Source organism: Erinaceus europaeus, chromosome 6, assembly GCF_950295315.1.
Source record: "Erinaceus europaeus chromosome 6, mEriEur2.1, whole genome shotgun sequence".
In the NCBI taxonomy this organism is placed as follows: Eukaryota; Metazoa; Chordata; class Mammalia; order Eulipotyphla; family Erinaceidae; genus Erinaceus; species Erinaceus europaeus.
In genome coordinates this window covers 17735838-17845433 of record NC_080167.1, presented here as the reverse complement: position 1 = coordinate 17845433, position 109596 = coordinate 17735838, and the positions used below count along the sequence as shown (strand labels likewise).

At 50.6% G+C, this 109596-nt stretch overlaps 1 protein-coding gene, 2 long non-coding RNA genes and 1 other non-coding gene across 6 annotated transcripts; 3 read left to right on the top strand and 1 right to left on the bottom strand.

Moving 5' to 3' along the window:
- Window positions 1–5044: 5044 nt before the first annotated feature.
- Window positions 5045–24062, bottom strand: LOC132539098 (uncharacterized). The gene is made up of 3 exons (XR_009550413.1): window positions 23985–24062; window positions 14275–14387; window positions 5045–5271 (listed from the first exon to the last, which is right to left on the bottom strand). It is a non-coding gene; the product is annotated as an uncharacterized LOC132539098 (long non-coding RNA).
- SCARB1 (scavenger receptor class B member 1) lies at window positions 23241–98155 on the top strand. 3 transcript variants are annotated; one of them, XM_007539770.3, is made up of 13 exons: window positions 23241–23543; window positions 66303–66460; window positions 67470–67611; window positions 71323–71526; window positions 72034–72129; window positions 74469–74584; window positions 76180–76346; window positions 82304–82422; window positions 84786–84859; window positions 88325–88376; window positions 90436–90582; window positions 93267–93395; window positions 97351–98155. In XM_007539770.3, exons 1-12 carry the CDS (start codon window positions 23418–23420, stop codon window positions 93393–93395), a joined length of 1530 nt encoding a protein of 509 aa, XP_007539832.1. In that variant the 5' UTR covers window positions 23241–23417; the 3' UTR covers window positions 97351–98155. The 3 variants fall into 3 exon arrangements, with proteins under 3 accessions (XP_007539832.1, XP_016040424.1, XP_060049275.1); XM_060193292.1 differs by lacking the exon at window positions 23241–23543 and adding an exon at window positions 61905–61994; XM_016184938.2 differs by lacking the exon at window positions 93267–93395.
- Window positions 52202–52309, top strand: LOC132539125 (U6 spliceosomal RNA). The gene has a single exon (XR_009550431.1). It is a non-coding gene; the product is annotated as a U6 spliceosomal RNA (small nuclear RNA).
- On the top strand, window positions 90589–92173 carry LOC132539097 (uncharacterized). Its single transcript, XR_009550411.1, has 2 exons — window positions 90589–91445; window positions 91509–92173. It is a non-coding gene; the product is annotated as an uncharacterized LOC132539097 (long non-coding RNA).
- Window positions 98156–109596: the final 11441 nt, after the last annotated feature.

Sequence of the window (109596 nt, the reverse complement as noted above, 5' to 3'; positions counted from 1 at the left end):
GGTGGGGAGCCGGGGACTCGAACCGGGAGCCTTACGCCCGTCTTTGTGCTTTGCGTCACCTGCCTTTAACCCGCTGTGCTACCACCTAACTCCCTTATTCTTTATTTTAAAATATATTTATTTATTCCTTTTTGTTGCCCTTGTTGTTTCTATTGTTGTAGCTTTTATTGTTGTTGTTATTGATATTGTTATTGGATAGGACAGAGAGAAATGGAGAGAGGAGGGGAAGATGGGGGGAGAGAAAGATAGACACCTGCAGACCTGCTTCACTACCTGTGAAATGAACCTCCTACAGGTGGGGAGCCAGGGGCTTGAACCGGGATTTTTGTGTGGGTCCTTGCGCTTTGTGCACCTGTGCTTAATCCACTGTGCCACCGCCTGACTCCCTATTTTTAAAGTTTTTTTTTTCATTATTGAAAGAGAGGACGGCGTAAGGATCCTGGTTTGAGCCCCTGGCTCCCCACCTGCAGGGGGGTCGCTTCACAATCGGTGAAGCAGGTCTGGTCTGAAGATGTCTATCTTTCTCTCCCCCTCTCTGTCTTCCCCTCCTCTCTCCACTTCTCTCTGTCCTACCCAACAAAGATGACATCAATAACAACTACAACAACAATGAAAAACAAGGACAACAAGAAGGGAAAATAAATAAATATAAAAACTTTTAAAAGTTTTAAAAAAAGAAAAAGAGAGAGAGGGAGAGAGAGAGATAAATTAGAGCAGCACTCTGGCACATACAGTTCTTGGGCTTGAATTCAGGACCTTATGCTCACTTCGATTTTTTTTTTTTTTGGCCTCTAAGGTTATTGCTGGTGCTTGGTGCCTGCAACACAAATCCACTGCTCCTGGAGGCAATTTTTTCCCTTTTGTTGCCCTTGTTGTTTTATCGTTGTGGTTATTATTGTTGTTGTTATTGATGTCATTGTTGTTGGATAGGAGAGAGAGAAATGGAGAGAGGAGGGGAAAACAGAGAGGAGGAGAGAAAGATAGACACCTGCAGACCTGCTTCACCGTTTGCTCAAACAGGGTTCCTTACGCCATCCTTGCACTTTGCGCCATGTGCGTTTAACCCGCTGCATTACTGCCCGACCCCCAAGTTGAAATCTTTGACATTGTGCCACCTCCCAGGCCAAGAGTCTCATTTTTAAAGACTGCTTTCTTCCTGCTGTTAACTTGTGCCAGACCCCGCCCCTATTGCCCCTTTCTCACAGCTTAATTCCTTCTCCATCAGAGAATCAGTTCCTGTATCGAGGGCTCCCAGAGGGAAGTGGTCAGTACACTCAGCACAGAAAGTTTTGAAGAAGGCCTAGTAGAGAGGAACACCAGGGAGAGTGGCCCATGAAGGCTGAACCAGAAGAGGAGGGTTGTCTTGCCCAGAAAGTGTTTCTGTTATTTTTTGTCACATATAAAGGATCCTAAAATGTAGTGACCTAAAGCAACACCACCATAGTGTGTTGTCCAGACAATTCTGTTTCATGAGGGGATGTTGGGCCACCGCCCAGATGGCCTTCCTCACAGTGCTGGGCTGCCAGAACAGGGCTGGCTTTCTTCAGGCTTCTCACAACTTCCTGGGCTTCCTTCCAATGTGGTGTCTGAACTTACAGAGTTGTGTTTTGGGAGGTGTTGGTGGAAGTCTCTTAAGGCTCACTGGGAGGCCACATAGGGTCATCTGATGCCACTTTGTGTCGGTTGAAACAGTCACAGATTCCTTATTCCACAGATTCCAGATTCCTAGAGAGAAAAAATAAAGTCTCAGTAAGAGGTGTGACAAAGGAGGCCTGGAAGCCATCTCCACTCTACTATACTAAGAACACCCCAGAGGAGAATACTGTGGAGCAGTACCTTGTCCCTCTCTCCCTCTTCACCTCTCGTACCTCCCATTGGCCAGACTTGGCTGGAAACCACAGGGTAAAGGAGACTGCTCACCTTGTTCGTAGTGACATTGTTGGGGAACACTGGGAGTAGACAAAGTGGTTCTTGAGGGAGAGGAAGATAATCCTGGCACACAATTCTAGAATGTTTGCTTAATCTTTCACAGCCCATTTTTTTTTTATAATTAAAAAAAAATTATATTTATTTATTTATTTATCTTCCATTTTGTTGCTCTTGGTTTTTTTAAATTGTTGTTGTAGTTATTGTTGTTGTTGTTGATGTCGTCATTGTTAGACAGGACAAAGAGAAATGGAGAGAGGAGGGGATGACAGAGAGGGGGAGAGAAAGATAGACACCTGCAGATCTGCTTCACTGCTTGTGAAGCGACTCCCCTGCAGGTGGGGAGCTGGGGGCTCAAACCCAGGATCCTTTTGCAGGTCCTTGCACTTTGCCCCACATGCACTTAACCGGCTGTGCTACCGGAAACTCCCCTTTTTTTAAAAAAAAATTATTATCTTTATTTATTGGATAGAGACAGAAATCAAGAAGGAAGGGGGTGGGAGAGAGGGAGAGAGACAGAGAGACATCTGCAGCCCTGCTTTACCACTTGCAAAGCTTTTCACCTGCAGGTAGGGACTGGGGGCTCGAACCTGTGTCCTTGCATATTGTAACGTGTGCACTTAACCAGGTGCGCCACCACCCAGCCCCCACAGACCATTTTGTAACTCTAGACTTTTGTGATTTTTTAAAAAAAGATTTTATTTGTTTATTAATAAGAAAGATAGGGGGAGAAAAAGAACCAGATACCACTCTGGTACATGTGCCACTGGGGATTGAACTCAGGACCTCATGCTTGAGAATCCAATGCTTTATCCACTGCGCCACCTCCTGGATCATGACTTTTGTGATTCTTTATGATCTGTTTCCCTTTCAACATCATGAACTCCAAGAGTTTGGGGGGGCCACAGATGCTTTGCCCACTATGAACCCCCCAGTGCCTAGCCGCAGGTTTGGCAAGATGCTCTTGAGTGAGTGAGCTGTTACTGCTGGGGCGCCACTTAGTTTCCTGAACCCAGGGGACGCAACCATGTCTTATATCTAGGTCTCACTTTTTAAAAATACGTATTTGTGGGGGTCGGGCGGTAGCGCAACGGGTTAAGTGCATGTGGCACAAAGCGCAAGGACTGGAGTAAGGATCCTGGTTTGAGCCCCAGGCTCCCTACCTGCAGGGGAGTCACTTCACAGGCGGTGAAGCAGGTCTGCAGATGTCTATCTTTCTCTCCCCCTCTCTGTTTTCCCCATCTCTCTCCATTTCTCTCTGTCCTATCCAACAACAAATGTCATCAACAACAACAATAATGACCACAACAAGGCTACAACAACAATGGCAACAGAAGGGGGAAAAAATGGCTTCCAGGAGCAGTGGATTCTTGGGGCAGGCACTGAGTCCCAGCAATAACCCTGGAGGCAAAAAAATATATATATATGTATATATATATGTATATGTTATTATTATTCTTATTATTTTACTACTACTGCTGTTATTATACCAGAGCACTGCTCAGCTCTGGCTTATGGTAGTGCTGGAGACCGAATCTGGGACCTTGGAGTCTCAGACAAAACTCCTATGTTGTCTCCAGAGCCCTTGGGTATCAGTCTCTCTCTTTCTCTCCTCCAGGATTATCACTGGGGCTCAATGCCAGCACTCAAACACCTCATCACAGACCCCTGCAAGCGTCAACCCAGCTTTGACCTAGCACGTTATGATTGGGCCCTCCTCAATCGCTATCGAACAGGCCATGGCCGGTGCGCCGCTATGTTCCATCACTGGGGAGCCAGAGACGACCCGAACTGCCCCTGCGGCTACAGACAGACTATGACCCACATAGTCAACGACTGCCACCTCTCCAGATTCAAAGGAGGTCTCGAAACTTTACATCAGGCTCAACCTGACGCTGTTGACTGGCTACGGAAGAAGGGCAAACACTAGGAGAAGAAGAATGCCATCACTACAAATTCACTGTTCCCAGCAGCACCCCCCATAATTTGATAGGACACAGGGAGAGAAAAATGGGGGGGGGGGAGAAAAGTAAAGAGGAAGAGAAACAGAGAGACACCTGCAGACCTGCTTCACCACTTGTGAAACTTCCCCCCTGCAGGTGGGGAGCAGGGGCTCAAACCTTACCCTTGCACATGGTAAGGGTCTTTTTTTTTTTTTTTAATCTCCAAGCATGGCATGAAAAATGTTATTTTATCCTAGGATGGAAGGAAGGGAGAGAGGGAATCACCTCGGTCTGTTTAGGCCACTGTGATTGAATACCACAGACTGGATAGGTCTATAAACAGCAAATAGCGTCTTGCCATAGGCCCTTTGCACTGACTGGGACTATGCTAGAAACTCCTCCCTCACCTCTCACCCTCCCTTTCATTTCTGTTTCCTCACTTGCTTCTCTCATTAGTATTTTACTTCAGCTGCAATCCTAGTCTGCTTGTGTGGTGACTTGCTTTTGGTTTGTTTTGAAATCTGCTCCCTTTACTGCAGAAATACCTGAATGAATGAGTGGAGTGAGTGAACGAGTGAATGGAGATGTGCATCCCTTCTCTTCTTCTAGCATTTGCCCTTCTTCCGTAGCCAGTCAACAGCATCAGGTTGAGCCTGAACCAGTAGAGCAGGCACAAATGGCCACAGGGGAGCCTCTGGGACTGTGCCCAGCTGCTGTGGGAGTCTGGTTCTGTTTGTAACCTGGCAGAGCCTGAATCACCAGCAGCAGCAGGTGCCAGCCTTATTCCTCCTCCAACCCTCATACCTTTGTTCTGGAATCTTCTCTGTGCTGGAGGTGCAGCCAGAGCCTAGATGTCTCAAGTCCCTGGAGCAAAGGTGATACCCTACTGCCAGCACTCAGAGCCAACAGTTGGCTCTCAGCGGGGTGTGGAAGGGCTGGAGGCAGAGTGAATGGTCCGGGTTCTGGAGAGTCCCATAGTATTTATGACATGGGGTGGAGGTGTTTTCACCAAGAAGAGAGACAGCTTATTTAATTTATTTATTTTTTTATTTATAAAAAGGAAACATTGACTAAACCATAGGATAAGAGGGGTACAACTTCACACAGTTCCCACCATCAGAACTCTATATCCCATCCCATCCCTTGATAGCTTTCCTATTCTTTATCACTCTGGGAGTATGGACCCAGGGTCATTGTGGGATGCAGAAGGTGGAAGGTCTGGCTTCTGTAATTGCTTCCCCGCTGAACATGGGCATTAACAGGTCAATCCATACTCCCAGCCTGCCTCTCTCTTTCCCTAGTGAGGTGGGGTTCTGGGGAACTGGAGCTCTAGGACACATTGGTGGGGTTGTCTGTCCAGGGAAGTCTGGTTGGCATCATGGTAGTATCTGGAACCTGGTGCCTGAAAAGAGAGTTAACATATAAAGCCAAACAAGTTGTTGACTAATCATGAATCTAAAGGCTGGAGTAGTGCAGATGAAGAGTTGGGGGGAGGATCTCTGTTTAGTAGATAGCTAGTAGGCATGTTTTAGTTATATTCCAAAGGGCCTGTGGCTATACTAGCTCTTTTTTTTTTTTTTTTTTTTCCCTGAGCCTGAAATCTGATATGCAGGTAGATCCTAGTTATTGTCTGGAGAGATGATGTCATGGTTGGGAAAAGGACCAGAAAGCTGGATCAGGGAAGAGAGTAGCTCCCAAATATGGGAAAGGTGTATAAGTATTGTTGATTATAAACCCCATCGATTTGATCTGATCTGGGGCCCATATTCAGCTTAGGAGCCTAAGTGACCTCTGCATTTCTGTAGGTCTGAGCTCACATTCTGTGGTCATCAGTAGGAACATTCCAAGCTGCTCCAATATCAGGACCCATCTTCCTCAGGTGTAGTATATATTGTCCAGCCTCCATTCGGAGGATGGAACATTCTCTACCGTTGTTGATCCAAGTTGAGGGCAAGGTCCTATGGGGCCCACAGAAGGGTCTATTGTGTTATTCCTGGTAGAGATGACTGGTAACAATGGAGAGAGGGATTGATTCGAGGTCTAGGCCCATCATATCTGTTTAGGAATCTCAGGACTCCCTGACTAGGGCCCCAGCTGATTGGGTGGCCTGATAGTGACTAAAGAGTCGTTGTTAAAGTATGCCAGTCTCTTGCCCTTATTCAGCTTTAAAAAATTTTTTTTAATTAAAATTCTTTCTTTCTTTCTTTCTTTCTTTCTTTCTTTCTTTCTTTCTTTCTTTCTTTCTTTCTTTCTTTCTTTTCCCATTTGTTGCCCTTATTGTTTTTCATTGGTGTTGTAGTTATTGTTGTTGTTATTGATATCGTCATTGTTAGATAGGACAGTGAGAAATGGAGAGAGAAGGGGACAGAGATGGGGAGAGAAAGACAGACACCTGCAAACCTGCTTCACCTCTTGTGAAGCGACTCCCCTGCAGGTGGGGAGCCGGGGCTCGAACTAGGATCCTTCCGCCGGTCCTTGCGCCGGTCCTTGTGCTTTGTGCCACATGCGCTTAACCTGCTGCATTACCTCCTGACTCCCTTTTTAAAATTATATTTATTGGATAGAGAAAGGCAGAAACCAAGAGGGAAGGGGGTGATAGAGAGGAAGAGAGATGGAGAGACACATACAGTCCTGCTTCACCACTCATGAAGCTTTCCCCCTGCAGGTAGGGGCTGGGGGCTCGAACCTGGGTCCTTGTGCATTGTAATACGTGCACTCAACCAGATGTGCCACCACTCGGCCCCCAACCTTATTCAGCTTTTACAGTCCTTGCTTTGATGAGGTTAGCTTTGGAGTGAGTGAGAGAAGAGAAACAGCTTCTAAGAAATCATTTGTATTAGCCTAGAAATTAGCATCTAGGAAAATTTCTCCCCAGGAAACTCATTTATTTAATTTTACTTTATGCCCACCAGTGTTACAGCTGGGGTTTGGTGCCTATACAATGAATCTACCACTCCAGGTGGCCATTTTTTTTTCCTCCAGGGTTATTGCTGGGGCTCAGTGCCTGCACCATGAATCCACTGGTCCTGGAGGCCATTTCCCCCCCCCCCTTTGTTGCCCTTGTTGTTGTAGCCTTGTTGTGGTTACTGTTGTTGTTGATGTCGTTTGTTGTTGGATAGGACAGAGAGAAATGTTGAGAGGAGGTGAAGACAGAGAGGGGGAGTGAAAGATAAGACACCTGCAGACCTGCTTCACCACCTGTGCAGCGACTTCCCTGCAGGTGGGGAGCCCGGGGCTCCAACTGAGATCCTTGCGCTGGTCCTTGTGCTTTGTGCTACTTGCGCTTGAACCTGCTGTGCTACCACCAGACCCCCTCCAAGTGATCATTTTTTAAAATTTTTTTTCTTTTTTTTTTTAAGTATTTTATTTACTTTTTTTGAGAGAGCTGCAGAGAGAGAGAAACACAGAGAAACACCAAAGCACTACTCAGGTCTGGCTTATGGTGGTGCGGGGACTTCGGAGCCTGAAGCATGACAGTCTCTTTGCATAGCCACTGTGCTATCTACCCCCGCCCAAAATTTATTTTCTTTGATAGGACAAAGAGAAATTGAGAGAGAAGGGGGAAATAGAGAGGGAGAGATAAACACCTGCAGTCCTGCTTCACCATTTATGATGCTTCCTCCCAGCAAATGGGGGTTGGGGGCTCAAACCTGGATCCTTGTGCAAGGTAGGGACTATGTACGCTCAACCTGGTGTGCTATCACCTGGCCCCCTCCCCAAGTAACTGAACCCAAACAGAGCCTTGCACGAGTCCTTCCTTCACTGTCTTCACACCAAAGTCTCTTCTCAGAGGGGCCACCCCAGTGGTCCCATTCAGCTTGCACCCCACCGCATGGCACTTGCCGCAGTACTGTCCTATAGCAATGCCACACGGTCCCCTGGAGCACTGAAAAATGTCACAGGAAGTGGGGCTCTTAAGTGTGATGTCCTGAGTTTGAGCCCTGGTGTTGCATGTGCCAGAGTGATGCTCTGGTTTTCTCTCTCCCTCTTTTAAAAATATTTTTTATTTGGGAGTCGGGCTGTAGTGCAGCGGGCTAAGCGCAGGTGGCGCAAAGCACAAGGACCAGCATAAGGATACCGGTTCGAACCCTGGCTCCCCACCTGCAGGGGAGTCGCTTCACAGGCGGTGAAGCAGGTCTGCAGGTGTCTATCTTTCTCTCCTCCTCTCTGTCTTCCCCTCCTCTCTCCATTTCTCTCTGTCCTATCCAACAACGACAACAACAATAATAATTACAACAATAAAACAACAAGGGCAACAAAAGGGAATAAATAAATAAAATAAATATTAAAAAATATTAAAAGAATTTTATTTATTATTAGATAAAGAGAGAAAGAGAGAAATTAAGAAGGGAGGGGAGGTAGAGAGGGAAAGAGACAGAGAGACACCTGCAGCTCTGCTTCACTACTCATGAAGCTTTCCCTTTTGTAGGTGGGGACCAGGGGCTAGAACTCAGGTCCTTGGAAACTGTAATGTGTGCACTTAACCAGGTGTGCCACCTGGTCCCCTGGTTCTCTCTCTCTCTCATAAATATTGACAAATAAATCTTTTTTTTTTTTTTTTTGCCTCCAGGGTTATCACTGGGGCTCGGTATCTGTGCTATGAATCCACTGCTCCTGGCAGCCATTCCCCCCTTTCCCATTATATGTATGTATATATATTAATTTTTTAAATATTTGTTTATTTCACCTCGTTTTATTTTTGTTATTGATGTCGTCATTGTTGTACAGGACAGAGAGAAATGGAGAGAGGAGGGGAAGACAGAGAGGGGAAGAGAAAGACAGATACCTGCAGACCTGCTTCACTGCCTGTGAAGTGACTCCCCTGCAGGTGGGGAGCCGGGGGTTCGAATCAGAATCCTTGTGCTTCATGCTGTGTGCACTTAACCCAGTGCACCACCACCCAGCCCCTTTCATAAAAAAAATATATCTAGGGAGTCGGGCTGTAGCGCAGCGGTTTAAGCGCAGGTGGCGCAAAGCACAAGGACCGGCATAAGGATCCCGGTTCGAACCCCGGCTCCCCACCTGCAGGGGAGTCGCTTCACAGGCGGTGAAGCAGGTCTGCGGGTGTCTATCTTTCTCTCCTCCTCTCTGTCTTCCCTCCTCTCTCCATTTCTCTCTGTCCTATCCAACAATGACAACAACAATAATAACTACAACAATAAAACAACAAGGGCAACAAAAGGGAATAAATAAATAAAATAAATATTAAAAAAATTCTATAAAAAATATATATCTCTATTTGTTGCCTCCAGGGTTATTGCTGGGGCTCAGTGCCTGCACCATGAATCCACTGCTCCTGGAGGCCATTTTCCCCCCTTGTTGCCCCTGTTGTTTCTCTTTGTTTTCATTGCCATTGTTGCCATTGCCGTCGTCATTGTTGGATAGGACAGAGAGAAATCAAGAGAGGATCGGAAGACAGAGAAGGCGCGAGAAAGATAGATACCTGCAGACCTGCTCCACTGCCCGTGAAGCAACCCCCCTGCAAGTGAGGAGCTGGGGGCTCGAACTGGAATCTCTACACTGGTTCTTGGTCCTGCGTCATATGCACTCAACTTGCTGTGCCACCACCCAGCCCCCACAAATAAATCTTTAATTTTTTTGTGTATTTTTTAAAAAAAATTAAAAAAATATTTATTTTCCCTTTTGTTGTCCTTTTTATTGTTGTTGTAGTTATTGATGTTATCATTGTTGGATAGGACAGAGAGAAATGGAGAGAGGAGGGGAAGACAGAGAGGGGGACAGAAAGTTAGACACCTGCAGACCTGCTTCACTGCCTGTGAAGCGACTCCCCTGCAGGTGGGGAGATGGGGGCTCGAACCGGGATCCTTACTCCGGTCCTTGAGCTTTGCGCCACCTGCGCTTAACCTGCTGCACTACTGCCCGACTCCCATATATATTTTGTGTATTTATTTACTGAGTAGAGGCAGAAAGAGAAAAACTGAGAGGGGAAGGAGAGACAGAGGGGTAAAGAGAAAGAGAAACACCTGCAGACCTGCTTCACCCATCATGAAGCAGCTGCTAATCCACTGCAAGTGGAGACTGAGGGGCTCGAACCCAGGTCCTTGTGCATTGTCACATGTGCGCTCAACCAGGTGTGCTACCACCTGCACCTTCACATAAATCTTTAAGACAAAAGTAAAGCAAGGAGCCTGGAGTCTGGCACAGTCGATAAAGCATCGAACTCTCTAGCCTGGGGTTCTGAGTTTGATCCCTGGCATCACATATATCAGAGTGCGGCTCTGGTTCTCTTTTTCTTTTCTCTCTTTTATCATTAATAAGTAAATCTTTTAAAAAATTGTAAATAGAGTAGCCTGGGAGTGATGGTGTAGTGGATAAAGTCTTAGACTCTCAAAGAGAAAGTTCCGAGTTCAAGCCCTGACATTGTATATGCCCAAGTGAGATTCTCTGTTTCTCTCTCATTAATAAATAAATATTTTAAAAATGTAAATACAATCAGGTGAAATTATTTTAGGAAAACTTTATCTGTTTATTAGTGAAACAGTGAATTGGAATGCCACCTGGCACACAACACAGTTAGCCAAGGCTTGAACTCAGCACCTCATGCCCACGGGTCCTGTGCTCTAATACTGGGCTATGTCCCTGGGTGGCCAGGTGAAATCACTGTATTTACTTATCTTTTGTAGAACCAACTCCTCACATTTGCAATTCTACCACTCCAGGCCAGACTGAGGAAGACAGGACAGATTGAGATCAGAGGGCAGAGGACTCATGCAAGGGTCCCTGTTCAAGCTCCCGGCTCCCCACGTGCAGGGGGGTTGCTTCACAAGTGGTGAAGCAGGTCTGCAGGAGTCTACCTTTTATTTTTAACTTAAAATTTTTTTTTATTTATTCCCTTTTGTTGACCTTGTTGTCTTATTGTTGTAGTAGTTATTGTTGTTGTCGTTGTTGGATAGGACAGAGAAATGGAGAGAGGAGGGGAAAACAGAGAGGGGAGAGAAAGATAGACACCTGCAGACCTGCTTCACTGCCTGTGAAGCGACTCCCCTGCAGGTGGGGAGCAGGGGGCTCAAACTGGGATCCTTACGCCGGTCCTTGTGCTTGGCGTCACGTGAGCTTAACCCACTGTGCTACTGCCCAACTCCCAGGTGTCTACCTTTCTATCTCCCTCTCTATCTACCCTTTCTCTCTCAATTTCTCTCTGTCCTATCTAGTAAAATGGAAAAAAAAAGCCACCAGGAGCAGTGGATTCATAGCACAGGCACCAAGCCCAAGTGTGACATTGGAGGCAATGAATAAATAAATATATTAGTTAATTAAAAAAATAAAGAGCTCAGAGGGCAGATATATATACAGAGAATGGAAAATATTGATATAGAAAGGGAGAGAGAGGGGGTCAGGTGGTAACACAGTGGGTTAAGTGCACATGGCTCAAAGCTCAAAGACCGGTGTAAGGATCCTGGTTTGAGCCCCCAGCTCCCCACCTGCAGGGGGTCACTTGATGAACAGTGAAGAAGGTCTGCAGGTGACTTTCTCTCCCGATCTGTCTTCCCCTCTTCTCTTCATTTCTCTCTATCCTATCCAATAGCAATGACATCAGTAAAAGCAATAATAATAACCACAACAACGATAAAAACAAAACAAAACAGGGGCAACAAAGGGAAAAGAAAGCCTCCAGGAGCAATGGACTCATGGTTCAGGCACAGAGCCTCAGAAATAACCCTGCAAAAAAAGAGAGGGACAGAGAGGAGAGACACCTTAGCACCAAAACTTTCCCTTGGTGCTTAATTAATTTTACTAGAGTATACCTCAGCTCTGGCTTCTGGTGGTGCTGGGGACTGAAACTTCGACCTGGGAGCCTCAGGCATGAGAGTCTATTTGTATCACTATCATGCTATCTCCCCCACTCAAATTACTTTTATTATTATTATTTATTTATTCCCTTTTTTGTTGCCCTTTTTATTGTTGTATTATTGATGCCATTGTTATTGATGTTGTCGTTCTTGGATAGGACAGAGAGAAATGGAGAGAGGAGGGGAAGACAGAGAGGGGGAGAGAAAGATAGGCACCTGCAGACCTGCTTCACCACTTGTGAAGCGACTCCCCTGCAGGTGGGGAGCCAGGGGCTCCAACCAGGATCTTTCCGCAGGTCCTTGCGCTTCGTGCCGCATGCGCTTAACCTGCTGCACTACCGAATTACTTTTAATAGTATCCTTTCTTCAACTCCAGTCTCCCTGAATCTTGCCATCTCGGCATGCAGTCCCTATAAAAAGATGGTGACATAATAAACAAAGAGAGAGAAAGAAAGAAAAGCAAAGAAAAAAATAAAAAACAAAGATGGTGACACCCTCTGGCCTTCCCTACATGTTTCCTGACACCCCCTGTCACCTGCAGCGGGCACCCTTTCAAGTGTCCATGTGGCTGGCAGTGAAACCACCTAGTGCAGAGCAGTCAAGTTGCTCAATGGCCCAGAGTGGGCTGTGTAGCGTCGGCTCATCTTGTCCATCTGCTGTGACATTAGATAGGTCACTACCGGTCCCCGGGGCCAATGCTCCCCTTCCCTCTTTGATCTTGGCTCTGTTCTTTCTCTCTCCCTCTGCTCCCCTTTCTTTTCCTGTGCCTTCTCATCAGTAGAGAACAACTGGGCTTTGAAACCAGGTGATGAGTTTGAGTCCTTGTTCTGCTCACAGTCATTCTGCCCTGGGAAGCCTTGAGGATAGGAATCACTCTTTCCATCTGGGGCTGGGGATGGATAGGCTCCAAGCTGGCACTTGGCTGTGCGACCGTTTCTTTCATCCTCAAGGTTGTCCCCAGGGACTGGCACGGCTCATACCATCTGTTTGGTTTCGCACAGAATAAGGGCATAGGGCACAGAGAGGTTGTGCAATTTGCCCGAAGCCACCCAGCTGCAGAGGCTGGCCCTTCCCCTCAGGCCTTTCTTGACAGGCCAGATGCTGTCTCAGGAGCTGAGAACAGAGCACTGAGCAAAACAGACAGGCTTCTGCTGGTGGGTGGCTTTGGCAATTCTAGATTGGGAAGGAAGTCAGCAAAATAAATACTTTTTTTTTTTTTTTTAAACCAGAGCACTGCTCAGCTCTGGCTTCTGGTGGTTCAGGGGATTGAACCTGGGACTTCAGAGCCTCAGACATGGAAGTCTCTCTTTCTCTCTCTCTCTCTTTTTAAAGATTTTATTTATTTATCAATGAGAAAGATAGGGGAAAGAGAGAGAGAGAGAACCAGCCATCACTCTAGTACATGTGCTGCCAGGGATTGAACTCGGGACCTCATGCATGAGAGTCCAATGCTTTATCCACTGCACCATGGTAGTATTTTCTTTTTTTTAAATATTTATTTTATTTATTTATTCCCTTTTGTTGCCCTTGTTGTCTTATTGTTGTAGTTATTATTGTTGTTGTCGTTGTTAAATAGGACAGAGAGAAATGGAGAGAGGAGGGGAAGACAGAGAGGAGGAGAGAAAGATAGACACCTGCAGACCTGCTTCACCGCCTGTGAAGCGACTCCCCTGCAGGTGGGGAGCCGGGGTTCGAACCGGGATCCTTATGCCGATCCTTGTGCTTTGCGCCACCTGCGTTTAGCCCGCTGCACTACAGCCCGACTCCCTTTATATATATATATATATATAATTTATTTATTCCCTTTTGTTGCCCTTGTTGTTTTATTGTTGTAGTTATTATTGTTGTTGTCGTTGTTGGATAGGACAGAGAGAAATGGAGAGAGGGAGGGGAAGACAGAGAGGAGGAGAGAAAGATAGACACCTGCAGACCTGCTTCACCGCCTGTGAAGCGACTCCCCTGCAGGTGGGGAGCCGGGGTTCAAACCGGGATCCTTATGCCGGTCCTTGTGCTTTGCGCCACCTGCGCTTAGCCCGCTGCACTACAGCCCGACTCCCGGTAGTATTTTCATGTCACTATTATGCTATCTCTCAGCCCCTGCATTCCTATATTATTATTTTTTTAAATTGATAGAGACAGCCAGCAATCAAGAGAAAGGGGGCTAGAGAGAGGTAGAGACAGAGAGACACCTGTAGCTTTCTACTTGTGAAGATTTACCCCTGCAGTTGGGGGGACTGGGGGCTTGAGCCCAGGTCCTTGTACCTGGTAACATGTGCACTCAACCAAGTGTGCTACTACCCAGCCCCCATTCCTGTATTCTCTATGGTGCTAATGATGAAAAGAGTTATGAAGATAATAATAATAGTAATACAGGGGTGGGAGAGAGAGAGAGAGAGCATTGTGGTGTGGCTGGGACTGAATTAGTATGGTGAGAAGGAAGTCCTGGTGGAGAGAGGGCATTTGAGCCAGGACGGATGTGAGGGCGAGAGCCCAGCAAGTGCAAAGGCCCTAAGGCAGGCATCAAGGGTGGCTCCCAGCACACCGGGTTCAGAGTGCAGATGGGATGCAGTTCACAGAGCACGCCAGATACTCACCCGCGATGCATAACTCAGGGGCCTGGGAGATGGCTCAGCTACAGCGCTCTCCATGTGTGAGGCCCTGGGTTTGATCCTGTGGATGGAACGGAAGACCCCAAGAAAGGGTGGAGCTGCAAAGATGGAAGAGTAGTGTTTTAGTACTGCTCCCCTCTTTCTGAGATTTAAATTATTTTATTATCTTTATTTATTCATTGCACAGAGACAGCCAGAAATCAAGAGGGAAAGAGGAGGCAGAGAGGGAAAGAGCCGGCCAGGTGGTGGTGTACCAGGTTAAGCGCACATTGTACAAAGCCCAAGGACTTGCACAAGGATCCCCATTCAAGCCCCCAGTTCCCCACCTGCAGGGGAGTCGCTTCACGAGTGGTAAAGCAGGTCTGCAGGTGTCTGTCTTTTCTTTCTCTCCCCCTCTCTGTCTCCCTTCCCCTCTCAATTTCTCTCTGTTCGATCCTATTTAAAATAAATAGCTGCCAGGAGCAATGGATTCATAGTACAGGCACCAAACCCCAGAGATAACCCTGAAGGAAAGAGAGAGAGACAGAGACAGAGAGATACCTGCAGCCCTGCTTTAACACTTGCAAAGCTTTCCCCCTACAGATAGGGACTGGGGGTTTGAACTGGGGTCCTTATGCATTGTAACATGTGCGCTCAACCAGGTGTGCCACCACCCAGCCACCCTCCCTCTCTTTCTGTATCAAAGTAAAAAACAAAACAAAACAACAGGCCAGTGTGTAGCACAGTGGATAAAGTGTGGGCTATCAAGCATGAGATCCTGACTTTGATCCCTGGCATCACAGAACAATGCTTTGGATCTCTCTCTCTTGTTAATGAACACCTCTTTAAAATAAGTGTGTGGGGGGTTGGGCGGTAGTGCAGCAGGTTAAACACACATGGCACAAAGCGCAAGGACTGGCGCAAGGATCCTGGTTGGAGCCACGGGCTCCCCACCTGTAGGGGTGTCACTTCGCAAGTGGTGAAGCAGGTCTGCAGGTATCTATCTTTCTCTTCCCCTCTGTCTTCCCCTCCTCTCTCCATTTCTCTCTGTCCTATCCAACAACAACGACATCATCAATAACAACAATAATAGTAACCACAACAATGATAAAACAACAAGGGCAAAAAAAGAGAAGAAAAAAATTACAGGTCCAAGAAGGATGGCAGAGGACCTAGTGGGGGTTATATTGTTATATGGAAAACTGGGAATGTTATGCATGTACAAACTATTGCATTTACTGTTGAATATAAAACATTAATTCCCCAATAAAGAAATTTAAAAAAGAAAATAAATAAGTAGAGAAATAAAATCAGTAAAAAAAAAAAAAAAAAGGAAAAAAATAGCCTCCAGGAGCAGTGGATTCATATTGCAGGCACCAAGCCCCAGCAATAATCCTGGAGACAAAAAAAAAAAAGATGTGTGGTTGGGGTTGGGTGATGGTAGTGGTGAATCTGGTTAATTGCACATGTTACAGTACTCAAGGGCCTGGGTTCAATCCCCTGGTCCCCACCTGCAGGGGGAAATTTCATGATTGGTGAAGCAGGGCTGCAGGTGTCTCTCTGGCGCTCCCTCTTTCCTTTCAACCACTCTATCTAAAATAAGTAAGTAAGTAAGTAAATAAATAAATAAATAAAGGGAGGAAGAAAGAAAGAAAGAAAGAAAGAAAGAAAGGAAGAGAGAAAGAAAGAAAGATTCAGGGTTGGTGAGATAGGTCACTTGGGTAGTGTGCTGCTTTGTCACATGCGTGGCCCAGGTATCAGCCCGGTCCCCACCTCACTGGAGGAAGCTTTGGTGCTGTGGTTTCTTTTATGCTGTCTCTGCTTCTCTCTCTCAAAACAGTATGATTCAATAACTGTAGTATATTCATGGAACTGTGCAACCACCACCCCCACATCTGGAATATTCTTTCATCGCCACCACCCCTGCCCCCGCCCCCAAGAGGCCTTGTAACCTCTTGCATGCGAGTAGTCAGCAGCCCCCCTCCCCTGGCAGGCAAACACTAGTCTGCTTCCTGCCTCTATGGATTTGGCTATTCTGGATATTTCTTATAAATGGGATCGTGTGTGTGTGTGTGTGTGTGTGTGTGTGTGTGTGTGTGTGTGTGTGTGTGTTAGCTCATGGGGTAGGATGCCAGCCTTGTTATGCACAGTACACAACCCAGATTCGAGCCCTGACACCATATGGCAGGAAGCTCTGGTGCTGGGATCCTCTCCCCCCCACCTCTTTTTACCAGACCACTGCTCATCTCTGTCTTATAGTGCTGTGGGGGATTGAACCTGGGACTTTGGAGTCTCAGGCACAAGAGTCTCTTTGCATAACCATTATTCTATGTACCCCTGCCCCATAATCATTATTCTATCTACCCCTGCCATCTATCTCTATCTCAGAATGAAATGGAAAAGTGTTGGTAGCACCGAGTAAACAAAGTAAAATGCACATAGGTGTCACCATTTGGTGACCTTTCACTGAGCACTGTGCTTTCAGAGCCAAGCTCACAGGGGCCAGTGCTTTGGGTCTTCTGTCCTTCTCCTCCTCCTCCTCCTCCTCCTCCTCCTCCTCCTTCTCCTTTTTTTTTGTTTCCAGAGTTGTTGCTGGGGCTCGGTGCCTGCACTACGAAGCCACTGCTCCTGGAGGCCATTCCCCCCATTTTGTTGCCCTTGTTGTTGTTGTTGTTATTGTTGTCATAGCTGCTGCTACTGTTGTTGTTGGATAGGACAGAGAGAAATGGAGAGAGGAGGGGAAGACAGAGAGGGGAGAGACAGACACTTGAAGACCTGCTTCACCGCCTGTGAAGCGACTCCCCTGCAGGTGGGGAGCCGGGGGCTCGAACCGGGATCCTTCCTTGCGTTTTGTGCCATGTGCACTTAACCTGCTGTGCTACCACCCAGCCCCCTCTTCTTCTTTCATTCATTTTTTCTTTCTTCCTCCCTTCTTCCCTCCCTCTCTTTCTTTCTTCCTTCCCCTTTCTCTCTCTCTTTCCTTTTCCTTCCTTCCTCCCTCCCTTTCTTCCTTTTCTCCCTTCGTTTCTCTTTCTTCTCTCTCTCTTTCCTTTTCCTTCCTTCTTCCCTTCCTTCCTCCCTCCCTCCTCTTCTTCCTTCCTTCCTCTCTCCCTCTTTCTTTCCTTTTCCTCCCTCCCTTTCTTTTTGCCTTCTTTCTTTATCTCTTTCCCCAACAGAGGTTGCCTGTGGTGTGACATGTCCTGTTTGACTAACCTACTTGTCAACTTGGGCCTACGGGCTGCTCCCAGCTCTGGGTGTGCAGACCTGGCTGTGAGAAGTTTGTGCAGTAAGTCTAAGGAGAGTTGGGCGTGCCAGCTCTGGCGAAGATTTGTGCCAGCTCTGGCCTGCTTTGCAGATGAGAGAGGTCCCCTCCCTCTCCTCTGTCCTGACTTCAGTGGGCTTTTGAGCTGAGGAGAGTGTGTCCCAACATCTAGCTGTTAATCTTTCTCTCTTTCTTCCTCACCCCACCATGGCCTCACTTGACAACCCCATGACGTCTCTGCTGTCCCTGTTTTGGTCTCCAATGCCTTCCCACATGGGAAGTGACTCCCCCTGCAAAGCCACTGCCCGTCACCCATGGCCAATGTCCTTCCATCTCGGCTTCTGCTCTCGGCCACACTGTGGGTGACATGAGGCCGCTCCCACCTCGGCCTTGGGCCCTCTTGGGCCAGTGCCACTTGCGTCTGCTGGGACCTTGATGACTTGGTCACGAAGGAAAGTGAGGGGTGCTGAGATGGGGTGGGGGCTCTTCTGTGTGGAACAGGCGTCAGGGGCAGGGAGGGAGAGGAGTGTCAGGTCACTCTGTTTTTCACTGAGCTGTGTTCATTTCCACGAACTTCCAGTGTTAATCAATCCTCACAGCTGTGGCTCTGGCAGACTTTAACAGATCAATGACATTGATTAGTGCGAGAATCAGTGGACTGCTGGACTGACCAATTATTGAGCGAATTAGCTCAAGCCAATTCCTGGCTTTAAGACTTTTCGGAGCAGGTGTTGGGGAGACAGCCATTACAGTAAAACAGAGTCTATCTCCCTCTTTCTTTTTTAAAAAAATATATTTATTTATTCCCTTTTTGTTGCCCTTGTTTTTTTTTATTTTTTATTATTGTAGTTATTATTGATGTTGTTGTTGTTGGATAGGACAGAGAGAAATAGAGAGAGGAGGGGAAGACAGAGAGGGGGAGAGAAAAAAGACAGACACCTGCAGACCTGCTTTACCACTTGTGACTCCCCTGCAGGGGGGGAGGCGGGGGCTTGAACAGGCATCCTTACACCCAGTTCCTTTGCACTTTGTGCCACGTGCGCGTAACCTGCTGTGCTACCTCCCGACTTCCTTATCTCCCTCTTTCTTTCTGTCTGGGGGTGGCAGGTAAGTGAATAAGACATTTGCAAGCAAGATGGGGTGATCTGACAGCGTGGGTGGGGACTTCCTTTTTTTTTTTTTCTTAAATTATTATTGCCACCAGGGTTATCTCTGGGGCTTGGTGCTAGCACTACAAATTCACTGCTCCTGGCAGCCATTTTTTTCCTTTTTAAAAAACATTTTATTTATTTATTAATGAGAAAGATAGGAGGTGAGAAAGAAAGAACCAGACATCACTCTGGTACATGTGCTGCCAGGGATTGGACTCAGGACCTCAGGCTTGAGAGTCCAAAGCTTTATCCACTGTGCCACCTCCTGGACCAACTTCTCTCTCTCTCTCTTCCTTCCTTCTTCCCTTCCTTCCTTCCTTCCTTCCTTCCTTCACTTTAATTGTATTTGATAGGACATAGAGAAATTGAGAGGGAGAGGTGGAGGTTGAACGATAGAGAAGAGAGAAAGACGTCTGCAGGCCTGCTTTACTGCTCTTAAAACGCCCCCCCCCCCGTACGTGAGGAGCAGGGGCTTGAACCTGGGTCCTTGTGTATATAATGTGTGTGCTTAACTGAGTGTGCCACTACCCAACTTTTCTTTTCTTTTAATATTTTATTTATTTATTCCCTTTTGTTGCCCTTGTTGTTTTATTGTTGTAGTTATTATTGTTGTTGTCGTCATTGTTGGATAGGACAGAGAGAAACGGAGAGAGGAGGGGAAGACAGAGAGGGGGAGAGAAAGATAGACACCTGCAGACCTGCTTCACCGCCTGTGAAGCGACTCCCCTGCAGGTGGGGAGCCGGGGTTCGAACCAGGATCCTTATGCCGGTCCTTGTGCTTTGCGCCACCTGCGCTTAACCCGCTGCACTACAGCCTGACTCCCTCTTTTCTTTTTTTTTTTTTTTAAACAAGTGCACTGCTGAGCTCTGGCTAGTGGTGGTGCTGGTGACTGAACCTGAGAACTTATACATTTGAGGTCTGTGTGCTGTCTCAGTGTCATCTTCCCAGCTCTGGGCCTCCTCCCTTGAACTGACTGAACAATGAGGCATCTCCTTGGGGCTGGATTTTTTTTTAAAAAAAGATTTTATTTATTTATGAGAAAGATAGGAGGAAAGAGAAAGAACCAGACATCACTCTGGCACATGTGCTGCTGAGGATCGAACTCAGGACCTCATGCTTGAGAGTCCAAAGCTTTACCACTGCACCACCTCCCGGACCACGGAGCTAAACTTTAAGCTGGGCCCTGAGAAGAGGAGAGAATTCTGGAACAACAAATGCAAAGGCCTAGGGGCAGGAGAAAGCTGAGGCTGGTGAGGGTGAGGCAGGGAGGCTGGAGACTGGGAGGACAGGTAGGCAGGAGCCAGGTCCTCCAGGGCCTTGGGACAGTGACAGCAACCACAGCTAGCTCCATTGTTCTAGCACCTTCTAGGCATTGCTCTGAGAAGTCCTGGTACAGCAGCTTCTTTGAGGACACAGCCATTGGGAGGGGGCTTCCGGGACCCCAACACCAGACAGCAGCTGGACATACAGAGAGGGCCCGGCTACTTATTCCAGGACTCTGGGCTGGGAGACCCCAGAGGATGGATTTCTCCAGAACCATTCCTGACAGTCTCTCTCTGGCCACCACAGTCGTGGACCTTTTCCTGGAACTCTGTTGGGGGGATGGTAGATACACACCAGGTTCTGTGGCCTGGACTGACACCCCACAGACCTGGCCTAGGAGCTCAAGGACGAAGAAAGAGGTTGCCCCCTCCCAGGAGCGAGTGCGAGTTCTAGAAGACTCATCCTGAGCTCTGAGGCCCACCTTACCCTGCTGCTGGGGACACTGCTCTGCCAACCCCTGTTACCTCGCTCTTAAAAAAAATGATTGCGGGGTGTATGTGTGGGGGTGGTGGTGGTGGCTGGGTGGTAGCGCAGCGGGTTAAGTGCACATGGCACAAAGCGCAAGGATTGGCACGAGGATCCCAGTTCCAGTCCCTGGTTCCCCACCTGCAGAGGGGTCGCTTCACAGGTGGTGAAGCAGATCTGCAGGTGTCTATCTTTCTCTCCCCCTCTCTGTCTTCTCCTCTCTTAATTTCTCTCTGTCCTATCCAGCAACAATAACAGCAATGGCAACAATAACAATAACAACAACAAGGGCAACAAAATGGAAAAAATGGCCTCCAGGATTAGTGGATTTGTAGTGCAAGCAATGAGTGCAAGCAATAACCCTGGAGGAAATAATTATGATTTGGGGGGCTGGGTGGTGGCACATCTGGTTGAGAGCACATGTTAGCATGTACAAGGACCTGGGTTCAAGCTCCTGCTCACCACCTGCAGGGGGGATGCTCCGCAAATGGTAAAGCAGGTCTGCAGGTGTCTATCTTTCTCTCTATTGCGCCACCCCTTTCAAGTTCTCTCTGTCCTATCTAATAAAAACAGATAAATAAATAAATAAATAAATGGCCACCAGGAACGGTAGATTCATAGTGCTGGTACCAAGCCCCCAGCAATAATTCTGGTGGCAATAAAATTAAATATATATATATATATATTTAAAGATTTTTAAAAATATTTATTTATTTATTTATTCCCTTTTGTTGCCCTTGTTTTATTGTTGTAGTTATTATTGTTGTCATTGTTGTTGGATAGGACAGACAGAAATGGAGAGGAGGGGAAGACAGAGAGGGGGAGAGAAAGATAGACACCTGCAGAACTGCTTCACCGCATGCGAAGCGACTCCCCTGCAGGTGGGGAGCCGGGGCTAGAACTGGGATCCTTAGAACCGGGGTCCTTGTGCTTTGTGCCACCTGTGCTTAACCTGCTGTGCTACAACCCGACTCCCTAAAAATATTTTTATTGATCTATTATCACAAGACAGATACAGAACCAGGTCATCACTCTGGTACATGGGATGACTGGGATTGAACTCTGGACCTCATGCTCACTGTGCCGCCTCTGAGCACTGTCCCTTGCCCTCTTGGCATCCCACCTGGAGAATGAGGAGTTGGCTCCTTCAAGGGACGCAGAACTCCCTGGGAATAAGGGACTGCAGGGACACGGAAGCAAGTATGGGGCCGGGGACTCCCAGTCTGGTCTTTTTTTTCCTTTAGAGGAATCTGTTTTGTCACCAGGGTTATCCTTGGGGATTGGTGCCTGCAAGATGAGTCCACTGCTCCTGGTGATCATTTCTCCCCTTATTTTCTCCTTCCTTTCTTATTTATTTATTTATTACAGAGCACTGCTCAGCTCTGGTTTATGGTGGTGCAGGGGAGTGAGCCTGAGGCTTTGGAGCCTCGGGCACAAGAGTCTCTTTGCATAACCATTATGCTGTTTACTCCTGCCCTTTATTTTCCTATTTATTTTTACCAGAGCTGTGCTCAGCTTTGGTTTATGGTAGTGCTGGGGATTGAACCTGCGACCTCAGAACCTCAGGCATGAGAGACTGTTTACATAACCATTATTCTGTCTCCTCCACTTTCCCTTTCTTTTTGCTAGACACACACACACACACACACACACACACACACACACACGGAAAGAGAGAGGGGAGGGGAGGGTCCGAGGGTCCCCTCCATGCAGTTGGGGACCAGGGGCTTGAACTTGTTTCCTTGCACGTAGAGATGTGTGTGCCCTACCAGGTGCTCCACTGCCTGGCCCTTATGTATGTATTTATGTATATATGATAGGGATAGAGGAAAGATAGTCTAGGAGGTGGTGAGGCAGATAAAAGGTTGGACTTAAAAGCATGAGGTCTTGAGTTTGATCCCTGGCATTTGCATGTGCCAGAGTGATGCTGTGGTTCTCTGTGCCCACCCATAATGAATAATTCTTCTTTTTCCATTTTCCACTTATTAAGAAGCAAAGATATGGGAGACAGAGGAGAGAGGCAGAGAGAACTGGAACATCACTCTGGCACATGGGATGATGCCCGGGATGGAACGTAGGACCTCACACAGGTAAGCCTGGTGCCCTCCCACCCCCAATCACACCTCTTCTCCTTGTCTTCACCACCCGCCCTTATGCAGCGCTTCCACGCACCAGCAGGCAGGATTCTGGCTCTGTGGGGCCAAAGCCTCCTGCACCTGGGACATTTTTAAACGCCCTGGCAAGTTTCTGGCCAGCAAGCACTTGCCGGTGTGGTTGGACACAGGCCCCACCAGCAGCTTTGCAAAGGGAGAGCAGCCGTGCCAGCGGGCAGGGGCAGGTGGTGCCCACGATAAGGGCGCAGGGAAGCCGGGAGCGGGTGCTGTCCCGGCGAGGCCTTCCAGATAAAGTGGCAGGGGGCGGGCGGGTGTTGCGGGCCATACTCCCCGGTCGTGTGCAGAGTCGCCGGGGCCAGGCGATTGGCACAGGGCTGCTGGGGGAGCTGGGGGGGGGGCATGTGCGTGTGAGTGTGTGGGGAGGACTCAGAGCTGAGGGGCTGCTGTGCTCCTAACGAGCTGGAAGTTCCTCCTCCAGGCGAACAATGCCACGGTCACGACCGAGGAAGTGGGAGAAGGGGAGGGCGGCGGTAGGTAGATGAAGAACGGGGCACCCCCAGTCCCGGCACGCGGGCACGGGCCCCGGGAACTCCCTCGCGCCCAAACGGAAGCAGAGGGCGGGGCGGCGGGGGCGGGCCGCGAACCATCCGATCGGGGCCCCGCCCCGTGCAGCCCCGGGGCCTCGCCGCCCGGGCCATGGCGCATAAAGCCTCTGGCCACCTGCCGGGCCGCTCCTCAGTGCGCCGTCGGCCGGGCCCCTGGGTGCCCGCGTCCCCAGAGCCCGCACCGCCCACCGTCCCCGGGCCCCCGCGGAGCCCCGCCAGCGCGCAGACATGGGCAGCCGGGCCTGCGCCTGCCGGGCGCCCCTGGTGCTGGGCTGCGCCGGGCTGCTGTGCGCCGTGCTGGGCGCCGTCATGATCCTGTTGGTGCCCACCATCATTGAGCAGCAGGTCTTTAAGGTGGGTGCAGCGGGGGGACACCCGCCCAGAACCCCAGACCCCCCTCCCCCGAGGGGTTCAGCTTGAGGAACCCCCAACACCTCCCCGGGAGCGGGGTTCGATCGGGGGCGCAGGCCGCAGGGACACCCAGCCCGGGCCACGTTGCGAGCAGCCGGGAAGCAGCCGGGGACACCCCCGCCCCGGCCCGAGGCGAGTGAGCTGCTTCCCGCCGGCCGGGAGCCCCAGCCCCGCTGCCACCCCCACCCCCACCCCGGGGCCCTTCTCTGAGGCTGCTGGGGCCTCCCACTCCCCCGCAGGCCGAGGGCTGGAAGCACTAATCCGCCTTCATCCCCAGCCCTGGCCCGAAGCTCCCTGCCCGGGGCCTCCCGCAGCCCTGTCCGCCCGGCCCACTGGCCGCAGGCTCTCCGCCCCCAGCCCCCGCGGGACCCGCCTTTTTTGAACCTGAGAGCCAGCGAGGGAGCGAGCAGAGCCCTGCAGGTCGGCGGGCCCGCTCCAGCCTCCGCGGAGCTCCCAGCCCCGGACTCTGCAGCGGGAACCGGCGGGGTAACTGAGGCAGGGCTGGAGCTGCCAGTAACTTCTTGGCCAGCTGACTCCTCCTTTCCTCACCCTGCTTCCTGAGGCGACTTTCTCAAGAGCAGGGACCTGCCCCCGCCTCCCTTCCCCATGGGTGTCTCAGTGCCCCAAAGATGCTTGGGGAATGAGTGAATGAAGGCGGCAGGTGGAAAGCCGCCTGCTGCTGCCACCCGCTGCCACATGCCCGGCTGTCTGGGTACTGAAAGGATTCGGCATCTGGGTCAGGCTGGCTGTTTCTCTTGGATTTTTGAGTCTCGTGCTATAAATCCTGTCATCTGATTGTAAGGCGAGTCCTGTAGTGGTGACATCAAGTGAGTTCCTCTTTGGGTGTGACACTGTGTGTGTGTGTGTGTGTGTGTGTGTGTGTGTTCCGGGGCCTGGTGGGAAGGACTTGTGTGTGGGGACCTCTCCTTGTCAGAGAGGCTCCCCTCTCTCTTCCCCATTGGCTCAGGGGTGTCTCTCCCTTATGCTTGCCCCACCAGGGTGAGGGCTCTGAGCACCCATCAAGTGTGGGGTGTTGTGCACCTTGTTGGCCAGGTGAGGTGAGCATGGAGTGGTGGCTCCTAGCCCAGGAGGAATCTTGCCGGCCTGGTCCTCCTGGGCTCAGCTCTGGCTGTTTCCTTCTTTTTCTTTCTTTCTTTCTTTCTTTCTTTCTTTCTTTCTTTCTTTCTTCTTTTCTTACTTTCTAAAATTTATTTTATTTATTTATTTTTAAAATTTTATTTATTTTCCCTTTTGTTGCCTTTGTTGTCTTTATTGTTATTGTAGTTATTGTTGTTGTTATTCATGTCATCTTTAGATAGGACAGAGAGAAATGGAGAGAGGAGGGGAAGACAGAGAGGGGAAGAGAAAGACAGACACCTGCAGACCTGCTTCACCGCCTGTGAAGCGATTCCTCTGCAGGTGGGGAGCAGGGGCTCGAACCGGGATCCTTACACGGGTCCTTGTATTTTGTGCCACATGCACTTTACCTGCTGCGCTATCGCCCGACTCCCTTTTTAAAGTTTATTATCTTTATTTGTTGAATAGAGACAGCCAGAAATAGAGAGGGAAGGGGGAGATAGGGAAGAGAGAGACACCTGCAGCCCTGCTTCACCACTTGTGAAGCTTTCCCTTTGCAGGTGGGGTATGGGGGCTCAAACCTGGTTTCTTGTGTACTGTAACATGCGCACTCAACCAGGTATACCACCACCCACCCCCTTTCTCTTCTTTTCTTTTCTTTTCCTCTTCCCTTTCCTTTCCCCTTTCTTTCTTTCTTTCTTTTTTTTTTTTTTTTAAGATTTTATTTATTAATGAGAAAGATAAGAGGAGAGACAAAGAACCAGGCATCACTCTGGCACACGTGCTGCCGGGGATGGAACTCAGGACCTCATGCTTGAGAGTCCAAAGCGCCACCTCCCAGACCACTCCTTTCCCCTTTCTTTCCTTCTTTCTTTTTACCAGAGCACTGCTCAGCTCTGGCTTATGCTGGAATGGGGGATTGAATCTGGGAACTCTGAGCCTCAGGCCTGAGGATCTTTTTGCATAACCATTATGCAATCTCTTCAGCCCTCTATCATTTATTTAACCACAGTACTGCTCTACTCTGGTGGGGCTGGGGAATCAAACCTGGGACCTTTGGTGCCTTAGGCATTAAAGTCTTTTGGCATAAACTTTATGCTGTCTCCCTCAACTTGAAAGGCTTATTTCTTTATTAACATGAGAAAGAGAGACAACCAGAGCATCACTCTAGCACATGCGATGCCAGGGGTTGAACTCATGGCCTCTTACACTTTTCAGTCCAAAGCTCTCACTGTGGTGCCTCCATGTTTCCGTCCCACAGTGTGTGTGTGTGTGTGTGTGTGTGTGTGTACATGGGTGTGCGGGGCCATGTGCCCACATCCGTGTAGGCACGCTGTCAGCTCCCCTCCCCTCCAGTTCTTGGGATCCGAAAGGGGAGCTCCTGTGTGTTTGCTAGTCCCGGAGGAGAGCCACTGGGCAGCCCGTGTGAGTACCCCCAGGCGATTGGCCCGGGGCTGAGTGGTGTGAAGGTAGGAAGGCCTGCCCAGCCCAGCCCGTCCCAGCCCAGCCTGGGAGGCGCCCCCGCCCAGTGCCCAGCGCCCTCCCGGTGAAGAAGGGGGCCTGTGTTCAGAGGAGCCGTGGGACCGCCGGCAGAAAGGGGAGGCCTGCCCACTGCTGTTTTCTTTGGCTGCACGTGTCCATGTACGACTTGAATGGGAGGCCTTGTGCTTTGATTTCTGGATTTTTGGTTAATTAAAGGAAGACATGAATTATTACCAAAAAAAAAAAAATTTAGAAAACTTCAAACAGAGGACACACAAAAGCCTTCTCCCCACCATCTCTCCCCCTCCCCATCTCAGATGAGGGCGCTTTCTGGATTCTTAGGGACGGACTCATATGTATGAGCGTATGTTTACACATACACAGATTTCCTTTGTTGCTGTTGCCTGTGTTGAACTCTATCCTATTCTACCATTTGCTTTCCAGTCCACTGGTGCTGTTAGAAACTGCTCTTGTAGGAGTCGGGTGGTAGTGCAGAGGGCCAAGCGCAAGGACCGGCCTAAGGATCGCAGTTGGAGCCCCCGGCTCCCCACCTGCAGGGGAGTCGCTTCACAGGCGGTGAAGCAGGTCTGCAGGTGTCTCCCTTTCTCTCCCCCTCTGTCCTCCCCATCTCTCTCCATTTCTCTCTGTCCTATCTAACAACAATGACATCAATAACAGCAATAACTACAACAATAAAAAACAAGGGCAACAAAAAGGAAAATAAATAAATGAAATAATAAAAAAGGAAACTGCTCTTGTGTCAGACTACATACCCCTCCCCTCACTGGGGAGGACAGAGATAAACGGGGGGAGGGGATAGGGAGAGAGAGAAACACCTGCAGCACTGCTTCACCACTCATGACGCTTATTACCCCCTGAGGGGGGCCTGAACTCAGGGTTCTTATATATGGCAACATGTGCGCTTAACTGGGTGTGCCACGGTTGCCCCCCACCCCCAGGAGCCATTTTGTTGAATGACCAGACACAATCATTTCCCTGTGTTTCTACTGGCCGTGCATTGGACAGTCTGAAGTCCTGTCTGAATTGTCCTATGGGAAACACGCCCTAGTGTTTATATTCCCACTGGCAGGCCCTGAGCACTGCGACTCCCCCCATCTCTGTCACTGCTGTGGGTGACTGATGTGTTATCATTATTATTGTTACTTGTTTTCTTTTCTTTTTTCCCCAGAGCACTGCTCAGCTCTGGCTGATGGTGCTGCGGGGGGATTGAACCTGGGACCTTGGAGTCTCAGGTATCAGGGTCTCTTTGCAGAACTATCGTACTGCTTCACACACACCCTCTCCTTCATCCTTGCATGGTCACTTTTGGGCGGGGGGGGGCTGATCGGATGGCTTTGGTTGTCGTGACTCAGTTGGGGCTGAGGGGGCACTGCAGGGGTGTGGAAGCTGTGTCTGTCTGCACTGGCTGTTAGCGGCCAGGTGGGGACCAGGTCCCCCCCCCTGCAAACCAGGGCACCTCTCCTTTGCCTTCCGTCTCCTGGTCAGGTGACAAAGTGTGAAGGTGAGGGCCCATGTGGGAGGCTGCCCAGGATGGACCCATCTTTTATTATATATATTTTTTTAGTTAAAAAAATATTATTATCTTTATTTATTGGATAGAGACAGCCAGAAATCTAGAGGGAGGGGGCTGATAGAGAGGGAGAGAGACAGAGAGACACCTGAAACCTGCTTCAGTCACTCGTAAAGCTTTCCTCCTGCAGGTGGGGACCGGGGGCTCGAACCCTGGTCCTTGCTCTTTGTAATACATGTGCTCAACCAGGTGCGCCACCACCCGAATCCCGATGGACCTGTCTTGTCATTTGAATCTGATCACCGAAAGTTGCAGAATCTGGTTCCAAGAGGGGTTTGAGGTGGTGGGGCTGGGATGGGAGAGTGGGGCTGGGAGTATTGAGCTCAGTGGTGAGTGCAGGCTCCCATATTTCAGGCCCTGGGTTCTGTTGGGGCACCAGCATCAAAGAAACAGAAAAGAGGGCTTCAGAAGTGAGCAGGAGGGTCATGACGGTGGTGGCTCACTCATTACCGTGTGGGCACATCACCATGCACAAGGACCCGGGTTTGTGTCTGCGGCCCCCACCTGCAGGGACGAAGCCTCACAAGAGGTGAAGCGGGGCTGCAGGTGTTCTTCCACTCTCTCTGTCGCCCCTCCCATCTCAGCTTCTCTTTGTCATTATTAACAAAGAAAGAAAAATAAAATAAAGTGAGCAGGAGCGCTTGGGCCAGTAGATTGAAGGAAGTGGTGCACAGTCTTACTGAGTGAAATGAAGGTCTGCTGCTACTTATTTATTTTTGCCACCAGGGTATTGCTGGAACTTACGCTTTTTCTTGCCTCCAGGGTTATCACTGGGCTCTGTGCCAGCACTATGTACGCATCCACTGCTCCTGGTGGCCATCTTTTCCACTTTATTGGACAGGACAGAGAGGAATTGAGAGGGGAGGGGGAGACAGAGAGGGAGAGAGACAGAGAGACACCTGCAGACCTGCTTCACTGCTTGTGAAGTTTCCTCCCCGCAGGTGGGGAACCGGGGGCTCGAACCCAGATCCTTGTGCAGGACCTTGCGCTTAATACTGTGTGTGCTTAAGCCACCATCCAGCTTTTTTCTTTCTTTTTTTTTTTGATAAAGGGTGAGGGAGAAGAGAGAGACTGCAGCACTGCTCCACGACTGTCCAAGTTTCCCCCTTATAGATGCTTCCTTGTGGAGACCAGGGGCTTGAACCCAGGTCCTTGAGCATGGCTACTTGTGTGGTCTTCGTATGAGCCACCACTTGGACTCCTACTTATGTTCTTAGGAAAAAAAAAAAAAAAACTCCACAGAATGGTGTTATTTTCAGCAGGTCGGTCCAGTGCTTGTAGAAATGTCAATAAGATGTGGAAGGGGGCTGGCCTGAAAAGGCAATAGAGGTGGCTGCTCAGAAACGAGGGTTCTGGGGTGTGACCCAGGAGAGCTTGTGCTCTGTCTCTACAGCTCCTGTTCCTAAAATTTATTATTACTGTTGCTGTTTTTTTTGGTGCCTTGATTATTATGACACCTTCATTACTCTAGATTTTTTTTTAATTAGTGATTTGCAAAATTACAAAATAACAGGGGTATAATTCCACACCATTCCCACCACCAGAGTTTTATGCCCCCCTTTCCTCCATTGGAAACTGCAGTGGTTCTCCCAAGGTCACAAATATGGGAGGACTATTATTTCTATATCTGTCTGTCTGTCTGTCTATCTATTTTTATTCATTTTTTCTATTGTCCTGTCTACTTTTCCATTTTAAGTCATAGCTGCACCTAGAACTACTTCCAACTGCCTTTCCTTTTTCCTCTTTTCTCTGTCTGGGTCCTGGTGGAATTGGCTCTCAGAGCTCTTTAGTTATCTTCCCCCTAATATTTCTTCTCTGGGAGTATGAATCAAAATTCTTCGTGGGTGCAGAAGGTGGGAGTTCTGACTTCTGAAGAACCACTTTTAAATTTATTTATTGGGGGATTCGGGTGGTAGCACAGTGGGTTAAGCGCAGGTGGCGTAAAGCGCAAGGACCGGCGTAAGGATCCCAGTTCGAGCCCCCGGCTCCCCACCTGCAGGGGAGTCGCTTCACAGGCGGTGAAGCAGGTCTGTATTTGTCTATCTTTCTCTTCCCCTCCTGTCTCCATTTCTCTCTGTCCTATCCAACAATGATGACATCAATAACTACAACAATAAAACAACAAGGGCAACAAAAGAGAATAAATAAATAAATATTTTAAAAAATTATTTATTGGATAGTAACACAGTGAAACCAGGAGGGAGCGGGAGAGACAGAGAGACACCTGCAGCCTTGCTTTACTACTCGCGAAGCTTTCTCCTTGGAGGGAGGACCAGAGGCTTGAACCTGGGTCCTTGGGCACTATAACGTGTGCACTTAACCAGGTGCGCCACCACCTGCCTCCTGAGTTCTGGCATCTGTAGTTGCTTCTCTGCTGGACATGGGTGTTGGCAAGTCCAGCCTATTTCTGTCTTTGCCTAGTCGGGTACAGCTCTGGTGAGGTGGGATTCTAGGACAAATTGGTGAGGTAGTCTGCTCAACTTGTTGCCCGAGGCAGGACAAAATATTTAATAAATAGGAGTCAGAACGTAGGACTAGGGAGCTGGGCAGTAGCGCAGCGGGTTAAGTGCATGTGGCGCAAAGCACAAGGACTGGCCTAAGGATCCAGGTTCCAGCCCCCAGCTTCCCACCTGCAGGGGAGTCGCTTCACAGGCGGTGAAGCAGGTCTGCAGGTGTCTGTCTTTCTCTCCCCCTCTGTCTTCTCCTCTCTCCATTTCTCTCTGTCCTATTCAACAATGACGACATCAATAACAACAATGATAATAATTACAACAATAAAAAAAAACAAGGGCTACAAAAGGGAATAAATAAATAAAATTAAAATATTTTTTAAAAAGATGTTAAAAATAAGAAAGTAGGAATAGAGCAGGTTAAAATAGGGATTTTGGGGTGGTAACAATCTAGGAAGTCTATTTCAGATATGTTCCTTGGGGGGTCCATGGTTTTAGTAAAATTTTTTTTTTAACCTGAGCTACATATTTTTAAAAAAAAATTAAAAACAAATTATTTTCTTTTTGTTGCCCTTGTTGTTTTTATTGTTGTTGTAGTTATTATTGCTATTGTTGTTCTTATTGATGTTGACGTTGTTGGATAGGACAGAGAGAAATGGAGAGAGGAGGGGAAGACAGCGAGGGGGAGAGAAAGATAGACACCTGCAGACCTGTTTCACTGCCTGTGAAGCAACTCCCCTGCAGGTGGGGAGCCGGGGGCTTGAACTGGGATCCTTACACCGGAAGAGCTATATTGTTAACATGAAGGTGGGCTAAAAAATATTGTTCAGACCTACTTTTTCAGATACACAGAGAGGGAGAGATATCACAGCACTGCTGTACCTTGGTGCCATAGTGCCGCCAGGTGCTCGAATCTGGGCTGCGTGTCTGACTGCCTACCTACCCACCAGGCCAGGTGAACTATCCCCCTGGCCCCACGATTCTGTTGTTCTTTCAGGGGCTTCACTGCTCTGGACTTTTTTTTTTTGACACAAGAGAAAGAGAGGAGAGAGAACCAGAGCATCACTGGCACACACAATACTGGGGGTCAAACGCAGGAACTCATGCTGGAGAAAGGCTGATCACCTTCTGGGCCTCCTGGGCTGACACTTTCAGACACAGAGACAGAGAAGCAGAGAGTGAGGGAAAAGAGACCACAGCACGAAAAGTTTCTTCTGATAAGGTGGGGACCCGGCTTGAACCTGGGTTATGCACATGGCAGAGCAGCGTACTATCCATGTGCCCTGGCCCTATTATTGTTGTTGTTGTTATTATTGTTATCTCTGGCCCTATTATTGTTGTTGTTATTATTTTTGCCTCCAAGGTTATCACTGAGGCTCTCTGCCTGCACTACGAATCCACTGCTCCTGGAGGCTATTTTTTTCCCCTTTTGTTGCCCTTGTTTATCGTTGTTGTTATTGCTGTTGTTGTTGGATAGGGCAGAGAAATCGAGAGAGGAGGGGAAGGCAGAGAGGAGGAGAAGGCAGAGAGGAGGAGAGAAAGATAGACACCTGCAGACCTGCTTCACCGCTTGTGAGGTGACCCCCCTGCAGGTGGGGAGCCGGGGACTTGAACCGGGATCCTTACGCTGGTCCTTGCGCTTTGTGCCATGTGTGCTTAACCCGCTGTGCTACCACCCGGCCCCGTTACTATTTTTAACCAAAGCACTGTTCAGCTCTGACTGATAGTGATGCTGGGGATTGAATTTGGGACCTCAGAGCCTCAAGCATGAGAGTTTTTCTCAGAACCATCATGCTGTCTCCCAGGCCTGCTTGTGTCTCCCCCCTGAGATCCTGTGTGGCTCCTCAGGACGTCCCGTCGGCCTCATCCCCGTGGGTCCGGAGTCCTCCACGGCGCCCGTGACAGGGCCGCCTCTGCCTGCTGCTGGGCTGGTGGTAGCATCCACATGGCCAGATGGAGCCTGCACGTCCCACGCCCGCTCTGCTTGCAAGTCAGTGCCAACTCTTGGTGCCCGGAGGCCCCAAACCTGGGCTTCACCAACCTGTCCCCCACTTCCTTGTCTTCCAGTTGTCCTGTATTCACTCGGTCTCTGGCTTGGTTTTCCCTCTGCGCAGAGAGCTCACCTCTCCTGTCCCTGAAAGTCCCCCTGCTAAGTGATACCATACTGCTGTCACTGTCACCACAGTTCCTGAGTGGTGACTTTTGGGATGGGGGGGTGGCGAGCAGCTGACTCCTGCCTGCCAGGTTCAAAGGTCGGGGCCGAGGGGAGATTGACCCTGTGTGCTGGACACTTGGCTAGGAGCTGAACAGGCCCTAACTTGCAGCCACTGTCACCTTGTCTCAGAGGGGGTGAGGTGTGGGGGCACTCTCTGGCCCACACAGCCTGGGGGCCTTGTCTCTCCCTGCTTCCCATTTGCAGGCAGGGCTGCCCCTTCTCCCCTCTGTTTGGAGCCGCTGGGCATAGGCCCGCAGCCTTTCTCCCTCTAGTCACTTCCCCAGTGGACCTAATGGATCCCACAGCGGGTGTTTAGAAGGTTCCAGGGCAAAGTGACCGGGGTGGGGGGGCAAAGTGAGAGCATGGGTTTCCAGGTGGTGAATTGGGGGGATGCACTGGGGGACAGTGGGGTCTTACAGGTGGGTGCTGATGACTTTTGTTTCTCTTCCTCTTTCTTCCTCTTTCCTGCCTGGGAACTTCCTACTCCACCCCTCGGGACAGCTGGGACTCAGGCTATTTTTAGTGTCCTACCCCTTCTGGTTTATTTTTGTCGGCCCATGTGTGCCTGTCTCTGTGACTGCTGGCTGCTGCGTTACTCATGTGTGTTCACATGTGTCTGCTTGTGTGTGGCTTTGTGGGCTGGCACGAGACAAGCGTTTCTGTGTTGTGCGTGGCCACACGTACACATGCATGTTCATGCGTGCCCGAGTATGTTGGCATGAGTGCACACATACCCCATGCGGCCCTAGGGCGGCCGGGCACCAGGGCTGTGCCCACAGCTCCTGACTCATCCCCTCTTCCACAGACTTTCCCCTTCCTTTCAGGAGTCACTAGGCCGCTCTGAGTCCCGGGGATCAGGGCTGACTAACCAGAATCTGGTTAGGCTCAGATACCCAGAATCCTGGTGAGTTGGCTTCCAGGACTCTCAGTGAAGAGCTTCCCTGGGCGTTTGGAGGCTGCTCAGGCTACGCCTGTGGGAGACCCACCAGCTTGGTCAGCAGTGGCCAGGATCCCAGCTGGTCACACACCCACAGAGCTGGTTTTAGCCAGGAGGCTGGCACTGACTTTCCTGATTCTGAATCCTGGAAGGAGAGACGACTTGGGTAGAGGAGAGCGGAAACCACCCCCCCCACCCCCCAACATCTAGCAGCGCTGACCCATAAACATGCCAATGGTGGAGAAAATTCATCCCTGGGCTGCTCTGGCCCAAAGCAGGAGCAAGGAAAAGCCTTTTATGTGGCTCCTCCCCTCCCCTTGTTCAAACTCGACCTTGGCCTCCAGTGCCCTGCATGCAAAAAGAAACAAAAACAGCACAGGGCAGTTCACTTTTGGCTGGGGAACCTTCCAGCCCACCCTCTCCCCTCCCCCCTCCCTGCCCCTGGGTGGGGCCAGCACTGGTCCTGGAAGCTCTCCAAGGGGAGGGGGCTGCTCAGAGCCTCCCCAGGGCAGGCCCTCCCTCCCCCCTGGTGGCCCGCTGTGTCTTCCTGTTCACCCCTTGCCTTGTGCTGGGAGGGGGAAGGAAACAGGAGGGGCCTGCCTCTTGTTTGCTTCCTGGCATTTTAGGTGAAGTTCCTCAGTCCCACCCCCTCTGGAAGCTTCTGAAAGGACTCCCGGGACACTTTGGATGTCTGTTTCCCTTCTGCCTCCGTGGCCGGAGCTCCTTTGCTGCCTGTCACTTCCTTATAGCTGGAACCTTGGCCACCCTGTCTATAGGCGGCACCCGGTTCTGGGGTTCAGCCCCAACTGTGATCAGCCACACCCGTGCTGGAGTCTCTGCCCGGACTTTTCCCCTGAATCCCGCTGGGTTATCAGGAGCGAGTAGGGTGGGGAGAAGCAGCGCAGGCTGACATGACCAACACCCAGGGCTCCCTGCTCAGCCCCCCATAGTCCCCCCTGCTCCTGCAGCTGTGTTTCTGGCTCATTCACTACCCGCTGCCTGGCATGGGGTCAGTGCTGACCCCCCCCCCTCACCCCTCCTCTGTCACTGGGCCATTGGGAAGTTTTACACTCCATCTTCCAAAGGTGCCCAGAATCTACTCTTAGCAGGTCCAGGCAGCTGCCTCCCCTTCCCTGGGGGCTCCCTGCAGACCCAGCTGTGTCCACCTTTGATCCCTGGCCTGGCTTTCTCAACTAGGTGGCATGAGCACAGCCACCAGAGCCCCGCCCCCTGTCCCCAGCTCCTGGTGGTCCCGGGGGTCCCTGGGGCCTGTGTCCCTCCCTTTGTTCATTGCCCCCAATGTGCCTTAGCTCCCAGCATGCCCAAGGCTGGCTCTCCCACCCACTCTGGGTCTCTGTTTCTTTTTTTTTAAATATATATTTATTTTCTCTTTTGTTGCCCTTGTTTTTTATTGTTGTAGTTATTGTTGTTATTGATTTCGTCGTTAGATAGGACAGAGAGAAGTGGAGAGAGGAGGGGAAGACAGAGAGGGGAAGAGAAAGAGAGATACCTGTAGACCAGCTTCACTGCCTGTGAAGCGACTCCCCTGCTAGTGGGGAGCCAGGGGCTCAAACCGGGATCCTTCCACTTTGTGCCATGTGCACTTAACCCACTGCGCTACCGCCCAACTCTCAGGGTCTCTGTTTCAAACCCTATTTGCTTCTGTCTGATATGGATCCTGTGGGCTCCGTCCTTGTCCGTCTGCAGGCCCTGTCCTCTGTCCCCAGTTTTGACTGGCCGTGTCACCTACTGACATCACACCAACCGCCAGCCCTGCATCTTTTTTTTTTTTTTTAAAGAATTTTTAAAATTTATTTATTCATGAGACAGATAGGAAAGAGAGAAGAACCAGACATCACTCTGGTACATGTGCTGCTGGGGATTGAACTCAGTACCCCATGGTTGAGAATCCTTTATCCACTGTGCCAACTCCCGGACCACCCCCACACGTTTTCTTTCTGCTTGGCTAAGTGGGGGTCTCGCCAATGCTTTACCCACTCCAGGCCACTTTCTCATCCAGCTGGAGAGACAGAGGGGGAGAGATGTCACAGCACCAGACCTGCCTCCAGTGCCCTAGCACCTTTCATGCGGTGCTGGGGCTCTAACCTGGGTAAGTGCACACGGCGGGCTGATCCTCCCTCACGTTGAGCTAGCTCTCCAGTTCATGCGTCATTTATTTTATTTTATTATTATTTTTTAAAATATTTTATTTTATTTATTTATTCCCTTTTGTTGTCCTTGTTGTTTTATTGTTGTAGTTATTATTGTCGTCGTTGTTGGATAGGACAGAGAGAAACGGAGAGAGGAGGGGAAGACAGAGAGGGGGAGAGAAAGATAGACACCTGCAGACCTGCTTCACCGCCTGTGAAGCGACTCCCCTGCAGGTGGGGAGCCGGGGTTCGAACCGGGATCCTTATGCCGGTCCTTGTACTTTGCGCCACCTGCGCTTAACCCGCTGCGCTACAGCCCGACTCCCTATTTTATTTTATTTTATTTTAAAAGACACTATATATATTTTTAATTGGATAGGACAAAGAGAAATCGAGAAAGAAGGGGATACTGGGAAAGAGAAAGAGAGACTCCCATGGCTTTCCTTCACCATTTGTGAAGCTTCCCCCTTGCAGGAAGGGACTGGGCCCTTGCATGACAGCTAGGTGGGCCACCACCCAGCCCCAACATGTCATTCAAGGTTATTTATTCACTTTAAATTTTATTTATTTATTTATTTATGAGAGAGGGGATTGAGGAAGAGCCAGAGAGCCAGAGCATGGCGTAGCACATTTGATATCCAGGATCGAACTTGTGAAGCTTCCCCTGCTGTGGGTGGGGAACAGGGACTTGAGCCTGGGTGCTTGTGCATGGTGACACGTGTGCTCCATCAGGTGCACCACGGCCAGGCCTCCTGGTCCAAATTTTAAATCCTGCACATTTTAGAGAGAGGGACCACCATAGCACTTCACTGTCAGAGAGAGAGAGAGAGAGAGAGAGAGCGAGAGAGAGAGAGCGAGAGAGAGAGAGACCACCACAGCACTTCACTGTTGGGGAGAGAGAGAGAGAGAGACCACCACAGCACTTCACTGTCAGAGAGAGAGAGAGAGAGAGCGAGAGAGAGAGAGCGAGAGAGAGAGAGACCACCACAGCACTTCACTGTCAGAGAGAGAGAGAGAAGAGAGAGAGAGAGAGACCACCACAGCACTTCACTGTCAGAGAGAGAGAGAGAGAGAGCGAGAGAGAGAGAGCGAGAGAGAGAGAGACCACCACAGCACTTCACTGTCAGAGAGAGAGAGAGAAGAGAGAGAGAGAGAGACCACCACAGCACTTCACTGTCAGAGAGAGAGAGAGAAGAGAGAGAGAGAGAGACCACCACAGCACTTCACTGTCAGAGAGAGAGAGAGAGAGAGAGAGAGACCACCACAGCACTTCACTGTCAGAGAGAGAGAGAGAGAGAGAGAGAGAGAGACCACCACAGCACTTCACTGTCAGAGAGAGAGAGCGAGAGAGAGAGAGCGAGAGAGAGAGAGCGAGAGAGAGAGAGACCACCACAGCACTTCACTGTCTGTAGGTCCCTTCAGTACTGCCATGAAACCCCACATGCTGCTGAGGACTGAGCCCCGGCCCTCATTCACAGCTCTGCGTTTGCTCTGCCTGCTGAGCCATCTTCTGCCCTGGTGCCCTGTTTGTTGTCCCTGTGAGGAAGCGGTGTTCTGGGGGTCAGGGACGTGGCTTTGCTCACTGCCCTGTCCCAGGCAGCTGGCAGAGAGCCTGGCACAGAGCTGGAGCTTGTCCAGCATCGACTGGCTGGTGACAGGGGAGGCCGGCTGATCGCAGGGAGCTCCCGTGGCCCGCGGAAGCTGTGGAGCCGACAGCTTCTCACAGAGGACCTGCCTCCACCAACCTCACGGCCCCTCACTCCAGCCCCAGCCACCCCGAGTCTGGCCTGCCACTGGGACCTTGTCTGCTTCGGCCTGGTCACACCCCTGTTCCCACCTTTGCTGGCCATAGCCAGGGGGTGCCTGGGAGAATGCACTGCACTCTGGATCATTTCACAGTCTTGATCCAAACCTTCCTGCCTGTGCTGTAAAACCTGGCTTGGGGGCGGTGTGTGTGTGTGTGTGTGTGTGTGTGTGTGTATGTGTCTGTGTATGTGTGTATGTGTGTGTATATATGTGTATGTGTGTGCCTGTGTGTGTACATGTGTGTGTATGTGTGTGTCTGTCTGTGTGTGTGTGTGTGTGTGTGTAGATGGCTCATCCACTTGAGCGCATGCTTTACCACAAGTGAAAACCCAGATTCCAGCCCAGGCACCACATGGGAATGCCATGCAAGGCACCAGAGGAAGCTCCATGAATTCTGGAGCTGTGCTGTTTCTCCTCTTGCTGCTTCTCTCTCCTATGTTTATCTTTCTCTTTCTGAAAACAAACCAAAAACCTGACTTCTCTTGGACTTTTATGACTGACTGAGGTCTTTGGACATCCCTTCTGCGTCCATCATGAAGGTGGGGTGATCGAGGGGAAGAGACAGAGATGCCACAAACGGGACCTGTGCTGATGACACAGGGGCTGAGTCAGGAGCTGCCTTTTTCCGCCTCCCAGGGTGGAGCTGAGAGCTGAGTGCTGGCGTCCTGGAGAATGTGTGTGTGTGTGTGTCCCATGTTGTGTCTTAGCCCGTTCTCAGTGTTGAGTGGACCCCTCTGTCCTTCACTGTCTTCCTTCCTTAGTGACCCCCAGAGGGACTGCAGAACTCTGTGTATGGGTGTGTAAGACTACCTACTGTATGCCCCTCAGGTGTCAGCCTGCAGAGGGTGGGGAGGCCGTTGCCGTGGGCCTGTTTGCCCCATCTCTGTCCCATGACAGAATCTGGCTGGTTGGTATGCGATCCTGGGGCCAAAGGCCAGGCCTTGTGTGTGGACTGTTTATCACTTACTCAGCAACTCTAGCTGGTGCTCAGGAAGCAAACTGCTTTCTTTCTTTCTTTCTTTCTTTCTTTCTTTCTTTCTTTCTTTCTTTCTTTCTTTCTTTCTTCTATTTATAAAATGGAAATATTGACAAGACCATAGGATAAGAGGGGTACAATTCCAAACATTTCCCACCACCAGAAGCAAACTGCTGTTTTCTTTAACTGACTGAAACCTTTTGAGGCAGTGGTGGTTTATCAGCTGCTTAGGGGAGAGAAAAAGCTATTTTGAGTTTCAATAAAAAATTACTTATTTTAACAAAAGAGACACAAGAGAGGAAGAGAGAGGGAAAGAGAGGTAGATGGAGGGAGGGAGAGAGAGAGGGAGAGGAGAGAGGGGTCAGGGGGCCAGGCGGTGGTGCACCTGGTTAAGTGCATAAGGACCCAGGTTCAAGACCCTGGTCCCCACCTGCAGGGGGAAAGCTTCATGAGTGGTGAAACAGGGCTGCAGGTGTCTCTGTCTCTCTCCTTCCCTATCTCCCCTAATCCTCAATTTCTTTTGTTTCTTTTGTTTTGCCTCAGGGTTATCACTGGGGCTCAGTGCCTACACTACAAATCCACTGCTCCTGGGGCCATTTTTTCAATTTTTTTTGGCTAGGACAGAGAGAAATTGAGAGAGGAGGGGAAGATAATGAGAGAGAAAGATAGACACATGCAGACCTGCTTCACCGCTTGTGAAGTGACTCCCCCTGACCCCCTGCCCTTTGCTGCCTGCAGGTGGGAAGCTGGGGGCTCGAATCTTGATCCTTGCCACCGCCTGACCCCTACTATTCAATTTCTCTCTGTCTCTATCCAATAATAAAAAGACAAAAATTATTAATAAAGAGAGATAGAGAGATCAGATCACTGTTCAGCTCTGGCTTATGATGGTACTGGGACTTCAGAGCCTCAGGCATGAAAGTCTTTTGCAGAACCATTGTGCTATCCAGCCCTTTGGTGGAATTTAAACTAGAACCATTTTTTTCCCTAAGTTTTATTGATTTCATTTTTTAAAAAATATTTATTTATTTATTCCCTTTTGTTGCCCTTGTTTTATTGTTGTAGTTATTATCGATGTTGTTGTTGGATAGGACTGAGGGAAATGGAGAGAGGAGGGGAAGAGAAAGAGAGGGGGAGAGAAAGATAGACACCTGCAGACCTGCTTCACTGCCTGTGAAGCGACTCCCCTGCAGGTGGGGAGCCGGGGGCTCGAACTGGGGTCCTTACGCCCTCCTTGCGCTTTGCACCACCTGTGCTTTACCTGCTGCGCTACTGCCTGACTCCCGAGTTTTATTGATTTCTTTTGCAGAGTTGGTATCTCACACATGCGCCCTCTTCACCACTCCAGAGCACATTCTCTCTCTCTCATTGCTACCAGGGTTGTTGCTGAGGCTCAGTGCTGTCACTTCGAATCCACTGCTCCCTGTGGCCAGCTTTTTTCCTTTTTTTTCCCCTTCTTTCTAATTTTTACTAGCTAGGACAGAGAGAAATTGAGAGAGGCCGAAGAGATAGTAGAGAGAGGCAGAGAAAGATAGATACCAGCTTCTTCACTCGTGAAGTGAACCCCCTCGAACCTGGGTCCTTTCGCTTGGTAATATGTGTGTTTCACTGGGTGCACCACCGCCTGGCCCCCATCCAGAGCACTTTCTCAATCAGATAGAGATGAGGGGGAGAGACAGAGACAGCACAGCACAGCACCTTCTGTGTTGCAGGGGTGGGGCCTGGGCGGCACACCGACAGAGCTCACAGCTGGCTTGCTGAGCTAGCTCTCTGGCCTACAGCTGATTGTTTTGTCTTTTTCCAAATCATTTTATTGGTGGAAATAATGATTTATAAGACAATTGCCACATGAGTCCAGTCTATTATTATTATTATTTTTTTTTAAAAAAATTATTTCTTATATTCTTTGGCTACAGACAGAAATGGGGGGGGAAGAGATGGAGGGGGAGAGAGAGAAACACACACTGGCCGCTGTGAGAGCAATGGTAATATGGTATGGCAGGTCCATGTCTAATGTTTTGAGGGATTTCCAGATTGTTTTCCAATTTTCATTCTCACAGTGAAGAAAGATTCCTTTCTCCCCAGGCATAGAAAACTTTTTGCGGGGGCCAGGTGGCTAAGTGCACATGCGTGCAAAGCACATGGACAGACCGAGTAAGGATCCCGGTTCGAGCCCCTGGCTCCCCATCTGCAGGGGGGTCGCTTCATAAGCGGTGAAGCAGGCCTGCAGGTGTCTGTCTGTCTTTTCCTCTCTCCATCTTCCCCTCCTCTTGTAGTTTCTCTCTGTCCTATGCAGCCACAACAATAACAATCAACAATAGAAAAAAGATGGCTGCCGGGAGTTGGCCAGTAGTGCAGTGGGTTAAGCGCAGGTGGCGCAAAGAGCAAGAACTGGCAGAAGGATCCCGGTTCGAGCCCCCGGCTCCCCACCTGCAGGGGAGTCGCTTCACAAGCAATGAAGCAGTGAAGCAGGTCTGCAGGTGTCTCTCTCGCTCCCTCTCTGTCTTCCCCTCCTCTGTCCATTTCTCTCTGTCCTATCTAACGACGATGACATCAATAACAACAACAATAGTAACTACAGCAACAATAACGACAAGGGTAACAAAAGGGAAAATAAATAAATTAACATAAAAAAAAAGATGGCTGCCAGGAGCAGTGGATTCATAGTGCAGCAATAACCCTGGAGGAAAAAAAGAATACTTTTTGCATACTTGGTTACACTTTCACCCCAGTTCCCTCTTCCCCTTTTTTTCAAAAAAATTAATTAATTAATTTATTTATTCAGTTATTTATTTAGTTATTGTTTTTGTTGAATAGGACAGAGATAAATGGAGAGAGGATAAGATAGGAAAGATAGACACCTGCAGACCTGCTTCATTGCTTGTGAAGCGACTCCCCTGCAGGTGGGGAGCCGGGGCCTCGAACCTGGATCCTTAGGCTGGTCCTTGTGCTTTGAGCACCATGTGCACTTAACCTGCTGTGCTACAGCCCGACTCCCCCCCCCTTCCCCTTTTAATGTATGATATCACCACAGGTGTGAGGTGACATCCCAGAGTTGCCTGGATTTATATTTCCCTGATACTCAGTGACTTTGTTTTTCATGTCTGCTGGCCATCTGAATGTCTTCTTTGGTGAAGATTCTGTTCATGTCCTCTTCTATTTTAAAATCATTTTTGTTTGTTTTGTTGATGAGTTTTGTAAGCTCTGTATATATTTTGATGATTAGCTCTTTGATGTATGGCATGTAAAGATCTTGTCCCACTCAGGGCCAGGCAGTGGTGCAACAGATTGAGTGCACATACTCCAGCGCCCAAGGATCCAGGTTCAAGCTCCCGCTCACCACCTAAGGAGGGAGCACTTCTTGAGTAGTGAAATAAGGCTGCAGGTGTCTTTCTTTCTCTCTCCTTCTCTATCACCCCTTCCCTTTCAATACTGTTGAAATACTTTTAAATACTGTTTAAAAAAAAAAAAAGAACTTGCCCCATTCAGTAGGGTCTTTTTGTCTTGGTGATGGTTCCTTTTTCTGTGAAAAAACTTTTCAGTTTGACAGTCTCATTGGTTTATTGATTAATTAATTAATTAATTGACTTATTAGATAGAGACAGAATAATTGAGAGGGAAGGGGAAGATAGTGAGGGACAGAGATAGAGAGACATCTGCAGCCCTGCTTCACCGCTTATGATGTTTCTTCCCCTGTAGGTGGGGACCAGGGGCTTGAACCTGAGTCCTTGTGCACTGTAATGTGTGCACATAACCTGTTGTGTCACTGTCCAGCCTTTGCTGCTTTTTTTTTTTTAATATTTATTTATCTCCCCTTTGTTGACCTTGTTTTTTATTGTTGTTGCAGTTATTATTGTTGTTGTTATTGATGTTGTCGTTGTTGGATAGGACAGAGAGAAATGGAGGGAGGAGGGGAAGATAGCGAGAAGGAGAGAAAGACAGACACCTGCAGACTTGCTTCACCACTTGTGAAGGGACTCCCCTGCAGGTGGGGAGCCGGGGGCTCGAACCGGGATCCTTACGCGGGTCCTTGCACTTCGTGCCATGTGCACTTAACCCGCTGCACTACTGCCCAACTCCCCTTGCTTACTTATTTCTAATAGAGCACTGCTGAGCAGTGGCTTAAAGTGGGGCTGAGGGTTGAACCTAGGATTCTGGAGTCTCAGGCATGACCTTTTTTTGGCAAAGCCACTATGCTGTCTCCTTAGGCCCCATTGGTTTATTTCTGCTTTTGTTTACCTTGCTCTTGGGCTCCAGTTTCCAAAAACATCTCCAAAACAAATATCAAAACAAATATCGTGGTGTGTCCTGCCAATGTGTACTTGATGGCTTCTCATTGGACATCCAAGTCTCTGATCCCTTTGGAGTTGACTTTTGTGCCTGGTGACTCTTGCTGGCCCTGGCTCCCTCTCTGGTCTGTTGGTGGATTGTTTTTCTGTTGGGAAATTCTCATCCATCTTTTGATTGTGAGATCAGGAACTCAGGTTTTGTTCAGTTCCATCTTTTATTTTTCCTTTGGGGGGGAAACCAGACCCTGAGGGAGCCCGGATTTACATCATAGCCATGGTGCAGGGGAAATGGGACTCTGGGTGGAGGCCAGGTGGGGGTGGGCAGGTGCCGTTAACTAATATCCTTCTCGGGCACAATGTCCCTAGGGTCCCTCCTGTGCTCCTGAGCCCACATCCTGTCACTGGGGTTGGGAGGGGGTGTGAGGCTAGGGTGTGCCAGAGGTCAGTGGCCGTGGTTCAGCCAGAGGTGGGGGCGGTGTGGGTCGAGGCTGGGCCACACAGGTATGAGGAGGAGGTGGTGTGGAGTTGCCCAAGCCAGCAGGGACGTTACCTGGCTCACCTGCCAGCACCTGCCCCCAGCTGACTCCTGCCAGCCTGCCTAGGCCCTGGCCACACCCTCCTGAGCTGGGACGATTTGGAGGCATGTGGGGGCAAGATCTGTTCCCCGCGCCTCCCTGTTTCTGAGAATGCGTCTTTGCTCACTCAGAGACACCCTGGGGGCTCGTGGGAGCACTTCCAACCTGGCAAGAGGCGTGGGACTGAGGGAGGAGGGTGGTGATGAGGAGGTACTGCCAGATCTCATGGTGAGTCCTCCTTTTCACTAGCTCTTTCCCAGTCCCTGCCCAGGACCTCGGAGCCAGACATCCCAGGGTCAGATCCTGGCTCTGCCGTCCCCCATAGCTGGGTGCCTTCTGACAAGTGGCTTGACCTCTCTGTGCCCTAGATCCTCCCCTGTGCAGTGGAATCAGTAACAGTATCTCCTGTGTCAGACCTCAGGCAGGCAGGGACATTGGCCAAGGGGTGATAGATACCTAGTGAGATCAGTTGCCAAGTGTCACAGCCTTGGCTGATGTCCTCACTGCGCTATATCGCTGACACCAGTTGTGAGAAGGGTGTGCGGGTCTGTCACCACGGTACTGAAACAGAGCCTTTGTGCTCTGTACTCACTTATTTCTCCGTGTCTCAGTTTGCTTTTTGCTTTTATTTAATTACTTTTTAAAAAACACCTTTTCCCATTTATTTATTTATTTGCCTCTAGGGTTATTGCTGGGGCTCAGTGCCTGCACCATGAATCCAGTGCTCCTGGAGGCCATTTTTTCCCCCCTTTTGTTGTGCTTATTATTTTTGTTGTTACTGATGTCATTTGTTGTTGGATAGGACAGAGAGACATAGAGAGAGGAGAGGAAGACAGAAAAGGGGAGAGAAAGATAGACACCTGCAGACCTGCTTCACCCCTGCAGGTGGGGCGCCAGGGGCTCGAACCAGGATCCTTACGCCAGTCTTTGTGCTCTGCACCACGTGCACTTAATTCTCTGCACTACTGCTCGACCCCCTATCATTTATTTTGAATAGAGACAGGGAACTTGAGAGCGGAAGGGGGAGGGAGAGAGGGAGAGAGAAGAGGAGACACATGCAGACCTGCTTCACTACTCCTGAAGCTTCTCCCCTGTAGGTGGGGCGTGGGGGCCTGAACCTGGGTCCTTTATACGTAGTAGATAATGTGTGTGCTCAACTGGGTGTGCCACCTCCTGACTTCTGTGCCTTCCTTTCTTTTTTCTCTCCTTTCTTTTGTTTTTAAAGATTTTATTTATTATTTAAAATTTTTAATTATCTTTATTTATGGAATAGAAACAGCCAGAGATTGAGAAGAAAGGGGGTGATAGAGAGGGAGAGAGACAGAGAGACACCTGCAGCCCTGCTTTACCACTCGCAAAGCTTTCCCCCTGCAGGTGGGGACCGGGGGCTTAAACCTGGGCCCTTGCACACTGTGACATGTGCACTCAACTAGCTGCACCACCACCCAGCCCCAAGATTTTATTTGCTTATTCATGAGAATGATAGGAGGAGAGAACCAGACATGTGCTGCCAGGGATTGAACTCACGACCTCATGCTTGAGAGTCCAATGCTTTATCCACTGTGCCACCTCCTCTGCCTCACTTTTCCTAAGCCCTCATTTCAGTCTTTCCAGCCCTAGGCTGGCAGGAGACCTCACCCAGGAGAGTGCCTGCTTTTCTGTGTCTGAGACCCAGGTTTGAGTCCGGCTCTTACCACTCTGGGGGAAGGAGCTTTGGTGTTGTGGTGTCTCTCCCCCTCTCCATCTCTGTCTTTTCCCTCCTTTCTCTTCCTTCTTTCCTCCCTCCCTTCCTCCCTCCCTTTCTCCCCCCCTCCCTTCCATCCTTCCTCCCTTCCTTCCTTACTGCTCAGCTCTGGTTTATGATGGCGCAGGGGATTGAACCTGGGTTTTTTGGAGCCTCAGGCATGAGAGTCTCTTTGCATAACCATTAAGTGATCTGTCTTCCGACCTTTCTCTTTCTCTGTCTGCAAAGTGGTGAAGCTCCAGCAATGACCTGAAAGAGAATCTTCCCGGGGTTGCTGGGAGGCTCTGGCTGGTCGTCCCTGGGGAAGGTCCCAGCTTTCCTGGTGTGGTGCTTTCATCTCAGACGAACAAGACAATGGCTAGTGTGTCCCACCTGCTCGCCTCCTAGCCCAAGTTTTTGAGGGTGAAAGCTCTTGTTTTTTTTTTTTTTTTTTTGGGGGGGGATCACAGTAGTGCAATGTATTCTGTTGAGGGTTTGCGATTCACTGTGCATTCTTCCTCCTCCTCTTCTTCTCTCTCTTTGTTTTTGCCTCCAGGGTTATTGCTGGGGCTCTATGCCAGCACTACGAATCCACTGCTCCTGGAGGCCATTTCCCCCCCTTTTTTTGTTGCCCTTGTTGTTACTGTTACTGTTGTTATTGCTGCTGTTGTTGTTGGATAGGACAGAGTGGAGAGAAGGGGGAGAGAAAGATAGATACCTGCTTCACCACCTATGAAGTGCTCCCCCCTGCAGATGGGGAGCTGGGGGCTGGAACCAGGATCCTTACACTGGTCCTTGCACTTTGTGGCATGTGTGCTTAACCCACTGTGCTACCACCTGGCCCTCTCTTCTCTTTTTTTTAAAAATTTCATTCATTCATTGGAAAGATAAGAGAAGAGAGAAGGAACCAGACATCACTCTGGCACATGAGCTTCTAGGTATTGAACTTAGGACGTCATGCTTGAGAGTCCAATATTTTATCATCTGTACCACCTCCTGTAAGACAGCTCAGAGATGGAGATCTCTGTCTGTGACTGCTTCTCTTGTCCCTGAGAGTACACCGCCGCCTGTATGGTCCGGGACCTGACCTCACAGCGTGGGCACCCTTGGGAGAGCAAGTGAGAACCTGAGTGTTTCCTTTTTTGATTTGCTAGGACAGAGAGAGGCTGAGGGGAGGGGAGATAGAGATAGATAGATACAGACAGAGAAAGACAGACAGCTGCAGACCTGCTTTACTGCTAGTGAAGCCCCCCCCCCACACACACACATCCTGCCTGAGTGGGGTTCCAACCCCCCAGAGGGAAAGAGTCCAGCCACACCCCAGAGAGACTAGGAGAGTTCTGCTCCCATTCGATACACACAAGGAGACTTTTGTGTGGGGAGCCTTGGGCTGAAAGTGTGCGTTCACAAGGAAAATTTAATAAAACCCAAAGCGGGTGTTGGCCAAAGCTCCCCTCCCTGCTGCTCCCCAGAGACAGTGGTAGGAAAGGCTTAGGGGAAAGTGGAAGCTGGAGGGAAGAGAGAGACAAGACTGAAAAGGCACAAGGCGGGGGGCTGGGTGGTGGTGCACCTGGTTGAGGGCACACATCACATGTGTGAGGACCTGGGTCAGTCAACACTGGGTCCTTCTCCTGCTCTCCCCCCAAATCTGACTAGGTAGGGGGGGTTCTATAAGGGTAATTTTAACTCCTGGGGCCCTGGAGGTGGTGCAATGGGTAGAGCACTGGACTCTCAAGCATGAGGTCCTGTGTTCAAACCCCAGCATTGTGTGTGCCAGTGTGTTGCTTTGGTTCTCTGTCATTCATAAATATCTTTCTTCTTCTTCTTTTTTAAAATATTCATTTATTCCCTTTTGCCCTTGTCATTTTTATTATTTATTTTTTTTGCCCTTTTTTAAATTGTTGTAGTTATAGTTGTTGTTATTGATGTCGTCGTCATTGGATAGGACAGAGAGAAGTGGAGAGAGAAGGGGAAGACAGAGGGGGAGAAAAAGACACCTGCAGACCTGTTTTACCACCTGTGAAGTGATTCCCCTGCAGGTGGGGAGCTGGGGACTCGAACTGGGATCCTTACGCCGGTCCTTGCGCTTCATGCCATGTGTGCTTAAACCGCTGCGCTACCTCCTGACTCCCAAATGTTTTTTTTAACCAGAGCACTGCTCTGCTCTGGCTTATGGTGGTGTGGGGGATTGAACCTGGGACTTGAGAGCCTCAGGCATGAGAATCTCTTTGCATAACCATTATGCTATACCCCCACCCCCAAATAATCTTTTTTCTTTATTCTATTGGATAGGACAGAGAGAAATTGAGGGGGAGAGGGAGAAAGAGGTAAAGAGACAGCCACCTGGGGCTTGGTAACACGTGTGCTCTGCCCATGTGAGAAGACTGGGCAGAAAGTCCAGTCAGGTGCAGCTGTCTGGGGTCAGGCCATAGGAGGAAGTCTCGAGACGCCAGTCTGTCAAAACTACCCGAGATTTCTACCCAGGGCAGCACTCAGCTGGGTAGAACCACAGAATCCCAGCTGCTGGCCAAGAGGCCAGATGATCTGTCCTGGGGTGTCTGCAGGATCCTGAGTGCTGGCAGGGGAGGCAGAGTGAGGGTGGGCTAAGGTTCCAGCAGCCACCCAGCATCTCATCCCCAACACCTTCCAGTACAGAGCAAGCCAGGAGGGCAGGAAGCAGGCTCTGGGAGAAGGGCCACGATTTCCAGCCTCCCCCATCCCTGAGGCGCACAGAGTACTATGAGCAAGGACTTGGTTTTGAGCCTATGCTCCCCACCTGCAGCATCGAAGCTTCACAAGTGGTGAAGCAGGTCTGCAGGTGTCTCCTTCTCCCTCTCCTAAGATATCTTTTGGGGGTCGGGCGGTGGCGCAGTGGGTTAAGTGCACGTGGCGCAATGCGCAGGGACCGGCATAAGGATCCCGGTTCGAGCCCCCGGCTCCCCACCTGCAGGGGAGTCGCTTCACAGGCGGTGAAGCAGGTCTGCAGGTGTCTATCTTTCTCTCCCCCTCTCTCTCTGTCTTCCCCTCCTCTCTCCATTTCTCTCTGTCCTATCCAACAACAAAGCAACGTCAACAATGGCAATAATAACCCCAACGAGGCTGCAACAACTAGGGCAACAAAAAGGGGGAAAAATGGCCTCCAGGAGCGGTGGGTTCATGGTGCAGGCACCGAGCCCAGCAATAACCCTGGAGGAAAAACAAAAAAGATATCTTTTTTTTTTTTTTTTTTTTTAAACCAGAGCACTGCTCAGTTCTGGCTTATGGTGGTTCGGGGATTGAACCTGGGACTTCAGAGCCTCAGGCATGAAAGTCTCTTTGCAGAACCAGTATGCTGTCTCCCCTTATCCTTTCCTTCTCCCTCTCTATCTCTCCCTCGCTTTTCAATTTCTCTCTGTCCTATCGAATAAAATAGGGGAAAAAAAAGAAAAAAAAATGACCACCAGGAGCGGTGTGTTTGTAGTGCCAGTACTGAGCCTTAGTGACTGGAGGCAAAAAAAAAAAAAAAAAAAAAAGGGTGGGGAGGGTTGGTGGTAGCGCAGCAGTTTAAGCGCACGTGGTGCGAAGTGCTAGGACCAGCGTAAGGATCCCAGTTCGAGCCCCCGGCTCCCCACCTGTAGGGGCAAAGCAGGTCTGCAGGTGTCTTATCTTTCTCTCCCCTTCTCTGTCTTCCCCTCCTCCATTTCTCTCTGTCCTATTAAAAAAAAATGACATCAATAACAAAAATAACTACAACAATAAAAACAAGGGCAATAAAAGGGGAAAAGAAGCAAATGAAAGAAAAGAAAGAGAAAAATGCCACTGGGAGCAGTAGATTCATTGTGTAGGTATTGAACCGCAGAGATAACCTTGTTGGCAATAAAAAAAAAAAGAGAGAGAGAGACAGACACACCACAGCTGTGCCCTACTGCTCAAGAAGCCTTCTGCATGGTGCCCTTGTGTGGTGGCCGTGGGCTCAAAGCTGGGGTCACGGCCAAGTGTGTGCTCTGGGGGTGAGCTCCCCACCCCCATCCTGTGCTCAGACCCCCTCAGCTTCAGAAGCAGAGTCGTGGTGCGAGTCACAGAGAGCCGGGCCCCCCGCCTGCCCGTGTCCCCACTGCCTCTTCACTGCTGTGGCCCTTGGAAACCAGCTGTGGGGAAGCAGTGTCTTGGCATCTCAATGCTTCTAGAAGCTTCCAGGAGAGCAGGGACCTACCGGCAGGCTTGTCAGTGGCCCGGGGAGCAGCGCTGGGACGCTGACCAGCAGGTAGGGGGGCGAGGCCCAGGTGTGGCGGGGTTGACTGTTTGATAAGGAGGTGAATTTGGGTGTGAACCCACTTAGTGGGCAGGGAGCAGGGAAATTGCTTCCCTGAGGCCCAGGGAAGGAGAGCAGGGAAGAGGGAGGGGGCTGGAAGGCAGAGTACCGTCTCCCCCACCCCTGCAAGCCAGCTTTTCGGGTGGTGGGGGGGTCAATGAGGGGAGAGGGCCGGGGGTCATCCAGACACCAACAGGCATGCCCCTGGGTCCAGGGCTCCCACCTCTGGCAGCCCTGGGAGCATGCCAGGAGGGATTGGTCTAGAACCTGGGGTTTGGGTTTTTTTTGCCAGTTACTTCCTGGGTCCGCCTCCTTATCCGTCCCTTTGGTATCTTTTTTTTTTTTTTAAAGTTTTCTTTTAAAATTATCCTTATTTATTTATTGGATAGAAACAGGTAGAAATCGAGAGGGAAGGGGGTGATAGGGAGGGAGAGAGACAGAGACACCTGCAGCCAGCCCTGTTTTACCACTTGTGAAGGTTTCCCTCTGCAGGTGGGAACCAGGGGATCGAACCTGGGTCCTTGTGCATTGTAACATATGCACTCAACCAGGTGCGCCACCACCTGGCCCCTGGTATCTTTTCTGTTTCTTCTTCTTTTTCTGCCTCGCTCTTCCCATCGTGGCTTTTTAAACTTTTTATTGGGGGAGGGGGGCGGTTAGTGGTTTCCAGTCTAGTCTTTAACACAGAGGCACAGCCTCTCATCTCCCCTTGATTGGTGTCTAGGAGACACGACAGGACCCCAGTGTCCCTCCATCCTGTCCCTTCCTCTCCCCCAGAGTCTTTTGCTTTGGAGCACGGAGTTTCCTGAACTCATAGCCAGGGGTGCCCCACACCTGATTCAGAGACTTTTGAGGAGTCTGGGGACGAGGTGGAGGGGGACAGGGCTGTGATCTGCATGTGGGTGCCCCCGCCCCAGTTCCTATGCCGAAAACCTAAGGGACGGAGAGACAGCACAGGTCTCTCACACAAGAATCTCATGCCTGAGGCTCTGAGGTTCCAGGTTCAATTCCCAGCACCGGCTGAGCAGTGTGCTGGAGAGAAAGAAGAAAAACTCATGGCTAAGGAGATGCTTAGGAGGTGGGGCCTGGGGGTGGGGGCCCTTACGCATGGCATTAGTGGCTTTGCAGACACATCAGGAAATTCTCCTGTCTCTCTGAACTGTGCTGGTAGCTTGGTCTTGAACTTGTGGCCTCCTAGACAGTGAGGAAGCGTTGCCAGGGGTTGATGGGCACTGTAGCAGCCTGGGGGGACTGAGACAAGCACTTTGTGTCTTGCTGATTTTCTTCTCCTTTTTAAAATTATTTATTTTCCCTTTTGTTGCCCTTGTTTTTTATTGTTGTTGTTATTATTGATGTCGTCTTTGTTGGATAGGACAGAGAGAAATGGAGAGAGGAGGGGAAGACAGAGAGGGGGAGAGAAAGACAGACACCTGCAGACCTGCTTCACCGCCTGTGAAGCGACTCCCCTGCAGGTGGGGAGCTGGGGGGCTCGAACCAGGATCCTTCTGCCGGTCCTTAACCTGCTGTGCCACCCCCTGCCTCCCAGCTGCTCTTCTTTCCTACCATGCCTCTGTGGTACCTACATGCCATGGTACACCACACCCATTTTCAGGACTGTGTAGTATTCCATCATACAGCGCTCCACATGATGGCTGTGAGTGTTTTGAGGTCTGGGTTAGGAATTATTCTTCATCTTTTTTTTTTTTCTTCAAAATACAGATTTTATTAATTTTTTTTTTTTTTTTTACAGTTGACAGTAAATACAATAGTTTGTACATGCATAACATTTCTCAGTTTTCCATATAACAATACAACCCCCACTAGGTCCTCTGGCATCCTTTTTGGACCTGTATTCTCTCCTCCCCACACGCATACCCCAGAGTCTTTTACTTTGGTGCAATACTCCAACTCCAGTTCAGGTTCTACTTGTGTTTTCTCTTCTGATCTTGTTTTTCAACTTCTGCCTGAGAGTGAGATCATCCCATATTCATCCTTCTGTTTCTGACTTATTTCAATTAACATGATTTCTTCAAGCTCCATCCAAGATGGGCTGAAAATGACAAAGTCAGCATTTTTAATAGGACTTCTTTGGTCTGTTGTCACATACCTATTGGGGCTCCTTGGACCCAGTGCTGGGGTGGAGGTTGGGCGGAGTGGGGTGGCGGGGAAGGGTGGTGTTCTGCTCGTGCTTTTTTCTTTGCCAGGATGAGCTGAACTTTCCCAACATGGTTACACCAGCTTTTACTCCTGTCCTTTACCTTCCTGTTTGTCATGTATATTTATTGGTGATTTAATAGTGATTCACAAGATTATAAAATCATAGGGGTATAACTCTACACCACTTCTACCACTAGAGTTCTCTGGTCTTCCCCCAAAGTCCCTCTTAAGATCATAGTTATAGGTTGACTATTTATATATATTTTCCCGCTTTCAAATTCACAAGTTTCACTTCTCTAAATTCCACTTTTGAGAATATCCTCCCATAGTTGTCCTTCCTTTTTCCCCTTCCCTCTCACATAAGTGAAACGGCACCTGACTTCCTTAGATGTTTTCCAGAATCTCCTCCCTCTCAGCGATGGTGCAAAAACAAAGGTTCCTGGGAGTCGGGCGGTAGTACTGCGGGTTAAGCGCAGGTGGCTCAAAGTGCAAGGACTGGCATAAGGATCCCGGTTCAAGCCCCCGGCTCCCCACCTGCAGGGGAGTCTCTTCACAAGTGGTGAAGCAGGTCTGCAAGTGTCTATCTTTCTCTCTTCCTCTCTGTCTTCTCCTCCTCTCTCTATTTCTCTCTGTCCTATCCAACAACAATGACATCAACAACAACAATAATAACTACAACAATAAAACAACAAGGGCAATGAAAGGGAATAAATAAATAAAATAAATGTTAAAAAAACAACAACAAAGGTTCCTTGTCACAAAAGTTCCAGGTCCCAGTGGAACTGGGGTTCAGAGTCCTCTGGTCATTTTCCCCTTAACATTTCCTCCTCTACAAGTATGGACAAAAATTCTTTTTGGGGTCCAGGATGAAAGAGTTCTGGCGTGCTCGCTTCGGTAGCACATATACTAAAATTGGAACGATACAGAGAAGATTAGCATGGCCCCTGCGCAAGGATGATACGCAAAATTCGTGAAGCGTTCCATATTTTAAAAAAAAAAAATAAAAAAATAAAAAAAAAAAAAAAAAAGAAAGAGTTCTGGCTTCTGTAATTGTTTCTGCTGGATATGGATGTTGGCAGGTCGATCCATACCCCGAGTCTGTTTCTGTCTTCCTCTAGTGTGGTAGAGCTCTGGAGAGGCGAGGCTGGGACACACTGGCGAGGTCATCTGTCCAGGGAGGTCAGGTCAGGATGGGATGGTAGCAACTTCTGGAACTTGCTGGTTGAGGCTACATGTTACAGTGTAACATGGCTACACCAACTTTCACTTCTATCATTAGCTGACTTTTTTTTTTTTTTTTTAATATTTATTTTCTTTATTTATTCCCTTTTGTTGCCATTGTTGTTTTATTGTTGTAGTTATTATTGTTGTTGTCATTGTTGGATAGGACAGAGAGAAATGGAGAGAGGAGGGGAAGGCAGAGAGGAGGAGAGAAAGACACCCGCAGACCTGCTTCACCGCCTGTGAAGCCACTCCCCTGCAGGTGGGGAGCCGGGGTTCGAACCGGGATCCTTATGCCGGTCCTTGTGCTTTGCGCCACCTGCGCTTAACCCGCTGCGCTACAGCCCGACTCCCGCTGACTTTTTTTTTTAAGATTTTTTTTTTTTAAATAGAAAAAGAGAAAGGAGCAGTGGGAAATAGCATAATGGTTATGCAAAATGACTCCCATGCCTGAGGCTCCAAATTTCCAGGTTCAGTCCCCAGCACCACCATAAGCCAGAGCTGAGCAGTGGTCTGGGGGAAGAAAAGAAAAAGAAGAAGGAAAGAGAGAAAGAAAGAGAGAGAGAGAGAGAGAGAGAGAGAGAGAGAGATAAAGAGACCACAGCACCAAAACTTCCTTCAGTGTGATGGGGGTTGGGTTTGAACCTGGGTCGTGCACATGGCAAAGAGGCACACTCTCCAAATGTGTTATTTCACCAATCATGCTTTTTTTTTTTTTTCCGTCCTCCAGGGTTGTCGCTGGGGCTCAGTGCCTGCACTACAAACCCAGTGCTCCTGGCAGCCATCTTTTTTTCCATTTTGTTGCTGTTATTATTATTGTTGCTGCTGTTGTTGGATAGGACAGAGAGAAATTGAGAGAGGAGAGGAGGGCTAGGCAGAGGGGGAAAGATAGACATCTGCAGACCTGCTTCACTGCTTGTGAAGCGACTGCCCTGCAGGTGGGGAGCCAGGGGCTCGAACCGGGATCCTTGCACAGGTCCTTGCGCTTTGCGCCATGTGTGCCTAACCCACTGCACTACCGCTCAACCCCCATTTAAAAAATTTTTTTTTAATCTTTATTTATTTATTGCATAGACACAACCACAAATTGAGAGGGAAGGGTGGTGATATAGAGAGACACCTGCAGCCCTGCTTCACTACTCATGAAGCCTTCCTCCTGCAGGTGGGGACCAGGGACTCGAACCTGGGTCCTTGCGTACTGTAACATGTACACTCAACCAGGTGCGCCACCACCCAGCCCCCATTTTTTTAAAAAGATTTTCTTAATCTATTTATTAATGGAGGGATAGGAGAAGAAAGAGAAAGAACCAGGCATCACTCATGTGGGATCAAACTTAGAACCTCATGCTTAAAAACCCAACACTTTATTCAGTGTGCCACCTCCTGGATCACCATTAGCTTTGAACAAAAGACAAAAATATTTATTTACTTACATACCACCTGCTCTGGCATATATGGCCCTGGGGATTGAACTCAGGACTCCGGGACTCCAGCAGGCAAATCCTGTGCTCCGTCTCCCTGGCCACAGCCCAGCCGTAGCTTTTGATTTAATAGGTCATTGAAGTGAGAGACCACATTACAGGGCACTGATCTTTTTTTCTTTCTGAGCTGGGACCTCCCCCATGAGTCTTTTCAGGATTTCACGTCTGGGTGTGTTGACAAGGTGGGGTCCCCCAGGGAGGAGGAAGTTTTTTAGCTGAGATCTGGGGGAGGAGGGGAAGGGCTTGGACTCTGTGTCCCTTCTCTGATTCAGTCTCTTTCTCTCTCTCTCTCTCTCTTTCTCTCTCTCTCTCAAGATTTATTTATTTCTGAAAAAGAGAAGCAGAACATAACTGTCCTATCCTAGCACATGCGATGCTGGGGAGTGAACTCAGGACCTTGTGCTTGAGAGCCCAATGCTTTATCCACTGCGCCACCTCCCGGACCACTTTATTTTTTAAAGATGTATGAGTTTATTTTATCAGATGTTGGGGGGGGAGGGAGAGGGAGAGAACGTCAGTAGGGACCTTGGTGCAGGGCCTCATGCGCGCACGCCCTGCCTGCCTGCTGAGGTCACATTTGTCACATTTTCTTTATTCCTTTTATGTGCTGAGTATCTGTTTTCATCCACTCCGGCCTCTACAGTTGGCAGACATTCCAGAGCCTTCCACCTTGTGGTTCCTGAGAGTTTCTTGGGGTGGTGCTGGGGGTGGGCTTGCTAATTGATGGGCAGGCATTAAGGAGACAGCCCCCTGGAGTGTGTCTCCCAGAAGGGCCGCTGTCTGCCCTGCCCCCTTGCACCCCAACTATGATGCCAACTTCTGATGCCATTCATGCCTTCTAGAAAGTTCCTGGTTGCAGTGGTTTTGGCCAGCTGTGTTTGTTTTCATTTGCCTTTCTGAACTGTGATCTAGGGCCTCTTTTTGAAAGTGGGGGTGTGTCTGGGGAACCTGACATGCAGGATTTGGGGGCTTGTTAGGGTGGGTCAGACAGCAAGCTGGGACTGGCCCCCCAGATCTCATGCTTGGCTTAGCTGAAACTTTCCAGCCCTCCGTGACTGAGGTCACATACCAGGAGAGGTGATGTCAGAGGAGGTGAGGGTCCTGTCACCTCCTGAGGTACCTCAGAGAGAGGTCAGAGGTCATCGATTATCCAGGAGGATAGCTGCACAGGATGAATCCTGTCTACAGCAGGATGGTGTGTGTGTGTGTATGTGTGTGTGTGTGGGGGGGGGCTGCAGGACAGTGGGGAGCATGGAATCTGTGGCCCCCACCCCAGGCTTTCCTGGGGAGGTGCCTCTGGTGACCGGCTCCTTCGGGAATAGGCCTGTGTGTGGTGGGGCTGAGAGAGGGCACACCCTCCACATGCTTTTCCCATTCCGGGGGGCCTGGCCCCAGCAGCCTCCTCACCCCCCTGAACTCACCTTCCCTGGCCCTGCCTCACCTGTGACTTGTGGGGTGGGGTGGGGGTGAAGCCCAGGACAGAAAGAAGGACAGCACTATAGTTCCCTGTTTACCGTATCTTCCTGTTTACGGTATTTCTCTGCCCAGATGAGTGCGAGGGAGGAGAGACACCACAGCACTGCTCCGCCACACATGGAGCTTCCCTCTTTGTGTGGTGCTCGCAGGTTCTGCCACAGACTTGGGCCTGGGTCCTGGCACAGAGTAAAGCGTGCACTCTACCCAGTGAGCTACCTCTGCCCCCGAGTGACTCTGGGGCACTTGTGACTCCAGGGACCATGCCTGCCAGTGTGGGGGCTGTGGGGCATGGCGCTCGACTCCCCCAAGCCTCAGATTACCCATCTGTAACTCCCACCCGTGGCCCCAGGCCTGTGGTGGGAGTGGGAGGTGGGTGGGCGGCTGGGGGATGCTGAGCTGGCTGTGGCCCTGTGCCCTCAGATGGCTGCTGCTGACTCGCTTGTTCTGAAAGCTCAGCCCCCGCCTGTGGTGGGTGAAACTCACTTTCCACAGGCGTGTGCCGCCTGTCTGGGCTGCCTGGCCTCAGGGATGGAGGGAGCTGTCATGTACCCTGCAGTTATCCCTCCAGCAGACCTGGGCTGGCACCTCATCTTCCTGAGCCTACTTCCCCGGAGTGTGCACCCTGAGGGCCGGGGACTGTGCCAGATGGCCAGGCGTGCAGGGAGCTGGGGCTCTGTCCTTGGGCACACCGCAGTTCTCCACAGAATTGATGGCCCTGACTCCCCACGGTCCCTGGGCTCCCAGAAAGATAAGCGTGTTGAGGCTGGGCATGGTCACAAACACCCAAGTCCTTGGCAGGGCTGGAACAGAGTCCAACTGTGGTTTGAGACTTCCTTCCATGGACGGTGGGTTAGGGGGGAGGGGAGTCCTTAGATCTTCATCATTTATTTATTTTACATTTTCATGATTTCTTTAATTAGTTAATATTGTGGGTTGTAATTATTTACAGTACAGGTATTGACACATTGGTGTAATTTCTCGTCTCCTGGTAGGTGTCCGAACACTGTCATCCCCAACTCAGGGCCTTTTCATCATCATGGACCAAGACCCCAAGGCTCTCTCCACTCCCTCCTTTCAGCCCAGGAGATGGTACAGTGGATCAAGTGCTGGACTCTCCACTCCCTCCTTTCTCCTCATTTTTCAGTTTTTTCTTTCAGTGACTTAAAAAATTATGAGTGGTCCGGGAGGTGGCACAGTGGATAAAGCATTGAACTCTCAAACATGAGGTCCTGTGTTCGATCCCCGGCAGCACATGTACCACAAAGATGTCTAGTTCTTTCTCTCTCTCCTCTTATCTTTCTCATTAATAAATAAATAAATTAAAAATTATGAGATAACAGGGGTATGATTCCACACTGTTCCCACCACCAGAGTCCTGTGTCCTCACTCTCTCCACTGGAAACTGCAGTGAGTAGCGCAATGGATAAAGCATCGGACTCTCAAGCATGAGGTCCTGGGTTCAATCCCCAGCAGCACATGTATCAGAGTGATGTCTGGTTCTTTCTCTCTCCTCCTATATTTCTCATTAATTAATAAATAAAAGCTGAAGAAAGGAAGGAAGAAAGAAAGGGAGAAAGAAAGAAACTGCAGTGGTTCTCCCAAGATCACAGATATGGATTGACTGTAACTATCTATCTACCTACCTATTCATTTTCTTCTTCTTTTTTTTTTTTTAAAGAATTTATTTATTTATGAGAAAGATAGGAGGAGAGAGAAAGAACCAGACATCACTCTGGCACATGTGCTGCCGGGGATCAAACTCGGGACCTCATGCTTGAGAGTCCAAAGCTTTACCACTGCGCCACCTCCCGGACCACCTATTCATTTTTTCCCTATGGTCCTGCCTTCTCTTTCATTTTAAGTCATAGCTATAGCTACTACTACTTCCAAATATCTTTTCCTTTTCCCTCTTCTCTCAGGGGGTCCTGATGGAGTAGGTTTCAGAAACTTCTTCTCATCATCTTCCCCGAACATTTCTCCTCTTCTGGGAGTGCAGACCAAAATCCTTTCTAGGGTGCAAACGGTGGGAGTTCTGGTGGTGCAGCCAGTTAAGTGCACATATTACTATCCTCAGGGAGCCGGGTTCAAGCCCCTCTCCCCGTCTGCGGAGAGGACGCTTCATGAGTAGTGAAGCAGGTCTGCAGGTGTCTTTTTCTCTCTCTCTTTTTCTCTCTCTCCCTCCCCTCTCAACTTCTATCTGTTTTATAAAAGAAAAAGATAGAGAATGGATGAAAGAAAGAAAGAAAGAAAGAAAGAAAGGGGAAAAGAAAGAAAAAGAAAAATAGCCGCCAGGAGTGGTAGATTCATAGTGTCAGCACTGAGCCCCAGCAATAACCTGTTGGCAATGAGAGACAGAGAGTGAGAGCGAGGGAGGAGGGAGGGAGAAGAACAATATAAGTAACATGCTCCTTGACTTCAAAGTATACTACAAAACAACAGGGAGCAGAAGGGGTAGAACTGGAACAAAAACAGGCACTCAGACCAGTGGAACAGGATCGAGAGCCTAGAAATAGCCCCCCCCCCCCCCCCGCAACGACCTAATATACAACAAAATGGCCTAAACCATTTAGTGGGGGAAAAGAAGGCCTCTTCAATAAAGAGTCAGAAAAACTGGACAGAGACACATGGAGAAGAATGTTGTTGTTGTTCGATAGGATAGACAGAAATCGAGAGAGGAGGGGAAGACACAGAGGGATAAGACAGATAGATACCCGCAGACCTGCTTCATCGTTTATGAAGTGACTCCCCCCACTCCACAGGTGGGGAGCTGGGGGCTTGAACGAGAATCCTTATGCAGGTCTTTGTGCTTCGCACCATGTGCACTTAACCCACTGCGCTATGGCCCAGAGTCAGAGATTTCTTACTGTGATTTTAATTTGTACTTCTCCGATAAGTGGAGCATTTCTTCATATGTCTCTGAGGCATCTGGATGTCTTCTTTAACACCGTGCACCCAATCCAGCTCAAAATGGATCAAGGACCTGGATATTAGAACAGAAACAGAACAAAACATAGGGGAAAATATTGGTAAGAAAACATGGGAGAGACACTACAGGACCTTAACATCAAAGATATATTTGGAGACTCAGCCCCACGGGCATGGGAGACCACTGAAAGAATAAGGGGGAGGGGTGCTGGGCAGTGATGTTCTGGGTTAAGCACACATAGTATGAAGTGCAAGGATCCTGGTTCGAGCCCCCACTCCCTACCTTCAAGTAGTGAAGAGCAGATCTGCAGATGTCTCTCTATCTCTCTCCCTCTCTATCTCCCCCTCCCCCCCATCAGATTCTCTCTGTCTTAACCAATAGAAAAAAAAAAAAAAAAGGAAAAAATGGCCACTGGGAGCAGTGGATTCATAGTGCAGGCTCTGAGCCCTAGCGATAACCCTGGAGGAAAAAAAGAAAAAAGAAAGAGAGTAAGGGGATTATATCAGGTCACAAATTTTTTACAGCTGTGAAAGGAGCTTCCTCCAGGATAAAAATGGCCTCCAAGCAACTGAGAGAAGATATTGACGCATCACTCATCTGACAAGGTGTTGATATTGAAAATTTATAAAGAAATCAAACAGATCAGCAACAACAAAACACCCCAGTAAAATGTGGGTGAAAGACCTGAATAGACGTTCCCTACCTCCCCCCCTTTCTCAGAGCACTGCTCAGTTCTGGCTTATGGTGGTGTGAAAGACTGAATCTGGGACTTGAGAGCTTCAGGCATGAAAATCGTTTTGCATAACTCTTATGCTGTCTCCCCCGCCAGAAGACATTCCTCTAAAGAAGACATCCAGATGCCTCAGGGACATATGAAGAAATGCTCCACTTATCGGAGAAGTACAAATTAAAATCACAGTAAGAAATCTCTGACTCTGGGCCATAGCGCAGTGGGTTAAGTGCACATGGTGCGAAGCACAGGGACCTGCATAAGGATTCTCGTTCAAGCCCCCAGCTCCCCACCTGTGGAGTGGGGGGAGTTGCTTCATAAGCGATGAAGCAGGTCTGCGGGTGTCTTATCTGTCTTTCTCCTCCTCTGTCTTCCCCTCCTCTCTCGATTTCTGTCTATCCTATAGAACAACAATAGCAGTAGTAACAATAATAATAACAACAAAATGGGTAAAAATGGCCTCCTGGAATATATATATCCTACTCACACTGCTGAGAATGGCCTTCATTCAAAAAGATTGGAAATGGGGGTCGGGTGGCAGTGCAGCGGGTTAAGCGCACGTGGCGCTAAGCGCAAGGACCGGCTGAGGATCCTGGTTCAAGTCCCCGGCTTGCCACCTGCAGGGGAATCGCTTCTCAAGCGGTGAAGCAGGTCTGCAGATGTCTGTCTTTCTCTCCCACTCTCTATCTTCCCCTCCTCTCTCTGTTTCTCTCTGTCCTATCCAACAATGATGGCATCAATAACAACAACAATTAAAACAAGGCCAACAAAAGGGGAAAAAAAAGAATATTAAAAAAATGGAAATGACAAATGTTGGTGAGGTTGAGGAGAAACAGAGACTGCTCCACTGATGGGAGTGCAAACTGGGGCTGCCCCTTTGGAAGGCAGCGTAAGAATCTTTAAACACATAAACATGGAAATTCTTTATGATCTAGCAATATACCACTCCGAGGCAGGACAAGCAAACACCATCTGAGGAGCGTGTGCACCTCTGTGTTCATAGCTGCATTATTCACACTGGCCAGAGTGGAAGCAGCCGCAGTGCCCGATGGCTTAGGTGTGTGTGTGATCACACTCTGTGATATTTGATATGTTCCTCTCTCTCTTTTTAAAAATATCTTTTTATATTTATTGGATAGAGACAGCCAGAAAATGAGAGGAAGGGGGAGGTACAGAAAGAGAGAGAGAGAGGGGCAGAGAGACACCTGTAGCTTTGCTTCACTACTGCAAAGCTTTCACTATGCAGGTGGGGACCGGGGGGCTCGAACCCCAGTCCTTTGCACATTGTAACATGTTCGATGGGCCAGGTGCACAGCCACCCGCCCCCTGATACGTTTCTCAGAATGTGTCACCACTGCCAAGCGTCGAGTGTGCCCCTAAGGTGTGTGTGCTGGCAAGTAGCTGTGTGTCTCCAGTCTGGGGCCACTTGGTTTGTGTGTGTGTGTATGTGTGTAAGTGTGTATGTGTGTTTTCACTTCTGTTGGCTAAGAGCTAGGACTGCGGTAACTGGGCTGTGGGGTGCACAGTACATGTTCAGTTTTGGTAGCTGTTACCCAACAGTATTTGCAAGTGGTTGCACCATCAGCTCTCCTGCCAGAGGTGTGTGAGTGTTTGTGTCACTGACGCTGGTCCCTCTGTGTATCTGTGTCATTTGTGAGTAAGTTGCCCCCTTTCCCACTTCCTTCATGACTCTCTTTTCTCTCTTTTCATTGAGAGAGAGAGAGAGAGAGGGAGAGGGAGACCAGAACACTGCCACACCATGTAGGATGTCCAGCGTGTTTTGATTTCTAACTGGGGGACCTTACGCTTTGCCCCTGAGCCACCTCCCAGACTCCTTGGCACCTGTTAATGAACTTGGTCCCCACAGCACAGAGCACCAGCTGTGAGCACATCTGGTTGCTGGACAGGGCCTGGGGGCAGAGGGAGCAGACGAGTGGTCAGGGGTGAGGTGACCGGCTTGGCTACAGGTCACTATGGGGGCTTTGGGTCTTGCTCTGAGAGTAGTAGGAAGCCATGGGGACCATGTGGGCAGGGCAGGGGTGGTCTGACAGTGGGGGGATGGAGCAGGGTGAGAGCTGAGGTGGGGAGGCCTGGGACCTGGTGCCGGCTGGGTGCTGGGTGTGTGTGTGGGGGGCAGCCAGCCTCTTAGCATCACTTTTCCTGTTGTCATAGCAACATACTTGGGCTTCCTAGAAAAAGCATTTTATGGGGTGGGGGTAGATAGCATAATGGTTATGCAAAGAGACTGTCATGCCTGAGGCTCCAAAGTCCTAGGTTTGGTCCCCTGCACCACCATAAACCAGAGGTGAAAAAAAGGCTTTTTATCCTCTGCTTCTCCGCTTCAAAGGTGGTAGGTCTGGAAACGTTAGCCAAGGGCACGTTGTCCTGAGTTCCAGGCACTAATTCCCCCTGGCTTCGGTGCACCTGCGTGGGCCCACCTCCGGAGTTCTCACATCCAGGGACAGTGAACTGTGCTGCCTGGACCTCGGCCAGAGAGGGAGGGGGTGTTCCTGGCACATCTGGATGGAGTAAATGGGAGGGAGCAGGATGGAGGAGGGATGATGGGGTTTTGCAATCCCAAGGTTACAGGCAGTTAACCATTAATTGGTGGCAGTCAGGGTCCTAGGAGGGAATCGGGCTGCTCTGTCCTTCCATCTGTGACCTCGGGGACACATGTGACCTTCAGGCTTCAGAGCGGAATCCATAGCTGGGCCTTGAGAACGTCAGGAGCTGAAGCAAGCAGGAGCGCTGGCTGGAACAGCCCCCTGCCCCTGTCTCCAAGGCCTCAGGGACCCCTGTCTCCTTCACCTTCCCAGTGGAGCGTCTGGCAACCGTGCCCCTGTGAGTTGGCTCACTATAAGCTCAGGGCAGGCTGCACGAAGGCTTCCTGGAGGCAGTGGCACCAGCCAAGGGGTCCCCGGGCAAGGAGCCCAGGGCATCTTGGAGCCAGGGACAGCACCCTGGGAGGCCGCCAGCCACGGTCACCCCCAGTGGGCCTATGTTGGAGAAACAGAGGCTTTGGGATTGTGAAGACTTGGGGTAGGTGGGGGGAGGCCTGGAGGACCGAGTGTACTGGGTGTGAAGGGGGTCAGGAGCTTGATAGTTCCAGCCGTCTCCTACTATGTGCACTTGCTGAGGCTGCACAGCCCGAAGATCCTTGTGCCCTGTGAAGAACAGTGAGGGTGGAAGCAGGATAGAGAAAGTGAAGAACAGCTGTGAATCAGATAGAAACAAAAAATTAAATGCCCGATGTCTATCCAGTTATACAAGTGAGAATAAACAGTCCAGTCACTGCAAAATAATAATAATAATAACAATAATAATAAAGAAAAACCGTGAGGGCCAGGAGCACATGTGATCAGGCCTTATTATTACAGGAAATTCTCACCTAATGTTTCTAGTAGGCACATGAAGTACATGAGATGTCCAGCGCTGTGGCAACCATCATGACACCATGAGGCAAGGCTATAAGCCCACAGCTTAGATTTTGAACTGGTGTCTTGATTTATGGAAACTTGGACTCTAAGCAAAACAGTGTCGATCGAAAGTTACCTGAGCACGAGCAGGGTGACACCAATGAAAACTATGCCCCTTGGTGGCACCGCCTTTTCAGTAAATACCACAAGCACTTTTAAAAATCGGTTTATTTATGTCCAGGTGGGGCACACCTGGTTGCATAGATTACCATGCACAAGGACCCATGTTCAAGGCCCCTGTCCCCACCTGTGGGGGGCTGGGAGGGTGAGACAGGGCTGTGGGTGTCTTTCCTTCCCCCCTTCCTCAATTTCTCTCTGTCCTATCAAATAAGACAATAAAACCAGGTGGTGGCACATCTGGTTAAGCGCACACATTACAGTGCGCAAGGGCCCAGGTTCAAGCCCCCGGTCTCCACCTGCAGGGGGAAAGCTTCACAAGTGGCGAAGCAGGGCTGCAGGTGTCTCTCTGTCTCTCTCTGTCTACCTCTCACTCCCCTCTCAATTTCTCTCTGTCTCACCAAATAATAAAATATTTAAAAAAATAAAATAAAATAATAAAAAGAAAACCTATTAAAAAGATCTATTTATTTATTTATGAGAGAGAGAGGGGAAGAGAGAATTGAAGTGTTACTCTGGGACACGCAACGCTGGGGATCCAACCCGGGAGCTCATTCAGCTTGCCAAGCCCAGGGCTCCACTTCCGTCTGGCTCCACTTCCATTGATGCTCCAGCCCGCTGCTTCCAGCTCTGGGTCACAGCAGGTTCCTGTGGCCATGCTTCTCCACGGTGAATACCACACACACTCACATGCATGCTCACACACACACACACACACACACACACACACACACACACACGCTCATATTGTCACTCACATTCATGCTCACACACACTCACATGCTTAGACTCTTACACTCATACTCTCACACCCTCTCTCTCTCTCTCTCTCTCTCTCACACACACACACACACGCTCCTACTCTCTCACACACAGTAACGCTCACACACACATGCTCATTCTCTCTCACACGCACAAGCTCATACTCACACTCACACACACTCACTGTGGCCAGCACCACTGAGTCCCGGCCACCTCTCTGGAGCTGACAAGTGACCAACATCCTCAGAAAACCCACTAAAGAGGAGAGAGACCAACCTGCAGGGTCCCCACCAGGACTCCATCATTTCTCCCTCTCTCTTTTTTTGCCATCAGCGTTATTGTTGGGCCTGGTGCCTGCACTACGAATCCACTGCTCCTGGAGGCTATTTTTTTTTCCTTTTTGTTGCTCTTTTTTTTTTTTTAACCATTGTTGTGGTTATTATTGTTCTTATTGATATCCTTGTTGTTGGATAGGACAGAGAAAAATGGAGAGAAGAGGGGAAGACAGAGATGGGGAGAGAAAGATAAGACACCTGCAGACCTGCTTCACCGCCTGTGAAGCGACTCCCCTGCAGGTGGGGAGCCGGGGGCTTGAACCGGGATCCTCACACCGATCCTTGCACTTCGCACCATGTGCAAGCTTAACCCACTGCGCCACCGCCCGTCCCCCATTTCTCCCTCTTAATATCAGAACCAGACACCCTTGAGTGAGGGGCCGGTTAGAATTGGATAAACAAAAGCAGCCCAGGAGGTGGCACAGTGGCTAAACATTGGACTCTCAAGCCTGAGGTCCTGAGTTCAATCCTCAGCACAGCATGAGCGGTACTCTGGTTCTCTCTCTTCCCTCCTTCCTCTCTTTCATAAATGAAGAAAAATCTGTTATTTTGGACTGGGAGATAGTAGTGTGGTAGAGCCCATACTGTCCTGCATGTGAGACCCTGGGTTCAAGCTCCAGGCCACCACATGTAAATAGGAACAGGAAGCTTTTGCAGTATTGCAGCGGAGCTGTACTGTCCTTTCTTCTGACTTTATTTTTAATATTTTATTGATTGATGGATGAGAGGGATGGGAGGGGGGAATGCATTCCTCTGGTACATGTGCTGCTAGGGATTGAACTCAGGACCTCACGTTTGAGAGTCCACTTCCTAGACCACGCTCCTTCTGGCTTTATCTTCCCTACCCCCACCCCTGTATCTCCCCTTCTGTCTAAAACATCCATGGGGAGTGGTGGGATCAGACAGGCAGGCAGTTCCCAGTGGGAGCAAAAACAACACTGGGTGTGTGTGTGCTGGAGAAATGGATTTACTTGGACCAGTTGCTTAAAAATCCTGTGCATATAGTTCTTCTCTTCCTCCTCCCCCTCCTTCCTGTGCATATAGTTCTTCTCTTCCTCCTCCCCCTCCTTTTATCCATCCTGGGTTCTCTGAGCCCCTGTGCTCCCTGTCTGCTGAAAACAAACTCAGAGGAGGAAGAAGCATCAGCTGCCTCCCAGATGTCTCAGGCTGTTTGTTTCTGAGTTAAATCCGCAAATATTTGCAGAGAGCCTGTTGAGGCCACCTTTGCCCTGGGCCAGGGGCCCAGGACAGGACAGGACGGGACAGTGGCCCCCTGTAGAGAACAACAGCCTCTGACTAGGACACCCAGGGGACCCAGGGCTCAGCAGGCAGGGTGAGGCGGTGCATGTGTCGGGGGTGAACGTGGAAGGGGGTGTGTGGGCCGACTGCCTTGGGGGGGGAGTGTGGCAGACAGGGCAGTCCATGCAAAGGCCCTGGGGCACCTGTGCTTATGGTAGCCAGGAGTCCAGGGTGGCCGTGTGGAGTGGTGCTGCCAGTGGCATCCATGTTGCAGTAAGTGACAGCATTTCCTTCCGATTCTTTCATTTGTTCATTCATGAATTCTGTGCCCAGTCATGAACTCAGGGTCTGGGCATGCACCACACTGCTGAGTGGTCTCCTAGGCCCAATTTTTAAAAAGATTCATTTTGATTTAAAGAGAAAATATCTTTATTTACTGGGTAGATCAGCCAGAAATCAAGAGGGGAAGGGGAGATGTAGAGGGAGAGAGACAGAGAGACACCTGCAGCACTGCTTCACCACTGGCAAAGCTTTCCCCCAGCAGGTGGGGACTAGGGGCTTGAACCCGGGTCCTTGTGCATTGTAACGTGTGCTCAACCACTTGACTCCTCATTTTGATTTTTTTATTCATGATTTTTTTCATATTTATTCATATAGACAGACATATATGTGGAGGGAGGGAGGGAGAAGGAAGAGACATCATGGCTGCCTTTGGGGCTGTGTTTGTGACGGACGTGCATCCAGTGAGATGTCACTTTGGTGTGCTGGCTCTGCCTGCGTGTCTGGGCTGTGAGCTCTGCTCCCGGGGAGGGGCCGGTGGAGACTGGATCAGGGAGCTTCCCCACATTTATCTAATCAGCCGCCCGTAGACTGATGCAGTGAGAGATTGAGTTCTGGGAGCCAAGGCCGTGCAAAGTCCGGCCGCGCTCCAAGCCGGGTGACCACACGGTGATGGGGGGAGTTCCTGGGGTGCAGTAGGTGCTGTAGATGCAGGGAGCCCTCTGTCTGAGAGGCCCCCAGGGCCTCACTGTTGTTAGTCAAACACACTTAGAAGCCAACCATGCAGGTGCACTTCTGGTTAGTGACTGGTGATGGGTGTGAGGTCTGTCCCTTTTTGCCCCATGGGATTGGGTGGCATTGCTGGCTTCAGGCAGCCCTTTTGCAGTCCCGAGGCTGCCCGGGGCGAGCTCTTCAGGCCGGCTGTCCTTGTCCCCTGGCAGAATGTGCGCATCGACCCCAACAGCCTGTCGTTCAACATGTGGAAGGAGATCCCTGTGCCCTTCTACATGTCCATCTACTTCTTTGACATCCTCAACCCCGAGGAGATCCTGAAGGGCGAGAAGCCAGCAGTGCAGGAGCGTGGACCCTACGTCTACAGGTGAGGGCGCATGCTCCCCTAGCCCCCAGGAATGTTCCAGAAGAGGGCCGGGGACAGATGGGAACAGCGGTGTCTGTGTCAGACAGGTACAGACAGATGCATACCCAGGGACAGACCCACTCAGGCGGGCACCCGGCCCTGGCTGCCATGACCTTCCCGGGGGTGGGGTGGGCAGATTGGCCCAACTGTCTGAGACGCACTGCTGGGCTCTCAAGACAGATGAGAGCTCAAGCGTCCAGTTCAGGACGGAGACACGGGCCAGCCTCCCTGCACTCATTCACTCACTCATTCATTCATTCAGCACCTGGGACCAGAGAGGCGCTCCCCAGAGTGGTCTTCCACTGTCTCAGTGGCCACCAGACATGAACAAAGTAGAAACCAGGGTGCTGTTTCAGTCACTGGCAGGCAGGGGGAGGGGGCGACATGAGGGGAGTCAGAGGAAGAGCAGACTGGGCAGTGGTGCACCTGGTAGAGCACACACATTACCAAGCTCCCGGGTTCAGCCCCTGGTCCCCACCTGCAGGGGGAAACTTCATAAGCCCTGAAGCCGGTGTCTTTCTTTTCTTTTCTTTTTTTTTAAGCCAGTGTCTTTCTGTCTCTCCCTTCCCTCTCAATTTCTGTCACTATTCAAAAATAAATGAATAATAAAAGAAGAAGAAAAAGAAGAATGGTGGGAGGGGGAGACAGCATAATGGTTATGCAAACAGACTCTCATGCTTGAGGCTCCTAAGTCCCAGGTTCAATCCCCCGTACCACCATAAGCCAGAGCTGAACAGTGCTCTGGTGTCTCTGTCTCTCTCTCTGCATCTCTCTCTCTCAAAAAAAATTAATAAAAAAATAATAATAAGTTAAAAAAAAAAAAGAATGGCAGATAATATGTTGTGTGGGGTGAAGAGGCTGCTCCTGCCTTGGCTCCAGAGCAACCCAGACAGGCTTCTCTGAGGTGGTGGCAGGGGAGCTGACCTCACCGAAGCCTGTTGATCCCTGCCCCTGCCCCCTACCCCCCCAGGGAGTTCAGGCACAAGACCAACATCACCTTCAACGACAATGACACGGTGTCCTTCCGCGAGCACCGCAGCTTCCGCTTTCAGCCCGACAGGTCGCGGGGCTCCGAGAGCGACTACATCATGATGCCTAACATCCTGGTTATGGTGAGCAGGGGCTGAGTCTGCAGATCCCGAGACGGAGGTGGAGGGGGTTGGGGGTCTGCACGGGGCACCTCCACCGGGCCCTAGTCTTTGTGCATCTGCGGAGGGAGTACTGGGCAGAACGGCCCGGCCACCCCAGAGGGCACCCCCAGGCTCTCTGCCTTGCCAGGAGGGGCGCTGGCCCTCAGCCACCACCCCCTCAGCTGTGAAGGGACCCGGCAGCGGGTGGGACACAGGGCTGGAGCCCCACTTTCCTGGGTCCCCCCATAGCTGTCCTAAGGTTCCCCCTCCTTGCCCCTGTTCCTGCCAGCGGGCCTCGTGCCAACCCTGGGCTTGGCTGGCACGTCCCCGGGTCCCCAGGTCCCCAAGCACAGGTGGTGCATTGTTTGTGGGGCCCTGCTCCAAGGACACTGAGGCCCCCCCCAAAAGCCGCTTCCCAGAAGGTGGTGGGGCCGTGCCAGCAGTGAGGGAGGGGCCTTCCTGCCCAGGGACCACTAGGGCCCCGTGGTGGCCTCGTCTGGCCCCCAACCCCATCAGGCCTCTGAGCAAAAACTAGCTCGGCCTCAGCCGCAGCTGGGAGGCACGAGGCAGGCTCCCTTCTGGGGCCCATCTCCCTGGGGTTTCCTGGCCTCTGCTGGATGGCCAGTGAGTTCTCCTGGCCTGGAGGGCCCCCCAGAGGGACCTCACTGAACTGCCTCTCTGCCTCGGGGCTCCACACGCCACCTGGCATGAGGTGATGAGAGGGGTGTGACTTTCAACTTAAGTAACACCTGTGTGAATGTGTCCTCTGATGTGACTAGTCCATGTGGGCCAAGTTGTGTCTGCAGTGTGTGTGTGTGTGTGTGTGTGTGTGTGTGTGTGTGTGTGTGTGTGTGTGTGTTTTCATTTCAGAAACGCCAGAACAGAAGTCCAGAAACAGCTGAGAGGTGCTTTCTGAATCCCTTGGCTGGGTGGGGGAATAGTATATAGCCAGCAACAGGAGACAGGGCTGCAACCCTTCCTAAGGCAGCTTTAAGCAGAGGGCAGAGGCAAGGTGCAGACACCTGCAGAGGTCTCTTGCTTGTTTTTTTTGTTTTTGTTTTTGTTTTTTAATTTATGGGTTTCATCAATCCTGGGGCCTTGAGCCTGACCCCCTGCTACGTTCAACCCCCCTGCCCTAGCGGGTCACTTCTGCATGCAGACAGAGAGACAAGAAGGAGAGTTACCACAGAACTAGATGCTGCTGGTACCCTGGCACTCCCATGTGGGCAGCACATGGCAAGGACCCTACCCAGTGAGCAAGCCCTCGGACTCCAGTCACGTTGTACACGGAAGGGCAGTACCGTACCACACCGCTGTGCGCTCACCTGTCTCCTTGTGCCCTCGCTGGAAGCCCTGCTCTTGCCCCGTAGCTCCGGCTATGGGTGTGCTGGGGGTCAAACCTGGGACCCTCCCCAAGTCCCGTGTGTCATGCAGCCCTGTCTCCCCAACTCCAGACAGATTCCTTCCTTCCTTCCTTCCTTCCTTCCTTCCTTCCTTCCTTCCTTCCTTCCTTCTTCCTTTCTTTCTCACCAGAGCACTGCTCAGCTCTGGCTTATGGCGGTGCGGGGGATTGAACCTGGGACTCAGGAGCCTCAGGCAGGAGAGTCTGTTTGCATAACCATTATGCTATCTACCCGCCGCCCTTCTTTTCTTCTTCTTAAAAAACATTTGTATTTATTTATTATTGGATAGAGACAGAAGCTGGGAGGGGAAGGAGAGTTAGGGAGAGAGACAGAGAGACAGCTGCAGACCTGCTTCCCCACTTGTGAAGCTTTCTCCCTGTAGGTGGGAGCCGGGGGGCTTGAACCTGGGTCCTTTCACACTTTAATGTGTACACTTAACCAGGTGTACCTCTGCCTGGCCTCCTTCCCCCTCTTTTTTTTTTTTTTCTAATTTTTTTTGCCTTCAGGGTTATTGCTGGGCTCGGTGCCTGCACCATGAATCCACTGCTCCTGGAGGCCATTTTTTTTCTCCTCATTTTTGTTGCCTTTGTTGATATTATTATTATTGTTGTTATTGCTGTTGTAGTTGGATAGGACAGAGAGAAATGGATAAAGGAGGGGAAGACAGAGAGGGGGAGAGAAATATAGACACCTACAGACCTGCTTCACTGTCTGTGAAGTAACCTCCCCCTGCAGGTGGGGAGCCAGGGGCTCGAACCAGGATCCTTATACTGGTCCTTGCGCTTTGAGCCATCTGCACTTAACCCACTGCGCTACCAGCTCCCCCATTTTATTTTTTAACCAATGCACTGCTCAGCTCTGGCTTATGGTGGTGCGGGAAGGGGGATGAAAGGAAGTTGGCCAGGGGCCACTATTCACTCAATTCTGGCTTATAGTGGTGCAGGGGACAGACATATCTGAGACCCCAATCCCCCACCTGCAGGGGGAGAAGCTTCACAAGTAGTGAAGTAGGTCTGTAGGTGTCTGGCTCTTTCTCCCTCCCTTCCTCATTCCTTCTCTGTCTCTTTTAAATCTTATTTATTTTTATTAAAAGATAGTGACAGGGAGAAATTGAGAGGGGTGGGGGAGGTAGAGGGAGAGAGACATCTGCAGCCCTGCCTCACCATTCATGAAGCTTTTCCCCTTGCAAGTGGGGATCAGGGGCTTGAACCCTGGTACTTGCACACTGTAGTGTGTGCACTTAACCAGGTGAGCCACTGCCTGGCCCTGCTCTCGCTCCCTCTCTCTCCCTCTCTATCTCCCACCCCTCCTCTCAATTTCTCTCTGTCCTTTCAAGGATTAAAAAAGAGGAAAAAGGGGCCAGGTATAGCAGGTTAAGCGCACATGGTGCAAAACCCAAGGACCGGCATAAGGATCCCGGTTCGAACCCCCGGCTCCCCACCTGCAGGGGGAGGTCACTTCACAGGCGGTGAAGCAGGTCTGCAGGTGCCTAACTTTCTCTCCCCCTCTCTGTCTTCCCTTCCTCTCTCGATTTCTCTCTGTCCTAGCCAACAATGACAACATCAACAACAATAACTACAACAATAAAACAACCAGGGCAACAAAAGGGAATAAATAAATAAATATTAAAAAAAAAAAGAAAGAAAAGAAAACAAATTCACCTGCGTGCCACATGTCCAGATTTTGGGGTAGGTGAGGTGATCTGGACTCTAAACATTTGGGAGGAGAAGTCAAAGAAATGGAATACAGGTGTCTTTCAAATTACTAGTCACAAAGTGACATGCAAGGGGCGGCTGGGAAGGTTCTCTGAGCCTAATTCAGCTAGGTCAGCTTTCATGGACTTCTGGCTTCAACTCCTGGAGGGACTGGGGTTGGGTTGGTTGCAGGTACGGTTTGATCTAGGATGCACATAGGGTCACCCAGATGTGTGTTGGTCCCCTGCTCTGGCAGACTGGCCCCTCATAGTGGTCACAGCAGACCCCCCAGGTTGGAGCCCAGCAGTGGGGACCATCCTGGTGGAATGTTCCCCTGTGACCTGTGGGTTCTGAATGGTGACATGCTCTCAAATCAATCACAGCATCCAGAGATAGGAGGTGTCTGGTGGGCCTGGACCTGAGCCTGCGGCCTGCTTTGGGGATTTGGGTGGAGTTATAGCTGGTACCCACTGGGGCGGGTGCCCACAGAGGTCCCAGTGCCTAAAGCATGGGGGATGGCACTGGGCCCTTGACAAGCTCCTGGCATCTGGGTGGGCTGTGACGGCCATGCTGACGGGCCGGCCTGGCTCCCACAGGGCGCGGCGGCCATGATGGAGCACAAGCCCATGGAGCTGAAGCTGCTATTGACGCTGGCCTTCAGCACCATGCGGCAGCGCGCCTTCATGAACCGCACAGTCCGGGAGATCATGTGGGGCTATGACGACCCCCTGGTGGACTTCATTAGCAACCGCTTCCCCGGCATGCTCCCCTTCAAGGGCAAGTTCGGGCTCTTCGCAGAGGTGAGTGTGTGTGGGTGTGGGGGGGACACGTGGCCTTGGGGGGTTGGGAAGCTCAACCTCCTCTGAGCCCCATCCCCCAGAACACTGGGACCCAGGTGCTGTGTGTGTGTGTGTGTGTGTGTGGGGTTTCCACGGCAGAGACTCGACTCCTGCTTCTGAGATGGCAGATGTGTGGCTGTGTGTGTCTGTGAGTGTGTGTGTGTATGTGTGTGTCTGTATGTGTGTGTTTCAGTGTGCATCTCTGTATGTCTGTGTGTCTCTCTGTGTGTACGTGTGTGTGTGTGTCAGTGTGTGTCTGTATGTGTCGGTTTGCATGTGTGTGTGTGTGTGTGTGTGTGTGTGTGTGTGTGTGTGTGTGAGACATTGACCCAGGCAGAGCACACGCCTTGTAGATTTGGGGAGAGGAGCCGGGACACTTCCCCAGAGGTATGCCAAGTCAGGGAGCTATGCCGACACTGCCTTGGGCCCGGTCCTCCCTCTGATGGCCGCTCTCTGCTCTTGTGGCAGCTCAACGACTCTGACTCTGGCCTCTTCACCGTGTTTACCGGCGTCAAGAACTTCAGCCGCATCCACTTGGTGGACAACTGGAATGGGATCAGCAAGGTGAGCCTGGGAGCCAGGGGTGGGGTTGGAGAGGAAGGCCGGACCCCAGGCGCCCCCCTTCCTGCTGGCCCTGCTCCAGAGGCCTCACTTCCTCAGCACTTAGTGGCCCCAAGGGACCAGGCTGCTTATAAGATGTTTCCAAATGCGTCTGTACTGCTCGTAAGCATGGCTGGTTGTGTCAGGAGATGCCACTGAGCAAAAAGCCATAACCTGGAGGCTCAGGAAGGGGCGCCCATCAGGCCAAGGACAATGGGCACTCCTGGGGACATGGAGCGTGCTCTCTGTCCCGCTTCCTATGTTCATGGCAAAGGAAGATGCCTGTTATCAGATTACTCTGGGCTTCCTGGCTATTCTTTTTTTTTTTTTTTTTTTGCCTCCAGGGTTATTGCTGGGGCTCAGTGCCTGCACCATGAATCCACTGCTCCTGCAGGCCATTCTCCCTCCCCTTTTGTTGCCCTTGTTGTGGTCATTACTGTTGTAGTTGATGTCGTTCGTTGTTGGACAGGACAGAGAGAAATGGAGAGAGGACGGAAAGGCAGAGAGGGGGAGAGAAAGACAGACACCTGCAGACCTGCTTCACCACCTGTGAAGAAACTCCCCTGCAGGTGGGGAGCTGGGGGTTCAAACTGGATCCTTACGCCAGTCCTTGCGCTTTGCGCCACGTGCGTTTAACCTGCTGCGCTACCGCCCAAACCCCTTCCTGGCTATTCTTATCCACTGCCTGCCTGCCAGGGCCTGCTGCTACTCTGAACCTGGCAGGAAGGTGCCTGGTGGCCTGGCAGCCTGCTCTCCATTGTGTTGTTTTTGTTGATGTTCTGGTGAGGGGTCAAGCTTGGCTCCTGTCCCTTTTATCTGGTTGCTTGTTCGCTTCTCCTGGGCCAACTTGGATCTTCATACTGAGACGCATGATTGCTGGAAAACACACTCTCGCATGTGCTCGATACATACAGACACAGACATAAACACACACACAGAAACACAGAGACGTACACAGAGACACAGGCATGCACAGAGAGACAGAAACACATATAGACATACAGACATACAGATCCCACAGCACAGGAGCTTCCCCTGGTGCATTAGCATGTCCATGTGGTGTTGGGACTGGAACCTGGGCCACATATGTGCCAGGCATGTGTCCTGCCCTATGGGCAGACTCTCTGGCCCTGGCTCGTTTGGGCAGTGTGAGAGTACACCTGCTCACGTGACTGAAACGCTCTGACAGTGCTCAGGAGTGGGGGTGAGAAGTGTTTTTTTTTTTTTTTTCTCTTAGGGTTCACTCTGCAGGGGCAACCCCTGTTTTGAGAGATACCTGTAATTACATTAATTAATTTATTGGCTAGACAGAAATGAAGAGGGGTGGGGGGATTGAGAAGGAGAGACAAAGAGAGATACCTGCAGACCTGCACTGGTCTCACTAGTGAAGCTTCTCCTACAGGTGTGGAGTTGGGGCTTGAACCCGTTAACACGAACCCTTGTTCATGTTAACATGTGCACCAGCCAACTGTGCCACCAGCTGAGTTCATGGAATTTCACTTTGTTATTATTATGATGATTTTTTTTTTTTCTATCAGGCTTATCACTGGGGCTCTGTGTCTGTATGACAAATCCTCTGTTCTCGGTGTTCATTTTCTCCCCACTTCTTCATAAAAATTTTGACAGAAACTGAAGGGAGGTATAGATAGCATAATGTTTATGCAAAGAGACTCTAATGCTTGAGGCTCTAAAACCCCAGGTTCAATCCCCTCAAGCACCGTAGACTAGAGCTGAGCATTACTCTGGTAAAAACAAGTAAATAAACAAGTAAATAGAGAGAGAGAGAGAGAGAGAGAGAGAGAGAGAGACTTGCAAACCTACTTCACCACTTGTGAAGCTTCTGCCATCCTGGTGTGGAGCAGGGCCTTGAACCTGGGTCCTTGCGCAGAGTAAGGTGTCTGCTCAACCGGGTGCACCACTGGCTGACCCCCTCCTGTGATTTTAAGTCTTTCCCCCTCCTGACTCCTGACTTTTGGGACATTGTCTGGGAGCCTCCCCTCTCTTTCTGCTCACGGTCCCAACTTACAGCAGGGTGGCTGTGTCCTTTGTTAAGTCCCCCAGGCGGGGACCCCTGGCTGGGTGTCAGGGAAGGGCACTGTGGTCCATACTCTCAGGTCAGCCGCCTACACAGCCTGAGACCTCCCAAGTGTGGTGCGCTCCCATCCAGGACAGCATGGGGCGACAGTGGTTGTGCCCCTGGGGAGTGGGTGGCCGAGCCAGTGGGCACAGGTGTAGGCAGGGGGTTGTGCCCAGGTGCCCACCAAATTGTGTCCCTCACCCCACCCCTTCTTCCACACCTGCAGCTCAACTACTGGCACTCGGACCAGTGCAACATGATCAACGGCACCTCAGGGCAGATGTGGGCACCCTTCATGACCCCCGAGTCCTCTCTGGAGTTCTATAGCCCCGAGGCCTGCCGGTAACTGCCCTGATGGGGAGGGGTCTCTCGAACCTGGGGCCTTCCTGGCACACCGTAGGAGCTTGGTGTGTGCACTTGACCTAGGTGCCTCCGTGAACCCTCCAGCTGCCGGCCGTGCCCATGGCTCCTGGTGGCCAGGAAGTGACCAGGCAGTGCGGCCGCTCTTTGGTCGCCAGCATTTCGGCCTTGAAGACTTTGTGGGGGCTGAAAGATGCAGTAAAGACAGAGGGGATTCTAGAACCTTCTCTGGGTTTGCACACAGCATGGGTATGGGGAAAGGCAGGCAGGGGTTATACCCCATACAGGATGCTAGGTTTTTGGTTTTTTTTTTAACATTTTTTTAAATTTATTTTTTGAAATCAGTTTTCCCCCTTTTGTAGCCCTTGTTTTCTTATTGTTGTTGTTGTTGATGTCATCTTTGTTGGATAGGACAGAGAGAAATGGAGAGAGGAGGGGGAGAGAGAGAGAGGGAGAGAAAGATAGACACCTGCAGACCTGCTTCACCACCTGTGAAGTGACTCCCCTGCAGATGGGGAGCCAGGGGCTCGAACTGGGATCTTTGTGCCGGTCATTGCGCTTGGCGCAGGATGCTAGGTTTTATTGTTGATCAGACTGGAAGTGGCTGCAGGATTCTGTATTATTATCTTTTTATTATTATTATTTTTATCGCTGGGACTTGATATCTAGAAATTGTGTAAACTGACTCCATTGTTCCTGATTGCTATTTCTTTTTCTTTTTCCTTATTCTGGCAGAGAGAGAGAGGGAAAGAGAGAGAGAAGGGGAGAGAGACCTGCAGCCCTGCTCTACCACTTGTGAAGCTTCCCCCTGCAGGTGGGGAGTAGAAGCTTGAACCTGGGTCATTGCACATGGTAACTTATGTGCTCTACTGGGTGGGTGTGCCACTGGCCAGCCCTCTTCCTGTTCTATTTTATTTTGGATAGAGACAGAGAAAAACTGAAATGGAAGGGGAAGATAGAGACAGAGACACCTGCAGCACTGCTTCACGTGTAAAGCTTCCTCTCTGCAGGTGGGGACCAGGGGCTTGAACCTGGGGCCTTGTGCACTGTAAAGTGTGCCCCTTCTTTTTTTATTGAGAGAGAGATGAGAGCATTGTTCCACCACTTAATCTTCCTCCCTTTCTTTCTCTCTTTCCTACTAGAGCTGTCATTTTTGGTGGGCATTTTCCCTTTATATATTTTTTTTCTTTCACTTTATTGGATAGGAGAGAGAGACACTGAATGAGATGGGGAGAAAGAGAGACACCTGCAGCCCTGCTTCACTGCATGTAAAGCATGCCCCCTGCACATGGGGAGCAGGGACTCAAACCCAGGTCCTTCTGCATGGTGATATGTGCACTCAACCAGGGGCGCCACTGCCCAACCCAGTTTTTTGTCTTAATGTGGTGCCGTGGATTAAACCCAAGATGCCACCGCCTGGAGCCTGCATTCTGTTCTTGTTTGAAAACTCCGCCTGACAGTGGAGGGTTTGGTTGATCCGAATAGGGTTGGGGAGGTGGTGGTGGGACCCTGGGCTACCCCCAGCAGCCTCTGTCATGGCTGCCTGGGCATCATCCCTCCCTCTGCGTCCCCTGCAGGTCCATGAGGCTCACCTTCAAGGAGACGGGGGTGTACGAGGGCATCCCCATCTACCGCTTCGTGGCTCCCAACACCCTGTTTGCCAACGGCTCCGTGTACCCGCCCAACGAGGGCTTCTGCCCCTGCCGGGAGTCAGGCATCATGAACGTCAGCACCTGCCGCTTCAGTACGTGTCACCCTGGGTGAGGTGGGGCGGGCCAGGGGGTGAAGGGTGGCTTATTCCCTCATCTCTGGTCTCTGGACTCCTGATAATCCAGTTAGGCTGGAGATAGTGAGGATGGCAGACAGATAATGTGGGAGACATGCTGTGTCTGGTACTTGCTACTGCCAACAACCACCCTCCCGTTTCCTGGTCTAGAGCAACACAAGCTATTCACCCCCCGGAAGTCCTGCCGTTCAGTTGCTTGACTGAGACCCTGGCGCTGACAGGCCAGCTTCTAGAAGTCGCTGCAGTGCCTGCACTCCAGCCCCCTGCCTCCCTCTTCCATGCCTCCACCGTCAGTGTGCTCTGACCCCACCCCTGTGATCCTGTCTCGTTCTCTGGTTGTCTTTTGTTCCCCTCTGCTGCTTCCAAGGACTGGGCCCACTGTAGAGTCTAGAACATTCTCTCCTCTTTTTTTTTTTTTTTTTTGCCCCCAGGATTATCATTGGGGCTCGGTGCCTGCACTAGGAACCCACTGCTTATGGCAGCCATTTTTTACAAAGTCTCACACACTGCAGCTTTAATTCTGTCTGCAGGGCCTGCTTCCTCATGACGTGCAGTGTAAGCCAGCCCCCCCCCCCAATGGTGCAGGATGGGGATACCTCTGTGGCATATTTGGACATCCACCCCACCCCCCCCATATAGCCGGATATGGAGCTGGATAACGAGGCTTTGTGGCTGAGATTGTAGTCAGGAATGATGGTTGGTGCCTGCTCAGTAGCCTTTGGCTTTGTCTTGTTTTGTTTTGTTTTGTTTTTTGGCACAGAGAGAGGCCACAAGACTGAAGCTTCCTCCAGTGCAGTGCAGACAGGGCTTGAACCTGGGTCACTTGTGTGGCATAGGAGTGCACTACCCAAGTGAGCTATTTCACTGACCTTTTTTTTAAAAAAAAAAATTAATTAATTAATTAATTATTTTTGCTTCCAGGGTTATCTCTGGGGCTCGGTGCCTGCACTACGAATCCACTGCCCCTGGAGGCCATTTTTCCTACTTTGTTGTCCTTGTTGTTGTATTTATTGTTATTGTTGTCATTGCTGTTGTTGTTGGACAGGACAGAGAGAAACGGAGAGAGGAGGGGAGATAGAGAGGGGGAGAGAAAGACAGACACCTGCAGACCTGCTTCACTGCCTGTGAAGCGACCCCCTACAGGTGGAGAGCCGGGGGCTCCTTACGTCAGTTCCTGCGCTTCCACACCATGTGCACTTATCCCACTGCGATACCGCCCAGCCCCCTGATTTAATTTTTTATTTTTTAAAAATATTTTTAAACTTGATTTTATAGGACAGAGAAAAATTGAAAGGGAAAGGAGGTGGAGAAAGGAAAGACACCTACAGCCCTGCTTCGCCACTCGTGAAGTTTTCCTCCCGCAGGTGGGGAACAGGGGCTTGAACCCAGGTCCATGTGCATAGTAACATATGCACTTAACCAGATGTGCCACTGCCTAGCCCCTTATTTATTTTTAAAATGAAAAATATATATTTCTTGATTTATTAAAGACAGCGATAAAGGGGGAGAAAAACAGATGCACTGCCTTGCTGCTCGTGAAACTCCCCTCTTCAGGTGGAGAACAAGGACTTGAACCTAGCTCCTAGCACCTTATGGCAAGCAGCTCAACCGGGTGCATTACTGCTCTGCCCCTAAATTTTATTATTATATTTTACTGTTGTTTTTACCAGAGCACTGATCAGCTCTGGCTTATGGTGGTGCTTGGGATTGAACTGGGTGGTGCTTCAGGCATGAGAGTCTTTTTACATAACCATTGTGTTATCTCCCCAGCCCTCTAAATTTTATTTTTTTAATGATTTTTTTTTTAACCTCCAGAGTTATCACTACTGGGGCTTGGTGCCTACACTACGAATCCACTGCTCCTGGGGGATATTTTTTCCCCTTTGTTGCCCTTGTTATCGTTGTTGTTATTATTATTGTTGTTATTGCTGTTGTTATTGTTAGATAGGACAGAGAGAAATGGAGAGAGGAGAAGACAGAGGGGGAGAGAGACACCCGCAGACCTGCTTCACCACTTGTGAAGCGACCCCCCTGCAGGTGGGGACCCGGGGGGTTGAACCAGGATCCTTAAGCCAGCCCTTGTGCTTAGCTCCATGTGCGCTTAACCCACTGCGCTACCACCCAGCCCCTAAATTTTATTTTTTTAATCTTTTATCATTTATTGGCTAGAGACAGAAACTGAGAAGGAAAGAGGTAGATAGAGAGGGAGAGAGGCCAGAGACCCGCTTCACTGCTCAAAGCTTCCCTTGCCAGGTGCAGACCAGAGTCTTGAACTTGGGTCCTTGTGCACTGTAATGTGTGTGCTTAGCCAGGTGCGCCACCTTCTGGCCCCCTCCCTGACTTTTTTAAGTGTAAATATAAATCTGTTGGTGCAGCTACAGTGTGTAGGGAAGTTCTCTTTTACAACATGTGCTAGGGTAACTTCAGTCACTTGGCTTAGCAAATGTTAACTTATGTGGTGTTGTCACGGGGCTTCACTTCTACATCTTCCCAAGGTGGGTGTCACCATAATTGACCCTCTTTCTTTGTGACTACCACCTGCCACCCATCCCCTGACTGTCCCAGGTGTCACCACACTTGCTGATGCTGCCCACTGCTGGGAGAGCCCTGTCCCCTGAGGGCTGTGTGCTGGCCACCTCCTGCAGGAGGCCTGCTCTGATTGGCTAAATTTCCTTCACATCCCACTCTGCTTTCTTGGTGTTCACTGCTCCCTGAAGTTACTGTATGTTATTATCATTCTTTGGGGAAAAAAACAACAGCATTTTAAAGAGAGAGCACCCATACTGTCCAGCTCTGGCTTGTACCACTGGGAATTGAACCTGGGATCTCAGAGCCTCAAGCATGAAAGTCCTTTTTTTCCCCCCTTGTCTTTTTACCATTTATTTCTCTTCTTCTTCTTCTTTCTTTCTCTCTCTTTCTTTTTTCTTTCTCTCACCAGCAAGGTTAACACTGGGGCTCAGGGCATGCACTATGAATCCACAGCTCCCTGCAGCCCTTCCTACCTTCTTTCCTTCCTTCCTTCCTTCCTTCCTTCCTTCCTTCCTTCCTTTCCCTCTCCCTTCCTTCGTTCCTTTCCCTCTCTCTCTCTCTCTCTCTCTCTTTCTCTCTTTCTCTTTCCATTTTGTTTGATAGGACAGAGAAGAATTGAGAAAGGAAGGGGAGATAGAGACACCTGTAGACCTGCTTCTCCGCTTGTGAAGCGTTTCCCCCTGAAGGTGGGGAGTGGAGCGTCAAACCTGGGTCCTTGTGCATAGTAATATGTGCTCTCACCTGGGTGCACCCCTGCCCAGCCCTCTATTTTATGTATTGCAAGAGGCAGTGAGAAGAAGGGAGGGATGGAGAGAGAGAAGGAATGGGCAGTCAGCACCACTTCAGGGCATGCAGTGCTGGGGATTGAATTTAGAGCCTCGGGCATGCAAGTCCAGTGCTCTGTCAGTTACACCACTTCCCCAGCTGCCAAGCATGAATGAGAATCCTGTGTAATCATGATGCTGTCTGCACCATCACCACCACCACCACCACCACCACCATCATCATCATCGTTATTTTTCTTATGTTTAGACAGAGGGCAGGTGGGATGGGAGAAGAGACACCACAGCATTGCTCCACCGATGGCGAAGCTTCCTCTGTGTACTCCTGTCTTTTTGACCCTGGTTGTGTCTGGTACTTCACTTCTGGTGACACATGTCTGCCTTTCTTTTCTTTTCTTTTTTTTTTTTAATATTTATTTATTCCTTTTTGTTGCCCTTTTTTTTTAATTGTTGTAGTTATTGTTGTTGTTGTTGGGTAGGACAGAGAGAAATGGAGAGAGGAGGGGAAGACAGAGGGGGAGAGAAAGACAGACACCTGCAGACCTGCTTCACCGCCTGTGAAGCGACTCCCCTGCAGGTGGGGAACGTGTCTGCCTTTCTATGGCTTTTGATCTGGAAATAAGAATCTTTTGGTCTGGAGATAAGAACCTGGTGTATGTATGTGGGGGGGGGGGGTGAAGGGGGAGGGCTTGAAAATCTCAGACCCAGAGCACTCCCTCTCCGCCCAGCTCCCTGCAGGAGGCAGACTTGCCCAGGGGAGTCCTTTGATCGCAGTTCCTGCTGAGGATGAGTAATTAGGCCTGACTTAGATGCCATCAAGCTGTAAATTCATTAGCCTTATTACCTGGGCGGGCCTCTCACAATCTGTAAATAAAGTAGAAACACCTGCAGGAGCGGGGAGATAGCGCTGCTTAGAGCACAGACCTTGCGTGGCCGGTCCTCCGAGTCCACCTGTAGGCACCAGCACCCAGCACGTGCCAGACCTGAGCGGTGCTCTGCCTCTCTTCCCTGCTCATCAAAATGAACGGGGGAGAGAGAGAGAGAGAGAGAGAGAGAGAGCGCCACACTTGTACATAGACTAAGAGAAAGCGGGAGGGAGCAGGGGTAGACAGCGTAATGGTTATGCAAAGACTCATGCCCGAGGCTCCAAAGTCCCAGGTTCTATCCCTCACACCACCATATATGTCAGAGCTAAGCAGTGCTAGTAAAAACAAAACAAAACAAAACAAAAACATAAAATAGTGGCTGGGCGCTGGTGCACCTGGTTGAGCACACATGCTACAATGTGCAAGGACCCAGGTTCAAGCCCTTGTTCTCCAACTACAGGGGGAAAGCTTCACAAGTGGTAATGCAGGTGTCTGTCTCTCTCCCTCTCTGTCTCCCCCTTCCTCTTGATTTCTGGCCGTCTCTATCCCATAAATAAAAAAGATAATTTAAAAAGTTAAAAAATAAATAACTAAAAATAAAAATTAAATTAAAAAAGAGAGAGAGAGAAAGAGAGAGGGAGAGACAGCACAACACTGAGCTTCCCCCCAGGGCTCTAGTTCTCCCGTGCGGTGTGTGCCAGGGGCTCAGACCCGAGCCGGGAGCATGGCGAAGCAAGAGTCCTTCTGGTAGGCCCCTCGCCAAACCGAGAGCTTCCTTCTCAGACTCAGCTCATCCGGGGCCGGGCCGTGGCGCGCTCAGTTGAGTGCACACTTGACCATGTAACGAGGAGCCGGTTTCAAGCCCACGATCCCCACCTGCAGGGGCGAAACTTCATAAACAGTGAAGCAGGTCTGCAGGTGTCTCTTTGTCTCTCTCCTTCTCTGTCTCAATCATAAATGAAACAGCTGATTCGAGGAAGCGCAGGGTCGTGTAGCCAAATCAAGTTCCATTCTCCTCCCCTCCCAAGGAGGTCTTGTTTCTCCTGGCAGCCCACCTCCCTCCTGGGGGCCCTCCCCGAGCCTCACACTACCAGTCTGCTCTCTGTCTCTGTGTCTCTGTGTCTCTGTGTGTCTTGAACTTCCCACGAGCCTTGGAGAGACGCCAACTCTTCCTCCTCACTCCTCTCGCCTGCCAGGCCCCCTCGACATTTGTCCCCTGTGGTGAGGGTGCCTTGGCTTCCAGCCTCGCCTTTCAGGATTGGACTCTGTCACAGAGGGGGGTCTCCGTCCATCTGTCCATCTGTCTCTGTCGGTCGGTTGGGAGAGCCGCAGCAGAGCAGGTGTGTGGGCCTGGCCTGGCACACTGGCTTCTGCTCTCTGCCCTTGGGCTGCTCCATGGAACCCAGGCTCCACACCCCCACCTGCTGGTCTGGCCTTTGCGCCCTCCCTCCCTCCCTCCCTCCCTTCCTTCCTTCCTTCCTTCCTTCCTTTCTTCCTCTCTCTGGTTTGTGGTTCCCTCACCTCTGCAAGCCCTCCTCCCCCACCATCTTCCCCTCCCTCCTCACCCACTTGAGTCAGATCTGTCAGCTCCTCGTCCCTGCTCTTCTCCTCAGCACGGAGCCTTGTCCTGCTGCCTGGTGACCATCGCTTGCACTTGGTCACTTTGGGGTTCCCTCCACCCCCACAGACATGCTCCCCTGTCCTGATGTCCCTTCCCCACCACCCCACTGCCTTCCAGATGCACCCCTGTTCCTGTCGCACCCTCACTTCTACAACGCTGACCCTGTGCTGGCTGAGGCGGTGACAGGCCTGGACCCCAACCCCGAGGAGCACTCCCTGTTCCTGGATGTGCACCCGGTGAGGCACTTTGACCACCTGAGGGGGCGGGGTGGGTGCATCCCTGCTCCCCTGTAGGGAGCTCCTCGGGCTGGGGAGGTGGGACCTTTCTTTGGCATCAACTGAGTCCAAACAGTCACACAGCCCACGGGGACACCGCTCCCCACCTTGACCCTGGCTCCAGGACTCAAAGGCTTCATTATCTCTCTGGGAGAATATTGTCTCTGTCAGAGGCTCATAAAGCAGTAAATTAATTAGGAGTTATCAGCTGCTAATTAGCCAGAGACTACCCTCGGACAGAGCCCAGACGCCGGCATGACCTCTGGACGCCCATAGGCGGGTGGGAGTGTCTGTCCCATGTGGGGTTCTGTCCAGGGAGGAGCAGGAGGCACAGGTGTCATGCACATGACCCTCCTGGGATTTGGTATATCACCCTCCAACCTTTGCTTTGCACGGTGCCCACTCCCACTTGGTGGTTTCTTGCGTCGGTCCCCAAGCTCAGCAAGTGTCAGTTTCCAGAACGGATGGGCTCCAGGCCTCGCTGGAAACCCCTCCGCTTGGCACTTGCTGCTGCTAATTTTCATGGTTCCTGAGTCCAGCTGCTGAGTCTCTCTGTCTTCTTTCTCTCTCTCTCTCTTCTATATATTGGGAACAGGTGGTGGAGCACCTGTTACAATGCAAAAGGACCCAGGTTCAAGCCCTTGGTCACCACCTGCAGGGGGAAAGCTTTGCGAGTGGTGAAGCAGTGCTGCAGGTGTCTCTCTGTCTCTCTCCTCTATCTCTCTCTTCCTTCTCAATTTCTGTCTGTCTCTATCCAATAAGTAAATAAAGATAATACAAAACATTTTTAAAAACCTAATATATTTATGACTTTTATTTTATTGGGTAGAGGCAGAGAGAAATTGAGGGGATGGGGAGCTAGACAGGGAGGGAAGGAGGGAGAGAGAAAGAGAAGGAGAGAGAGAGAGACCTGCAGCTCGCCTTACTGCTCATGAAGTCACCGCTGCTCCTTTCCCTTGTTAATATTAATGACTAAGTGTCAGGCCGAAGGGACACACGGAGCCAGGTGAGCCCAGGGAGCAGGTGTGTGTGGCCCCAGAGTTCCCTCCCCAGCTCCCAGGGGATATGCTCTGGGTGACCCGGCACTTGTGGAATGTTCCCTGCTGACGAGGCTCCCTGGAGGCTTGAGGTCACCCTCCTAAGTCCCAGATCCCCAGACTTTCAAGGTCAGACACACACACACACACACACACACACACACACACACACACACTTTGTTGCTGTTCATGGTACTTTTGTGTGGTTTGGGGAATCAAACCCAGGGCCTCAACTGCATATCGAGCCACCTCCCAACCCCATCAGTGACATTTATTCATGACAGAGACTGAAATTGGGAGGGGAGGGGGAGATCAATGGAGAAACTCCTGCAACCCTGCTCCACCACTCGTGAAGCTTGCCCCCTGCAGCTGGGGACCAGGGACTTGAACCTGGCTCCTTGTGCACTATAATGTGTGCACTCAACCAGATGCACCACTGCCTGGGCCCAGATCTTTCTTTCTTTTTTTTTCTTCTTTCTTTTTAAAGAGTTTATTTATTAATGATAAAGATAGGAGAGAGGGAAAGAACCAGACATCACTCTGGTACATGTGCTGCTGGGGATTGAACTCAGGACCTCATGCTTGAGAGGCCAGTGTCTTAGCCACTGTGCCACCTCCCAGACCACTCTTTCTTTTAAACATTTTTTTAAATGATTTTTCTAATTATTTTTATTTATTTATTGGATAGAGACAGCCAGAAATCAAGAAGGGGAGAGAGAGAGAGACCTGCAACACTGCTTTACCACTCGCAAAGCTTTCCTCCTACAGGTGGGGACTGAGGCTTGAACCCAGGTCTTTGCACATTGTAACATGCACTCAACTAGGTGCACCACCACCTGGTCCCAATATAGTGGTTTTTGTTTGTTTGTTTTTACCAGAGTCCTGCTTAGCTCTGGCTTATGGTGGTGTGCAGGGCTTGAATCTGGGACTTTGGAGCCTCAGGCATGAGAGTCTATTTGCATAACTATTATGCTGTCTTCCCTCTGCCTCCTGGCCCCAGATCTTTCTGTTGAGAAAGAGGGAGAGTGAATGTGAGCCCAGAACACTGCTTTGTCACGTGTGGCACTGGGACTTGAACCCTGGCCCTTACACTTGCAAGTCCTGTGCTCTTCCCACTGAGCCGCCTCCCCACCCAGACCGAGGCCTTCTATAGGGAAGGAGGCGGGATTTGAAGCTGTTTGGGAAAACTACATATCCAGAAAGGCCTGGAAGTCCCCGGGCTGTGGGGGAGGAGGGGCAGGGGTCCCGGGGCTCCAGGCCACGCCCCTCACGTGCTTGTTGCCTCAGGTCACGGGCATTCCCATGAACTGTTCTGTGAAGCTGCAGCTCAGCCTCTTCATCAAGGCCATCAGAGGCATCGGGTGAGTGGTTCTGGGGGGTAGGGCCCTGGGGGGGGCAGGGTGCCGAGTCCAGTGACCCTCCTGGGAACTGGGCTGGGCTGGATGTGAGTGTGGGATGGGCCCCAAAATACAAGGCCAAGCCCCCTCCCCAGCGTGCTGACACCCCTGATCAAGAGGCCCCCCTTTCTCTCAGCCCTTGCCCCTCCCCCGGGGCCGAAGGAGTTAGTGGGCATGCTCTTCCCAAATCCTGTTCTCCTGTCCACAGAGGACCAGAAGTGAGTCCGGACAGAAGCAGGTGTTGGAGAGAGGAGGCTGACCCAGCGGCGGGCTGTGCCTTTTCACCTGCTGGGGTGGTGGGGGGACGTGTCTGTCTGATAGCTGTGCTGCTTAGTTAACAGCATGGGCTGAGAAAGAGACCCCAGCAGCATTCAGGCGTCTTCAGTGCCAGGCATCAACCTCTGCCAGCCAGGCTGCCTCCCTGCTGGATCTTTTTATTCACTCGTTCGTCATCGTCTTAGAGTTTGCTGGGTGTGGGCTGACTTGTTCAGATAGAGACGGAGAAGTTGGGGTGGGGTGGGGGAGGTGCCTCAGGCACCAAAGCTTCCTCCAGTGAGAAGTGGGAGCTGGGTTTGAACCTGGGTCACGTATAGGGCAAAGCAGTGCACTGTTCAAGTGAACCATTTTGTCAGCCAGCCTCGTTAGTGAGGCGTTTTTTTTTTTGTTTGTTTTGTTTTTGCCAGGGCACTACTCAGCTCTGACTTCACGGAGTCACGTAGTGCTAAGGATTAATCCTGGTACTTTGGTGTCTGAGGCAGGAAAATCTGTTGCACTCCTGATGCTGATGTCTCCCCAGCCCAGTGATTGTTTTTTATTTTATTTATTTATTTTTTATTGGATAGAGACAGAAATTGGAGGGGAGATAGAGAGGAAGAGAAAGAGATGTCTTCAGTCCTGTTTCACCACTCAGGAAGCTTTTTCCCACTGCAGGTGGGGACCAGGGGCCTGAACTTGGGTCCTTGTGCACTGTAATGTGTGCACCTAACTAGGTGCACCGCCTCCTGGCCCCAGTTGTTTTTTACGCTGGCATGAAATTCTAGCATGTGGCTCGAGCCCGTTTTACTGAGCAGCTGGTGGACGCCTGGGGGTTTCCTTGTCCCAGCCCCTATGGGTAAAACTCCACGAATGTCCCTGGGGTGTTTCTGTGTGGGTGTGTGCTGTGGTGTCTGGGGAGAGGGCAGGGGTGCTCTGTTGAGCTGTGGGAGGCAGACATCTGCAGCCCTGCTTCACCACTTGTGAAGCTTCCCCCGTGTGGGTGGGGACCAGGGGTTTGAACCCCAGTCCTCTTGCATTGTAGCATGTGCATTCAACTGGGTGGCCCCTTGATTTTTATCTTATTAGATAGGGACAGAGAGAACTTGAGGGGAGGGGGAGATAGAGACAGAGACACCTGCAGACTTGTCTCAACACTTCTGAAGCTTCCCCTCTGTAGGCTGGGACTAGCGGCTTGAACTCAGGTCCTTGCATAGTTACAAGAGCACCCTACTATGTGTGCCACCACCCAGCTTCTCCCTTGTTTGGCTTTTTTTTTTTTTTGCCTCCAGGGTTATTGCTGGGGCTCAGTGCCTGCACCACAAATCCACTGCTCCTGGAGGCTATTTTTCCCCCTTTTGTTGCCCTTGCTATTTTTATCATTGTAGTTATTATTGTTGTTGTTAATAGATGATTTTGTTGTTGGATAGGACAGAGAGAAATGAAGAGAGGAGGAGAGAAAGATAGACAGACACCTGCAGACCTGCTTTCACCACCTGTGAAGCACTCCCCTGCAGGTGGGGAGCCGGGGTCTTGAACCAGGATCCTTAAGCCAGTCCTTGTGCTTAGCGCCATGTGTGCTTAACCCACTGCACTACTGCCTGCCCCCCCGACAGTCATGCTCTTAAGTTTCTCTTATTTTGCAAGTCAGCAATTGATTTTTTAAATAATTTTTTAAAATATTTATTTATTCCCTTTTGTTGCCCTTGTTGTTTTTTATTGTTGTTGTTATTGTTGTTGTCGGTGTTGGATAGGACAGAGAGAAATGGAGAGACGAGGGGAAGACAGAGGGAGGAGAGAAAGATAGACACCTGCAGACCTACTTCACCACCTTTGAAGTGACTCCCCTACACGAGGGGAGCCGGGGGCTCGAACCAGGCCCCATGCGCTTTGTGCCATGTGCGCTTAACCTGCTTTATTACTGCCCAACTCGCCTGATTTTTTTTTTTAAAGATAACTGAGTGAGGGGAAACAGCTGCAAAAAGACTTCCATACCTGAGGTTCCAAGGTCCTAGGCTCAACCCCCAGCATCACCATAAGCTAGAGTTGAGCAGTGTTCTAGTTAAAAAAAAAAAAAAGAAAAGAAAAAAAGAACTGGGTGGTGCATACCCTGTTGTGCAGCCTGGTTGAACGCACATGTTACAGTGCACAAGGACCTGGGTTCGAGCCCCTGGACCTCACCTGTAGGAGGAAATCTTTGTAAGTGGTGAAGCAGTGTTGCAGGCATCTCTATCTCTTTCCCTCTCTATCACCCCCTCTCCTCTTGATTTCTGGCTGTGTCTATGCAACATATAAAGATAATACAAGGGGGTTGGGTGGTAGTGCAGTGGGTTAAGTGCATGGTGCTAAGCACAAGGACTGGTGTAAGGATCCCCATTTGAGTCCCCGGCTCCCCACCTGCAGGGGAGTCCTTCACAAGCAGTGAAGCAGGTCTGCAGTTGTCTATCTTATTAACTCCCCTTCTCTGTCTTCCCCATCTCTCTCCATTTCTCTTTGTCCTATCCAAGAACAACGACATCAATAACTACAACAACAATAAATACAATAAGGGCAACAAAAAATAAATTCTAATGTTTTAAAAAAAGGTAATACAAAAATTATTTTTTTAAGTTTATTAATCAGAACCGGCGCATCACTCAGACATATGCAATGCTTGGGACTGAACTCCGGACCTCATGCCTGAAAGTCCAGTGCTTTCCCCACTGTGCCACCTCCTAGCAATTGAACTTGAACTCACATGTATGCAGTTTCTGTTTCAGTTCCTGTCACCACATAGGCTGGAGTGGTGCTATCTCATTAGAACAAAGAAAACTTAGTTTCTGTCATCATTTTTCAAGCACGTGACTTCTGTCCTCTGATGCCGAGGCAGCTGGAGCTCCAGCCATTGCATCTGCCTCCCAGCCACAGCCATCTCTTAGCTGTGTCAGCTGCCTCCCCAATTGTCCCAAATATGCTTCTGGCAGCATTTCATTAGCCAGGACCTGGTCACACAGTGTCACCCACTAAGCCACCCTGTCAGGGTATCAGGTTGTGGTCGGGAACCCCCACTCTCCCAGGCTGGAATTGGATCCTCTATACCTGCTGCTCTCAGTGGCTCCCCAGCACCGTCCTTGACACCCCCCCCCACCACCACCACCAGCAGCAGCAGCTCACTCTCTGTCTTCTGCTTCTCTCCAGGCAAACGGGGAAAATCGCGCCCGTGGTGCTGCCCATGCTGTGGTTTGGTGAGGTGAGCTGGCTCCCTCGTTGGTCTATCCGGAGTGGGGGAGCCTGGGAGAGCCCCTGGGGTGGGGGTAGGGGGTGAGCAGAGAAGGCCGGGCGGCAGCTACACAGGGATATTGCCCCCGCAGGCGGAGCTGGGAGAAACTGTCACTTCTCTGGCTCTGGAGGCGAATAATCTTACTCATGCACATGACGACTGCTTGTTTTGTTTTGCTTCATGCTGACAGCTCCCCTCACCCACCTGCTTTTTCTGGAGAGAGAAATAGAGCGAGCTGGGGAACGAGAAAAGGCAAGAAGAGACATTGCCGCACCACTCCACTGCACATGAAACCACCCCATGCAGATGTTTGTGTGTGGGGACTGGGGCCTTGAACCCGAGTCCTTGGGCAAGGTCAGGTGTGGGTGTGCTCTCTGCCCTGTGAGCCATCTCCTGGTCCCTACACGGCCACCTCTGAGGTGAAGGCAGTTTCCGTGGTGTCAGCTTTTCCTCTGGACTTTCTGTCTTTGTTTTTATTTATTTTTAAAATGATTTTGATATATATTTTAAACCTTATTTACTTTACTTGATAGAGCAGAGAGGGGAGATGGAGAGGGAGAGAGACACCTACAGCCCTGCTTCACCACTTGTGAAGCTTTCCCCCAACAGGTGGGAACTGGGGACTTGAAATGGTTCCTTGTGTATGGTAATAAGTGCACTTAACAAAGTGTGTCATCGACTGGCCCCCTTTTCTTTATTTTTAAATATTTTATTTATTTTTTAGTGAAAATGATAGGAAAGAAAGGGAACCAGAATATCACTCTAGGACGTGTGCTGCTGGGGACTGAACTCGGAACCTCATGCTTGAAAGCCAAATACTTTATCCACTGTGCCACCTCCCAGACCACAAACATTTTATTTCATCTTATTTTTTTAGTTATTTTTTTGTTAAAGTCCAGTTCACCTTTTTTTTCTTAATATTTGTTTATTCCCTTTTGTTGCCCTTTTTTTTTATTGTTGTAGTTATTATTGTTGTTATTGATGTGATTGTTGGATAGGACAGAGAGAAATGGAGAGAGGAGGGGAAGACATAGAGGAGGAGAGAAAGATAGACACCTACTTATTTTTATAGACTTATTTATTTAGGAAAGAAAAAAGAGAAAAAGAGGACAGGGGTAGATAGCATAATGGTTATGCAAAGAGACTTTCATGCCTGAGGCTTCAAAGTCCCAGGTTCAGTTCCTTGCACCACCATAAACCAGAGCTGAGCAGTGCTCTGGTCAACAAAATTAAAAAGAAAGAGAGACCCCGGCTCCCCACCTGCAGGAGAGTAGCTTTACAGGTGGTAAAGCAGGTCTGCAGGTATCTATTTTTCTCTCCCTCTCTCTGTCTTCCCCTCCTCTCTCCATTTCTCTCTGTCCTATCTAACAATGACATAAAAACAACAATAATAACTACAACAACAATTAAAACAACAAGGGCAACAAAGGGAAAATAAATAAATATTTAAAAATTAAAAAAAAAAAAAAAAAGAAAGAGAGAGAGATATCCAGAGCATCACGGTGGCACACTCGATGCTAGGGATTGAACTTGGGACCTCATGCTCCAGAGTCCAGTGCTTTATCCACCTTCCCTCCCCACAGCTTTCCTGGGCCCCCTCTGCACTGGCTTGTGAATAAAGCCGGGTGAGCTCGCAGATGGCCTCTACCAACTCCCTTTGTGCTCAGACTGATAGGCACTGGTGGAGATGGCGCCCTGCCCCAAGCAGGCACTTGGGGACGTGCCGGTCCCCTGTCTCTGGTGCCTTCCTCCGGGAGCCCTTTAGTACTGATTTGGGCTCAGTGAGTGGATGGAGACAGAGAGAGAACACCCAGGTCGGTTCCTGGAGTCCAGGCTTGGAAGGGCTAGATCACCGTGTTCACATCCCATTGGCCAGAACAAGGTCACATGACCCTTGCTGACTACAAGGGTGACTGGGAAATATGGGCGGCCATGGTGGCTTCAGCACAGACCCAGCAGGGGGTTGGCGGCAGGAAAGGCTTGTCGTGGGGACGGGCCCCATCCTTTCTGTCCTGTCCCCTCCCTGCAGAGCGGAGCAATGGAAGGCGAGCCCCTTCAGACCTTCTACAAGCAGCTGGTGCTGGTGCCCAAGGTGCTACAGTACGCCCAGTACGTGCTGCTGGGCCTGGGCTGCTTCCTGCTGCTCATCTTCGCAGTCTACGAGATCTTAGTCCAGGTAGGGGGTGTCCGCTTGCCCTTGGGCTGTGACTGGAGGTTGGTTCTGTCTCTCCAGCCCCCTCTCCCACACCCCCCCTCCCTCTCTGGGCAGCATCCCCTTGTCCCTGCCCAGATAGGGAGCCTCTGTGAGTCTGGGGCCTCTGCTTTCTGTCTGTATCGCCTCTTCTCTGCCTCTTCTGGGGGCGGGGGGGGGGGAGGGGAGGGGAGGGTCCCTCCCTGGGGAGGTGCTGCAGGTGCATTTGGTGAGATGGGAGCTGGGATGCTCATCTGGTCGGCACACCTGGCCGGGGCTCTGTCAGCACAGGGCGGGGGGAGGGCGGTGACAGTGATGTCCCTGCTGAGTTCCAGTTGGGGAGACAGACAGAAAATTTGGTGGGTGACAGAAGCTACAGTTTCTGGGTGACAGGCACGTGACGGACAGGGCCACATGTGTGTCTTCACTTGTCCAGTAGCCACACAGAGCACAGACCCAGCTTTCAGCTCTGCTTGGCTTAGCCCAGACTATCCAAGCAGCCTGGCCACGGCAGCAGGTGGTCAGGACAGGAAGCAGACACACTGAACTGCGATACCTTTCCCTGCCCGGTATGCCTTTGAGGTCCCGTGGGTCTGACGTGGTGACAGGTTGCACTGACTGTTTCATAGACATGTGTGGCTTCTGGGAAGGACAGCCAGCGTCTACAGGGGCTGGGGACACAGGGATCTATGAGTGTAAAGAGGGTGTCAGGAGCAGCTCCCCTGAAGAGAGTTTCAACTCAGCTGTGAGTGTGGAGCAGTAGGAAGAGTGCTCTCTAGCAAAAGGGTCCCCTTAGGAAAGGTGCTCCCCAGAGAGTGTCCCCTTAGGAAAAGTGCTCCCTAGGGAGAGTGCACGCTAGGATAAATGTTCCCAGCAAGAGTACTCCCCTGTGAAAAGTGCTCCCCAGTAAGAGTGCTCCCCTAGGAAAAGTGTTCTCCAGAGAGAGAGGGTGCTCCCCTGGGAAAAAAATGCTCCCCTAGGAAGAAGTGTGCTCTCCAGTAAGAGTATTCCCGGCAAGAATGCTCCCCTAGGAAAAGTGCTCCCTAGAAAGAGTGTCCCTAGGAAGAGTACTCCCCAGTAAGAGTGTTCCCCAGGAAAACCATACACCAGGGAGACAGCTCTAGGATGGGGAATGGCCTGGGAACAGAGCTAGGGGACTGGTGGGGAGTGAGCAGGGATGGTGGAGGGCTGGGAGGTGGGGTCTAAGAGGTGACAGAGGGACACCACACTGGGCTCCAGAGAATTGATTCCAAGGGTGACAGGAAGCTTCTGGAAGCTTCTCAAGAGAGTGACTGATGGCGTCCGACTCAGTGGACGCAGTGAGGAGGCCCAGGTGAGTGAGGACGGAGGAACAGGTGGGGGTGGATGTTTCCTGAAGGGAGTGGAAGGAAAAAGAGGAGAGGAGGCAAGGACAACAAATCTTTAGTTCGTTCATTCATTCATTCATTCATTCGCTCACTCGTTGATTCACCGACATGCCTTCCCCACCTCTTTTACCTTGAGCCGCTGCACCCAGTTTGAAGGGTACAGAAAAGACTTGAACTTCGGGTCTGGAGACTAAGGGCCAAGACAGACATTACACAGTCGTGGTCACACAGGAGGAGCCGCTGCTCTGTGGCTGGGAGCCTTGAAGGGCCCGTGGCTCCAGGAAGCAGAAAGCTGCCCTGGTGACTGCCACCCACCCCCAGGCTGTGCTGGGGGACCAGGGGATGGGAGGGTGTGGGGCTGCCTGGCTGCCATGCTTGCTTTCCAGTTTCCTCTTTCCCCTTTTTTCTTGAAGGCAGCTTGCATGCTTGCTGGCCACACTAAGCCTTTCCCGAACTTTCTCTAGCTTCCAGACCTCTAACGGAGATGCCCCTCTGAACCCTCCTCTTTCACTAGGGGAACCTGGTTTGCAGGTGTACCTGGCTCGCTGGAGCTGGAGGCCCTGATGATTAGTGCTGTCCCTTCCTCTGTCCCTGCCCCAGTCTGGGCTGTCCCTCCAGCAAGCAGGAGGAACTCTACAGATCACCTACTGATTATTTATTATAGCTTGGGAAGGTGGGCCAGAAGCCACAGCCTCCAGGTGCTGGGCACTACCCAAAAACACAGCCACATGTGGGGGACAGAGGAAGCAAAAAAGGACAGAAGTCCCAGCCCCAGCCCCAAATGTTCCAAACTCAGCACAGCATCTGTGACAGTCGGCTGAGGGGTTCCCTCCCCTCCACATTTCACTGGGTGTGGGGGGTTGAAAGAGGGGGGTGCAAAGTCAATGGCCTCTGTCCCATCCATCCTGCACTTCCTGGCTCTGCAGGGCTTGTGTCTTCCATGTTTTGGCATGTTTGTCCTGCTTCGGGGGGAAAAAAAAAAAAAACAGAAAGAAAAGAAAAACAAACCCCGAACAATCACAGGCTGGAGAGTTTACCATTCCCATCATTCTTCTAGAAGGAAAAACAAAATAAAACAAAAATCTGAAACTCCCACCCACCAGGGATGGCCTTACTTAGTTTCTGCCCACCCTGTCTGTTGACCAAGGCTGGCACCCATGTCTCCCCTGGTGACGGGCACTAAACCTCCCCCCCTCCCCCGCCATGATGGTTTTATGGCCTGGTGAGAAAGAACCCCAGGACCGTGCGAGCGCTTGGGGTCTGGCCGTGATGGCGACTATAATTAGCTTGGTTATCTTCTAGGGGAGATGCTATTTATTTTGGAGTAGTAGTAAAAAGGGCCCAAAGGACAAGGAGGCCATGCAGGCCTATTCTGAATCCCTGATGACCTCCGCGCCCAAGGGCACAGTGCTGCAGGAGGCGAGACTGTAGGTGGGTACCAGGTAACACCCCCCCAAGCGGGTAGAACCCCCACTCTGGATGCTGCACCTTTCCCCACCCCCCTTCTTCAACCGGAATATAGGTAGAATGGAGAAGTGTGCGTGCGTGTGCGTGTGTGTGTGTGTAGACACTGTGGGGTGGCCGTTTCTTTCGTCCCTGTTGGCAGCAGGCACTGGCAGTCCCACCCTCTTGGGCCTGGGGCTCCTCTGGGAGAGTTGGTTGAAAAATGCAGATTCCCAGGCCATGGCAGGGGACCGCATTCTAGAAGCCTTGGTCCAAATAAACCCAGAATGACTGGCCTGAGAGAAAGGAACTGAGGCAGCCAGTGACCAGGAAGCCGAACCCTAAATTCACTAAATTCACCCCTAGTTAACCAATGACGACACGGGGCCTGGGGGAGGCAGCAGTATAGCTCATCTGGGTCGTGCGCTGCTTTGCCACACGCACAGCCCAGGTTCGAGCCCGACCCACCCACTGCATTGGAGGAAGTATCAGTGCTGTGGTCTCTCTCACTCTCTGTTTCTCTGCCTTCTCTGTCTCTGAAACAAACAGAAGCAACAAGAGAGACCTGGTAGGGTTTACAACTGAGGTTGACAAAGCTAGCTGTTCAGCTTGAGGCATTTATGGGGGACACACATGCTGTGCATGCAAAATTCACTTCTAACCAGAAGTGCTGGCTGGGTGGGCAGCCTCCCTGGGGGGGGGGGGGGAAGGTGGTGTCCTGGGAGTGATCTTCCTCTGTATTCAAGTGCCATTCTGTGTGGTGGGCGGACTCTGAGGTTCTGGGACGGGAGGGAGGGCCGAACTGAGGTGCTGTTCTCCTGGCAGACTCCTGGGGTTCACTAGCACCCCAAGAGCCAGGGAGCTGGAGTCAGGCAACAGCCCTGTTCTTGGGGGCCAGCTGGCCGCCTACAGTCCCCTCCCAGTCAGGCCTGGAGGAGGCAGTCAGACCCCAAGGAAAAGTGGGTAAGCGGAAGAGGGAAGGGAGGAGGGGGTGGGGGGAACCCTTCTCCTGTCCCCCCCACCACCCTTGGAGTAGCCAGGCAGGGCCTGACCCCAAGCAGGTTGAGCATTAAGTGGTGACTGTCTAAGGGCAGCGGTCCCCAGTCTTGGGGACAACTCCCATGGCTTTTCTGCAGAATTTGTTTGGCTGCAGCCCTGCTGCCCCCACCCCTGTGGAGACTTGGGAAAAGGAATGTAGGGTCTGACTCGCTTCTTGCACAGTCAGAGCTGCTGGCCCTGAGGTCTGGGCCTCGTGACTGTAGCTCCTAAGATCTAGCAAGGATGTCCTGCACCTCCCCCCACCCCACATACACACACACACACACACACACACACAACCACCCTCCACCCCAAAAGAACAAGCAAAATGGGGCTCTCCTCTTGATTTAGCCAGCCACACCTGACTTTTAAGCCTTGAGGAGGAGAGGTTATTATTATTATTATTATTCCCTTTTGCTGCCCTTGTTTTATTGTTGTAGTTATTATTGTTGTCATTGTTGTTGGATAGGACAGAGAGAAATGGAGAGAGGAGGGGAAGACGGGGAGAGAAAGACACCTACAGACCTGCTTCGCCACCTGTGAAGCGACTCCCCTGCAGGTGGGGAGCCGGGGGCTCGAACCGGGATCCTTATGCCGGTCCTTGCGCTTTGCGCCACCTGCGCTTAACCCGCTGCGCCACCGCCCGACTCCCAGGAGGAGAGGTTTTTTTTCTTCCTTCTGGAAGGCAGACTGGCTCTGCCCCAGGGGCCCCATGCCCTAGAGAGGTAGGTACCCTCTGGAGTGGGGACTTCAGACTGGTGGGGGTCGGGGCTTCAGCCCTGAGGTCCTTGCAGGGTGGGTGCTGGGTTTTAGGGGGCCAGGAGGCACCACAGCTGGCCCTCCAGGGGGTCCAGAAGGCAAGAAGTTTGTGTAGTTAATGAAGACCTAGGGCAGAGGGTGTGGCAGGCCCCCCAAACACCCTCCTCTGGCTGGGTACCGTTGGGCAGTGAACAACCTGGGTGGCCATACAGGACACCATCTCTTGAGGGAATAGTCCTTGGGCTTTTATCTTTCTGCTTTTTTTTTTTTTAAATATATATATATATATACATTTATTTAGGAGCTAGAGATAGCATAATGGTTACTCATGCTTGAGGCTTCAAAGTCCCAGGTACAAACTCCCACACTACCATAAGCCAGAGCTGATCAATGTTCTGGTTAATATATTTGTATATACACACACACACATACGGGAGTTGGGCGGTAAAGCAGGTCTGCAGATGTCTTTCTCTCCCCTCTGTCTTCCCCTCCTCTCTCCTTTTCTCTCTGTCCTATCCAACAACGACATCAATAACAACAACAATAACAGCAAGGGCAACAACAGGGAATATATATACCACATCACTCTGGCACAAGCAATGCTAGGAATTGAATGGAGTTCCCACTGTGCTGTCCTGGCCTTATCTTCTCCTTCATCTCCCTCCCTTTCCAAGTCCTCCCTCCTGGGCTAAAGGGGAGTGGGAGGGAGCTGGAGGAGGGAGGAAGCTACTCCACATTCTGACTCCCCAGTCCCTTCCTTGGGAAAGACCACAGCCAAGGGAGCCTCCTGGTTTTTGCTGGGTGCCAGCCTCTCTCAGTCTGGCCTGAGCCTGCAGTCCAGGACCAGGCTGCACCATGCTGCCCCCCTGTGGTAGTTATAGGAAGTGTGGCATCTGGCTTAGTCCAGGAACCTTGGATCTGTCCTCAGGAACCCCGCCTGGCCTTCTGTCCCCACTGTGTGGTTAGAGGGGCAGCCACAAAGGGACCCAGCATTTGGGGCTCCCCAGACATTGGGCTGAGGAGTCTGGAAAGACAATAAGAGGGCTAGGGGGTGGGGGGAGGATGTCACTTAAAAATTTTTTTCACCTAAATATTTTTTGAGACTTCTTTTTTTTAAAGTTTTATTAGTTGTTTATAAAATTATAACAAGGGTGTAGGGGCTGGGTGGTGGTGCACCTGGTAGAGTGTATGGAGTTCAAGCCCCCATCCTCACCTGCTGGAGGGAAATTTCATGAGTGGTGAAGCAGGGCTGCAAGTGTCTCCCTCACTCACTATCTCCCCCCCCTCAATTTTTCTGTCCTATATATAAAAAAAAAAAAAAGACAGAGCTTCACACCATACCCACCCCATTCTAATAGTAACCACCACAGGGGATCTTTATTTCTATTTATTCTTTTAGAAATATTTATTTATCTATTTATTTATTTATGAGCAAGAGAGAGAAGCAGAACATCATTCTGCCATATGCAATGTCAGGGATTGGACCCAGGACCTTGTTTGCCTGAGTCCCAACACCTCAATCCCCAGCACCACCGTCAATCAGAGATGAGCAGTACTCTGGCTAAAAAAGAAAAGGAAAAAAAGAAGAGAGAGAAAAGGCCAGGATATAATTGCCAGGCTTGGATCCCCTCACCCAGGCTCCCCAGCAGTGATCCTCGGTGTTTGGTCTTGACCCTTTGCTGTTCCTACCCTTTGTCACCCCCCCCCATGGGGTGTGGTCCTTCCCCTCCCTCCTGGTCTGTGTCTCCCTGCCCAGAGCTAAGTGTGTTGCTCTCGCTCTGTGTGTGGCTGGCTCGTGGGGGGTGAGGGGGTGCCACCCTGTGATGGTCTGCAGACGCCCTGTCCTCTCATGGACATTCCAGTGGCCTCCTGTTGGGTTTGTGTGTGTTATCTGCAGACCCCAACTCCTTGCCCTGCCCTCCATCTGGACAAACCATATTCCTCGGGGTCCCAGGGTCCCCATTTCTGAAAGGGACCTGGCACAGGGCATGGAGAGAGGGGCTGGCTGAGTGAGCCAAGGAGGCAAGGGTTCTCTGGAGCCACATCCTACGGGCTGCCTCTAGGACTACCCCTGGGAGGCTGTGGGGCAGGGGGTGGGGTTTAGTGACCAGGCTCAGTGACCCAGCCCCTCCCCCTATCTCCACAGACTCCTGTCGGTGCCTCAAGCCAGCTCCAGTCAGCTGCCCAGCCAAAACAGCCTGCTAGCCCCTGCACCCCGCTTCTTCAGGACGCTCCCAGCAGGCCACTGGCCAGCCCCCCAGTCTGAGAGCCCCTGCACACACACGGCACACCCCCATCTCCCGAGCACACACATGCGCAGGTGGTGCAGACACACTCAGGGATGCAGCCACTGCTGAGGACTCATCAACAGGGCCTGTTCTGGAACCTTCTCTCCAAGAGACCCAAACTGCTGGACGGCAGGTGCCGTGGCCGCTGAGTCTACCCCACCCTGTTGGGGCGGGCGGTCGAGGCTCATCTGTTCAGTCATGGGGCCCAGCTCCCAATGACTCACCTCCTCTCCCCAGCTGTCTTCCTCATGGTTGAGAAACACTGCACACCCCTTGGTGGCTCGTCCCCCTCATAAGGGGTCCCTGAGAACACCCTGAGCCCAAGATAACAGCTGCTCCCTCAGGCTCCCTGCCTGATCTCCCTCAAGTCCACTCAGGCACCAGACTTGGGTGCCTGGGTCTCCTTCCTCCAGCTGACACTGACCATCCTGACACAGAGCAAAGGTGGCAGGAGGGCCAGCCCTCAGCTTTCAGGTGCCAGGAGAGATGCCAGGGGGCCCCAGCACCCAGGTTTTTACTCAAGTGGTCGACCTTCCACCTGGTGCTCCTGCTCCCCAGGGCAAATCTCATCTCTTTTCTACTGGAAGATAAATAACTTTTGTTGTATTTGGAAAAGAATTCACAATTGAAAACATTGACATAATAAATCTTTTTTAAAAGTAAGTGATGGTGTCTGCACTTGTTTGCTGGGCTGGGGCCTCTGGGATGGGGTGCTCCAGGCTGGTCTTTTCTTAATCTTTTTTTTTTTTTTTTTAATATTTATTTGGGAGTCAGTGGTAGTGCAGTGGATTAAGCGCAGGTGGCGCAAAGCACAAGGACCAGCATAAGGATCCTGGTTCGATCCCCCGGCTCCCCACCTGCAGGGGAGTCGCTTCATAGGTGGTGAAGCAGGTCTTCAGGTGTCTATCTCTCCCCCTCTGTCTTCCCCTTCTCTCTCCATTTCTATCTGTCCTACCCAACAACAACGACATCAATAATTACAACAATAAAACAAGGACAACAAAAGGGAATAAATATTAAAAAAATTTTTTTAATTGTTTTATTGTTGTAGTTATTACTGTTGTTGTTGGGTAGGACAGAGAGAAGTGGAGAGAGGAGGGGAAGACAGAGGGGGAGAGAAAGATAGACACCTGCAGACCTGTTTCACCGCCTGTGAAGTGACTCCACTACAGGTGGTGAGCTGGGAGCTCGAACCGGGATCCTTGTACCGGTCCTTGCACTTCGTGCCATGTGCGCTTAACCCGCTGTACTACCGCCCAACTCCCCCCACTGTTCTTTTTTTATTGGATAGGACTGAGAGGGGAGGGGGAGATAGAGAGGGAGAGATAGACACCTGCAGACCTGCTTTGCCATTTCTCTCCCCCACACCCCCTTAGGTGGGGAGGGGGCTCAAACCTGGATCCTTGCACAGGTCCTTGTGCTTCATACTATTTGTACTTAACTGGGTGCGCCACTCCCCACTACTCATTTGGAGTAAAATCTTCCAGGAAGGCCTGAGACCCGGCCATCTGTATCAACAGTTCATCTGCTGTACTGCTGAGTGCAGGTCCACCATATGCAGACAGCACAGGGTTTTAACCACTGAAGAACTGAACACTAAGGCAAGTTATAGCACAGGTTTTGACAATTCTAAATGTACAGCTGCTCCAAACATTAGTGCATAGGCTTTTTCTTTTATTCTTTCTTTCCATATATATACAAAAAAAATCAAGAAGGGGGAGTCGGGCGGTAGCGCAGCAGGTTAAGCGCACATGGCGCGAAGCACAAGGACTGGCATAAGGATCCGGGTTCCAGCCCCGGCTACCCACCTGCAGGGAAGTCACTTCACAAACCGCAAGCAGGTCTGCAGGTGCCTTTCTTTCCCCCTCTCTGTCTTCCCCTTCTCTCTCCATTTCTCTCTGTCCTATCCAACAGCGATAATAATAACTACAACAATAAAACAAGGGCAACAAAAAGGGAATAAAAAAATCTTTTAAAAAAATTAAGAAGGAAGGGGCAGACAGAGAAAGAGAGATGCCTTCGGTACTGACCTACTGTTTATGAAGCTTTGCCCCCTCCAGTGGGGACTGTGGGCTTGAACCCTTGTCCTTGAGTATTTTAACTTATTTGCTCTGCTAGATATGCCACTGCCTAGTCTCTCCCTTCTATCCGTCCTTCCTTCCTTCCTTCCTTCCTTTTTTTTTCCCTGGGGAATGAACTCAGAGCTTCACACGTGGTGCTAAGAGGCTTTCCTAGCCTATTTATTTGTTTTATTTATTATTATTATTTATTTATTTTTGCCTCCAGGGTTATTGCTGGGGTTCAGTGCCTGCACTATGAATCCACTCCTCCTGGAGGCCATTTTTCTCCATTTTGTTGCCCTTGTTATTGTTATTGTTGCCACTGTGTCTGTTGTTGAATAGGACGGAGAGAAATAGAGAGAGGAGGGGAAGACAGAGGGGGACAGGAAGACAGACACCTGCAGACCTGCTTCACCGCTTGTGAAGCGACTCCCCTGCAGGTGGAGAGCCGGGCGCTCGAACCGGGATCCTTCCGCTGGTCCTTGCACTTCGCCCATGTGTGTTTAATCCGCTGCGCTACCGCCCAGCACCCAATTTATTTGTTTATTTGGGGAGAGATAGACAGAGAGGAGAGATACCATAGCAACGTTCCACCTTTAATGGAGAGTCTTCTGGTGCCATCAAAGGTGTTCCCATGTGGTGATGGGGCTTGAACACAGGGCTTGAGACATGGCAAGGCGTGTGCTCTACTGGCTGAGCTATCTCCCAGCCTTGGGGGTATAGGTGTATTCATGGGAGCCAGCGTGCTCCCTTCTCTCAGGTGAGATCCCTGGGAACCGGGTTGCTGCGTACATGGTGCTTCTGTGTTGCGCTTTCACAGGCGCCGCCAGACCATTTCACAGCAGCTCCATCCGTGCTCCCACCAGCTTGGTGTGAGCATCTCACTTGCTTTCACGCATCAGCCCGGGCTAGCGCGGGGGTGCCTCTTCCGGGCGCCTACTCTCTGGGTTGGAGAGAACACGACCGGAGCCAGCCTGGGCTGCTATTCGTTCACTCAGGACGCCAGAGAGATGACTCAGGCAATTCCATTCTTTATTGATCAGAGAGCCAAGGCTTTTAAAGGGCAGACCTGGAAGTGGCAAGTCAGAAATGGAAATGGCTCGGAAAGGGGCGCAGAAAGGCAAAAGAAAGCTGGAAAGGTAGGGACTTCCTTCACAACTGTTGTGAGGGTTTTAACTGGTAGGATTAATAATAATACCCTGCAGGCAGGGAGGGTCTTGAGGGTGGAAAGAAGATAGATCAAAGGAATGGAGCCAGTGGGGATCTTTCAGGCAAAACAATGATGATGTAGATAGTTAAGTCTGATAAGAGGAGAGGATGGATGTCCCCCCAAGTCAAGCTCAACCACATCCTCACAATTTCCTGATACATCAGCACCTTGGTACTTTCAGAGAAAGAGAGAGAGATTAATAGTAAGTTACAAGATTATAAAATGACTGTATATTTGCACACACCACACCCATCGCTAAAGGTCTGTATCTCCCCTCCCCCCTCCCAGAGATAACCACCAGAGTTCTCACAAGTCTTAGAGACAGTTTGCTTGCTTCTGTTTTTGTTTTTGTTTTTTTTTTTTCAAATTCATGTGTATCAGATCTCCCGATTTCACATATGAGTGGAACCATCTGGTAGTTGTCTTTCATCTCTTATTTCTCTTAGCATAATCACCTCCAGTTCCATCCATTTTGTCCCAGATCTTTTTTGACTGCAGAGTAGTAGTCCGTGGAGTCTATATCCTGCAGCTTCTTTAACTAGTCATCTGTTGATAGTTAGCTGCTTCCAGTCTTGGACTATGGTAAATCCAGTTTTTCACAGCTCTGAACCACTGGCGGTGGCATCTCATTGTGGTTTTTATTTGTACAGAAAAACATCTAATGACAAGGCTGGGGTTTCCACCTCTCTCTTCAGTGAAGTTGGGGACCCAGGCAGGAGTGACTGTATTTCAGTGCTCTCGGGAGACCTTTGACACAAAAGCTCTCTGGAAACAAAAACCTGAGGTCCCTCCTGAGTTCAGTGCCCAGCATTGCATGTGCTGGAATGATGCTGGTGTTCCTCTCTCTCTCTCTCTCTCTCTCTCTCTAATAAATAACTTAATTGAAAGAAAAAGACAGAGGGCTTCTCTTCTTCCTCTTTCCCCTCCTCACCCTCCTTTTTTTTTTCTATTTTATTTGATAAGACAGAGGCAAACTGAGGAAGGAGAGGAGAGAGAGAAACCTGCAGGTCTGCTTCACCATCTGCAGGTGAGGAGTGGGGGCTCAAACCCAGGTCCTTGCACATGGAATGTTTGTGTTCAGCCAGGTGTGCCACCACCTGCCCTCCTCCCCCCAAAAATGTTTTATTTGGGCAGGCAGCTTACAAGTCCTTTAGACCCCTCTTCATACTGTAGACAGCTGGGAGTGGAGACCTACTTGCCCAAGGGTTAGCCAGATTTTAGACTCCTCCTCTTCCTTCTCCTCCTTTTTGATGCCACCAGGATTGTCATGGCTTGGTGCCTGCACGATAAAGCCACTGCTCCCAGAAACCTTTTCTTTTCTCTTCCCTTATTTTCCCATTCTTTCTTTTCTTTTTTCAGTATATAAGAAGATACTTTATTAATGTTTACTATATAACATTCGTGGATACACCAGATTACATCTTCCCAAATGGCAAGTGAGACATAGATCAAGATTTCTTCTTGGGAGTCCGGTGGTAGCGCAGTGGGTTAAGCACACATGGCACAAAGCGCACTGACTGGTGTAAGGACCCCGGTTTGAGCCCCCGGCTCCCCACCTGCAGGGGAGTCGCTTCACAGGTAATGAAGCAGGTCTGCAGGTGTCTGTCTTTCTCTGTCTTCCCCTCCTCTCTCCATTTCTCTCTGCCCTATCCAACAACAATGACATCAATAACTACAACAATAAAACAACAAGGGCAACAAACAGGGAAATAAGTATATATATATTTTTAATTCTTTTTGATTCCTGAGACTGTCAGCATCATCTGTCTTTTGGAAGGTTCAGCTTCTTTCGATATCTATGATACTGTCCGTGAGGATACCAATGGCACTTGGTAGTAAGGAACGTTCTGCTTAAGTTGAAGAACATTCTGCTAAGTTGCTCCCTCATGGGTCCCTGCTCCAACTTTTCACTATTTTCTTCTAACCTAGTTTTTAGCATTTGTTCATGTCTCTCTCTCCCCATTGTTATGTACAGGGCCTGGTTGAAGGATCAGCAGTTTAGCAGAGCAAGGGCACCCGGGAGTTTTTCACGGGGCGCTCACAGCAAGGCAGCCATCTTGCCTCCCTTCCCCTTCTTTCTTTATATTAGAGAGCATGGAAAACAAATTGAGAGGAGAGGGGATGTAGAGGGAGAGAGAGACCCCACACAGCACTATTTCACTGCTTGTGAATCTTCCTCCCCTGCAGGTTGGGGGCTTGAACCCCAGTCCTTGCTCGTGGAAACCTGTGCGCTCAACTGAGTGTACTACCATACCACCTAGCTGGAGATTCGTTCTTTTTTTTTTTTTTGCCTCCAGGTTTATCACTGGGGCTCGGTGCCTGCACTATGAATCCACTGCTCCTGGCGGCCATGTTTTCCATTTTGTTGCCCTTGTTGTCGCTGTTGTTATAGCTGTTGTTGTTAGACAGGACAGAGAGAAATGGAGAGAGGAAGGAAGACAGAGAGGGGGAGAGAGTGGGGGTCGGGCGGTGGCGCAGTAGGTTAAGCGCATGTGGTGCAAAGTGCAGGGACCGCCGTAAGGATCCCGGTTCGAGCCCCAGCTCCCCACCTGCAGGGGAGTCGCTTCACAGGCGGTGAAGCAGGTCTGCAGGTGTCTGTCTTTCTCTCCCCCTCTCTGTCTTCCCCTCCTCTCTCCATTTCTCTCTGTCCTATCCAACAATGAACAACATCAACAATGACAATAATAATAACCACAACGAGGCTACAACAACAAAGGCAACAAAAAGGGGGAAAAATGGCCTCCAGGAGCAGTGGATTCATGGTGCAGGCACCGAGCCCAGCAATAACCCTGGAGGGAAAAAAAAAAGGGGGAGAGAAAGACACCTGCAGACCTGCTTCACCGCCTGTGAAGCGACTCCCCTGCCAGTGGAGAGCCAGGGACTTGAACCCAGATCCTTATGCCGGTCTTTGTGCTTTGTGCCATGTGAGCTTAACCTGCTGTACTACCGCCTGGCCCCTGACTTATATATACACCTTTGACTCAATTTTTTTTTAGTTTAAAAAACTTTCTTTTAAAAGTAAAGCAGTTCTTTGGGGGCTGGCAGTGGTGCACTACATTAAGCACACACAGTATAAAGCGCAATAACGCTACAAGGATCTTGGTTTGAGCCCCCGGCTCCCCACCTGTGTCACTTCACAAGTGGTGGAGCAGGTCTGCAGGTGCCTTTCTCTCCCCTTTTCTATCTTCCCCTCCTCTCTCAATTTCTATCTGTCTTACCCAATAAAATGGGGAAAAAATGGCCACCAGGAGCAGTGGATTTGTAGTGTAGGCACAGAGCCCAGCAATAACCCTGGAGGCAAAAAAGAAAAGGGGAAAAAAAAGCAGTTTGGAAAGGCTGGGTGGTGGTGCACTTAGTAGCGTGCACATGTTGCTATGATCAAGGACGTGGGTTCAAGCCCCCGCCCCCACCTATAGGAAGGAAGCTTCACAGTGGTGGAGCAGTGCCGCAAGTGTCTCCCCCCCTTCTCTATTTCTTGCTGTCTCTATCAAAACAGAAAGAAGAGTCCTGCAGGAGCAGTGGATTCATCATGCAGGTAGAGTCCTAGTGATAACCCTGGAGGCAAAACAAACACAAACAAACAGCCAAGCAAATAGAACAAAAGAAGGAGGAGGAAGTGTGGAGACAGCTCACCCAAGAAAGTGCACACCTTACTACTCTAAGGGCCCAGGTTTGAATCCCTGGCCCCACGTGGGAGCACCATGAAAAGGGAGTTTCACTTCCTGAGTGGTGGGGCGGCGCTACCTCTTCTTCTCCCTCGGTCTGTTTCTCTCTCAGTCTCTGAACACTCGGGGTGGTGGGGGCAGAGTGTCAGGAGTGGTGGAGCTGTGAAAGCAGGAAGTCCCGGGGAGGCCCTGGTGGGAAAACATAAAGCAAAGCAAAGGGGTGTCAGAAGCCAGTGAGGTAGCTCACCTGGGAGGAGGCCTGCTTCATCATGTGCGTGACCCAGGTTCAAGTCCCTGGTTCACCACCTGGGAGTGCATTGGCACCACAGCTCTGGCACTGTGGTCTCTCTCTCTCTCTCTGGAGAAGCAGAGACACTCTGTCGACAACAGAAAGAAAAGCAGTTCTGTCTGACCATGGGTGCCCAGCGGCAGTGTATCTTTTCCCAGCTGCCCTGGAAGCTGACGTGTCGCTTCAAGTTTGATGACGTCCATCAGGGTACCACAGGCCCCACCCCGCTGGACCCTTCTGAGCTGTGCCTTGGTGTGTCCTGCACTCCCCGCCCCTGTGCTGCCGTTGAATGAGAGATGCCCTCTAAGAAGTCCCCACCTACCCACTCCCTACCCCTGAGTGCTTTTCTGGCTCATGGTGGTGCTGGGGATTAGATCTGGGACCCCAGAGCCTCAGGTATGAAAGTCTTTTCATCACCACTGTGCTATCTCCCCAGCCTCCACCTGCCTCCCTGCCTCCCTGCCTGCCTTCCTTTCTTTCTTTTAGATGGTGAGAGACAAAAAGAGAGATATCCCTTCTCTCTTGATGTAACTGTCTCTATTCATTAATAATAAATAAAATAAAGAAAGAAAGGATACAAAGAAAGAAAAAAAAACAAACAGAGGATGGGGGCTTGAACCCAGGTCCTCATGCACTCCATGCTTCCCCCAGTGCTCACCACACTGTACAGAGCCCATGTGAAGCTGCTTTGGTTGATGTCCCCAACCTCCTGCTGCCCCCTGAATCTCTGTGTTCCCCCCCCCCCTTCAGCGCCAAGAGCGACAGGCCCTCAAGCTTTCCCCTCCGGATGCCCACCTACCTCCAAAGGGCTGCTGGGAAAATCCCTCCCATCCACGGGCTCTGGGCAATCCCGAGCTCAGCCACGTGGGGGCGCGCTGCCCTCACAGGTGGCTCTGCCACCGCCTTCTCAGACCAGCTGAGCCCTATTGCGGATTGCTTGCCTTAAATGGGGGGCGCGGTGGAATGTGGGGGCGACAGACTTGTTTCCGGAAGTTCTAGGATGACCCTGGAGGCCAAGAAAGAAAGAAAGAAAAATTACATTTTGATGTCAGCATGTGGGCATTTCCCCCCCTTCAAAAGTCTTTCTTTAAAATTCTTTGAATTTTTTTTTTTGGTGGGGGAGACAGGAGCAAGAAAATGAGAAAGTTGACTCCAAAGGAGAGGAAAGAAATCAGGGCAAGGTGACAGACTGAGAGGAGGTGTTGGAGGAGGTGCTTCTTGCCTGAGAGGGTGTTTCTAGAAGTTTCTTAGAAGTGCCCTTGGTATTGCTTCCAGCTCTCTGGGGTAGTCTCCTCCCCTTTTCACTGTCCAGACCCATAGCTGTTGGATCTGGGTAGTGAGTGGTTTATTGAGATAGACTGGAGTACATTCAATTCTGGCATACGGTGGCACATTATTTTATTGTATTGTATCGAATAGGAGAGAGAGAGAGAGAAATTGAGAGGGAAGGAGAGAGACAGAGAGACACCTGCAGCACTGTTTGAACCTGGGGCCTTGGTCAAGCAAGTCCTGTGCTCTGATGCTGAGGTGTCTCACTGGCTGGTGAGTTTTGATGGGGTCAGTGTTGAAGCCTTTGGCCCTGCTCTTGTATCTTTTAGCCTCTGAGTTCCTAAAGACAAGAACCGTCTGTGGGACCCCCGCTGCAGCAGAGCTGGGGGGAGATGGGATGATTGTCTGGAGGAGAGAGCTCAGAGCCCACAGGGGCAGCTGCCCCTTTCAGGAACTGCAAGCCAGAAGCTGGAAGTGCAGACTTTAGCCACCAGGGGACACTGTGGGCCTGCCTCTGCAGAAAATCTTTCTCATTTCCTTTTCTTTTTTTTACTATTTATTTTCCCTTTTTGTTGCCCTTGTTTAATGGTTGCTGTTGTTGATATCGTCGTCGATATTGGATAGGACAGAGAGAAATGGAGAGAGGAGGGGAAGACAGAGAGGGGGAGAGAATGATAGACACCTGCAGACCTGCTTCACCGCCTGTGAAGCGACTCCCCTGCAGGTGGGGAGCCGGGGCTTGAACCGAGATCCTTACACCGGTCCTTGCGCTTAGCCCCACATGTGCTTAACCTGCTGTGCTACCGCCCGACCCCCCCATTCTCATTTTCTTTTTTATGGCTAGGACAGAGAGAAACGAGAGGGAAGAGGGAGAGAGAGAGAGAGGGAGAGAGAGAGAGAGACAGACAGACAGACACCTGCAGCTCTGCTTCACTGCCTTTGAAACTTCCCATGGAGATGGTATTTTACTTTACTTATTTTTATTTGTTACATATTTTATGTTATAAGATTACAATGTACAGTTGCAGACCACACCGACCACCAAACCTCTGTATCCCCAGTCTCCCATCTCCCAGAGAGAACCACCATAGTTCTCACAAGTCTTAGAGCCAGTTCACTTGCTAAACACAATCACCCCCATCCAGTTCCATCTGTTTTATTCCAAAGGACGCGCTATTATCTCTTGACTGTAGAGGAGCATCCGTGGAACATATACCCCTTGGCTTCTCTAGCCAGCCAATGTCCATCTGCCAATGTCCATCTGCTGATGGACATTCAGGCTGCTTCTACTCTTTGGCTATTGTGAATAGTGTAACTATGAACATAGGGGTACATATGTCCCTTCAAATGAGTGTTTGAGGAATTTTAGTTATTTTTAAGCACCAGAGCACTTTGCAGCTCTGGCCTATGGCGATGCTGGGGATTGGATCTGGGGACTCAGAGCCTCGGGCATGAAAGTCTTGCATGACCGTTTTGCTCTTTCTCCAGGTTGATTCCGATTTTCTTTTAAAGATTTATTTTATTACAGAGAGAGAGAGAGAGAGAAAGAGAGAGAGATAGAGAGAGGACACCTTTCCCAGAACACCACTCTGGAACATGCGTTGAGGGGGATGGAACTTGGAGATGCCTTACACTTGAGAGTCCAGTGCTCTAGCTGGTGTTCCACCTCCTGGGCTTGAGTTGGATGGTTTTTAGCCTTGCTGATGGGACTCTGGTGGGTTCTGAGTCTTCAGGACAGGGTCCCGGCTTTAGAGCTTCAGATGCCTAGAGAGGGTGAGAGAGTGGGTGGGAACCCTGGCAGCTGGGTCTGAGGCCTGTCCGCTTAGCGCCCTGCACCCAGGTCACCAGGACTCACTGCTGTGGGCATCAAGGGACCCTACCTCCTTCATTCCTTCTGGAGTTCTCCTTAGGGGAAGCTTGGGGGGGAGCTGCCTGAGGACACAAAGGCCCAGGATCTCCAGGCCGTCCGGCAGACACAAGGAAGGGGTCAGAACATGTCCTCCAAACTTGAGACTCACTCCAGCTTGACAGGCCCAGCACCCTAGATCCCGCCTCCTCAATATGTGGGCTGTGTTCCTGGAGTTGGGAATTTCAGAGCTGGAGGGGTGGGGGAAAGAGTCTGAGAGATGGAAGGGTGTCTTCTGCTCCCTGGAGGCTGTTCCTCCCACTCCCGCCCCCATCCCACCCCAAGGTTTGGCCTGGTCTGTCCTCCCTGGGGCTGACGGCTAGATGGGCCCCAGCATCCTCTGAGTTCACAAGCGCGGCCCTGTGTGGGGGAGCTGCCGGCTCTCCCCCCAAGAACAGATATCTGTGCTCCACTGTCTCCAGGAACCTTTCTGCACACTGGGTACCCCAAAGCCAAGTGCTGTGGTCCACTGGGTATCCCAAAGCCAGTGCTGTGGCAGATGGGTGGCAGGAGTGGTGTGGCTCAGAATCCAGAATGTTCCTTTGGTCTCTGTGCTCTTTTTCCATCTGTTTCCATGAACCACCCCATCTGCTGGGCTGGCCGCAGGAATCTCTGCAATTTGGAGGGCTGGGGGCACCCCACCTAAAGTTGGGGCCACAGACTTGCTAACTTTCACCCTCTGGGCACCTGGGAGGATGGGGGAGGGTGGTGGTTCCAGTCCCTCATGGTGGGAGGGATTTTGTGACTCCTTCTGGCCAATGAACTGAGAGCGGAGGATAGCTTATATTCCTTCTGGGCCTGTGCATTTTGTGGCAGGTGTGGGAATCGCTGTGGGGATGGATTGTTGTGGCTTTCTCCATCAGCGGGAGACCCAGAGAGAGGACTAGGTGGCCCAGAGCACGGCCCCTGCTGAATGTTACAGCAGGAGCAGCAGCATCATCTGAAATCTGGGGACTTTTTGTTACTGCAGCTGCACTGACTGCTACACTCACCTTCTGGGAATGGCATTGGGGAGGAAATCCTGCCTCAGAGGGATGATGGACAGGGTCTGACTGAGAAGTGCACTTCATCTGGGAGAAAGTCTTCATTTGTTCATCAGATATTTACCCTGCACCATGCTTTGCCAGGCCCTGAGCTGGGATGGCATAGCAAACCGAACAGACCTAGATCCCTGACCCATTCAGACAAAGTGAAGTTGGTCCTTCCTTGCTTTGGAGCCCTGGGATGGTGGAGCGCCTGGGATGGTGGAGTTGCTGGATGATGGAGCCTCTGAGGTGGTAGAGTCATTGGATGGTGGAGTCAGAGGATGGTGGAGCCTCTGGGGTGGTAGAATCTCTGGGATGGAGCCTCTTTGGAATGGTGGAGTTCCAGGATGGTGGAGCCCCTGGGTTGATGGAGTTGCTGGAATGGTGGAGTCACTGGATGATGGAGCCCTGGAATGGTGGAGTCGCTGGATGATGGAGCCCTGGAATGGTAGTCGCTGGATGATGGAGCCCTGTGATAGTGGAGCTGCCGGATGATGGAGCCTTGGGATGGTATAGCCATGAGATGAAAGAACTCTGGGATGATGGAACCAAAGGACATGGGCCATGTTCTGGGCCCCCGAAGATTGAAAGGCAAGTCTGCCATGGCCCCACCCCTCAGAGGAGGCAGAATGTGACAATCAGGAAGGTTTAGTCAAGTCACTATCATGGACAACAGTCCC

Excerpts from the sequence above, each read along its gene's own strand:
- SCARB1 (XM_007539770.3), top strand. The coding sequence starts at position 23,418 with ATGGGCAGCCGGGCCTGCGCCTGCCGGGCGCCCCTGGTGCTGGGCTGC. Across the intron at positions 71,527-72,033 it reads AGTTCGGGCTCTTCGCAGAG|CTCAACGACTCTGACTCTGG; the intron begins GTGAGTGTGTGT and ends CTCTTGTGGCAG. Across the intron at positions 88,377-90,435 it reads CCATGCTGTGGTTTGGTGAG|AGCGGAGCAATGGAAGGCGA; the intron begins GTGAGCTGGCTC and ends CCCTCCCTGCAG.